Source organism: Myxine glutinosa, chromosome 3, assembly GCF_964187855.1.
Source record: "Myxine glutinosa chromosome 3, kmMyxGlut1.1, whole genome shotgun sequence".
NCBI lineage: Eukaryota > Metazoa > Chordata > Myxini > Myxiniformes > Myxinidae > Myxine > Myxine glutinosa.
The window spans coordinates 182135134-182279312 of record NC_136263.1 but is presented as its reverse complement, the minus strand read 5'-3'; the positions used below and the strand labels follow the sequence as shown (position 1 = coordinate 182279312).

At 44.1% G+C, this 144179-nt stretch overlaps 1 protein-coding gene across 5 annotated transcripts; it reads left to right on the top strand.

The window, feature by feature from the left end:
- The first annotated feature begins 40377 nt into the window (after positions 1-40377).
- LOC137423008 (axin-1-like) lies at positions 40378-137259 on the top strand. 5 transcript variants are annotated; one of them, XM_078774801.1, is made up of 11 exons: positions 40381-40739; positions 44109-44665; positions 44780-44919; positions 91241-91316; positions 116776-116910; positions 120216-120613; positions 124686-124862; positions 125832-126026; positions 130943-131044; positions 133556-133711; positions 136744-137259. In XM_078774801.1, exons 2-11 carry the CDS (start codon positions 44177-44179, stop codon positions 136877-136879), a joined length of 2004 nt encoding a protein of 667 aa, XP_078630927.1. In that variant the 5' UTR covers positions 40381-40739; positions 44109-44176; the 3' UTR covers positions 136880-137259. The 5 variants fall into 5 exon arrangements, with proteins under 5 accessions (XP_078630928.1, XP_067965857.1, XP_078630927.1 ...); XM_078774800.1 differs by having other exon boundaries at positions 44115-44919; XM_068109755.2 differs by having other exon boundaries at positions 44109-44919.
- The last annotated feature ends 6920 nt before the right edge of the window (positions 137260-144179 follow it).

Genomic DNA, 144179 nt, shown 5'->3' with positions numbered 1-144179 from the left:
GTGGAGATATCAGAAATTCCACCAGATTTGTTACTTCACAAACATCTGACCCCTTGTGGAAACCAAACTTTGTTCGCCAATCAAAGAGTGCCAGGAGAATGGGATTTGACTACAAAAGTAGAGCGCGTCGGAGGCGCGGAATTGCATGAGAGAGCGGGTGTCCGTTCCATTGCACTTGCTTGGAGACTTTAAAGATCCCTTGGTGTCCCGACTTGAACACTTCCATCCAGGATTTGAAGCAGGTGCCTCATGGCATCCCCTATCTCCACTACAATTTTTTCTACCCCATTCACCTTCCTCACCCAACCCTTTGACTTGTAAGTTAATTCAACACTGTGTAGAGCATGGTTCATGATGTGATCGCAAGCGGCTTGTTGATTTGGATGGCATCCCGCCCCACGCTTCACCTTTTATCTACAGGCCGGAGACACTCATGGTAGAGCATCTATTTCTGCAAATGCAGAAAAAAAAATACATATGAAACTCCTCGTATACCTGATGAAAGTCATGCAACTTCTCCCTCTTCCCTCTCCCAATTTATTTAGGTGGACATCCACACTCTGGGAGAAGTTGTCGATCGACGATCGACCCTTTTCTCTGTTGGCACGATTACAGCACCTTCAGGCAGCCCGAAAGCGCGGCATTTCCACTTTTAAATGGCACCAGCTCGTTGTAAAACACCAACTTTGTCTCCCATAATGGCGGCAGCATCGTGCAGCCTCGTTCTCACAACGGAAGTGACGTCACCGCACATTTCCTATACGCGGCAATCCGAACTAAACCACGAACTCTTTGCACGGCTTGGAAGTGGAAACGGCTCAAAGGTTCCTCCAAAACGCTTCAGTTGTATCAGAATTCATGAATAGGTCACGCATCGTTATTGTGTTGATGTAAAACAGCTGCACACTCATAATACCGGTTGTTCAATATGGGTTCCACTGAAGGCTACTTTTTCCTAATGAAAAGAAAATCTTTTCACGATGCAGGGGAATTAAGGGGGAGGGTGGGGAGTGACGTCACACACGCTTCAGTCCAAAACATTTTAAAATTGTTTCCTCGTGCACCGGTTCAGCGCAATCTGAGCAGAAGTTCCTTTAAAAAAAAAAAATTTAAACTTCGTACATCACAATAATAAATAATTAATTAATTCATAGGTTGTATTCCTCAATACGATGGTAGAGTGGTTTGAATACCCGAGCTTGGTGAATGCAGTACTTGGACCGTCGGACGTGAGGCCATGAATAGGAGAACGAGCATTTCGAACTTACTCCGAGTCTGGGTTCGAGTCCAACGACCAGTCCAGGCGGTGCTTTGTATAGGCTAGGTGTTGCATCAGGGAGCATGCCGTCCTTTTGAGGGAATGGGTTAAACTTCTCGTGTCGTCTGATCGCGTTCGATTGTGCATGTTAAATAAGGTGTTCATGCTTACCTGGTCTCTCGATTCAATACAATTCTGAAGGAGCACGCAAAAAAAAAAACTATATATATATGGATGGTTGAGATGTCAAAATACCGCCCCTCGTAACTTCCCAAAAAACTTTGAATGGTATGTGTGTGTGTGTGTGTGTGTGTGTGTGTGTGTGTGTGTGTGTGTGTGTGTGTGTGTGTGTGTGTCCATGTGTGTGTGTGTGTGTGTGAGTGTGTGTGTGTGTCTCCGTATGTGTGTGTGTCCCCGTGTGTGTGTGTGTGTGTGTGTGTGTGTGTGTGTGTGTGTGTGTGTGTGTGTGTGTGTGTGTGTGTGTGTGTGTGTCCATGTATGTGTGTGTATGTGTGTGTGTCCATGTGTGTGTCCGTGTGTGTGTGTGAGTGTGTGTGTCTCCGTATGCGTGTGTCCCCTTGTGTGTGTGTGTGTGTGTCCGCGTGTGTGTGTGGTTTTTAAATCTAAAGCTCAAAGGTCAAGGCTGCATAAAATTATAAAGTTTCATTTTGTATTTTCTAAAAACTATTTTCGTTATTTTGCGCATACCGAGGAAGAAGAAGAAAATGTCTCAATATAAACAGACGCTGACAGGCTTTGCATTTTCAGATGCTTTCTCGTTTAGCAGTTGCAACTGGTCCTACCCCCACCACCCTCAACCTCCCTCCCAATCCACCCCTTTATTTCATTTCCGCACACGGTTAAAAACCACAATGCGATAAGCTCCACAAACCCTTAATCCGAACTGATGTTCAAAATTCCAAATTCAGAATTGACTCTAACAGTAACAGCTGCCCCAACTATTTAAAAAAGTGTTCTTTGCTAAAAACGTTTCATTCAAAAAACGTGTCTCCGAGCAGTTACCATGGAAGTAAGAATTAAGTTAAAAACGATAATTACGTTAAATTTAAAAAATCTAACCCCAGAACGAGAATCACAGCCTCGCTTAAATAAATTCATATATACACTTAGTTATAAAATCACAAGATATGGTAAATATTGTCAGATTTCACTCCAGGTTTGGACATTATTTAGTCTACAGCATCAAATCCTCATATCCAAATCCAGATTTTGATGATATGCTTCAATTATGTCATGATAATCGATCGCGTTTCCAAGGCAAGGCACGTTTGAGTCAGCCAAAACAAAATGGCGGCTTAAGAACCCAGCGAAGTGCAGTGGGCTGACCAAAATGGTGGGCCGCCATATTGGTGCACCAGCAGATCGGGTTTTTTTCCTATGAGCACCTCGTTAATCATCTTCAAAGAGGATGTGATAACACACCCAAACACCCAGTTTTCATCCTTGCAATCTGTTGGAAGTCCAGGTGTATGCATGAAAAAAATATATATATATTGTTGCGGTTATGGGATTTGCATCCATCCGTATCCGCTTGTAAATATTCCCCTATTTCCTCAATACTTCCCAACTATCCCCAATCCCCCATTCCCTAGTCCCATTTTCTGTAAACAACACTCTGTAGACCCGACCTCCCCCTATTTCCCCCCATTAAATGTCGCATCCAGGTCCACCGCATCTCACGTAGACAACTATAGGACATCTTGCTAGTTATTCTTAGTCTATGTCAGTTAAGGACTCGTTTCCATTAATTCTGACTCTTCGTTGCACCAGAATGTGATTGTATGGCACCGTTAGGAAGTTTAGGACCTCCCAATACCTCCCCGCAGCTCTTCCTCACGGTTCAGCAACAACAACAACAACAACAACGGCGGCGGCGCGGGGAGTGCGCGTCCTCACTCCGGCTTGGTTGGTAGGGGATGTTGGGAGGGCACCAGGCCTTTCCAACGAGCCGCCATCGAACATGTGCTCGACGGGGTTACCAAGTAGGGGCTCGCTGTCAGCTCCTCGTCAAGGGCGGAGCCCGGTAACCCCCGCACCCAATGGAAGCGGCGGACCGGTCCCATCTGGGGCGGAGCCAACCAGCCGAGGGCGTGTGACTCCCCGCTGAGCATGCGCAGGAAGAGGGAGGTGACGTCAGATGCGCGCTGAGCTTGGAGAAGAAAGACGCCACCTCCGAGCGCTGTGAGGCCTCCCTGCATCTTTTGGACCGTGCTTGATCCTGTCCCCGAGCCAAGGTGCACCTTGTGCTATCAACCGACCTGTCCTTCCCTGCCATCAATCCCTGTGTAAGTCAGCCTTGTTCCGTTTGTCTGTGGTCTGTCTGGGATAGATAAGATTGTATCTAAGTGCCTATCTCTTCTGTGTCTTTTACCTCACTCTACCTTGTAATCTACCCCTTTTCTCCACCACTAATTATATCCTCCTCCGGAGGTCTTGAGAACTGTACCCCTTGCGTCGTTTCATTTATCCCAGTCGTTGTGTCCTTTCCAATCATTGATTTAGCGTAGCGCGATTTGGCCAACGTCTGGGTGAATCGGGTGAGTTGGGGGTAATCGGGTAAACTGTACGAACACGGCGGCCATTCCGCTCGGTCAAGCAACATCTTTAGCCGTGTCCGTAACAATTGGTGTCAGGAAGTGGGATTGGACCCGAAGCGCGCTTCACGCGCTCGAAATTATTAACTGTGAAATTTGTTTTGTTTTAAAATAAAAACCCGAATTTTGAAAGTCGCGCTATGGCAGATCAAGACGGCTGGGTTCCGGTAGAGGAGAGTGAGGCAGGGTCGATCCAGGACCAAATTGAGGGACAAGAGGAGAGCGAAGCAGTGAGGGTGGCAGGTTCGCAAAATGGCGTCCTCGCGCACGAGGTTACGGGCGCGCAAAATGGCGCCTCGCAGATGGGTACGGCGACCGCGCCCGCGACCGTAGCAGCGCCGCTGGTAGATTTGAACCTTTTTAAAATACAAATGAAGGCCCTTATGGCCCAGAATAGCGAACGGTTAGAACAAAGGATGGGGTCCAATAGCGAGAAATTGAGGGAGGACATGGGGGCCAATAGCCAACGGTTAGAACAAAGGATGGGGGCCCAGATCGGAGGGTTAGGGAGTAGAATAGAGGGATTAGACAATAGATTAGGGGAAATACAGGAGGGGTTAACGGGGGTGGAAAATAGAATGGCTGCCCAGGAGAATCAGATAGAGGGAGTGAAAAATGGGTTAGAGGGGTTAGAAAACAGTATGGAAGGCAAATTGAGGGACATGAGGGACCAAGCGGAAAGGGAAGTTAAAAAAATGGGGCAGCAGATAGAGGGGGTCAGAATGGGGGTAGAAACTAAATTGGATGCTCACAGGGAGGAAATGGAGCAGATGAGGGTGGCATCTGGGCAGGAGATGCAAGTGATGGGAGAGGAGATCAGAAGAGGTGTGAGTGAGGAGGTCGGAGGAGTGCGCGAGGAGGTGAGGCACTGTAAGGAGCGCATGGAGAAGGAGGTGAGAAAGGGGACTGTAAAATTGCAAGGTGGTATCGAGGAGTTGACGCTGGGAGTGGAACAGCTGACGGAGGGACAAAAAGAACTAACGGACCAGGTAAAGAAGAACACAGCGGTAATAGAGGGATTAAAATCGACACAGAAGGAGATGAAAAAGGACGTAGGGGTAATTAAAAAAGAGTGTCAGACGGTACATGAGGACCTGACGAGGAAAATGAACAAGGTGGTAGAGGTAATGGAGACGAAGGACCGGCAGGTGAGGACGCACATAGAAACGGTCAAGGTGGCCTTAGAGCACGAGCTTGAGGAGACGCACCGGGAAATAAAAGAGGTGAAGCAGAAATTAGAAGAAGTGGAAGAAGGGGTAAGCGAAATTAAGAAGCGACGGAGAGAGGATAAGAAAGAGATAAAGGAGGAAGTAAAAGAATTGGTCCAAAGTCTGTGTTCGGATCATGATGATGTGCTCATTAACCGGATGAGGGATTCGCAGGTGATGGAGGAGAAGCGAAGAGAAAGAGGACCCGGTGTAAGTGGTGACCAATATGGTCGTGCGTATGATGCGCCAGGTGATTTAATAAGCTTGGGGGTCGAGATGGACCCGGGTGTTCGTGAGAGGCCGTTGGTGAAGTGTGCGACAGGTCTGGTGTGCGAAAAAGGAGGTGTGTGAGAAAGTCCGACTCTGGGGTGTGCGAGGAAAAAGTGCGTGCCAAGGAGTGAGGGTGCTGTCGAGAGTGAGTCGGTAGTAGCGCGTGTGCGAGGGAGCACATGGAAGCGCGTAGTGAGGAGTGTTACGGAGGGTGTAAAGGGAGAATGCACGCCTGTGGTGAGTGTTACAGAGGATGTAACGGGAGAGGGTGTGCGAGAAAGATGTGTGACGGACAGGTGCATGGGGAAAGAGTGCGCTGTCAAAAGTAAGGAAGAGTGTACACCTGTGGTGAGTGTTACAGAGGGTGTAACGGGAGAGTGTGCGCGAGAAAGGTGTGTAACGGACGGGTGCATGAGGAAAGAGTGCGCTGTCGAGAGTAAGGGTGAGTGCGCTGTCAAGAGTGGAGGTGAAAGTAGTGAGAGTGACACGGAGCGTGAGTTGGTTGTGACAGGTGAGCGAGGATGTACACCTGGCATGGAAGGATGCACACCTGGAATGGTAGAGCGTGTGTGGGAATGCACACTTGAGTTGGTCGTGAGGCACGTGGTTGGGTGTGCGAGTGAAAGCACACCTGTGATTGTCACAGAGGAGGTGACCGAGGAGGCGGCGCGAAGAGGTGTGTTGTTGAGGTGTGCGAGCGACGAATGTGTGCCAAGGTGTTCGGTGGTCAGGTGTGTGACCAAGTCTGTGAGCGGAATGAGTGTACCGAGGTGTGTAAGGAAAGGTACGAGGAGCATGGGAACAGCTGGAGGTATGAGCAAGAAAGGGGTAGCGTATGCGTGTAAGCATGCAGGTGAGGCATCGATGGTAACCGGGTTAGCGGTTAGAACGACAGTTAGCCGAATCGGGCCCTCGGTGCGTGCCGGGCTTCGCGTGCCGCGAGAACCAGCGGGGATCCGAGCCACGGCGGGTTCGAAAGGACCGCCGTACGCGATCCACGCTGGGCCGCGCTGGGAACGGCCGCGTCCGTGCTCCGCTAGGCGGAACGGGCAGCCCGATAGGAAGGGTCGTCATGGCGACCACTTTTTGTGGAGACGTTCTGGCAGGTCGAGATCGGGCCATTGGACGGCTCGGTGCCGAGATGGTGCGTGGGATCTCGGCCCGGTTAAACCTCCTTCCCTGCACCGAATGTCGGACGTGTCCAGCCGCTGGCACCAAACAACCCGCATTCATTGCTCGGCTGTACGAAGCCGAGCTTTGGAAGTGAATTGGCGCACCGAGAGGCATTAGTAAGTAGACTGTAATGACAAGGTTAGTGTTTTGGACCCAAAATTAGAAAAAGGCAAAATTTGATGATTGGCAGTAATGATTGGCAGATGATGGGTAGTGATTGGCAAATTTTTGATTTGTTGAAATTTGATGTGCAAAATTGGTAGTGGGAGGTGCCCGATGTGGTGGGATGGCAACTCTGTCATCCCTCACAAACGTTGGGGCAAATGCGCTACAGATTAGGGGGTGTATGGCAGTGAAAACTAGCCCGGGTGGGTTAGGATATTGGTAGGGATCTAGCGAAGATGACATTAGGTGACGTTAAGATTAGTTAGTGACAATGATACCTGTAGAGGGGACGCAGGTAGATTAGAGTGGATGATAATGACGAGGGAGCGCCATAGTTTAAAGGGACGACTGGGAAGCGCAAGTTTTAGAGGGGAGTAGTTAGATGAGATGATGCTGTGTGAGAACTGGACAGGTGTGTGGAGCAGTGTATGAGTAGTGAGTGTTGTGGATCAGCGCGAATGCGCTTGGGGGAGAGAAGGGTGCAGGCGGAACCAAGTATGAGAGCACAGGTGTGCAAGTACAGGTGTGTGGAATACATGGAGTATTGGAATGAGTGGTGTGGAGAGAGTTGGAGTAAGTGGTACGGAGTGGTGTGCATGGTGCGAAGGTGTGGATGGGGGAAGAGTGGACCCCTTTCATGAGTACCCGGGGCGGGTAGTGTAAGTGTTAGGTAGAGGGTATAGGTAAATTGTGGTTGGATATTGGCATCTGTGGTGCGGGTAGAAGAATGGTATTTGGATGGGTGCATCAGTGTGGTGGAAATGGCTGGGCGTGTAGCCTGTTAGTGTGTGTAGTTGGTTTGGGCACTCCACCACTGTGAGGATGTCGGCCAGGTGAGGCCGCAGGTGGGCTCTGGGAGCCGGTAGTTGTGGATGGGGCCCGAGGATCTGGAGGACGGACCCGGGTAGCCCAGTGCCAGAGGGCACCGAGTGGGGTGACAGAGCCAGGAGGGGCCTTCCCAAATTAGATAGGTTAGGTAAGGAGCAGGTAAGCTCGGGTGGCAACTACAGTGGTGGAGGGGTGCAGGTGGGTAGACCTGCTGGGAGAGCTACACGTCACAGCCCAGAAATTGTGCAAGGGCACCGGGAGATGAATCGGGGGAGTGAGACCCCAAATTGAGAAGCACCACAGTTTGGTCAATGGGAATTGGTTTTTAGAACCCATAGTGTAAGTTGGCCAATGGATTGGCAGGGAAAGACCCCGGGTAATGTAAAGTTGTTAAAGTCATTTAGGAAATAGTTAGGATTGATGAACCTGTCGCACCATACGCAGCCACTTACCTGAGGTGATGATGATGACTCCACACCTGTGTTCCTTTGTTCTGTGTTGCAGGAAAGGAGAATTGCTGTGTGGATTTGTGAGACGCATCACGACGTGGATGAGACATTGGGGTGATTCCATCTCTCCCTCCTTAGGAGGGACTGATGATGAATTGGTGATGGCAAATTTTGATGTTGAGTTGGAGATGGCAAATGTTGATGAGAGTTGGAAATGGCAAATTTGATTGGTTAGGAGGGAGAGAAGACGAATTTGGTTTATGGGAGGAACGGGGAAGACAGTAGGGACGTTTGTTGATGTGTAAAGTAGATGTTTATGGGTAGTGTTGTGTTTTGTGGATACAGTAAGGGGTAAGGGAGGGGCAATGTAGGTTACCTGGTGGGGGGGGGGGGCGTACGGTAGGAACGTACCTGTCTCACCTGGTTCCCATGTGCCCCCAGTGTGCATTACCTAGTATTGCGTGCACTTTTGCGCCCTTACCACCTTACTCACTTGTCTTCTTTTGTCTCCCACCTCCGAGGATCTGGCTTTGGGGCAGAGAGAGAGGAGAGAGAGGTGCTGGCTCCGCAGTTGTGGGCCTGCACTTCCGCTGCTTGCTGCCTGGATCGATACACCATATGGACCGCAATTTTTGTGGCCGCCCACAATGGACCGCAGTTCTTTTGCGGGCAAGCACCACCCGTGGATGGACCTCTGGGTCAACGTGGCAACTATGCCATACAGGTGAACCACTTTTAGTTGGCCCCCTGACGGCCACAATTAAGAAATGGACACGGTTGGCGCCTTTCTTTATTTCTAAAGAAGCCAGAAGGCCAAGTGCACTCCATGAAGGCAAGACCAGCGGCAGAACATCGGCCGGCTGCGACACCACCGGTGACCATGGACACTTAATTGTGCATTTTTATTGAACACTTTATTGGTGCACCGGATGGTGCTGACTGTACATAATGGGGTGGTGCTTTTGGTGCTTGGATGGGGTGCTCTGCACATTATTAAAGGCCGTAGGGCCACAGGGCACTCGTGGGTTGGTGTATCGATGCTGGCATGCGTGCTCTCTCTATGCATAACATCTGCATGTGTTCCTCAAAGAACAGGTCCTGGATCGTAGTGTAAATATCAGTGTAGTCTTGTGTAAATGATGCTCCCTACTGGCTGTATGTTTAGTTTGAGGATGCTTTCCGCGATTCGGTTATCCTGTGGGTGTGTTTCTGTTAGGAGAAGGGTGCAACGTCGCAGGGGGACATATTTACTCATTTGTGAACATCTGTAAAACTGTCGCACTCAGGGTTGAGTTAATAGTAGAGGGAACTACATCTGAGTGCCACACTAACGTAGGTAAAAATTTATCGGGTTGGGACGCCCCGAGGTAGAGAAGGGTGCAATGTTGCGGATATGGGATTTGCATCCATCCGTATCCGCTTGTAAATATTCCCCTATTTCCTCAATACTTCCCAACTATCCCCAATCCCCCATTCCCTAGTCCCATTTTCTGTAAACAACACTCTGTAGACCCGACCTCCCCCTATTTCCCCCCATTAAATGTCGCATCCAGGTCCACCGCATCTCACATAGACAACTATAGGACATCTTGCTAGTTATTCTTAGTCTATGTCAGTTAAGGACTCGTTTCCATTAATTCTGACTCTTCGTTGCACCAGAATGTGATTTTATGGCACCGTTAGGAAGTTTAGGACCTCCCAATACCTCCCCGCAGCTCTTCCTCACGGTTCAGCAACAACAACAACAACAACAACGGCGGCGGTGCGGGGAGTGCGCGTCCTCACTCCGGCTTGGTTGGTAGGGGGTGTTGGGAGGGCACCAGGCCTTTCCAACGAGCCGCCATCGAACATGTGCTCGACGGGGTTACCAAGTAGGGGCTCGCTGTCAGCTCCTCGTCAAGGGCGGAGCCCGGTAACCCCCGCACCCAATGGAAGCGGCGGACCGGTCCCATCTGGGGCGGAGCCAACCAGCCGAGGGCGTGTGACTCCCCGCTGAGCATGCGCAGGAAGAGGGAGGTGACGTCAGATGCGCGCTGAGCTTGGAGAAGAAAGACGCCACCTCCGAGCGCTGTGAGGCCTCCCTGCATCTTTTGGACCGTGCTTGATCCTGTCCCCGAGCCAAGGTGCACCTTGTGCTATCAACCGACCTGTCCTTCCCTGCCATCAATCCCTGTGTAAGTCAGCCTTGTTCCGTTTGTCTGTGGTCTGTCTGGGATAGATAAGATTGTATCTAAGTGCCTATCTCTTCTGTGTCTTTTACCTCACTCTACCTTGTAATCTACCCCTTTTCTCCACCACTAATTATATCCTCCTCCGGAGGTCTTGAGAACTGTACCCCTTGCGTCGTTTCATTTATCCCAGTCGTTGTGTCCTTTCCAATCATTGATTTAGCGTAGCGCGATTTGGCCAACGTCTGGGTGAATCGGGTGAGTTGGGGGTAATCGGGTAAACTGTACGAACACGGCGGCCATTCCGCTCGGTCAAGCAACATCTATAGCCGTGTCCGTAACAATATATATATATATATATATATATATATGCAGTGTCTGGTGTTGTGTTGTCACTGAACTACTCCCTCAAACTTTTTTGAAATCGTACCAAACTTCTGTTATGCACCTATCTCTCCCGTGTGTATGTCCTAAGGGACTTTTTTTTTTTTTGGAATTTTTTGAAAAACAAAATATTTTTTTGTTTTTGATTTTTGGAAAAAATTGGTTTTTTCAACTTAAATCTTCAACTTAAATTGTTTATAAAATGTAATATCACGTATATTACAAATACGTTTGTGCAAAATTATTGTATGTATTATGATTGGTGTAAACCATGACAAAACAGCAACTCAGGTACAGTCATCTATCTATATATCTATATATATGGGCAGTGTCTGTGTTGTCAATGAACTACTTCCTCAAACTTTTGTTTCCGTGGTTGTGAGGTGTTTTGAATTATGTGATGCTGAGGTGTTTTGAATTACATGGTGGTGAGGCGTTTTGAATCACGTGGTGGTGAGCTGTTTTGAATTACGTGGTGCTGAGGTGTTTTGAATTACATGATGGTGAGTTGTTTTGAATCACGTGGTGGTGAGGTGTTTTGAATCACGTGGTGGTGAGGTGTTTTAAATTACTTGGTGGTGAGGTGTTTTGAATCACGTGGTGGTGATGTTTTTTTGAATTACGTGGTGCTGAGGTGTTTTGAATTACATGATGGTGAGGTGTTTTGAATAACTTGGTGGTGAGGTATTTTGAATTACCTGATGGTGAGGTGTTTTGAATTACTTGGTGGTGAGGTGTTTTCAATTATGTGATGGTGAGGTGTTTTGAATTATGTGGTGGTCAGGTGTTTTGAATTACGTGATGGTGAAGTGTTTTAAATTACTTTGTGGTGAGGTGTTTTGAATTACGTGATGGTGAGGTGTTTTCAATTACGTGATGGTGAGATCTTTTTAATTATGTGGTGGTGAGGTGTTTTGAAATACGTGGTGGTGAGATGTTTTTAATTATGTGGTGGTGAGGTGTTTTGAATTACGTGATGGTGAGGTGTTTTGAATTACGTGATTGTGAGATGTTTTGAATTATGTGGTGGTGAGGTGTTTTGAAATACGTGGTGGTGAGATGTTTTTAATTATGTGATGGTGAGGTGTTTTGAATTACGTGATGGTGAGGTGTTTTGAATGACGTGGTGGTGAGGTGTTTTTGAATTCGTGGTGGTGAGGTATTTTTAATTACATGGTGGTGAGGTGTAATCGTCCCAAACTTCCAGTCTTCACCTGTCCCTCCTGTATGTATGTGCTGAGGGGTTTTTATTTTTCAACTGAAATCTTCAACCTAAATTGCCTATAAAAATGTAATATCCCAAATGCACAAATAAATTTGTGCAAAATAAATGTTTATATTATGATTGGTGTCAATCATGACTACACAGAAACTCAGGTACAGTGATTATCCTCAGCTAAAACAAGCCCGTTCCTCTGTAATGACGCGTGGTGGGGCGAGCGCAGCGAGCCGAGCCAAGCTAGTACGTTTGTGTTTTTATATATACACTATACAGACTTGGCATTTAATATGGAATTTTTTTTTGTGGGGATGAACTTACTTTTCAAGGTGTCTTAGAACCAAAAGTTCATTGGAATTATGTTCAAATTATTCGAGATTTTGTTAATGTGACCTTTAAAAGAAACAAAAACCACATATGACATTTCGAAACAAATAAATTGATCCTTGAAAGTGATGTAAACTGATATCGAACTCAATTCATGGACAGTACTGTGTTAAACTTCTGTACGTTTTCCAGAAGTAGCTCTTTATTTTGCACATTAGCCAAAAATTTTTTTAACTAAAACAAAAATTAAATTATGACTGGGATTACGGACAGTAAAATTACAGTTCAGTACTTCGTGTAACCCCCACGAGCATTCAGGAGAGCACATACACGTTGAGGCATGCTGTTCACGAGATTTGCCAAGGTTTGGACAGGAATCGCTTGCCATGCAGTGACAATAGCCTGCTGCAATTCACGCACAGAGGTCGGCTGCTGGTCCAAGTGGTCGATTTGACGCGTTAATTCTGCCCACAAGTTCTCTATCGGATTCATATCCGGGGACATCGCAGGCCACTCCATATGCTCTACACCACGGTCAGCAAGAAAATGTTGGATCATGCGAGCATGATGAGGCCGTGTATTGTCATCTTGGAAGACAAAGTTTCCTCGAAAGGCTGCACGAGCAAATGGAAGCAATGTTTCTTCCAGAATGGCCCTTTACTTGAACTGGTTCAGGTTTCCATTCAGAACAACCAGGTCAGGTTTGCCCCCTGCATGAAAAGCAGCCCAAATGGTCACCCCACCACCTCCAGCTTGGACTCTTGGCACTATACAATCTTTGTTGTAGGCGTCATGCACTTGTCTGCGCACTCGGACGCGGCCATCTTGACGATAGACCAGAAATCTAGACTTGTCACTGAAGATCACGTGATTCCAGTGTCCTGGCTGCCATTGACGGTGCTCTCTGGCCCACTGCAATCGGCGCTGGCGGTGTTGTCTGGTCAGGCGTGGCTTTCTCAGGGGATGCCTGGCACGATAGCCTGCTTGAACCAGTCGTTGTGTGACTAGCCTTCTGGATACAGGCACATTTGTCAGTTGCTGCCACTCAGCCCTAAGCCGATTAGCTGACTTGGTACGGCCATTGCGGACTAACCGGTGCAGCTGGCGATCATCCCTCCTTGTGCTTCTGCGGGGACGTCCTGGCCTCGGTATTGGAGTAGGGACACCCCTCTGAGCATTTCGTTTCAGGATCTTTGACACCTGACCTTGAGTGATGCCATACTGCCGAGCAATAGCACGCTGTTTCATGCCGTAATTTCGTAAAGCCACCACTCCATGACAAACAGCATTGTCGAGTTGACGGACCATCTCCAGAGTTAGCGGCAATAACTTTTGGAGACGTGCAGCAGTTGTTTTCCACTAATACAGAACGCAACAACCCTTGTATGCCCGACTGTGAAGCCAATCATCAAATGCACCTGTCCGTACATTTTGCCACGCCACCTGTGATATAATCCTGTTGTTGACTTCTTGCTGCGACAATCAGTGACATGGTTCTGTTAACAAATAAATCACCAAAGTGTAAAGGAAACTCACCAGATTGATATACTGAGTTAAGAAAGTAAACCCAAGTCAAGAAGAAAAAAATATGCCATATTAAATGCCAAGTCTGTATATATAACTCTATAATCTATATATATAACTCTATATATATATATATATATATACATATATATACATATGTCGGAATGGGACTTAGAACTTGGGACTCAGAGGACTCAGAGAAAGGAGCAATGGATATATTTATTAGAACTCGTTTACACAAGCTTGCAGAAAACACAGTGTCGCTTGAAGCTCACGAAATGACCAACACTACAACAAGGTGCTCTGAAGTAATTCGATTTAAACTTGCTATATATAAAGAATATAGGGTGTGGCTTTAGCTCACAAGATACAGAGAAAGAATGGGCTCATTGGTCCCCCCACCATTAGTCCCATCCTGTTGTTCAGTTAGTTAAAGGAAGTTCATCCAAGGCCACTCATGGGTTAGCTCAGATAAGGAGATGGTCAGCAATATGTGGCAACATGTTTACAACTTTCTGTATAGAGACTTGGGTTGGGGAAGTACAAAGGGAGTGGACACTCATAAATCTGTCAGCCTACAGGATATTGGCAGAGTCTTGTGGGAGGCTGAGAGATAGCAGCTGCAACCAAGGCCACAAAAGGGGAACAAGGGATTATGCCAATACAGGGCAAGAGCTCACAAGCACAGAACTCCTTATTAGGGTATTACACATCCTCAATGCACAAGAAAGGACTAAGTATTTTAAAAGAATACAGCAATCAGTCAAAACAAAACATATAATTGGTTATGCTTGGTAATTGGTAGAGAAGCAAGAATTAACAAAGGGGGAGGGGAATAACAGCTCCCCACATACCGCCCTTTTGGATCTAAGATACAATGTTATCTACGAGCCAATCAAAGGCCTTTATTTCAAACAAAGCAGAAACAAAACAAATCAGGAAAGTCATTCAACATATCACGCGAAGGCAGCCCAGTGAGCATGTAGTGGCCAAAGCACTCCACATCGCACCCAGCAGGATGATTCGCGTCTGTATGTGAGTATGCAATGTAAGTCCGTAAAGACAGGGTGATCAAATGGCATGTAAAATCCTCCAAGAGTAGTGAAATAGGCAGTGTCACTAAGCATACCACGCGAATGCAGCCCAGTGAGCATGTCCCACACCCAAAGTACCACACATCGCACTCAGCAGGATGATCCTCAACTCAGGATGATGATCAACTCAAAAAAATATACATATATTTCCTTCTCTGTTCTTATTCGTTTATTCGTTCGTTCGTTCTTCGACCACGTGTTTCTCCCCCATTTCCCCAGATAGTTTTCACTGCTCAATTTAAAAATGTTTAAACTTTCCCCTGAAGTACTGCATTCTGTCGTATATTATAACACCTTGAGTTACCAGTAGCTACTAACTATCCACTGTGAAAGTTACTGATAGCTACTAACTATCCACTATGAAAGTTACTGATAGCTACTGACTATCCACTGTGAAAGTTACTGATAGTTACTGACTATCCACTGTGAAAGTTACTGATAGCTACTAACTATCCACTGTAAAAGTTACCTATAGCTACTGACTATCCACTGTAAAAGTTACCAGTAGCTACTAACTATCCACTGTGAAAGTTACTGAGAAGTAACATCTGATTATGAAGGTGAACCTGATGGAGAAGTAACAACTGATGATGAAGATAATCCTGATAGAAAAGTGACATCTGATGATGAAGGTGAAATCATTATCGGTAACATCAACAACGGAAGAACAATCTTCAGAAGCAGAGATCTCATTGTCGCGGCCCAGTGACTCGTATGATGTGGGTGTATGTGGGTGTATGATGTAAGTCAGGTGTAGGTGGGTGTATGATGTAAGTCAGGTGTAGGTGGGTGTATGATGTGAGACCGTAGAGGCATGAAGATCGAATAGCGTGTCAAATCCACAACGAAGACCTCTGGTTCGGCCGGGGTCCACACCCAGGAGGATCTCCCGACCCACCCTTGGTCCACAGAGGTGCGGCCAGGACTCCCCCCCCGACTGGAGCTCGCCCAAGCTTCCCCAGGTGAAATCCTTGTAGATCTTCAGCGCTCAATCGATATTCATGTTCATGAGGTCTCTTATATGCTGGTGATCTGGGGAAGACACAACGTCATCAGTATCAGGTGGCTTAAACCTATGGCCAAAAAACAAAGCATAACGGTCCAAAGGAGGGAGAGAAACTTCCTTTGGGTCAAAGTCGAAGTCGTCCGAGGCGATGCTGCTTCCACCGTCGTTATCCATGGACGAATCTTCAAGACAATCAGATTCGGAACTCAGAGTATCTCCAATGTTGAGTTCCTCACCATCCAGGCTCGGGTTTGCAGTTGGGTCCAAATCCAGGATTGGATCAGTGACGTTTGACTCACTGTGAGCTTGTGAGACATAAAGGTGAGCTCGTGAAACATAAAGAGGCAAAGCCTGCATTGAGACATAAACATCAGTCGGGGACCCTTGCAAGTGGTCCACATCATCATCGGAATCATCATCAGTAACATTATTCTCAGGTGGCTTAGGCCTGAGGCATAGGCGGCCAGCAACAGTCATAGCCTTACACATCGAGAAAAAACGAGAGGTCTCCCTTAGGTACTCGTTGGCGTCTGCATGCGACATGTTGGGGTCCAGAGTAATCGGCGTCCTGGCAGCCTGAAATGCTCTGAGGTCCGCAACTGTGTAATCAAAATCATTATCGGTAACATCAACAACGGAAGAACAATCTTCAGAAGCAGAGATCTCATTGTCGCGGCCCAGTGACTCGTTTGGGTCATCGTTCCAGGATCCGCGATCGGCAGTCACGTCGACGGCCGGAGTGTCATCTGGACCCACGGTCAGCTTGTCGGTCATCACCATGGCCTTTTCTGGTGTCGTCTTCAGTGTCCATCCTGTGGTAAACTTTCTCACACACGCAAGGACTAAAGCCTTGATTAGTACACAACAAACCACGATTCCAAGGACTATTGCCAAGGCGGTCAATATCCACTTTACTATCGTACCTGTCCATCCTTTAAACCAGTCAGTAAGCCACTGGTGGGAGGCTTCCCGATCCATTCGATCCTTTGTCAATATATGAGCACTTTCTCTTAACCTTATAATAGCAGCACTGACCCCTTGTGAAGGATCAGGAATAAAAGTACAACATTTACCCTTAATTATCCCACATACCCCTCCTCGTTCTGCCAGTAGCATATCTAACGCAACCCTATTTTGCATAACCATTGTACGCAGGTGGACAACCGTGTCCAACATTTCGTCATGTGCTGTAGCGGTGTCGTTGGCCACCCTTTCTAAGATTAACGCAATTTTGTCAATGCGGTAACTGTTCATGACCGTCCCAGCCCATGGGAAGAAGAAACTAACGGCTTTCTCCCAATCAGCGCCGTGTAAGGTGGTGGTGTCGTCGTCGTGCCAATAGGTGCTTCGTTGTGTCCTTATGAGTGCAGTGGTATTATGCAAGTGTTGTCGCATTTCCATCTCTGGGAAAACTGATCCTAAATAGCAAATTCCTCCCCAATTATCAGGTAAATACGGGTAAGCTTTATTCCCGCATACAAACATGGTCCCGTGCGGAGCCACTAAATGGGTGGTCATGCAAGTGAGAAGGCCTGGGATAGTGTTTGTCCCGTTTTCCCCTTCCCATGCCAACTGGAGGTGTGTGAGGTTATGTAAGGGCGAGCTTGTAACATTCACTAACAGCCTGTGTTTCCCTTTCCTAGGGTCCGTGGGGAGGGTATTCCTACACACGGATTTGCCTACCATTACTTGGCCCTTTCCTTCTAAGCAGAGGGCCCCCCTTGCCGGCTTGACCCAAACCGGCGCCGGACGTTCCTCAAAGTGTCGGGACTGGATGGGGGCGGAGTACTGAAAAACTCGTTTACACGCGGTTCCGTCAGAACCTTGGCTTGTCAGGGTTGTACTAATGCATTTGGTGTCTAGTGGCTTCGAGCACAAATCATTGAGTGATAGGGGTAACACTACCATTGGTATTCCTGCTGTGCTGGTGCGGGGAAGGTGCATACACATCCAACACCGTGTCCTATTCTGTACTGTGGCCATATGCCGTGCGACCTTCCAGTATGTGTTCTCCTCTGGCTCCCTTCTTACTTCCTGGGCAGGAGGGGGTTTAATGACGTAGGCGGCGCAACTAGGCCGGAATTGGTGTTGGGTATCTCCCGTCTTTCTGTTCCTTCTAATCAGCGTGTGCGGGGGCCATATGCCACATTCAAGTATTATCGTGGTGTGTGGGCCGACGAGGGCATGCGACAGTAGGAGAGTAGTATTGTCGATGCCCGTGCCCCATTGATATCCTGCGGCGGCGTGACTATTCACGGTCCCAGTAAACTTTCCATTTTCCACCTTTCTAATTTTAGTTAAGACTATGCGTGGGGTTGTCATGCGTGCCTGTGGTGTCCCATTGTGTACCACCATGGCTTCCATCCATCTTACAGATAACCACTTGAAATTTGTCTCCAACTCACAGCAATGTACTACTATCCCCTGTCCCCGGGGAGCCGTTATGTATTTGACGGGGTAAAGTTTAAATAACGTGTAGTTGTCGTGTCCTGGGTATTTGGGGAGATCCTCTCTCAGTGGGTTAAACTGCAGAAGCCTATCTTTGGCAGGGTTTGTTAGGCAGCTGCCCAGAATTCCCATCATCATGACCATCATCGCCGCCCTTAGGAGACTGTAGTGCCCTAAACGGTGCATTGTCTTCAGCAGTGTGAGGTGCGGTGTCTTGTGTGGCTTGTGGTGCGGGAATGGACAACTTACAATGGGTGGCGTGGATCCACGAAGGTTTACCCTCGCAGAAGACTGCCGTCGGTGTGACCAGTAGTACCTGGAATGGTCCCTTCCACCGTGGCTCCAAAGCAGCTTTGCGGGTGAAGTGCTTTACGAGCACCCAGTCGCCGGCTTGGAAGTCGTGGATGGCGTGGCCTATTGGTTCAGGCAGCGCCTCTCGTACTCGAGCATGGATGCTGCATGCCACATTGGACAAGCCGATGCAAAATCTCAAAAGCATGTCATCCATCACCGGCAAAGCAAGGGTGGACATGTCCGTTGGTGCTGAGACGGGCAAGCTCATAGGTCGTCCCATTAATATTTCGTCGGGGGAAAGGCCCGTAGTGCGACCCGGGGTGGAACGGATGCTCATCAATGCAAGCGGGAGAGCCTCCGGCCACTTCAAGCCTGTGTCTGCGCAAAGTTTCGCTAGTTTATTTTTTAAAGCCTTATTCGTTCGTTCCACAAGTCTCGATGACTGTGGGTGGTAAACGCAATGGAAGGACTGTTTCACGCCCAACGCCTTCAGGATGCCCGTGACCACCTGCGCCGTGAAATGGCCCCCTTGATCTGACGAAATTATCTGGGGGATGCCAAATCTGCACATAAAATCCCGCACGAGGCGCTTCACTACTGTCGGGGCATCGGACTTGACGCATGGGTAGGCTTCGACCCATTTGGTGAATGTATCTACGATTACCAACACGTAGCGAAATGACATACTTGGTTCCAATTCCGTGAAATCGAACTCGATATTTGCGAATGGCCCACTTGGCGGGGGCCGTCCCCCGTCATGTGCATGTCTCGGCGGCGCCCCTCTATTGTGTTGCTGGCAGACCACGCATGATCGGCACACTTCGGACACAATCCGTGACAGTCCTGGTGCCGCCCAAGTGTAGTTTATCTGTCCCATCACCCACCTCTGGCACACATGACCATTTTGATGTGCCATGCGTGCCAGCCAAGGCAGTAAGGCCTGGGGTGCTATAGGTTTTTCGTCAAGGGTCCACATTTCCCCTGGCCCAGGGCGTATCGCCCCTCGTTTGAGCCAGTCCTCATGTTCGGCCGTCGGCGCAGCGCTTTGCAAATTTATGATATCGTCCTTAGTTGGTGTGGCGGGTGGTCCCACAGTCGGTATGTCAGCAATCTGTGCAGATGTCGCCTTTGCTCGTGTCACCATCGGCATGTTGCGTTCTATCTGTTGGTTGGCGGCCTTTCCTGCCACCTCGTCCGCCCTTGCATTGCCCCGGGCAACGTCAGTGTCGGCCCCTTTGGTGGCCACGACATTTAATTACCGCGATAGCGCGGGGAAGTAAAATGCTTCGGAGGAGCCCTTCCACCAACGCGCCATTCTTTATCACTGAACCGGCAGATGTGAGAAAACCTCTCATCTTCCAGATGGCCCCTTTATCATGGACTACGCCGTGAGCGTAGGCCGAATCTGTGTAAATGTTAACAGCAAGGCCTTCCGCCAAGCTGCACGCTCTGGTCAAGGCGCACAGCTCCGCCTGCTGTGCGGAAAATGTAGGTGGAAGACGCCCGCTTTCTACCGTCTCGCTATCCGAGCACACAGCGTACCTGGATAACAGGGACCCGTCCCATGCGCGCCTAGCTGATCCATCGACATAAAATGTACAGTCGGGGTAGTCTAGGGAATTGTCCTTTAAATCTGATCGCACTGTGGAGACTAACTGCACAACGTCGGCGCACACATGGGGTTCGCCCTCCTCAGGGGTGGGCATCAGTGAGGCTGGGTTGAGTGTCGTGCAACGTTCGATCGTGATGTTGGCTGCAGTGATCAGTGCGGATTCATATTGCATTAATCTAGTGTTGGACAAATGCTGTGTGCTTCGCTGTAACAACAGTGAAGTGACGCAATGCGGCACCCGTAGCGTTACTGGGTGTCCCATAACGATGTCCGCTGTTCTTTCTACTGCGTACCTGGCCGCTGCCACGGCTTGCAGGCACACTGGAAACCCTCGTTCAACCGGGTCTAACTTTTTACTAAAGTAGGCCACCGGCCGCTCCTTATCCCCATGGGTCTGTGTCAAAACTGACTGGGCGAAACCTCCCACGGCGTGAGTGTAAAGGGTAAATGGCTTCGCATAATCCGGGAGTCCCAATGACGGTGCCGTGACCAACGCCTTTTTCAGCCCTACGAAACATCGCTTCAATTCATCTGTCCATACCAATTCGTCCGGGGCGTTTGATTTGGTCGCCTCGTACAGTGGCTTAGCCAGCAACGCAAAATCAAGTATCCAAGTGCGGCAGTATCCCGTCATACCTAGGAAGCGCAGCATTTGCCGTTGTGAGCGTGAGCGAGGCATCTCCATGATAGCGGTCACCCGTCCAGCATCCAATTCCCGTTTCCCATGCGAAATGGCGTGTCCCAAGTAAGTTACAACCTTCCGCACAAATTGAAGTTTTGGTCTGCCTACTTTGTGGCCTTTGGCCGCCAAGGCCTTTAATAGGGCCATGGAATCCTTTTCGCACGCCTCCTTAGAAGGGGAGCAAATCAACAAATCGTCAATGTATTGCAACAACACTGACCCTCCCTTCAATTCCACATCCGCCAGGTCGCGGTGCAGCGCCCGGGAAAACAGAGTGGGGCTATCTGAAAACCCCTGAGGTAGTACTGTCCAAGTATACTGTCGCCCCCTATGGGTGAAAGCGAACAAGTATTGTGACTCAGCCACGATGGGCACAGAGAAAAACGCAGAACAAAGGTCAATAACTGTGAAATATGTTGCGTCCGGCGGAATTGACATCATAAGGGTCTCTCCATTCGGCACTAGTGGGTGTATGCCTTGTATCACCTTGTTCACCTCCCTTAAATCCTGGACAAACCTCCATTTATCTTTTGTCGGCTTTTTCACTGGCAGAATTGGTGTATTACATGGGCTGTTAGTTTCCACGATAATTTTCTGCTCCACCAGGGATTGAATTACTGGTGCTATGCCTACGTCGGCCTCGGGTCGTAATTTATACTGTTTTACGTTTGGCAAGCGCATCCCCGGCTGCACTGATATCACTAAAGGTTCGGCGTCTCGCATCCGTCCAACCTCGTCGTCGCTCTGAGGCCATAAATCGTCTGGCACCTCCGCCAGGAGGTAGTCTGACTCACCCGGGTCCGTAAGCACTGCCCTCATGGCATAGGTGCCCTTAGGGGGCAACTCTGCCTCTTCGAACACTCCATCCCTCAGTTGTGTCTTAATGTCAATCGAGAACCCTTCATCGTTATTGAGCCATCTCACAGTCCAGCGGCCCCTCTTAAACCAATAACCTTGTAAGGGAACTTCCTGTAATCGCCCCACCATCCAACCTACACTTTCCGGCGGCCACCCCTTGGCAGTAGTGAGGGTAACATGGGCGGCCGCTCCTTCGGGGTATTGGGTCAACGCACGCTGACTCGCGGATAGGATTACCTCGATACCTATCCCCTCGCGGCCGATCCATATTCGTGATAAATGTTGAGGCGTGCGCTCGCCCAGCTTTTCCTTAACCTTCTCTCGATAATCCTCGTCCTCGCCCCTTGCATCGTAATACGCCGTGCAATGGGGTGGATTATCCTTTAAGTGTTTTATCGAAATTTGGTGCAGTTGTAGCCAATCTCGCAGAACTGGACTGTCCAAACACACATTATCTATGATATGCGTCCAAGTAGCCAGAGCCCCTTCGTCCAAACGCCACCAATACGCGGTGGGCCCGGGACGAGACAATGCCATCATCAACGAGTCGTGTTTAGATTCCACGACATCTACGAAAACTCCCTGCTCTGTACATGAAATTTGACAGCCCAATCGGCACAATAAGTCCCTTCCCAGCAAATTTGTTGGGGCGGTAGTGGTCATCAAGAAAGCATGTTTAGCCTCCAGCGGGCCGCATGTTACTCGCACTTCCTCCGAAATAGGAAGCGCTTGGGGTAAGCCCGAAACGCCCATTATTTGAACGTTCCTCGCCGTGGGGCGCAAAGATGGCAATTGCCCCTCGTTAATTGTACTGCGGGTCGCGCCTGTATCGACAAGAAACTCTAATTGTCGTCCGTCCACGTCCAGCGTCAAGGTCGGTTCCTCTGCCGGTGTCATGGTCAAAAGAGGACACTCCTTAGGCGACCCGCTGGCGTCCCGTCAATAGGCCCCTCTATTGTCCTGGGGCGGAAACCCCTTACGAGCACTTGGGCAATCACGTCTCCAGTGTCCCATTTCCTTGCAATAAAAGCACGGTTCCTGCGGAACCGGCGGTGCGGAGGGCATAGGTCGTCCCTCTACGGCACCCCTTCCGCCCAGCCGTCGGTCTGGCGGCCCCCACTGTGACTGGTTTACTTGTTGCCATTGCGGCGGACCCCGAGGCGGGGCCCAGGTCCCCCTCGCTCCATTCTGCATCCCACTATTGGGGGGTGGTCCAGGGGTTTGGAGAAGGGGTCTTGGTGGATACCAAATTTGGGGAGGGGGCCCTGGTACAGTCCAAGTTTGAGGGTTTTGAGGAGGAGGGGGAAGAGGGGGTGGTATTGTCCATTGTTGTCTTATCTCGTCCATGTTAATTCGTCCATGGTCTTGGTCGGTACAACCATCGCAGTCGTTGCCTTCATGGTGGACCCACTCTCCATTGGGGGATTGGCCCCTATAGAAAGGCCAACCCCCCCTCCAGGGGTCCTCATGACCCCGGACGGGCCCCCACTTCTGGCACTGATCGCGTATGTGGCTCTGACTCTGATCTCCCTTTTTATTTTGATTAAGTTGAGCCCGTTTCTCCTGGACATACATTTGCAATATTTCCTCCTTAATATCCTTCTTCTCCTCTAAGGAGGAGCCCGGGCATTGGTCCAGCTTGTCGCATAAATCGTTGGATGTCATTCCCTTCCAGTCGAAAAGGACGGACTGTACCTGTTTCTTTAATGCCGGCCGAAGCCCCTCGATTAGATATTGGTTTACCAATGGTTGGGGTAGCCCTATCAGCTGCATCGGACCCAGTCCTCCCCAGCGCGCGATGGCCTTTTCCAACCTTTCCCGGTAATCTCCAATTGATTCTCCTGTCTTCTGTTTTATGGCCCCGATTTTTCCCCAGTCCGGACCTCCTGCTGGCAACAGCGCCAGCTCGATGGATTCTAGCAGCCGGACCTTCAGTTCCTCCCATTGTACTTGTGTTATCTGGCCCGCTCCTGCTGCCCTTGGATACTCAATCGGCCACTGTGCTCTTTGTCTAGCCCTTTCCCATACCTTGGGTGGGAGCAGGGATACTCCCATATGGGTTATGTCTCGATAGTCGCACTCGCCAACTAAAAACCAATTCGACATGGTTGGCACTATCTGTCGTGGGTCATCAATAAGCAAATGTTGAATCCTTTCCCGCATTACTGTTAAAGCGGATTCTTTCCATGGTACCCTTTCTCGAACCCCCTGACCTTGAGCATTAACTCCAATAGCTTGTAAGGGGCACAATGTTTTCCTTCCTGTTATTTCCTGACATTCCAATGGGGTAGTTTGTGAGGTCTCGTTCCCATTACAGCCTACCAGTGAGGGATATAACCCATCCTGTCCTATCGGTGGTGGGAACCCTGCAATATCGGTCCCGTTATTTATCCCGTTAGCCTCGAGCTGTGCAAACGGATTTCCCTGGCTCGGATGGTTCTGGGGGGTTCTGGGGGATGGCCCCAGGGGTATCTGGGGCGCGATGGTAGCGGGGTTACAGGGAGGTGGTGGCGGGAGCGCAGAAAGGATAGGTGGCGCCTGAAACCCCGGGACAGGGCTTAGGTCTGGGGCTGGGGAGGGTAGATTGGTTACTACCTCCCCTACCGCGGGGTCTGGATTTTCAACGAGCGGCATCAGTCGCGCGTTGGCCTGCCTCTCTATTTCTTTAACCGCTTCATCCTGCATTTTATTCGCCTGTTTCCTCAGGCCCTTGAGTTTTGATACCTCACCGGCCAGGCTGGCCTGTTTCGACCTTGCGTGTCGCTTCATCGCTTCTTCCTTCCACCAACCAAAGACTTTCCAATAGTCAGGCGGGAAGTGTTTCGTGTCCTGTTCTAACTTTTCTAATGCTCCATACAACGCGTCCAATTTTTCCAGCGCAAAAGACCCTCCTTCGGGCCACGGTTCACCTAGATCCTTAGTCAGCGCAACCCATGACTTCCCTGGTCTCGCAGCGTCATAGCCATACCTCCTAAACATGAAAATGCTGGGGTATTTCTGAGAGGTTCACCTGCCTTTACAGTCTTATTACCCATCCTAGGAAAATTTAGTTTACCGACGTAGCCTTGTACCCATGAGGTTCGCCCGCCTCGCGAGGTACGGCCGTCTACCTAACCCCTGAGAGGCTCGTCCGCCTACACAGCTGTCTAACCTAACCCCTGAGAAGCTCGCCCGCCTTCACAGCTGTCTAACCTAACCTTACTTTACTTTCCTGGCGTCCTACGCCCTTATAATACTTCTAACCTTACTTATAATTCCAATGTCTCCCGGGTAGGCCTCGGATTGGGACGCCGCCCTTATCCTTACCCTCACAACCCAGAGATCTATTACCCCTTACCCTCGGGCGCCCAACATGGGGCACTTTCCTTTACGTAACACGTTACCCTAACGAGTCCATAAACAGTCAGTTGCTCCGGGACCCAAGCGGTCCGTATTTAAATTTAGGTTCGTGGATCAGGTTCGAGCAGGGAACGGAACAAACAGCACCCGAGCAAGAGAGTGGGTTACAATTTGGACTGACCCCCAGGCTATAAAGGAAAAAACAAAAAGAAAACCACAGCTCACCTGACCCGGATCAATTGCCAGCTGGTCTCACCACTCACTTGCCTGGGACCGCGTCCCGGACTGCACAGACTGATCCCACCGCTGCCACCATATGTCGGAATGGGACTTAGAACTTGGGACTCAGAGGACTCAGAGAAAGGAGCAACGGATATATTTATTAGAACTCGTTTACACAAGCTTGCGGAAAACACAATGTCGCTTGAAGCTCACGAAATGACCAACACTACAACAAGGTGCTCTGAAGTAATTCGATTTAAACTTGCTATATATAAAGAATATAGGGTGTGGCTTTAGCTCACAAGATACAGAGAAAGAATGGGCTCATTGGTCCCCCCACCATTAGTCCCATCCTGTTGTTCAGTTAGTTAAAGGAAGTTCATCCAAGGCCACTCATGGGTTAGCTCAGATAAGGAGATGGTCAGCAATATGTGGCAACGTGTTTACAACTTTCTGTATAGAGACTTGGGTTGGGGAAGTACAAAGGGAGTGGACACTCATAAATGTGTCAGCCTACAGGATATTGGCAAAGTCTTGTGGGAGGCTGAGAGATAGCAGCTGCAACCAAGGCCACAAAAGGGGAACAAGGGATTATGCCAATACAGGGCAAGAGCTCACAAGCACAGAACTCCTTATTAGGGTATTACACATCCTCAATGCACAAGAAAGGACTAAGTATTTTAAAAGAATACAGCAATCAGTCAAAACAAAACATATAATTGGTTATGCTTGGTAATTGGTAGAGCAGCAAGAATTAACAAAGGGGGAGGGGAATAACAGCTCCCCACACACACATATATATATATATATATATATATATATATACATATATATATATATATATATATATATATATATATATATATATATATATATATATATATATATATATATATATATATATATATATATATATATATATATATATATATATATATATATATATATATATATATATATATATATATATATATATATATATATATATATATATATATATATATATATATATATATATATATATATATATATATATACATATATATAGATATACCACATTAACACGAGGCAGATGCCACCACTATATATGTTGTTGTTGTTGTTGTTCTCCTTTTCCCTTTATAATGGGTGAGGTCTGATGGCACTGAGCTCCTGCCCCACCTTGACCACGATACTCCACTCCTCTCTGTCCTCAGCCAACTCTTTACACTTTACAACCACCCACACGTTACTGATATCCCTCTTCACACAATCCTCCCATCTCAATGGTGGTCGACCTCTTTACCTCCTACCTTGTTCTCTCAAACCTATCCGCTCTCTTTGCCATTCTCTCTTCCCCCATCCGCACCGTGTCCAGCCCATCTCAGCTGTCAATTCACCAATCTCCCCGTCAAGCTCATCTGAACATCAATCTCCTCCCTCAGTTCATCCATTCTCCTTCTATCCACACTCTTCACTCCTGTAATACTCCTGATCCAGTTGTTCTCACAATATATATTGTTGCGGATCTCGGGAGTCGGCGCTCCCCTTATCAAGGGTGGGGGGGGGGGGTTATTCCCCTTGTCCTTTTAGCTGGCCGACCCGAGTCCTGAAAGTTATAACGTCCTTCCTGGCGCGGCATTAGGTAGGGTTTGCTCAGCCTAGGGGTTCGCTGCTACCTAAGTACAGTCATCCCTCGCTATATCGCGGTTCACTTTTCGCGGCTTCGGTACATCGCGGGTTTTTCTCGCTAGTATATGTAAAATTATATCGCGGATTTTTCGCTATATCGCGGGATTTTGCGGTATAAATGTATTTTTATATACTATTATTTTAAATATTTTTGTGGTAAAATAAGCATTTTCTAGCCTAAAAAATTAAAAAACGTAAAAAAATAAGAAAAATACAGTAATTAAAACATATTACAAGAAATAAAATACTGTACATAGTGTATAGTAGAACAGTAGACAAAGAGACAGAGTCGTGCGTATTGAAAACGCAGATGCGGCAGCTTCCATTTGCGCTAGTTACCCACGTAATGGGTAACTGTAATGCTCTTTCTGGCTGTGCAGTGCATTCATCATCGTCATCACCTTCATCGTCATCAGTACTGCACAGCTAATTCATCATCATCTTCATCACGCAAGTTGTAGTATTGAAGAGCCGGGGCTCTTGCTTGATACGGACGAAATGACGGGCAAGACACAAACTCGTCCGAGAAGATATTTATTCTCAAAACCAACTCGGGAACACTGAAAAGCCCATTTATCGGGCTGCATATAAAGCACAACCAGAAACCGAAAGCCACACCTCTCAAGCGTGGCGTGCTTCGGCGGTCACGTGATCAACAGGTGTAGCTGATTATACCCGCACGCGCGGCACGCTTTGGCGGTCACGTGACCAGCCACTCTGGCACCGGGGATCCCCGCCGGTGACGTCACCGGCTGGAGCAAGGAGATTCTGATGCTGGTCTTGCTTGGGGAACCCATGGGCCGCTACAGTATCTTCAACGGTGAGTACCCATTAGAATTTTATATGTTGTTAAAATTACGTATGTTTAAGAGTGTAAAAAGTGTTTAAGAGTATAGGAAGTGTTTATAAGAGTATGGGAAAGGTTAATAAGAGTGTGAGAAAGGTTAATAAGAGTGTGGGAAAGGTTAATAAGAGTGTGGGGAGGGTCATAAAGCTTTAAAATATATATAAATAATAAAATAAAAATATGGTCGCTACTTCGTGGATTTTCGTCTATCGCGGGGGGTTCTGGAACGTAACCCCCGTGATAAACGAGGGATCACTGTACTAACGCCAGCCCGGAAACGAGGGAATAACTCCTGCTCCAACCACGGATACGATGGAAAATGCCGAGCGGATAGTAATCCGCGATCCGAGCTATTAACCAAAGAGACTAAACCCGATTTTGAGCGGTTAGATCGTGCCATGTTTACCCAATGGAAGAAAGGACAGATGCGATCGGATGGAGAGGAAACCAGAAGGTAGGAAGAACAAAGATGGGTTTATTACAAATATACAGAAAGAAGAGGAAACTAAAGGATGTACAGGAAAGGAAGAGGAAGAAGCAGAACACAGGGCAGTCTTATTGCAGTCTTAACTTAGGACCCCAGACAAACATACACACTCACACCGGGATTGTAGCTGGTGGATGGTCAGGTAGAGGGTCCAGGCTCCAGTCGACTCCAGTCCAGGCTCCAGTCCAGCGGCGAAACCCGGCAGGCAGCTCCACGTGTAGTTGGACGTGAGCGGACAGTTTATATAACGGGGGAAGCTGGTGTCCTTCGTATGTAATATTTGCACGTTCGTGCTACACGCCCCATCCCCAAAGTCCTCTTAATCAGTGCCAGCGAGTGAGTCCTTAACAAGCGCTGCTGTATCTCTCCAACAAGCGCGCCTCTGACAAGTCCTCCAAGTAATTGCGCTGCCTCCAACAAGTTCGTTACAATGCGCGCTCTCCCATCCGAGTCCTTCAAGTCCGTGTGCGCAGTCCGTTGTTATGCCAACCTTTCACTCGAGTGCTTCGTGAGAGTCCTCTCAGTAATGCGCGCGCCTCCAACTCCATGTAAGTCCCGTGAAAGGGCTCTGCGTTCGCGCTTATATAACGCGAGCAAAGATCGCTCAGCGCGCCTCAAAACCACGCCCGTCGGCGATCTCACCTCAGCCCTGGTTGGCTGGTGAGGGCTTACCGGCCATGCCTTTGACGGCTGGTGGACATGCCACACCTTCTTCTTGGCGTTCCGCCCCCTTTTCTCAGGCCTAACTGCATGGCTTATGGTGTTGTTTGAGCAGAAGCCCAGCGAGGCAGCGAACGCTGCTAGCAAAGGTGTGTAATGGCGTTGCTTGGAGAGGGAGGTCGCAAAATGGACGAAATGAAATGGGCCTACTTCTTATTTGATTGACGCAACGCAGATTCAACTATTGGATACACGGCCTTATTTAAAACACATACTAATTAAATAACTGAGTCCTATGGTGGCCTATGTGTTGCTTGTGGACTAACTAGGGGTGCTACCTTTAACCATTTAATGATGGGATATTTACAAGAAAGTGTGGGTTCTAAAACCGCAACACTGCTCCCTCCCCCCCCCCCCCCTTTTTGCAGGCTCGGCCCGAGCCGAAACAAAAGGGCTATCTTTTAAATTAATGTGGCACTTAGGTGTGGTTCCCCTCTACTTTTAGCCTCACCCTGAGTGCGACAGTTTTAACACTAGATATGTCCCCCCCTGCTGCGTTGCATCCTACCTAACTGACTCATGCCCACAATTAACCGAATTACGGAATGGTCTTCAAACTAAACATGTAAGCCGGTGGGGAGCATTATTTACAAGACACTAATTATTTACACTGTCACCCAGGACCTGTCTTTTGTGGGAAAACGAGAAGATGTTTTGAGAAGGGGAAAATGCCATTACCATGCACTGCACCGATACACCATACCCATATGCACCAATAACATGCACCATAATAAAGAAAAATGCACCAAAAAGCACCATGCATGAAAAATGCACAAAACACATTTCAAAATAATAAATGATGTATGATGTCTTCTTGCTTCTCTGCTGGGCTGATGCATCTGGCTGTCTTCTTGCTTGATGTTATTTTAATTAAAAGGGCACACACCGCGTCCGCTTTTTATTCTTTGTATAGCTAGCAGGGCCAACTCAGGTGGTCCACCTGCATGGCATCGATGCCACTTAAACAGTGGTCCGCAAGCCAGATACCGCTGGCAACAATGGTCGGTCCCAGCAGAGGTGCCAGGCCACAGAACGTGTGGTCCATAAGTGGTGCCAGGCCACAGAACGTGTGGTCCATATGGTGCATCAGTGCAGGCAGGAGGCAGCAAGGGTGCAGGCGCACAATCCGCGGCACCTGCACACTCCCCTCGGGCACAAAAGAACATGGTCCATGAGTGGGGAAGGAAGACAACCAGGTTAGCAGGGGGAAAGGGCGCAAGGGTACACATCAAAACAAGGCAATGCGACATGAAGGGCATGGGAGAGCGAGCTGAGAAAGCTCATCCCTAGCGTTCGTCACCCCCCAAGTGACCTACTCTACCCTTGCCCCTACCCCATATTTACACAATTTACAAATTCGTCGCTACGTATTGTCTTTCCCATCCCCTAATACTAAATTCGTTACCAATCCCTCCCAAGAAGGAAGGGATGGAATAAACACAATGTCTCACCCACGTCAAGATGCGTCTTTCATTCCAAACATTTGCACAAAACTGGTGTGGAGTTCTATCACCTCGGTGAGTGGATGCGGATGGTGCGAAGACATTTTTCTCCTATCTAACTTCTAAATGACATTAACTCAGTTAAACTACCCGGGGTCTTGCCCTGCCAATCGATTGGCCTTCATTACACTATGTGGTTCTAAAAACCAATTCCCATTGCACATACTGTGGTGCTCACCAATTTTGGGTCTCACGCCCCCGATTTTTCTCCCTGTGCCCTCGCACAATTTCAGGGCTGAGTCGTGTGGCTCACCAGCAGGTCCGCTCACCTGCACACCTCCGCCACTGTAGTTGCCACCCGAGCTTACCTAGCTCCTCACCCTAACCTGGGGAAGGCCCTCTGGCTCCCTTACCCCACTAATGCCCCCTCTGGCATCGGGCTACCCGGGTCCTCTCTCGGGATCCACGGGCCCCACTGAACTCTACTACCTGGCTCCCAGAGCCTACCTGCGGCCTCACCTGGCCGACAGACTACCAGTGGCAGGGTGCCCATTTAACCATTCTCACTAACAGGCCACACGCCCAGACATTTCACTTTACTCATGCACAAAACCAAGCAATACCTTGCTACTTTCAGCACCACAGATGTCAATATCCAACCAAATTTACCTACTCCCTCTACCTACTTTTAAACTACCCTCTACCTACTTTTAAACTACCCTCCCCGTGTATTCGTGAAGGGGTCCATCCTTCCCCCATCCACTCCTTCGCACCATACACTCCACTCCACGTATTCCACACTACTCACTCCACACCATTCATTCCACACACCTGTACTTCACTTGCACACCATGCAGGTCAATCACTCAACACACACACACATCCCTCTCGAGCATTGCCTCATTTCACCAGCACTACCAAGAACTTACATTCGCAATGCCTCATTTCATCACCCTCACCACAAAGATTCTCTTGCACACAGCATCATCTGGCTATCTATCTCCCCTAATATTTAAGTGCTCTCCCTGTCATCCCTTATACTATGCACATCCCCCGTCATTATCAACCAACTACTCTACTCTACGTCCCCACTACAGGTACAATGTCACTATTTAAATCTTGGTCACCTATAGTCATCTCTAGTTCCCTAACCATTATCCTCACCCTCCCGGGCTAGTTTGTACTGCCACCCCATAATCTATTGCTCCTCTGCCCAAAAATGATGTGAGGGATGGTAGAGCTACCATCCCTCTACATCACTATCGCCATTACTACTAGTCCACTCCCTATGAGCCTCTTCGGTGCGTCAATGCATTTTTACTGCTCGGCTTCGCAAAGCCGAGTGATGCATACGGGTGGTCTGTCTCCTGCAGGTTGGGTCCGTCCGGCATTCAGATTCAGAGGAGGAGGTTTTGTCAGGCCAAGGCTCCAGGCACCATCTCGGCGCAACGCTTTGCGCTCCCAAGCACGATGGCCCAGCCTTCCCCGGCCGGAGCGCCGCCACCACAAGGGGGTGCTGCTCCGAACCCTCCTACCTACCCTCGAACCGGGCCGGTCGCCTTGCCTGGCAAAACGCAGCACAGACCGTGCAGGGCGGGGCCCGGCCCAGTTCATGCATGGCGCTCCTTGCGAGATCGCCGCGGCAACGATCCCCGCCGGTTCCCGCTGCACACCAAGCCCGTCATGTACCGAGGGTTCGCGTCGGCTATACGTCGGCCTAACCGCTGCCCCGGTCAGTGTCAATGCTCCAGTCGCATTCTCACACCACGCGTTCCCTTTCTTATTCACACATCCCGGCGCTCCAACGCCTCTCGTACAGCCCATACACGCCATCAATTCCATTACTGCACTCTCTCGTGCATACTCCCCAGGCACACTCACACACTCCGTTACACACCTCTCTCGCGCACACCCTGGCGCACTCTCCTCCATTACGTACTCCGTAACACTCGTGGGTGTGCGCTCTTGCACATACCTACTCAGCGCACACCTACTCACGGGTGTGCAATCCCCTGTCGCACACCCAATCACGCGCTCTGGTGTGCATCCTCGCACACGCTCCACAACCAACTCAGGTGTGCATCCTCGCACATGCTCCTCATCAATCTCACTCTCTGTATCACTCTCACCCTCACACATACACTCCCTTGTGCATTCTCCCTCGCTCTCGGTTTCATACTCGTGCTCCGGCGCCATTCACACACGCACGCCATTTCCATTCACACAGCGCACCACGGACCTTCTACGAGCGCCGGGTTACGCCGGGATCCCAAGCGTGTGAAAAATATTTTCGCGCCATATACAGCCCTACTCACCTTGGCGCTTCCTCTTCTTCGCTCCTCCACCACCTACAAACTTTTCATTTGGTTATGCAGCACGACATCACGATGTGAACACGGACTTTGGGCATATTCCATTTCTTCCTTCAACGAGTGCTTTTCTAAGTTTGACGTCTCTTCCGCCCCAATTTCCACTATTTCTTTGATTTTAATTTCTTTTTCCTTGTTAAGCTCGACGACCGCTGGCGCTAATAAAATCAAATTTTCTAATTCCGTGGTCGTCGGCTTTTCTGTACCCCGGGTCGCGATTTCTACCCCGGTCCACGTAACCATGCCTTGCTCCACTTCGCTTTTCCCACGCTCCTCTAGTCGCGCTACCTCTTTGCGTACCCCCGCAACCTTTCCACCTGATCCGCGGTCTCTGTCCTTCCCCATCTGTTTTATCTAATACCTGGCTTCCTCCCTCGCTAACCCCCCGTTAATTTCTCGGGCTTGGCCACTCATGTCCTCCAATTGAGCCCCTAATTTGTTCTCTAATCCCCCCAATTTACTTTCTAACCCCCCAATTTTGCTGTCTAATCCCCCAATTTGACTTCCCATGTCATTTCTCAATCTGCCAATTTGGTTTCCCATTTGCTCCCCCATTCTGTTTTCCATTCGTTCCAATTGTTCTCCCATTTTGTTCATTTCCCATTTCGATTCTGTCATGCATGCCCTGATTTGTGCCATAAGAAGGTCCATATCTATTGGCGCTGCGGGCTCGGCTCTCGCCGCCACGTGCAAGGCGCCGCCACTTTGTGCGCCTGCAACCCCCACTACCGCACCTTCATTACTTTCCTCCTCCATCTCTCCCAATTGTTCCTCCCTGGAGTCCTGGGTTGCCTCTAACTCCTCTTCTATTTCCCCCACCGGCATCCGATCGCCTTGGTTATCCATGGCATGACTCAAAATTTAGATGGTAATACAATTTCGTCCACTCATAATTTTGACCAAATTTATCCAAAATATAACAAATTTGGTTCGGGTCCAAATCTCACTCCCAGACACCAATTGTTACGGATCTTGGGGGTCGGCACTCCCCTTATCAAGGGGGGGTTAATCCCCTTGTCCTTTTAGCTGGCCGACCAGAGTCCTGGAAGTTATAACGTCCTTCCCGGCACGGCGTTAGGTAGGGTTTGCTAGGCCTAGGGGTTCGCTGCTACCTAAGTACTAATGCCATCCGGAAACGAGGGAATAACTCCCGCTCGAACCACGGATATGATGGAAAATGTCGAGCGGATAGCAATCCGCAATCCGAGCTATGAACCAAAGAGACTAAACCCGATTCTGAGCGGTTAGATCGTGCCACATTTACCCAATAGAAGAAAGGACGGATGCGATCAGATGGAGAGGAAACCAGAAGGTACGAAGAACAAAGATGGGTTTATTACAAATATACAGAAAGAAGAGGAAACGAAAGGATGTACAGGAAAGGAAGAGGAAGAAGCAGAACACAGGGCAGTCTTATTGCAGTCTTAACTTAGGACCCCAGACAAGCATACACACTCACACGGGGATTGTAGCTGGTGGATGGTCAGGTAGAGGGTCCAGGCTCCACTCAACTCCAGTCCAGGCTCTGGTCCAGCGGCGAAACCCGGCAGGCAGCTCCGCGCGTAGTTGGACGCGAGCGGACAGTTTATATAATGGGGGAAGCTGGTGTCCTTCGTACATAATATTTGCACGTTCGTGCTACACGCCCCTCCCCAAAGTCCTCTTAATCAGCGCCAGCGAGTGAGTCTTAAACAAGCGCTGCCGTATCTCTCCAACAAGTGCGCCTCCGACAAGTCCTCCAAGTAATCGCGCTGCCTCCAACAAGTTCGTTACAACGCGCGCTCTCCCATCCGAGTCCTTCAAGTCCGTGTGCACAGTCCGTTGTTATGCCAACCTTTCACTCGAGTGCTTTGCGAGAGTCCTCTCAGTAATGCGCGCGCCTCCACCTCCGTGTAAGTCCCATGAAAGGGCTTTGCGTTCGCGCTTATACAACGTGAGCAAAGATCACTCCGCACGCCTCAAAACCACGCCCGTCGGCGATCTCACCTCAGCCCTGGTTGGCTGGTGAGGGCTTACCGGCCACGCCTTTGATGGCTGGTTGACATGCCACACCTTCTTCTTGGTGTTCCGCCCCCTTTTCTCGGGCCTAACCACATGGCTTATGGCGTCATTTGAGCAGAAGCCCAGCGAGGCAGCGAACGCTGCTAACAAAGGCGTGTAATGGCGTTGCTTGGAGAGGGAGGTTACAAAATGGGCGAAATGAAATGGGCCTACTTCTTATTTGATTGACGCAACGCAGATTCAACTATTAGATACACGGCCTTATCTTAAACACATACTAATGAAATAACTGAGTCCTATGGTGGCCTACGTGTTGCTTGTGGACTAACTAGGGGTGCTACCTTTAACCATTTAATGATGGGATATTTACAAGAAAGTGTGGGTTCTAAAACCGCAACACTATATATATATACAGTCACGTGAAAAAGTAAGTACACCCCATGTAAAATTTTGACTTTTTCAACATATTTCAACATACAGCTATTTGATCTTCATTTCAGCAATATTGATAGATAAAGGTGATATAATATAACAAATATCATAAAACATTTACATTTTGTAGACGATTGTATAATTTAAATAAACATAAATGCAAATTTTGCATGTGGAAAAAGTAAGTACACCCTTGGCTCTAATAGGTGGTATTGCCCCCTTTGGCAGAAACAACCTCAAGTAGGCGTTTCTTATAACTGTCTTCCAGTCTCTGACATCGACTGGGAGAAATTTTTGCCCACTCCTCCGTGCAGAATTATTTCCGCTGTGCAATGTTTGAGGGGTTTCTTGAATGCACAGCTCGTTTGAAATCCCCCCACAATATCTCGATGGGATTTAGATCCCGGCTTTGACTTGGCCATTCCAGAACCCTCCATTTCTTTCTTTTCAGCCATTCCTTGGTGGATTTACTGGTATGTTTAGGGTCATTGTCATGTTGCAAGGTCTACCTTCGGTTGAGCTTCAACTTTCCGACAGATGGCCTCACATTATCCTCAAGCACCCTCTGGTACAATGAAGAATTCATAGTGGATTGTATGATGGTGAGCTGCCCAGGACCTGATGCAGCAAAGCTGCCCCAATCCATAATATTTCCACCACCATGCTTTACAGTTGGTATCAGGTTATTGTGGTCAAATGCTGTCTTTGGTTTTCGCCAAACATGTCTTCTGGTACTGTGGCCAAATAGCTCTACCTTTCACTCATCTGTCCAGAGCACATTGTTCCAGAAGTGCTGGTCTTTGCCGAGGTGTTCATTGGCAAACTTTAGTCTTGCCCTGATGTTCTTTCTGGACAGCAAAGGCTTCCTCCTGGCACACCTCCCATGTAGATCAAATTTGTGCAGCCTCTTTCTAATGGTAGACTCGTGCACTTTGCCATCAACAGTGGAAAGAGCTACCTGTAGGTCCCGTGATGACATTCTGGGGTTCGTTGAGACTTCTTTCAGCATATTGCGGTCTGCTCTCGGGCTGAACTTGCTGGGGCGGCCTGGCCTGAACAAGTTGGCAGTTGTTTGGAATCTTCTCCACTTGTCGATGATCTTCCGGACAGTCGAATTATTGATTTCAAATTGTTTGGCGATCTTTTTAAATCCCTTCCCAGACTCGTAGGCATCTATAACCTTCTTTCTGAAGGCCTCAGAGAGCTCATTTGATCTCGGCATGGTGACGCCGCACACTTCAACAACAACGAGCAAACCAAACTAAATGTCTGAGGTTTAAATAAGACAGGTTCCTCCAAGATCCTCTCTAACGATGTTCTAATCATTTGCACTTGAGCTGGTGCACCTGATTCTAATTTTAGGTATTTGAAGTAGTGATAAAATTAGGGGTTTTACTTACTTTTTCCACATGCGAAATTTGCATTTATGTTTATTTAAATTATACAATGGACTACAAAATGTAAATGTTTCATGGTATTTGTTATATTATATCACCTTTATCTATCAATATTGTTGAAATGAAGATCAAATAGCTGTATGTTGAAATATGTTGAAAAAGTCAAAAACTTTACATGGGGTGTACTTACTTTTTCACGTGACTGTAGATGATGTTCTAATCGCCAGCGCAACTGCAGAAAAACATCAGGATAACCTACGTCTCCTTTTCACCCATTTGCAGAACTTCAGTATCGTCATGAATCCCACAAAGTGCATATTTGGCATTCTGGAGTTGAATTTACTCGGCCACTGTGTTAACCGATTAGGCATCAGTCTACTCGAGGAGAAGGTGCAGATTATTCTGGATTTCCCGTTACCTTCATCTCAACACAAACTGCAAGAGTTTTTGGGCCTCGTCAACTTTTTCCATCGATTTATTCCAAACGCAGTGACAACACCACAGCCTCTGAACGAGTTACCCACAGCTGGTATGCACCCTGAAGTGTTCCGATGGGCTTAGGCAACCTTGTCAACCTTCCACCCCATCAAAGACCAAAGACCATTCACTCCTGATTCATCCAAAGTCAGGGGCGCGAACTTGCTGGATGGTAGACAAGTCTGAGGTTGTGGTAGGTGCGGCCCTTCACCAGTTCATCGATGCCGAATGGTGTCAACTAGCCTTCTTCTCCACAACACTGAAACCAGCGCCTTTGATCGGGAATTACTCGATGTGTACCTCACCATCAAGCACTTCCACCACTTCTTAGAGGCCAGACAATTCTCTGTCCTGAACTGACCACAAACCTTGAACTTTCGCTCTATCCACCCATTCGGACTCTCGCTCTTCTCACACACTTCGCCAACTCGGATATATCTTGCGATTCACCACCGACATCGGGCACGTCGAAGGAATCGTGAACTTGGCGGCCAACGCTCTCTCACACCTCAAGGTATTGGCGTTGTCTTCAACCAGGAGCTCCACCATCTGCAGTCTGCAGCTGGTGCACTTAAATTTCGCGAGGTACCAATCCCAGAGACAGACACTACCCTTGAGTGTGTTACATCTTTCGTTCCTTCGGCATTCATGCCATCGTAAGTCTTTGATAGTTTTCATTCACTCCTCACCCAGGTATTCCAGCAACCCAGCGACTCTTCACCACTCGCTACATCTGGCCACGCATCAACACCGATGTGACCGTTGACTGTTGGGTCAAGCAATGTCTTCAAAGTCAACATTCCAAGATCAGATCCAACGTCATACTGTTGCACCTTTTGCTAGCTTTTCAACAACAGATTGGAATTTTGACAGGGTACATATGGATCTCGTCAGTCCCCTGCCACCTTCAAATGGGCTCCGCTATTTACTGACTTGTGTTGACTACTTCACCCGTCGGCCGGAGGCTCGTCACTGCACCTACCAATGCCAGGGCCTTTTTCCACTCCTGGAAATAGTTTTGGTCCTCTGCCCGGAAATATGGAGCAACACCACCACCCCTGACCATCACCACCTCCACCACCTCAACCAAGTATGCATACATGGTTTGTCATGTGGAATTTTCTGGAGTGAACGATACTGCACACATAACCATGACAGAGGAGGTTATATGGGGGAAATGGGGCCTTGCCCCACCAATCCCGACAGAGGCATCTTGTGATGCTTTTCTACCATATTCGTTTACACTAGGTGGTTTGCTGTTGCCTTAGTCATCTAAATCCAGGACAGAACATTTTAATGAGACCACAGTTTTATCAGCACATACATGGTATAGCTCATGGTCTACTCTCTTTAAAAAAGAAGGTATTTAATGGTGGTTGCGGTTCCGTTGTTGGTAAAGATCTGTATGGGTTCAGGGTTGTGGTTTTGTTGCAGTAGAATGTATTTAATGGTGGGTGCGGTTTAGTTGTTGTAAAAGGTCTTTCGAGGAGAGGGGGGGGGGGGTGGTTCCGTCATTTCAAAATTTTTACATCATGGCCTGCTTTTCCACCGAAGGCCTATGAACACCTGGACTTCAATGTTAAATCCTGGAGTACGGGGAGGATTGCACCACCATGGTGGGGACACGTCCACTTTGCCTGGAGATCTTCTCCTGCAGACCCACCATGATGGGGACACGTCCACCTCGCCCAGCGATCTTCTCCTGCAGACCCATCATTGTGGAGACACGACCACCTCACCCGGCGATCTTCTCCTGCAGACCCACCATGGTGGGGACATGACCACCTCACCCGGCGATCTTCTCCTGCAGACCCACCATGGTGGGGACACGACCACCTCGCCCGGCGATCTTCTCCTGCAGACCCACCATGATGGGGACACGTCCACCTCGCCCAGCGATCTTCTCCTGCAGACCCATCATGGTGGGGACACGTCCACCTCGCCCGGCGATCTTCTCCTGCAGACCCACCATGGTGGGGACACGACCACCTCGCCCGGCGATCTTCTCCTGCAGACCCACCATGGTGGAGACACGACCACCTCACCCGGCGATCTTCTCCTACAGACCCACCATAGTGGGGACACGACCACCTCACCCGGCGATCTTCTCCTGCAGACCCACCATGGTGGGGACACGACCACCTCACCCGGAGATCTTGTCCTGCAGACCCACCATGATGGGGATACGTCCACCTCGCCCGGCGATCTTCTCCTGCAGACCCATCATGGTGGGGACACGACCACCTCACCCGGCGATCTTCTCCTGCAGACCCACCATGATGGGGACACGTCCACCTCGCCCGGCGATCTTCTCCTGCAGACCCATCATGGTGGGGACACGACCACCTCACCTGGCGATCTTCTCCTGCAGACCCATCATGGTGGGGACACGACCACCTCACCCGGCGATCTTGTCCTGCAGACCCACCATGGTGGGGACACGACCACCTCGCCCGGCAATCTTCTCCTGCAGACCCACCATGATGGGGACACGTTCACCTCGCCCGGCGATCTTCTCCTGCAGACCCATCATGGTGGGGACACGACCACCTCACCCGGCGATCTTCTCCTGCAGACCCACCATGATGGGGACACGTCCACCTCGCCCGGCGATCTTCTCCTGCAGACCCATCATGATGGGGACACGACCACCTCACCCGGCGATCTTCTCCTGCAGACCCACCATGATGGGGACACGTCCACCTCGCCCGGTGATCTTCTCCTGCAGACCCACCATGGTGGGGACACGTCCACCTCGCCGGGCGATCTTCTCTTGAAGACCCACCATGGTGGGGACACGTCCACCTCGTCCGGCGATATTCTCCTGCAGACCCACCATGGTGGGGACACGACCACCTCGCCTGGCGATCTTCTCCTTGCAGACCCACCATGGTGGGGACACGACCACCTCGCCCAGCGATCTTCTCCTTGCAGACCCACCATGATGTGGACACGTCCACCTCGCCCGGCCATCTTCCACAAATACCTTTAACGTTTAGTCAACCATTTCATGAGCAATTCCCCACACCTGCTCGGAAATGCACCCCGTCATGAAGGTCCATCAAGGTGTTTACGTGAAAAAGTAATTAATAAACACGTTGCCTCATCGAGTTTGGTATCTCATGCCCTGTTCGTGGTTGTGGATGCAAAGGGAGGGGGGGCAGCGGGGGGGGGGGGGGAGGGAGGGAAAGTGGGGTGAGTTGTTATTCTGGGTGAAAGATGGGGGTTTAATGGATCCCCATGAGCGTGACCGTCGGTCTTGCACCGGTTCGGGACCTTTTTCCCATCAATTTGCGGAGCGTTCATTGGGGCGGCTCAGCAAAGGTTTCCCGCGCTCTGCGAGGCCCACCCGCGGAGCGAGAGGCGGAGAGTCCTTTTGGCGGAGCCAGGGAGGGGGTTGGGCCCCGGGATGGGGGAGATAGAAGAAGAGTGAGCGTGAAGCTGGAGAAGAAGAAAAGGCAAGGCCGTTATGATCGAGCAGCAACTTTTACAACAACCTTACCGGTGCGAGGCAAGCCGAGGAGTCTGCTCCCGCCATTAATCCCGGGGTCTCTCCGGGGGAACACCGAACCATATAGAAGGAGACCCCGTAGAACGCTCCGTCTGCCATCGAGGGATGATGAGCTTTCATTGCAAGACCGGAGGGAGCACATGGAGAAGGCACGGCGAGGGTCGGTGCCACTGAAGACCTTACTCTGCGTGCAAGACCTCCCGGCAGGTGCATCTCCAGGTGGCAGAGCAGCACGTGTTTAGGTAAGTCGAGCGATGCCCCGTGCCCCCAAGATGGGACCCGGTTCTTACCAACGGCATCTGTTGATCCACAGGCAGTTCAGATGGGTCATGGGTGACCCTTGTAGATTCGATTAGTGACGTCACGGATTATCCAACGTTATTGCATTTCGATCCGTTGGATAAAACATCTTTTTTTTCTTTTTTTTTTTGTGTACAAGATCGAGGCTCGTGAAAGAGCGAACATTAATCACACAAAAAGTGAAACCAACACATAAAACACAAAAAACAAGGGGAGCGGTAGACATTGAGGTAGATCTTGCGTGTTATATTAAGCGACCTCGTATTAAAAGGTCCATTTCCGAGATGGTCTTCGTAACACATGACGTTCTGAAATGTCGGGTGGAGCAGGTTAAATATTCCTAATGAACTTCTTGAAAAGTCAGTTATTCCCACATGGCGTTGGCAGGCTTTCACGAACTGGCTGGCCAGGCCTGTCGTTCGACGAAGTTTATGCAAGAAATTTGGAATTTGTTCAGGGTGCCGGCGATAGCTCGCCTACTCTTCGCGAAGGACACCGTGGAATCTTTAAAGTCCACCAACTAATGCCGGTAGACGGGACGCCCGTTTACCCGAGGGACAGCACACACATTGATGGATCAACCTGTGAAACATCAGATGGCAGTTTATAGCCGGAGGTGAGTGTGCGTACCTCTAGGCCATTCTGCCACCCATAACTATTCCTAATAAGCAAATACTCCTAAATAATAATAAAATATTTATAAAAACATCCTGAATTTCCATTTCATGGAAATTTTCCATGAAATGGAATTGATTGCTGAGTAGGTATATCTCCAGTTTGAGGAGATAATCGATCACATGGTGTCCTTTAACACAAGTATTGGCTTTCTGGTGCATATTCATTGGAAACTTTCATAAACTTGGGATGGAACTTTCAGATCATAAATACACGATCCTACCCAAAGTTACGGGACACCTTTTACAGTTGAGAGGTATCTATCTGGTTTTCACGACCATGTCATCGATAAATAGCCTAGGAACAGTTTCGGTGTCCCAGAGGAAGGAGTTAACGGAGTTCCAACGAGAATCGATCATTCCGAGAGTCCGTGGCACCTCCATCAGGATTATTCCACCAGCAAATCCCCAAATCAACCAGAGGGACCATGATGGACCATCAAAGTCATCTCAAGTGGAAAGATTCACAGTATTGATTGATAAGCACCAATATGTATGTCAACAAAGCCATTCCAATGAGATCCATAATATATCAGGCCATGTCAAGCGAGGAAGCAGCACACACCGTTATTGAGGTCTTTGGTATGACTAGACCAGGTTTGAACCACCGAGCTCCCAGATTCAGAGAGCAGCACTCGAACCATTACTCCACCGAGTGTGGTGGTCCCTTTGGTTGTTTCATGGGCAAGACTTGACTTAAGTTAGGTAAAACTTTCATAATGTAACTATCAGGTTTGGGAAGCCAATGGAATGTTCATCGAGCCATGCATTCCAGGGATGACAGGATAGAGCAGCTGCACGCAAGTCCCTTATCAATGAGATCAATGCACGAGATGGCATGGCCTGGTACAACGAGTGGATATCCCGGGGCATCGAAACGTGGAAACGAGTTTTCTGGAGCAAACAGCCCTGGCACACATTGTTAGGGGCTCACGGCAGTATGTGTGGGATGTGTTTGAACATAGATTAAAGACTCGACAACGAAGAAGAGAAAACTCTGAAAGAACTCAGGGGACGTGTTCCACGAACGTCATTGGAGTATCTTATCTCCAGCCGATAAGACCGGTAGCAGGTGTTCGATTAAATGGTCCAGGTTCTGATTTAGCTCGGTAAGGCACACACGCAAAGCTTACTTTGTAGTCAATAAAATCGTGTCCCATTACTTTTGTTAGGATAGCGTATAAATATTATGGCTGTCAATGGTACAAGTTGCTTGGAGAACTTGCAACTATTCAATATTTATCAATCAATATTTACTATTCTCGAGTTCAACTATTAATCGATGTAGTTGTTGTTATTGTATAGCCCCGGACAGTTCTCTCAAAAAAGCTGGCGGCATGGAGACAGCCGATTGATCTCCCGAGAGCGGCCCAGAGATTCCCCCCCCCCCCACCCCCCCACATATAGGATGATGTACCCACGCCTTCACAAAGTCGGGGCCACGACAAAGTTAGAGAGAGAGACAAGAGGGAAAGGGCCGGTCCATGGGGACCGGAGAGACAAGAGGGAAAGGGTCAGTCCATGGGGACCGGAGAGACGAGAGGGAAAGGGTCAGTCCATGGGGACCGGAGAGACGAGAGGGAAAGGGTCGGTCCATGGGGACCGGAGAGACAAGAGGGAAAGGGTCGGTCCATGGGGACCGGAGAGACAAGAGGGAAAGGGCCGGTTCATGGGGACCGGAGAGACAAGATGGAAAGGGCGGGTCCATGGGGACCGGAGAGACAAGAGGGAAAGGGCCGGTCCATGGGGACCGATTGGCACTCTGACCGTGACCGCGTTGCCCTGACAAATCCGGGCAACAGCGAAGAATGAGCCAACCCACCTGTTGTTATTACAACAGTACGATAGGGTCTCAAAGTCAAGACCCGAAGATCTTAAGGCAGCCACCTTAACCGCTAAGCCAACACCAGGTTTGTGAAACACAGTTGGAAATTGTCTCCCACATATCCACGTCTTTTGAAATCCTTGAATATGTTCAACTCAAAATAAAGTACAAACAAAATAATAGTAATCCCACCAAATACTTAGCTCTTGATATTGTGATCCCACATTGAAATCTCCGATACCGTGTCGATCGAGAACTTAAAGGTGGTGCAAGAAAAAGTAAAACAACCAACTCATCCCCAACTACCGAATGGAATCGCGAACCGTTCACTCCCCTGGGCCCAGGCTGGAGCCTTGCCAAGCGAGTTACGTTGCATCGAGCTTTCATGTTGCTCGACTGCTTTGTGTTTCCACATCGGAGGTACATATTGCTTTTGGCTCCGGGTCCTTTAGATACCACGAGTATACAGCGGAAACTTTGTTCCTGTTCCGTCTCGTTTGTGCTTCTCTAGCTCACAGTTAGTATACATGGGCAGCGCGTCCCTTTGATGCGGAAAACATCCCCCTTTTTTCTCTGCCAAAAATTCTTTGTTGGCAACTGCGATCACAGACTATCTCTGTAGCACTTCAGTTACATTTTTTGTTTCTCTGGTACCAGTTGAATGTGCTTGGATGTTCAGTACCAGCTATTCGGGCTTCTCTTCTTGCGAAATACTTCATTCGTGGCACGTCACTCACTGAAGTTTATGTTGTTTATTCAAAGTATCTGGCTGGCTCTGTAATGTCGTCCTTACAAAAAATCTTCTGTTTCAGAAACAGCTGGAATGGCCTTTCACTGAGGATAACACACCTTTTGTTGGCTTTCCGAGCTGGGTGAGGATATGAGCTGCCTTTTTGTTGAAAGCGCTCCTCGACCTCCAGTTCCTGGCGAGGAAGGCAAGCATGTCGTTGAAGAGGAAAAGCTTGCGATTGCTCAGGATTGTAAGAAGTTTGAACTGGAGGTGCTTTCTTGGCGGCGGTCGAGCGAGGCGGAAGGTCGTGCCTCGCCCACAAGTTGTGCTGGGTGGACCGATTCGCTGCGCTCGTTGCTCGACAACGGCGATGGAACGAGCATCTTCCAGGCCTTCCTCGAGCGGAATGGCCGTGGAAGTTTGCTCGACTTTTGGTTCGCTTGCAGCGGTTATCGCAAGCTGGACCCGACCGGTGGCCGTAGGCCTCGGGCTGCCAGGGCGATCTACAAACACTTCGTCGCACTTGGAGTCGTCGCCTCTGAGCTGCGACCTGGAACACGTACGATGGTGCGAGAGAGGCTGACCGGTCAGCCGGGTGATGGCAGACTTTTTGACGACGCGCAGGGTGAAATCCAGGCCGTACTGGCATCTCACGACTTCCCGACCTTCCTTAAATCTGAACTGTTTTCTTCATATGTTGACCACACGAGCAACGGTGGTCCCAACCTGCATAACAAGACTGACTTTCTGCAGACGTGCCTGAAAAATGGACTGGATCCCGAGAAGGTGAAAACTTCGACTGAAAGGGAGCCATCGCTAGAGGAAGACCAGCAAGCTTCACATCTGGAAGGGGGTTGCCTGAAAAAATGCTCCCTGTGGCAGAAACGTTTTAGGTAAGTCCTCATCTTTAACTTTTCTCGCGACATCATGCATCATTCCAAGAGACCAGGGTTTGATGCCGGAAGGCATTGCAGACGTGTGTAGTTCCATCTGCGTGCTCTGTCTCAGCCATGACATGACTTCCTTGTGCAAACATACATTTCACATAACTTACGAATGTTAGAATGTTTGTACGAACCCATATATGACCTCCATTTTTAGAGTCACGCATGTCATGGCCAGAGCTAGTAGTGGCGTTGTTATAATTGCCATGGTTCCTCAATAATGGTCTACTTATTACATAGGCACAAGGTGGGCTAAAATGAGAAAATGAAAGTTGCGAATAGGAAAAGAATGAAAGATGATAGGAGGGTTAAGGGAATGTGGGAGTTGATGTGGAGAGAAAATAAGAGTAAATGGGAGGGAGTGTGGGCAGGTGTCTCCAACCACCATGTTTGTCCGTGTAATGAATAGATAGCCACATGAACCGTAGATTATTGTCAGCGGTTAACAGGCTGATAGGTTCTTGTCTCAAGGAGGTAAATTGTAAATTACTGTCTGTCACAAACAGGTCTAGAAATGCTAGCCTGCTGTTACTTTTAAGCAGTTAATCAGCTTCAATATTTGGCTATGTTCGTCTGTGATACAATGAAGAAGAAGAACCCTTCTAACCCACCGTCTTTAGTTCTGAAGAGTTGTAAAGGGTAATTATAATGGGTTGTACAGGGTAATTCTAATGGGTTGTAATGTTTAATTCTAATGGGTTGTAATGTTTAATTCTAATGGGTTGTAAAATTTAATTCTAATGGGTTGTAAAGGGTAATTCTAATGGGTTGTAAAGGGTAATTATAATGGTTTGTAAAGGGTAATTCTAATGGGTTGTAATGTTTAATTCTAATGGGTTGTAAAGTTTAATTCTAATGGGTTGTAAAGGGTAATTATAATGGGTTGTAAAGGGCAATTCTAATGGGTTGTAAAGGGTAATTATAATGGTTTGTAAAGGGTATCTCTAATGGATTGTAAAGTTTAATTCTAATGGGTTTTAATCGGTAATTCTAAAGGGTTCTAATGGGTAATTCTAAAGGATTTTAATGGGTAATTCTAAAGGGTTCTAAAGAGTAATTCTAAAGGGTGCTGAAGTGAAATTTTAGACTGTTCTAAAGGGTAATTCTAAAAGGTTCTAAAAGGGTCATTCTAAAAGGTTCTAAAGGGTCATTCTAAAAGGTTGAAAAGGGTAATTCTAATGGAATAAAATGGGTAATTCTAATGGGTTCTAATGGGTAATTCTAAAAGGTTCTAATGGTAATTCTAAAGTGTGCTAAAATGTAATTCTAGACTGTTCTAAAGGTTAATTCTAATGGAATAAAATGGGTAATTCTAATGGGTTCTAATGGGTAATTATAAAGGGTTCTAAAGTGAATTTATATAAGGTTCTAATGGGTAATTCTAAAGGGTTCTAAAGTGAAATTTTAGACTGTTCTAAAGGATTCTAATGGGTAATTTTAAAGGGTGCTAAAGTGTAATTATATAAGGTTCAAATGGGTAATCCTAAAGGGTTCTAAAGTCTAATTATATAAGGTTCTAATGGGTAATTCGAAAGGTTCCAAAGGTTTCTAAAGGGTAATTCTAAAGAGTAATTCTCAAGGATTATAATGGGTAATTCTAAAGGGTAATTATAAAGGGTTATAAAGGGTAATTCTAACGGGTTCCAATGGGTAATTCTAAAGGATTCTAATGGGTAATTCTAAAGGATTCTAATGCGTAATTCTAAAGGTTTAAAAAGGGTAATTCTAATGGGTTATAATGGGTAATTCGAAAGGGTTCTAATGGGTAATTCTAAAGGATTCTAATGGGTAATTCTAAAGGTTTAAAAAGGGTAATTCTAATGGGTTATAATGGGTAATTCGAAAGGGTTCTAATGGGTAATTCTAAAGGATTCTAATGGGTAATTCTAAAGGGTTATAATGGCTAATTATAAAAGGATTCTAATAGGTAATTCTAAAGGTTTAAAAAGGATAATTATAAAGGGTTATAATGGGTAATTCTAAAGGGTTCTAATGGCTGATTCTAAAGGGTAATCCTAAAGGGTGCTAAAGTGAAATTATATAAGGTTCTAATGGGTAATTCTAAAGGGTTCTAAAGTGAAATTCTAGACTGTTCTAAAGGATTCTAAATGGTAATTCTAAAGGGTGCTAAAGTGTAATTATATAAGGTTCAAATGGGTAATTCGAAAGGTTCCAAAGGTTTCTAAAGGGTAATTCTAAAGAGTAATTATCAAGGATTATAATGGGCGTTTCTAAAGGGTAATTCTAAAGGGTTATAAAGGGTAATTATAACGGGTTTAATGGGTAATTCTTAAGGATTCTAATGGGTAATTCTGAGGGTTTAAAAAGGGTGATTCTAATGGGTTATAATGGGTAATTCGAAAGGGTTCTCATGGGTAATTCTAAAGGGTTCTAATTGGTAATTCTAAAGGGTTCTAATGGCTAATTCTAAAAGGATTCGAATAGGTAATTCTAAAGGTTTAAAAAGGGTAATTCTAAGTTGTTCTAATGGGTAATTCTAAAGGGTTCTAATGGCTGATTCTAAAGGGTAATTCTAAATTTTTCTAATGAGTAATTCTAAAGGGTTCTAATGGCTGATTCTAAAGGCAAATTCTAAATTGTTCTAAAGGGTAATTCTAAAGGGTTCTTATGGCTGATTCTAAACTCTAAAGGGTAATTCTAAATTGTTCTAAAGGGTAATTCTAAAGGGTTCTTATGGCTGATTCTAAACTCTAAAGGGTAATTCTGAATTGTTCTAATGGGTAATTCTAAAGGGTTATAATGGCTGATTCTAAAGGGTAATTCTGAATTGTTCTAATGGGTAATTCTAAAGGGTTATAATGGCTGATTCTAAAGGGTAATTCTGAATTGTTCTAATGGGTAATTCTCAAGGGTTCTAAAGTGTAATTCGAAAGCTTTCTAAAGGGTAATTATAAAGGGTTCGAACGGTTTCTAAAGAGTAATTATAATTAATGGGTTCAGTTTGTTTCTGGACTTTGCATATTCCATATTAAAAAGACCTCCTGCTTCCTTCGGGCATAAAAAACTGAACCGCTTCCTTCGGGCATGGGTGCAATTATTATTATTTTTAAACAAGACAGCCTCGCCCCCCTCACCCCGATTCCTCAACCTTCCCCCGATCCTTCACCCTCTCCCCAACAGTACATTACAAGTTCCTTTTCATAGCGAGACTCGTCACAGCCCAAGTTTGTAGTTGCGTATTAAGAATATTTAGCAATAGTGGAGTTTGGGCTGACAGGAGGGCCTCGAGGTACGCACACTCACCTCTAAGCTGTGTAGCCTGGGTTCAAAACCCGACCCAGCTATAAACAGGTAGGGTGATCCATCAATGTGTGTGCCGTCCCTGGGATAGATGTTAAACCGGGAGTCCCATCTACCAGCATGGGTTGGTGGACGTTAAATATCCCATGGTGTCCTTCGCAAAGAGTAGGCGAGTATCGCCGGCATCATGGCCAAATTCCAAATTCCTGCCCTGACTAGGTGAATGTCAGGCCATGCCTGTTCGTGAAAGCCTTGGACCAAACTTCTCCTGGGTGACCCCACAAGGTGGGATCATAGTGGCCGTTAAAGAGCAACAACAGCAATAGTGGAGTTTCTGGCCAAATTCAAAAGATTATTCGATTTACAGCAGAAAGTGCATGAAATACAAGCAAAGCAGAGTACAGTCCTCCAACGCTCCAATGTCTGTGGGTTTTGATCCAACTTAAAGTTCTTCAGACGGATGGATTTTGAGCTTCGGACACTGCCACGTGACAGGTCGTGGCATCGTTGTCATGTCGAGGCGTTTTCATGTGACCCTGGTACAGTCGAAACAAAGGCTCACTTTGTGTGCAGGTGTCCGATGCACCTGTATTGCGTGATTCGGCTGTAGGTTTATAAATCGGTGAAATATGGGACAAAGGGTGGGCCAGTCACAGGGTTTTCCAAAGCTTAGGTAGGAAGTCTTTACACGTTGTGAGCTAGGGAGAGAAAGTTTTAAGTGCAAGCTTTTCACATCAAAGGAAATGGGTGCCGCCGCCAATCCGCTGCACCCACTTCTTGTGAAAGAGTGCCCGAGGTCCATGGGTCTCTCTGCTTGCTCTGCAGGCCAACTTGGACCTAAAGCCACTGAATTGCACCACCAGCACAATTATACCCGTTTGGAAACACGTGCTGTTAAGGAGAGGACAAGTTCCGCAAGTTTTGCTTTCGTCCTTTTTTGATGAAATTGCCTAATGGCTTTAATTTTGTGGAACTATTACAATTCTTGTGTCTTACCTTAAAACACCCACCTGTAGTACGTGACTTTCCACAACCACAATGGAAAATCTGTTGATAATTACACTCCCCTTTCCTTAGCTGCTTTTTATTTCATCCTTTTGAGTCCATGTGTCTCTGCTTTGGAGGCTCGAGCAGGGAAAATGGCCTTAAAATGCCTGTTGTTGTTGTTGTCTCTGCTTTAGGATTAAAGGGATTATTTGGTCGGGTTCTTTGGTTACTACTGCCTGTGGGGCGTGGAAGTCTGCTGTTGATATTGTTGCCCTCGCAGGAGGAGAGGTTATTACCTTCGCAAAAGCGGAAGGTTATGTTTTGATCGCTGTGTATTTATTTGTATGTCTGTGTGTGTGTGTGTATGTTATTCGCATAACTCAAAAAGTATTCAACCGAATTGCATGAAATTTGGTGGGATGATTGGTTATTATACGGGACACATTTGATTAGATTTTGGGAGCAATCGGGTCAAAGGTCAAGGTCAAGGTCACGAAAAGGTCAAAATCGTATTTTTGTTGTTCTGTTCCCTACACTCCCATGCCAAGTACAGAACAGTAGCTGCGGCGAAGGTATGCGCTCTACCGAGTGCCCGTTCTAGTTGCATTTGAGTCCGTTTGTCTGTCTGTCTGTCTGTTTGTTTGTCCGCACAGAATAAATATGATTTTCTCTGCAACCGTTGATCCGATCGACAGGAAATTTTCACAAAAGGTGCAACTCCACCTGAATAATTTTTTTACAGATAATTATGACGTCATAGGTCACGTGTTTCGGCCGCCATCTTGGAAAACCGAAAAACGTTGCACCTCTATATCTCTGAAAGCGCTGAATAGAAAAAAAATTGAGAAATGGCTCATTGTAAAGAACTCTCCATGGGGAATATATATGTTAATGATTATTTCATAGGTGCCTCCATTATGACGTCATAATTCGACAAGTACAAAACTTCATCGATCAAGATGAAATTTCTTGAGCGCCATGTAGGCATAAATTGGTGGAGAAAAAAAATAATGATGACGTCTTAGATCACGTGGTTCGGCCGCCATCTTGGAAAAAAACAAAAAATGTTGCACCTCTTTATCTCCGAAAGCACTCCATAGAAAAAATTGAGACATGGCTCATTGTAAAAAACTCTCCATGGGGAATAAAATATGTTAACGATGATGTCATAGGTGCCTCCATTATGACGTCATAATTCGACAAGTACAAAACCTAATCCGATCAAGATGAAATTTATTGAGCGTCATGTAAGCATAAATTGGTGGTGAAAAAAAAATTATGATGACGTCATAGGTCACGTGGTTCGGCCGCCATATTTGTTTTAACACAAAAGCCTTAAAAAACACTGAAAATACATCTTGGCGATGGTTTGCAATCTCTGATTGCTCTTTCTTGGTGTTCATGTTTTCCCATTGTACGCCATCTCCATGTGGTTTTCTTGGAAGTGAGTCGGCATAACATTGCATGGAACCAAGTCACGGCCTTACCGGTAAAAGGTGGAGGGCCTGCTGATTTCAAATCAGGTTGTACATCAGCAAAATGTACTTGTAAAAATGGGTGAAGCAAGCAGGATGACACATGGCAAAAAATATCTGGCGTATGAAAGGACAGGAAAGTATAGACATCAGAAAGAGAAAGAGACCCTATGATTAAACAAGGTCTGACAAAGATGTCTTCACTTTGATAGCAAACAGGATTAGCCGACAGTGCCCGATGTTCGTTGGGTTTTGATAAGTCGCAGACCTTTTGTTCCATCTCTGCTGAGAATATTCAGGAGGAATGTAATGTCCATGGCTTGGATATGGGGGGTGCACACTCAATATGACATCTTGTACGGGCCCCTATTAGCTTTCCTTTTGCAGCAAAATATATCGACACAAAAAAGCAGCGGGAATGCAGAAGGAGGAAAGTTTAAAGATGGTGCATACTTTGGAATAATTGTTTGCAGAAGGCCGAAACGTTGCTTTTGAAAATGCTCAAACTGTGTGTGTTTGTGTGTGTGTGTTTCATTAATTAATAAAAATATTTATGGTGTACTTGGGTTTTTTTAGGGTGTAGATACAATATGAGCTAACGAAGGAAAGCCTACTCACCCTGCAGACTCTGTCATAGCCTGGGAATGCTTAATTAAAGCCAGCTTGGTTCTTTGTAGCAGCCGCTGTTACTTATTTGCTTCTCATCCTCCCAGGAGCATACAACCCATGGGCCTCTGAGACTTAAAACGGCGTTGCCAATGCTTTGGAAGTTTTCAAAGAGAAGTTTGTTTTTATTTGCGGAACTTAGACTTGCTTTCATTGTGTTCCTAAAGCAAACAGATTTGCATGCTGCGTTACTGGTTAGAATCCCACGATTATTCTGATGGCTATTCCTTTTATCCTGAAAACATGTGTGGATATATATATATATATATATATATATATATATATATATAATATATATATATAATATATATATATAATATATATATATATATATATATATATATATATTATATATATATATATATATATATATATATATATATATATATATATATATATATATATGTATAATATATATATATATATATATATATATATATATATATATATATATATATATAGATATATATATATATATATATATATATATATATATATATATATATATATATATATATATATAGATATATATATATATATATCTCATGCACAAGTCATTTTTAAAAATCATATGAACTTGATACTCACAATAGTCCAAGGCACTCTAATGTTTGTTTGATTTTTCAATATATATATATATATATATATGCATTTATAATTGGTAAGAAAACACATAAATGTATTTATTTATTTGCATCGACTATGTAAGAGAAAGGAGATCTCGCGGTGTACTTGGGGAAAGGAGATCTCGCGAGATCTTGCGGGGGAAAGTCACGGTTTTTCGAAGCTGTCCCGACCTTCACGCACGCTCGAAGTTAAGTAATTGTTCACAATTGTATTTTTGTCGAAACTGTATTTCACTTACGTGTGTGTACCAAAAGTGCGTCCCTTGGAAGATTATCGGTGTTAATCTTCCATACCTGTTTAGAGTGGTTGAGTATTTCGTGCCGCGGTATATTGCGGCCTTGTTTGTTTTTCTTGAAGCTTCCGACCTGGAGGCTTGGTTTTCTCTCAGCGGTCGATTGTGGTCCTGCTACTCTCGTTCTCTCAGTTTTTTCCCAGTCTTTTCACCCCATACTTCCTTGTTTAAAATCTTAACAAAAAAAAACAAAAAAAAGAAAAACATTTCCTTCTTTGTTCTTTTCGTTCGTTCGTTCTTCGACCACGTGTTTCACCCCCATTTCACTGTTCACGTGACTCGTGGTTGTCCATCTAGGCCCTCTCCCCGTTGGTTTTTTTTGTGAATATTAGATTGTTCTTCACGGTTCTGTTTAAATATGTTTAAACTTTCCCCTGCAGTGTTTTATTCAGTGGTATATTACAACACGCTGTTTTTCTTCCTATTTAAAAGGCTTTTTTCAATTTCCTCTCAAAGTCATTCTACTTCAAAAAAATATTCAATCTCTTATAACTCTTTCTCACTTCATGCTCTAAATTCACATTCATTCCACCCCCTCCTCTATCGTCCTCAAACGGATCGCGAACTTGAAAATCACAATAAACCCAATTTGGTATAAATGTTCGTCTTTCATTAATCATCCACTTTCTAACCTCCCCCCTTGCCCCTCCCCTCCAAATCTCCCCCCTTGCTCATCCCCTCCTAAACTCCCCCCTAACCCCTCCCCTTCAAAACCCCCCCCAACCCCTCCCCTTCAAATCTCCCCCCCCCCCTACCATCCCTCTCCAATTCTCCCCCTCCCACCCCCTTCTCAAAGCTGCCTCCTCCCGACTTCATCTCCCTTCTGTATCATACCTTCACCTCCCCCAACCCTCTACTTTCCTCTGCCACCCCTCAAAGTACCCCTCACTGTGCCTCATCCCATCACCATCAAACCTTTCATCCTCATCCTTCCCTTTCTTGTAACTCTTCTGTAATCTCTGACACGCCATTAACTGCTCTCCCTACCCCCCCGCCCCCCCCCCCACCCATCCTTCATCTGCCCCTACCCCACCCCTCCCCTCTCCTGCACCCGATGCTCCCCCTCTCTCCTCATTAACGATATGGACCTCAAACATCCGGGGCCTTCACTCAAACCTGATTGATCTCTCCATTCAGGTTGCTTCTGACAATCCAGACTTGATCTGCTTAACAGAAACTTTCCTCCTTCAAGATGTCTCTGATTCCTTAATATCTCTTCCTGGTTACTCCCTCTTCCGGTATGATAGACCTGATCCTCGTCCTGGTGGTGGGGTGGCTATCTTTATCAAAAACTCTCTTCCTCACTCTCCTTGCACTGCCCTCTCTCCACCCCACCCCCAGGAGTACCTCTGGCTACGGCTTCCTCCCACCTTTTGTTCATATGTGTTCTGTACCGTCCTCCAAACAGTGATGACTGCATTTACATGTTGCTGTCTGACAACATGGACCAACTTCTATCAACTCATCCAAACTCTCTCTTCCTCATATGTGGCGACTTCAACTGTCATCATGCCAGCTGGCTGGGTGTGGGTTACTCTCTCACCAGCTCTGGCACCTCAGCAAAGGACTTCTGTGACTCATTGGGACTAACACAATCTGTCAATTTCCCGACCCAGATCTCATTCAATGGAGTATCTTCTCTTCTCGACTTGGTTATGACAAACTTCCCTGCAAATGTCTGCTGCTCTTCTTCTGCTCCAATCGGCTCTTCTGATCATGTGCTTGTTAAAGTGGACATCTCTCTGGCCATTCTCAGAGAGCCTCCTCAGCGTCGAAGAGTCTGGCATTTCACTCAGGCCGACTGGCACGGGCTGCAAGCAGCCATCAATCATCTGCACTGGTCTCTCATCTCTACTGCCTCTGACATCAATTCTTCCTGGGAATTCTTCGAAAGCAAACTGCTCTCTCTCTCATGCACAGATTTATCCCTTCACCTCTTCAGTTGTCTTACCCTTCCTCCCGTCCATGGTACACTGAATCTTGTGGAGAGGCAGTTGCCCTGAAACAACTTGCCTTGGTCTCTTGGAAGGCAAATCCAACTGAAGGTATATCTCATCCTCCACTGAAAATGGTTCTTGTTATCTGATTGAGACATGGCTTAATGATGGTTTGCAGACAAATTATACCAAAGAGACAGATGGACAGGTTCTGAAGTCAGAGTCCTCGCAGCATGACTGCATGCAGCAGTCTCCATTCACGGTTTCATGGGAAGGACAAGACGGCAGCATCCCGACCACACAGCCACATGCATGTCTGTGCCATCTAGTAGATGACTTCATAAACGGTTGCTTTCTTGTCTCCTGAGCCCGTCACAATGTACTTGTCATCCGCAGAGATGTCACAACTCAGGACGGATGACGATTCTTTGGACTGGACTGCGGTAATCTCAGTTCCTTCCACCAAGTTCGGAACAAGTGTGTGTCTACCCTCAGGAGTGCCAGGAAGCACTATCTCTCCACACTCAAGAATGAACTCTCAAACCTGTCTCCTTCCTCCAAATCCTTGTGGCCTCTGGTCAAATCCGTTTCTGGTGTTTGTTCCCCCTCCATCCCCTCCCTCACCTCAAATGGCTGCACAGTTGACACCGCACGTGACAAAGCCGAATGCCTAAACTCTGTGTTTGCCTCAAAATCTTGTGTCCCAAACCCAGTCGAACCCAACTGCTCCTGGACTGTGTGTCCTTTCCTGACAAGGTGGAGAAGTTTTTGTCAAACCTCGACTCTGTTTCTGCAACTGGACCAGACGGCATCAGCCCACGGGTCGTAAAATCCTGCTCTGCCGCTCTATCTCACCCTCTCTCTGTTGTTTTCACCCTCCCTTTTGCTCAAGGTCAGCTGCCAGCATCTTGGAAATCAGCAAACATTACCGCTTTACACAAAAAAGGTGCAAAAACAGATCCTTGCAACTACAGACCAATCAGCCTGCTCCCAATTATCAGCAAAGTCATGGAATCCATCATTGCTACGGACATCAAATCCTTCCTCTTCGCCAAAGGCTTGATCTCCGATCATCAATTTGGATTCAGACCAGGTCATTCTACTCTGGACATGTTGCTTCTGCTGTCTCAACAATGGATGGAGGTCCTCAATGCCAAACAGGAAATCAGAGCTGTCTCCCTCGACATATCATGTGCCTTCGATACGGTCTGGCACCGAGCTCTGCTCACCGAACTCTCCTCCTATGGTATCCATGGAAATCTTCACGCTTGGCTTGCGGACTTCCTCTCTGGTCGTAGTCAACGTGTGGCCCTGAATGGATTTCTCTCATCGCCCCTTCCTGTTCTGGCTGGAGTTCCCCAAGGTAGTGTTCTGGGCCCTGTGCTTTTTCTGGTCTTCATCAATGATCTCTCCGACTCTCTGCAAAATCCTCTCTATCTCTTTGCTGATGACTCCACTCTCTGCCGCTCCATTCCTCATCCCTCAGATCGATAGCCTGCAGGCTCCTCACTCTCTGCAAACCTGGACAAAATCACAGACTGCTCAAACAAATGGAACATGTCTTTCAATCCTGACAAATCTCACACTCTTACTATGTCTCTCTGAAAAGACCGACTGGACAACCCTCCCATATACTTTCTCAAAAATCCTCTCCAAGAAGATCTGTCGCTCAAGCTTTTGGGTCTCACTATCTGCCATGATCTTTTTTGGGAAAACCACATTTCCAAGCTGGCCTCCAAAGCCAGTCGCCGACTGGGCATCCTCCATCGTGCGAAGTCCTTCCTTGGCACACCTGAGCTCCTCACCACATACAAGGCTTTCATCCGCAGCTCAATGGAATACTGTTCCCCCCCTCTGGGCCGGTGCTCCTGCCTCACACCTAGCTCGGCTTCACGCTGTTGAAGCCAAAGCTTTCAGAATCATTGAAATCTCCTGCGATGAACTAACTCCGACGGCCTTTCACTCACTCACCGCAGGCGGGTTGGTGGTGTTTCTGTCTTCTACCGACTCCTCTCCGGCCTTGCTCCCCCAGCTCTCTCTGTGCTCTGTCCTCCAAATATTCCTACAGGTCGCACAAGATTTGCCAGCAACCCTCTTATGGTTAAACTGCCAAAATCTAGGCTCTCTGCTCACCTTCACTCTTTCATTCCCCTTTTCTCCCGCCCCTGGAACAAACTCCCCCACTCCCTTCAATCCCCTTCCTCCCTTCAGGTCTTTAAAACAGCTGTTCACCACCATCTCTTATCTTCCCCCATACAAAACCTTGATCTTTTCTACCCCTGCTAATTCACCCCAGATACTCATTTTCGAAATTCCAACTTCTATCCTGGAAGTCCTTGCAGTGTCCATTTGTTTTATACCTCTCCCACCTCCCCCCAAGCCCTCTCCCTCCTACAGTTCTCTCGATGTCCCTGCTCTCAAATGTTGTGTTTGTGTCCTTCCCCCTCTCTCCCCATCTTGTCAACCGCTCCCCTTATTTTGTGTTTTATGTGCCGGTTTGTGTCGGTTTGACTTTTTGTGTGATTAATGTTAGCTCTTTCATGATCCTCGATCTTGTATGCAAAAAAAGAAAGAAGAGTTGTTGGTCTGTCTGTCTGTCTGTCTGTGTGTGTGTGTGTGTGTGTGTGTGTGTGTGTGTGTGTGTCGCCATTTTTCTCAGAGATGGCTGAACGGATCTTCGTCAACCTTTCAGAGGTTCATCACTGAGCGCCTGGAAGTGTTTTAGGCAAAAACAAAATTTTTTTTTAAAAAGTTGGTTTTTTTGGATTAAAAAAAACAATTATAATCATAATAAATCGCTTGATAGTGCCTCAGCCTTTTTAAATTAATGACAGTTATATACAAGTACACATTCGCATAAATAAATACAAAACAATCACCAGACATTTGAACACAAAAAAAATCAAACAATTCCGGAAGTGTACGAAGTTGGTAGTACGGCTTCTTCTTCTTCCTGATCGGCATCACACTTAACTCAGAAACGTAATGAACGGCACATTCACCAGCATATATTGAACAACGGCACATTCACCCCTTTGCACTCCCCCTGCCTCCTGCCTCCTGCCTCCTCCCCCCACCCGTACTTCTGCTCGTCCACTATTCAATTCAATTCAATTCAATTCAATTCAATTCAGTTTTATTAGAACAAAATAAAAAAAGGAAAAATGTACATGACTGTAGTCCAAGAACTAATGTCAAGTTTACAATATAAATATAATATAAAATATATAACAATATAAAATATATATGTACATACATCTGGTTATACCTTCTTTTGCCATCAATTGGGCGATTGTGTGTATGTCCTTCCTGTATACGTTTTATGGCATCGCCCATAGGACAATGCCATCTGAAACAGTGTTTGTCTGTCCGTTCAGTGTATGTATGTCCCTTCTGCTGGGATTTTGCAGGTTTATTCCATTTAAAATTTGTTTTCTCTGCAACCGTTGGTCTGATTGACACAAAATTTTCACCATAGGAGTGCCTTCTGTAGATTTTTAATGATAATTCTGACGTTTAGGTCACGTGGTATGGGCGCCATCTTGGAAAAAACAAAAGACTTTGCAACTCTATCTCCAAAACCGTCCCATGGGAAAAAAATATTTGAAGGTGGCTCATTATAAAGTACTCCCCATGGGGAAATGACATATATTAATGCTGATGTCATAAGTTCCTTCATTATGACGTCATAAACCGACAAGAAGAAAGCTTGATCTGTTCAGCATGACATTTCTTGAGCGTGATCTTGAGTTAAATTGGTCAGAAAAAGATATGATGACGTCATTAGTCACGTGGTTCGTCATCCATATTTTTACGGCATTTCCCTATGTTTGTCTGTCCATCCGATGTATGCATGTATGTCCCTCACAAACGTCTACCAATAAGAGCTGAGGATGTGGTCACATGACACGAGGACAGCAGATCCTCCACTCAGCAGATCCAAGTCCAGCTACGCCGTTGTTGGACTATCTGTATTGTTTCAAGGTCTTGTTTCATGAGATCCAATCATTGAAACGGCATTCGCAATATGGAGCAAGTAGTCGGACTGCCCACTGTTGGTTGGTTTATGCTCTCTGAACTAACCAACAGACCCAGAAGGTGTGAGTTCACACCTCTCCTGCATGCTGACAATCCTGAATACTCGATTTTTGGATAAAAGCTGTCTGCACATGACTACCCCTAAATTATCTCATACAGAACTTGCGATGCTGTTCAATGAGTGGGTCACTTATTTTGGCGAGTTGTACATTCGAGCAGCAAAGTACAATATGCTGTGTGTGTTTCTGTATCTGAATGTCGATGGGACTTGAGGCAGATGAAAACCATATTGTGTGCAATGGCACAACATAATAAACTAATGATAATTTGATGATCTGTCTTTGTTGGCAGCTTCGCCCGGTTGATCAATGGTCTTGACCTATTCGTAATGATGACGAATCTTAGCACGCATTAACATTTAGAGGAAAAGCAGCGATTTGATTTCTGTATTGGGCAATGATTCTCTTTGTAGCAACAATTTGTATGCAGAATAAATTATAGTAGAATGGCCTTTCTGGGGGGAGAATGGTTTGCAGACAAGAGCCCCGGACGATCACACTGTACTTCTGATGGTAGGAAGTGCCAGAACCTCGGGAAAACCGAGAGAAAAAGAGACAGAGAAACTGAGAAACTGACGTCATTACTCACGCTTTCTCCCAGATGCACAGCGGTTAGGGTGCCAGCTTGGGATCCTAGGATCCTGGGTTCAAATCCCGGTTGATTGCTGAATTAATTCCAGGGGGGTTGGCTGAGCCTGTCATGCCTTCCGAGGTCGGCAAATTGAGTACCAGTTCACTGGTAATTCCCTGTGTGTCGCAAGAGGCGACTAACAGGGTTGGCGGCAGGAAGGGCATCCGGCAGTAAAACATTGCTTTAAAAAGGGGACCATGGTGCCCGAAAAAGGCCAACCCCTGCTCTGCAGGGAAAAATGGCCTCTAAAGATGGTTCTTCTTTGTTCTTCTGTGTAGGTATGCATATGTATCGTAGTAATGACATTTTTTGCAACAGGCCCGTTTGTATGTTGTAAACCACCCGTCCTTTCTTACTTTATGCACCAATATGTGCCAGTGTGCCTGCCACAGCATGAACGTACATAGGGGTCAAAACAACCGCGGATACACCGGATACAACTGCGGCCATTGTTGCAATGGGCACACGACTCGAGCCTCTCTTGTGATCATCCAGGAATCGTAGAGATGGACAGGCTTTTGTCGGGGCAAACGATGGCCGCTGATTTTCAAGGATACTCTGTATGAGCTTAAGCAGCCCATACAGAGTATCCTTGAAGCTTTTGGACACTGTGCACGTTTCGCTCGAGGCGCATGGAGCATTCCGTAAGATCACGTTTCTGTGATGTGGCAAGAACCTGTCAAGCAAAATTGCCAACTTAGATGTTTCATCACACAAGAATTCCTCTGTTGAGCCTAAAAAGAAAAATAAATTGCTTGCTTGCTGTAACTTTACCAGGATCGTGCTTGGCATCATTGCTCAGAGTCTTGTTATTTTACAAGGGAGTTTAGGGTGTGGGTGAAGATATCATACGGCTCGAAACATTGACACTCGATCATTAACATTTAGAGTATTTTGAAATAGCTTTAAGAGGGGGCACTATGGGGGGAAATATGTTGAGCATCTCTACCACGTGAAACAAATGCAAATACAACAAAACCTTTTATGAGATACCACTTACGGTTCAGTGATGGCTACGTCGATGGCTCTGGAACAAACGTTTAATGCATTGAAAGGATTACATCATGATGAGGTGAGCAAAACCTGCACAGAGTCAACCACGTCCTCATGCGGTATATCCTGAACATTTCTTGCTGGATGATTACAAGAGAGACCTGAGTCATGAGCACATCATAACAACGGCCATAGTTGGACCTGGTGTGTTTGTTTATACTGAGAGCACAAATGGCAAAGAGATCAAATGGCAAAATCAAAAGAGAGAGAGAGGGAGAGAGGGAGACAGGGAGACAGGGAGAGACTTGACTTTTATGTCCTTTTATTACAAAAGTATAAAAACCAATAAATGATGATTCAAAGGAAACAATCACAACAGTTGCACAAGCATTTACATGATAAATAAACAAAAATATCAGAAAACAAGCAAGTATTAAGGAAAACAACTACATAGTAAATACTAACTGACCACCAGCTATTTTGCAAAATGCATCTCTCACACACCACTGCTTCTCAAAGAGTTGTACCACAGAACACAACAAAATTCCAACTTCACTCTTGAAACACAGAGAGCTTTCAACATTTCCAAAACATCTGTACTATACAAATCATTCTGTATCTTTGATTCCCTGGTCTTATATATCGCCAACTTGGCTTGCACAAGAAGGAAATGAATTAAAATTGTTGTTGGGGAATTGAACCGCCCACTAGGGCCAAAAATAAAGGCAGGAAAATAAAAAACAATAGTGTAGCAGCATAGCAAACCTGTTGTGCATTTTGTGATACAAGCACCAAATTTGGCACAAATGTACATTAATATGTTGCGAACATTTTCAGATATTGGGCCACTTGAAATTCCGTAATTTTTTTTTTCAAATTTTTTCAAATTTCGTAATTTCAAATTTTTCGGGTGACACCGTCACAATTTCGGTCTTCGAGGCCGGCCGATATAGTGGGGCGGCTTAGCCCAAATATTCAAAAGAATTGTGCATTTTGTGATACAAGCACCAAATTTGGCACAAATGTACATTAATATGTTGCGAACATTGTGTGGTCAGCAATGAAGATGAGAGTCTGAATTACATGTATGCAAAAGACCTTGTGAACCAGTGAAGCAAATACACGGGTAAGCATGAATTAAATCTAGGGCATGATATAATTTCCATGATGTTTACCTCTAAACTCAATGGTGGAAGGAGGTAATGTTTTGATCCCAGCTTGTCTGTATGTATGTTTGTCTGTTAGTCCACAAAATTCCAGACAAAGCTTGTAGTAGTGGTAGTTGTAGTGGTAGTGGTGATAACAGAAATTGTTATATAGAACTGAACTTATATTATTATTATATGCAGAAAATAACTTCATTTCTATATGCCCTGCAGTGGACAGGTTAATTGGTTTATGCACTGAAGGGGTCACCCTGGTGTGCACTGCTGTGTTCTGCCTCACTGAGTTGTTCAGGTATGATGTACTCAGCACAAGCTTCCGGTCGGCCCGGAGGTGGGGGGTGCGGGGCCTGTCACGGAACGTCAAAACAAACGGCCTGCCGGGGCCGCCCAAAAGTCGGGCGTGAGGGGCGCGTCCACTAATGGAACGCCTCTCGCTTCCCAGATCGAGGGCCACGTGGTCAGGAGAACCTCGTCCCTTTCGGTCACACTTTGCCTATCGGCCGGCCTCGAAGACCGAAATTGTGACGGTGTCACCCGAAAAATTTGAAATTACGAAATTTGAAAAAATTTGAAAAAAAAAATTACGGAATTTCAAGTGGCCCAATATCTGAAAATGTTCGCAACATATTAATGTACATTTGTGCCAAATTTGGTGCTTGTTTCACAAAATGCACAATTCTTTTGAATATTTGGGCTAAGCCGCCCCACTACAAAGGAAAACCGTGCAAGTAACATTTTAAAGAAAACAAATAAAGGAGTTAACCGGTCACAGCGTACATACGCATGGGGCAAGGTTTCAGTTTGTCCACAAAATGGACATTGCTCACTTGTCGCTTGAGATAAGCGGTGAATTAGGGAATTTGTGGGTAGGATCCAATGAACAATTCTCCATTGAAGCTCCCCAACACGTTTCGACACGCTGTTTATAGTACCACCCCCAAATAGGGTAAATGGGAGGGGTATTCGGCAGGACTGCAGGCCATCTACAGGGTACAGGGGAGGACAACGAAGGAAAAAGGATTTTTAAGCTTTGCACATGCAGGTTCTTTCGATTGCTCACAGAAAAGGATAGAGAGCGGCCAAAACTAATCAGTTCCAAACTGAGAGAACCAGATAGACTTTTGAATGAAGGTGCTTTCATTCACCCACTCACCAAATACAGAGTTGTGAAATAATGGTTCGTTGAAGAACATGAATCGAACATAAGTCGAGGGGTCACGGAGACAGGTAAAGGCTTGCCACACATTCAGTAGGCTTTGGTGAAAGGCAGGTAGTATAGATAGGTCTATCTTGGTCGCGTCCATCAGGAACAGCTCCTGTGCAAGGTCCAACTTCCCAGCTTGACGTAAGATGCAGCTGGTAAGCTGTCTCCAGGCCAAACATGGTTCAAACAAGAAGCGCCATATTGTTCGTAGGCGGAAAGCCATGATGCGGCACTTGACATTGACCAGCCCTTGGCCACCCTCTGCAGTTGGTAAGTTTAGTCTCTGGTCTCAGCCAATGCTTTCCGGAATAGAAGAAATGGGTGATGCATTTTTGTATGTCCTCCACCAGAGTTTGGGGCAGCTGCAGGGAAAGAACCTTGTACCATAACTTAGTGGTGACCAGACTGTTGATGACTAGTACCCTACCTCGGTAGGACAGTTGGCAGAGCAAGTTCTTCCATTTCAGTAACAGTACTTCAATGTGTGCCAACAAGCCTTCCCAGTTATGCCTCACAAAATTGCCAGGGCCAAGGAACACCCCTCGGAACTTAATCCCATCTCTTCTCCATGAAAGATTGGCAGGGAGAGGAGGAGGGAGAGGAAATAGGGGGGCAGGTAGGGGGTAGGTAGAGGGTGGAAGCCACAGCGCTTCTGTTTTTGTCCAATTTATCTTGGCCAATGATGCCCTGCTGAAGACATCCAATGCACTCATCATCAAATCAACGTCTTCTGACTGATGCAGACACAGATGTCATCTGCATAAGCAATGCTTTTTAAGGGGTGGGTTCCAAAAGTAACACCAGACAAGGACTTCCAAAAGGTATTTAAGAGGGGCTCAAGGGATAAAGCGTACAAAATTCCTGACAGAGGGCAGCCCAGCCTTACCCCTCTCCCAACACAAAAGGGGGGTACAAGTTCATTGCTTATCTTTAAGATAGCCGATTTGTTTGAATAACATAATTGTATATGGGATAGAAAGAGAGGTCCAAAACCAAAACATCTTAGCACTTCAAAAAGATATGTATGAGAAACACAGTCAAAAGCTTTCTCCTGGTCGAGGAAGATCAAGCCACAACTTTCATAATTAGTCTCACAGATTTCAATGACATCTCGGACAACAGAGATGTTGTCGCGCGATTGCCCCTTGGTTAAGACCAGGGGATCGCGGATGGACTCGAGCTTTAATGGAGGTGTTTATCCAATCGATGGCGGATCATACATGAGACGGAATGAACAATCACAATGCCGCTTACCTTAACGGTCCGATGTCTTCAACCTGAGGGAAATAATTCAAACCGAAACGAATGTGAAATGTACAGGGGAAAATAATGAAAGGATTTATTTAATGAATATTGGGACAGGGAAACGCGATGATAAAACTAAACCCCCTATTGAGCGCTGTTACACACACACTTCAAATACACAATGGGAAGGGTAATAAAATAAATGGTTCGTCGTGTTGTGTTCTGTGGTGCGTCTTATCTGTGTCTGGCAGTGTAGCGTCGGGTCGATCAGGCACCGTCCGACGCGGCTCTCATCAGCGCAAACCGCTCGGTCCCATCTGCTGGCGTTCCACCACCCCCCCCATTCACCAGGCCTCTCGTGCCAAGCGAGCGAGCGTGCAATGGTCTCCCGGCTGCTGCAGCTCGTGCGCTCGCCGTTCGCACGTGAACGCCAGGGAAGATAATCGTCGGCGCTCCAATGTCTTTCCACTGTCTTTCGAAGTGAACTCCAGCCGGGAACGAAAGCAAGGGCAGAAGGGAGGTCCAAGTGGTAAGGCAGCCAACACGAAGGGACAGTCAAGGGAAGGCAAGAGGCTAAGGGAAGACCTCCGGGCAGGAAGGAACCAGGAACGAGAAGGGACAATGTTGGCACACCAACGTTCGCGAGCAAAGTTCGGGCCAAAGTCACAAAATGTCTGCCGCTCCCAGTCTCTTGTTCGGTGTGCTCTGATGTCATCCAGGCCTCTTCTTTAATATTCCGATCTCCTCCCACCAGTCGTGCGACCCGCCCACCAAACCCTCGGTGTCCATTCATTGCACAGTGGGCGTGGCCCCAGCCTGCCTTGTACGATGTTCCATCGCCATGGTGGCGTAATGCGCGGCCGCTGCCTTTTGGTTTTTCTGGTCAGTCATTTTAAGGGGGGGGGGATTGAATTAGTGTGTGCACTAAGGGCCTGTCTAAGTGTCTATAAGAGTGCGTTGCCATAAGGGACACAGATATGTTCACAGAGGGAACGACACACAATGGAGTTAGCATATTTCCTAATTCTAGTTACCAAGCCCCGCCCCTCATGGCGGGGACACTGATATGCAGCTTACTCCGACATACGTGTTACAGGTCCCTGACTTATTTACATCGAGGTGGTTCTAGCTACCCATGACAGACGAAGCATGATACCTATACAGATCTACCTAAATCTATATATGCCTACCCCAAAACCCATAACAATATTATCCTGAATATTGCGACCAGGAACACACTAAGTCTGGTCCATGTGTATAATGTCTCCTAGTAGGGGTGAGAGACGCAAGGCCAGAGCCTGAGAAAATTTTATAGTCCGTACACAATAAGGACACTGGCCTCCACTGTGATATGAGCAATAAATTTCCTTTTTTAGGAAGCAAAGTAAGCACGGCTCTCCTGCAGCTCTGTGGAAGTTCACCCTTCTTCAAGCTCTCCAGGAAAACCAGAAAGCAAATCAGGTCCAATCAAGTCCCAAAATTTCTTGAAGACCTCCACTGGCAGACCATCCAGGCCAGGTGATTTCCCTTTGTCCAGGCTTTTAAGGGAAACAGAAAGTTCCTCAAGCCTGAGCGGTGACTCCAGATCCGTTCTTTGCTTTGGAATTAGAGTACCGACACTATCAAACAAGTTCGGAACAAGTTCTGCATCGACATCTGTTGCCTGGTAAAGTGTAGAGAAGAAGAGTCTTGCATCCTTCTTAATTTCTACAGGGTTGGTCGTGATTGAATTATCAGGACGTTTCAAAGCAGTAATTTGGAAATGAGGAAATTTTGTTTCAAAATCAAAGAAAAACCGGGTCGGAGAATCCAGGAGGTAAAGGTGCTGAAAGCGTAGTCTCGTTAGCACTCCTTGGGTATGATTAGAAATTATATTATTAAGAAGAGACTTCTCACATAGTCTTAGTTTCTTTTGGGGGGTAGGATGGGTTTATTAATTTATTTGAATCTGGAGAATCTCCTTCTCCAGCTCCACTTTCATTCTGCGTTCTACCTGTGTGTTTAGAAAACAAAACTGTTGACAAAAACTTCTAATTTGGACCTTTGTGTTGTCCCACCACAATCGCTGGTCCTTAAAACTGGATTTGGAGCCTCTTAGATTGGACCACACCCTCTCAAAGGCATTCCTAAAGGAGGGGTTATATAATATGGAAATGTTCAGTTTCCAAAAAGAGTGGCAATTTGAGATAACCCGACATGGTAACTCATGGTAATGAGGTGATGGTCGGAGAAACCAGACGAGGAATTTTCAGTGTTGGGGGGGGGGAGGTTCGCAAATGGCAAATTTCTATAAAATCTATCAAGTCTGGCAAGGGCCACTTGATTATTGGCAACCTTACACCAGGTAAATTGATGGGTGCCTGGATTTTGTATCCGCCAGATATCCTTAAAACCAAAATCTCTTATTATTTCAGATAACAGTCTGGCTGGTCCAGGGTGAGGTTCTGCGCCATTCCGATCGCACTCCGGTTGCAGGGTGCAATTAAAATCACCCCCAATTATAATGCACTTCTGCAAGTCTAACTGCATCATGTGGAGTCGTAACCTGTCATAGAAGGATCGTCGGTCTGTGCCCTTTGAAGGGGCATAGACATTTATTGAAGTAAAATTTATGTCTCCATCAAGAAAATCCAGTGAAGCTAAGTGACCTGGGATTATTTCCTGAAATGAGAGTTGGAGCGGGCAAAAGTGGGGATTAATTAGAAAGGCAACTCCTGCTGTACGAGAGGTTGAATCGCTAACGTAGCCGGCCTTTTTCATCATTCGATTCCAGATAGCGTGAGACGATGGAGTAGAGTGGGTTTCTTGTAAGAAAGCCACATCTAGTTTCCGTTGCCTTACAAGGTTGACCACTTGGAGCATCCTAGACTGGCTCGCACCACCATTTATATTGAGGCTACCAAAAATAGTCATGGAGATGTAAAAGAGGTAAGGAAAAGGTTATGCGTCTCATCCTTTTAGTTTGTTTTTTGCCTTAACAATGTGTTTCTTAAGCCTACTGCATTGGGGTTCCGTGAAATTGTGGTCACTGGGTCGGCGAATTTCTCCGTATCTAACAAATGGCAGCTTTTCACTTTCAAATAGTCTAATTGGTGCTGTATGCCAGCAAAATAACAAAACCTCTGTATGGGACATCCTTGCTTAATCATGATCCTTTTTGATCATTTAACTGCAAAATAGAAGCCGTACAATCATTTTGCAACAAATGATTTGATGATTTTGAAATTTCTCCTTTGTTAATAAAATTTCAAGTCCTTAGCCTGAAATATCATTTATGTTGAGAGTAATTTTATACCCCTCTCCTCTCCACGAACATACTTTCCCCCTCATGTGCAACTTCAACTATTAGGATAGATTTGGAAAAAGTATGAATTTTACATTTTGAACCTCAATAATTCATTTTCATCATCATCATCATTTACCAAGTCTTAGTTACGAGCCTCCAACTCTGGTCGGACCACCCCTGTAATTGTGCAGGAATTTGTAACTTGTTCATGGGAAGAGCAATATCTCGCCTACTCTTCACAAACCATGTGATCTTTAACGTCCACCAACTAATACCAGAAGACGGGATGCCCGTTTAACATCCACCCGAAGGACGGCACACACATTGATGAATCATCCTGCCTGTAAAACACAAGTTAAAAGCAGGGCCGAGATTATATCCCAGGATAGATAGCTTAAAGGCGAGTGTGCGTATCTCTAGGCCATCCAGCCAGCCCTAATTTCACTTTAAAGCCCGCAAAAAAATTAACAGACAAGAAAGGCACTCGGTAGAGAGCACACATCCGCCTGGCTGAACAGTTTATGTTTTGTATCCCACTGATACGTCGGATCTGGATGTGGACTTGAACCAAAGTCTAATCGGTTTGTTCTTGTCACTTACCCAACTCATCCACCAAGTTTTGTCATAAGTCATCCACAATTTTTTGAAATTTCATGCTATACTGTACATGTATATACTTTTTGGCTCTGTCACTCAATGGTCCATCCAAAACCTTGATCTTTTCTACCCCCGCTAATTCACCCCAGATCCACTTGTTTGAAATTCCAACTTCTTTCCTGGAAGTCCTGGCAGTGTCCATATGTTTTATACCTCTCCCACTGCCCCCTTCCCACGCCCCCCCCCCCCCAAAGCCCTCGCCCTCTCTCAGATCTCTCGATGTCTCCATGTCTCTCGGTCCCTGCTCTCAAATGTTGTGTTTGTGTCCTTCCCCCTCTCTCCCCATCTTGTCTACCGCTCCCTATGTTATATGTTTTATGTGTCGGTTTGTCTTTCTGTGTGATTAATGTTCGCTCTTTCACGAGCCTCGATCTTGTATACAAACAAACAAACAAAACAAAAAAAAAAAAAAAAAAAAAAAAAAAAAAAAAAAAAAAAAAAAAAAAAGAAAAAAAAAAAAAAAAAAAAAAAAAAAAAAAGTCCGAGCAGTGTCCATATGTTTTATACCTCTCCCACCCCTCCTCCCTTCCCATGCCCCCATCCCCCAAGCCCTCTCCCTCCCACAGATCTCCCGATGTCCCTGCTCTCAAATGTTGAACTTGTATGATTCCCTCTCTCTCCCCATCTTGTCTCTCGCTCCCTTTATCTTATGTTTTATGTGTCAGTTTGTCTTTTTGTGATTAATGTTAGCTCTTACACGAGCCTCCATCTTGTATACAAAAAAAAAAAATGGTGAAGAATCACTTAGAAATTATAAATATATATTATGGATCTTCACTCGGATCTTCACCGGATATCATTCGGATCTTCACCAAAATCTAATCAATTTTTCCTTGTCACACACCTAACCTGTCCACCAAGCTTGTCTGAATCCGTCCATAACTTTTTGAGATATCCTACTATATATCGGTTTTAGCCTGATCTCTCAGTGGTGAATAATCACTTTAAAAAATTATCTGATCTGAATCCGGATTTGAATCTTCATCAAAATCTAATGATTCATAACCATAAGCTTTTGAGATATCCTGTTCGCCAACAGACAAACAAGAAGATGCTTTACCGAGCACGATACTTGCGAAATCCCAAAAACAAATGTGACCTTAAAAACTAATTGTCCAAATAATTGGAAGTCAATCGGATGAAAATTGAGGATTTTAGAAATTTGAAATTTTTGTTGACCTTTGGCTTATGTTGACCTTTTGGCTGATGTTGACCTAAAAAATAATTGGTGGTTGAATCCAGTGACCTGATATACAAATCCTATTCAAATTTCTAGTCAATTGGATGAAAATGGAGGATTTTAGAAATTCGACCGAAGTTGTTGATCTTCGGCCTACAGTATGTGGACATCTTGGCTGATGTTGACCTCAAAAATAATTTGTGGTTGAATCCAGTGACCTGATATGCAAATGCTATTGAAATGTCAAGTAATTTCAGATGAAAATTGACAATTTTAGAAATTCGGCCTGTGTTGACCTTTTCGCCGATGTTGACTTCAAAAATAATTGGTGGTTGAAATAAGTAGCCGGATATGCAAATCCTCTATCAAATTTCTCGTCAATCGGATGAAAATGGAGGATTTTAGAAATTCGACCTAAGTTGTTGACCTTTGCCTGATGTTGACCTTTTGACCTCAAAGTTAATAGGTTTCTTGCTTATGACCATCTATAGCATTTGGTGAAGTTTAGTGATGATCGGTTGAAAATTGTGACTTGTATGCGATTGACATACAAACCGACGGACGGACGGACAGAATATCACCCAATCAATATACTTGAAAAATCTTCAATTGTCGCAAGTAACAGACAGACAGACAGACAGGGGTGAAAACATAACCTCCATCCGCCTTCGGTGGTGGAGGTAATAAAACAAGTTTTGTGATATTTGAAGATTATGGAACAGACTTGCATTTGGAAGTTTGCTTTGGTCATTGTACGAGGAGTATTCCATCGATTCTCCCAGATTTCAAAAACGTAATCATACTTTGGAAGAAGTTGTTCTTAAAATGCAATAATTATGCTTTATGATCTGTGGGTCCATGTCTGTGGCCCAGGTTGCACTCAACAGGATTGTCAGTGGTTGCCCACGTTCTGTGCGGATGAAGGAGGGTTTGCAATCACCAACATCAAGAAAGAAAGATGGAGGGTTGATTCTCAAAAAAAAATAAAAAAATCCCTTCTTCAAATACATGTGAAGTGAACGCTTTGATGCTTTGTGTGATGTTCAAACAGTGGAATTTTCAGTGTTTTGCCCCGTTTGATGGAACCGGTCCTTATTACTGGAATAATGAACAGCTTTTTCAAGTGTCTCTTTATTTACGGAAACTTGCATCAGCTCAGGCCTTTGTGTATCTTTTGAAGGAAGCCGTTTAATAATGGGCAATCTGACATAACATATAAAATAACATTAACCGTGCTTATTGAGCTGCAGTGTTTTTGAATTGAAAGAACGTCTCTCCATAAAGGGAAATATGAAAGTTGAAAACTAATTTTGCCAATTGTTTATCATAGAAGGCCTCATTGAAGGCTGAATGTTTTTTCCCTTTCACTGAAGGTAGAAAAGAGATGCATTTTTCGATTATTTCTCGGTTCAGTCATTTCATATTGTCTCGCCGGGCTCAGCATGATTCCAGATACAGTGTGCGTGAAGGATTTATGGTGGGCGTTCAACGTCATTTGATCATCCTGCCTAACTGCTCTCAAGGCGATGTTGCTATGAATAACTTTCTTATTAAGACAAAGCAGGGTGTCTTCTGTTTTTTGAGGATCGAAGGACGGTGTGTCTAGACTTCCTGTGCCAATGGAGAACTTCCACCAAACGGATTTCAAATTAGGAGCAAGGGAACAGCAAATTGTGCCTCCATTATTTTTTCCCATGAATAACTGATTTATTTGGGGGGGAGGAAAAAAAAAACATCTTTTCAACCCAGACTTCTTCCATTGGTCTAAGGAGAGAAAGAGACCACCTTTGGAGTCCATTTATTCCCGCAGAGCGGGGGTCGGCCTTTTTCGGTCACCGTGGTCCCCTTTTTGAGGCAATGTTTTATGGCCGCCAACTCTGTTGGTCGCCTCCTGCGACACACAGGGAATTACCAGTGAACTGGTACTCAATTTGCCGACCTCGGAAGGTTGGCAGGCTGAGTCAACCCCTCTGGCGTTAATTCAGTGATCGACCGGGATTCAAGCCCAGGATCCCAAGCTGGCACCCTAACCGCTAAGCCAACACCAGGCTCCCATTTGTCTGAGGATGAATGCGTTTCTGATTTCAAGGCAGAAAATCCGTCAGCTCATACAGGAGATTCAAAATGATGGATGAATGCTAAACGAGGCCTTTTGCGCATGCGCTGTGTACGTTTATACTGATTCGCTTCAGCTCACCGGGCACTTTTAACGAGCCGTTGCTAGCACGAATGGCTGACAGGATGGCCTAGATGTACGTGTACTCGCCTCTAACCCGTCTAGCATATGTTTGAATCCCGCCCCAGCTATGAACTGTCATCCCGATGTTTCGCTGGTGGGGCGATTCATCGATGTGTGAGCCGCTGCCGTCCCTTGGATGGACGTTAGATGGGCATCCCATCTGCTGGCATTAGTTGTTTGGTGGTGTTAAAGATTCTACGGTGGCCTTTGAGAAGAATAGGCGAGCTATCACCGACACCTTGAACAAATTAAAAATGACTGCCCGAACCTACAGTACAGAGGGCATTGCATCGATTATAGCGGCACAGCTGTGCCCTCAGCCAATGATGACTGAAGTGAACCAATATTGCTTAACCCCACTTTTTGCTTTGCGTGCGCCGGGTAATAAGCATATAAAAATAAATCAACCACCTCTTCTTCTTCTCCATTCTAGCAATAGTTTATTTTTCAATCACACGACTAACATTGGAGAAATGCAAAACGAAAAGAGACCATGATGAATAATCTAGGAGCGAAACAAATTCAGCAGAACTTTAAATTTGAGCCACGTCACTGTTGCCGGCTTGTAAGTAGCTACCCGTCTTTGCTCAAGCACTACCGGCAGCCGGTTGTTGTTTTTGTATGCAGCCTGTGGCTGCTGGTTGCCTCATTCTTTCTGGACGCGTGCCTGTGCCAGTGATGCAGTACCTCTGTTACCAGTAAGCTGGTACTCATTTTGCCAACCTCAGAAGGATGGTCCGGCTCAGTCAACCCACCTCGTGTTATTTCAAGCGCAAAGACAGGAGCTCAAACTCAAGACCCTAAGATCTTAAGCCAGCTACCTTAACCGTTATTACCTTAAGCCAACACCAGGCTACCAGATGCTGTTGTCATGTGGTTATAGTTTTAGCCCACGCAAATTTTTCCTGAAGGAAATTCTACCCTGTAGTAGTCTTTCACACCTTATGGTGGATTTTCCTCCTTCGTGTCATGCATGCAAATATGTGATGGAAGATCTTTTTTTTCCTGTGTTGTAGCCTGTTAAGTCGATCATTGCAATTGCGAGAGAAGCATGGATCCTCTGTCCGACTATTTTTATGGTATTTCTTGCTATGGAGGGTTTCAAGGGGAAAGGCACCATGGCATTGGCGTGATGCTCCGTTCCGTGAGTTTGGATACCTTTGACACCTTTGGAGTTTTGATAAGCACATGATATTGGCCTGTATTGTCCGTGGTACCGATGCGTAATTGTCGAATGGTAGTCTCCCTCCCTTCCCCATCTGTAACTTTGCAAAGCAGCAACAGAACTTTGTGTTTCTGCAACAGATTACCAGACTCGGTAGTGTTGTGGTTAGAACATCTGTTTTGAGTCTGGCAGGTAGTCAGGTTGATTCCGACCCTGGGCCAGTCATACCAAACACTTTAAAATGGTATGCGCTGCTTCTACACGTGGCGCTCAGAACTTAAAGGACAGGGCAGAAATTGGCCCATCGGTGGTCGGTGAGGAGGGCTTCTCCTTTAAATGCTTCAGCCGGGTGTTGGCTTAGTGGTTAGGGTGCCGGCTTGGGATCCTAGGATCCTGGGTTTGAATCCCGGTCGATCGCTGAATTAACGCCAGGGGGGTTGACTCAGCCTGTCATCCTTCCGAGGTCGGCAAATTGAGTACCAGTTCGCTGGTAATTCCCTGTTTGTCGCAAAAGGCGACTAACAGGGTTGGCGGCAGGAAGGGCATCCGGCCATAAAACATTGCTTCAAAAAGGGGACCACCATGCCCAAAAAAGACCAACCCCTACTCTGCGGGGAAAAATGGCCTCTAAAGGTGATCTCTCTCTCCTTTAAATGCTTGCTGCTGACTGCGAAGAGAAATGCGTCACCACTATATGGCGTCCCCGGCACCCAGAGTTCACTGTGAAGCTGTTTCCCACATGGTCAACATCTGTTTATGTCTCATGTTACAATAGCCAAGTCCTGAGTTGTCTAGTGTGTTTGTCTGCATGTGTGTGCGCCCTTTGTGTGTACAAACTCTTCCATGAGTGTCCTATGGTGTAGAAATAAATAACTAAATAAACAAAATGTTCCGGTGCTCCTAAAAATGAAGGTTTACGATGTAGCCCGTGGGGAAATGCCATCTGGAACAGCGATTGCATGTATGTATATATGTATGTATATATGTAAATGTATATATGTAAATGTATGTAGTCTCTCTCGCTGGCATTTTGCGGGTTTATTACCTTTAAATTAGTTTCCTCTGCAACCGTTGGTCCGATTGACACGAAATTTTCACGATAGCAGCGCCTCCTGTATAATTTTGTTATTGATAATTATGACGTCATCGGTTACTTGGTATGGGTGCCATCTTGAAAAACCGAAAAACTTTGCACCTCTATATCTCCGAAACCGCTCCATGGAAAAAATTGAAACATAGCTCTTTGGAAAGTACTCCCCATGGGGAATAGCTTATGTTAATGATGACGTCATATGTGCCTTCATTATTATATCATAAATCGACAAGTAGAATGCTTGATCTGTTCAGTATGAAATGTATTGAGCGTCATTTAGGGATAAATTGGTCGAGAATAAAATATTGATGACGTCATTGGTCACGTGGTTTGGCAGCCATATTTTTACGGCGTAGCCCATCGGGCAATGCCATCTGCAACAGCATTTGTCTGTCCGTCTGGTGTATGTATGTATGTATGTATGTCCCTCCCAAACGCCCACCAATCAGAGCTGAAGATCTGGTCACATGACAGGGGGACAGCAGATCCTCCACTCAGCAGATCCAAGCCCAGCTACTCCGTTGATAGACTATCGGTCTTGTTTCATATAGACCTGAGTAAGAACACAACCTTCATGTAAATTCACTATCCCCGGCATTTCTGGGTGTCCACCATGGTAACCATCTATGTTAGTTCCCTGGGCCGGGAAGGGGGAGGGAGAGATATCTCCTTCTCAATCTTTTGCTAAGAAACATTTGATTTTGACCATATTTGATGGAGATTACAATTTTGTACGAATTTCTCCTCCGAAATGTACCGATTAACTGGCAGGACTTGCCATCTAACCGAAGGAATTTGCATGCAAAAACTATTTCCTGGGAAACGTCCCATTTAACCGGGATTCCTGTTTATCTGAATCCCAATTAGACGGCGCTCAGTGGGTGATATGACTTATTTATTTATTTTTTGCCTTCCTTTTCTGTTAATCTTTTATTAGTACTGTCTATATCCCTTATTTGATGCTATTGCTTGTGGTTGGAATTGGAGGATGCCTTTTCTTGTCCCAAAGCCAAATGGAGTGTATTTTGTGAGCGCGGACCATATGTGGAAAAGATGGAAGGACTTCTTTGGCCTGGTGTATCAATCCATCTGCTGCTTTGAACCCTTTATACGCATTTCTATAATCCAGGTGTAATGCAGACATTTTCTTTGATCTTTGGGTTTGTCTTCTCCAATCATTTAAATTTATGTTTAAGTCCCGAGGCCAATGCAAGTAAATGATACTTCCCTTGAAGGATTGCTTCTTGGCAATGACATCATCGGTGACCAAAATGCAGTTAAACAGTAAGTTGAGATCATGCAGAATTTATGTGAGAATGTATGAAGTTTTATGTTAAAATTCACTTTCTTATTGATAACTATTTTAGCTATTTTAAAGCTATTTATTTAGCTATTTATTTAGCTATTTATTTAGCTATTTATTTAGCAATATTTTTTATTTTTTAGCTATTTATTTAGCTATTTATTTAGCTATTTATTTTATTTTTAACTTTTTATTTCGCTATTTATTTAGCTATTTATTTAGCTATTTATTGAGCTATTTATTTTATTTTTTAGCTACTTATTTTATTTTTAGCTATTTATTTAACTATTTATTTAGCTATTTATTTTAATTTTTAGCTATTTATTTAGCTATTTATTTAGCTATATATTTAGCTATTTTTAGCTATTAGCTATTTATTTTATTTTTTAGCTATTTATTTAGCTATTTATTTTGCTATTTATTTAGCTACTTATTTTATTTTTTAGCTATTTATTTAGCTATTTATTTAGCTATTTATTTTATTTTTTAGCTATTTATTTAGCTATTTATTTCATTTTTTAACTATTTATTTAGCTATTTATTTAGCTATTTATTTTATTTTTAACTTTTTATTTAGCTATTTATTTAGCTATTTATTTAGCTATTTTTTATCTATTTATTTAGCTATTTATTTGGCTATTTATTTAGCTATTTATTTAGCTATTTATTGAGCTATTTATTTTATTTTTTAGCTATTTATTTTATTTTTTAGCTATTTATTTAACTATTTATTTAGCTATTTATTTTAATTTTTAGCTATTTATTTAGCTATTTATTTAGCTATATATTTAGCTATTTTTAGCTATTAGCTATTTCTTTTATTTTTTAGCTATTTATTTAGCTATTTATTTAGCTATTTATTTAGCTATTTATTTAGCTATTTATTTAGCTATTTATTTAGCTACTTATTTTATTTTTTAGCTATTTATTTAGCTATTTATTTAGCTATTTATTTTATTTTTTAGCTATTTATTTAGCTATTTATTTAGCTATTTATTTTATTTTTTAGCTATATATTTAGCTATTTATTTAGCTATTTAGATATTAGCTATTTATTTTATTTTTTTAGCTATTTCACTGATAACTATTTTTAGCTCTTACACGAGCATCGATCTTGTATACAAAAAAAAAAAAAAAAAAAAACTAGGGTGCTGATGTCATATTGCAAGGTTCATCCTATATATATATATATATATATATATATATATATATATATATATATATATATATATATATATATATATATATATATATATATATATATGTATATATATATATATATATACTGAAACGCAAAAGAAACTTACCACCTTTGAAACCTTTAAATATCAACAATAACACTGCGTGTAGTAAATGTGTGAACTTATTTGTGGACAATAGTGTCCTCACTGTCAGACAAAACGGTCACGGATGGTCACTTGAACCTTCAATGGTCACTTCATAGCACAGCTGTTGAACAGCCGTTTTGACTGTCAGTGAGGTACGAGACCCTCGCCAAGGGGTACGGGATGATTTGAATGAGCTGCACGTGATGTCTTGATATTGGCTTTAAAAAGGCCAGTGCAAAATGGGCATTTCAATCAACATGCCACGATTGTCAAGGGATAAACGGCAGCGTGCCCTGGGCATGCTGCAAGGCGGACTGAGCTACCGTGAGGTGGCACGTCGCCTTGGCTGTTCACACCAGACGATATCGGCCCTGGTGGACAGAGACACGCTCCACAACTCTGCAGATGACAGACCTCGATCAGGGAGGCCAAGAGTCACCACTGCAAGGCAGGACAGGCAGATGGTCCGAAGTCACCTGCGGGATCGATTCCGTCCAGCATCCCGCACTGCGGCAGAAACTCCGGGGCATGCAAACCATGGATCTCCAATGATACTGCACGAAGACGACTGCATGACTATGGTCTGACTGCCAGAAGACCATACAGAGGCCCCGTGATGATGGCTGCCCATCGCCGCAACCGACAGAGATGGTGCCAGCAGCATCAGCCGTGGACCTTGGCGCAGTGGAACGAAGTCGCTTTCAGCGATGAGTCAAGGTTCTGTGTGGACAGTCCTGATGGGCGTGAGCGTGTCTGGAGAAGAACTGGCGAGCGATATGCCGATTGTTGCGTGCTTCAAGCCAACAGGTGGGGTGGCCCAAGTGTGATGGTGTGGGCCGCCATATCAGGCCGGTACAGGACGCCACTGGTGGTTGTGGATGGGAATCTCAACACCCAGCGGTATGTGGATAACATCCTGCGACCTCATCTGCTGCCATTCCTGCTAGACCACCCAGAACTGAGAACCCTTCAGCATGACAACGCTCGTCCCCATGCTGCTCGCTTTACCACTGCATTTCTCCAAGGCGAGAACATCAACACCATGCAGTGGCCTGCGTTCTCCCCTGACCTGAATCCCATAGAGCACCTGTGGGATGAGCTTGGGAGACGCGTAGTTGGCAGGGCCAGGACATGGGCAGAGCTGCTTCAGACATTGAGGACTGAGTGGGACAGAATCCAGCAGCAATCCATCCAAAGACTGGTAGGCAGTATACGCCGACGATGCACTGCCTGTATCCAAAACAATGGTGGCCACACACGCTATTGAAAGAGGGGACTGACATTGCACCCTGTGCTGTTCTGTACTGTAGAACAAACTGATGAGATGGTGTATCTTGGTCAAAAACTTGACATGTCATCAATAAAATGCCAATGTTTCAATTATCAATTGTTGGTTTGTTTTATTTTGAACTGTTACAATTTTATTACATTTCAAACAAGTGATGTTTCTTTTGCGTTTTCGGTCTTTTTGAAGTTGGTCAAAATGGTCAAATTTTTTGGTCAAAATGCCCATTTTGCACTGGCCTTTTTAAAGCCAATATCAAGACATCACGTGCAGCTCATTAAAATCATCCCGTACCCCTTGGCTAATCACTGACAGTCAAAACGGCTGTTCAACAGCTGTGCTATGAAGTGACCATTGAAGGTTCAAGTGACCATCCATGACCGTTTTGTCTGACAGTGAGGACACTATTGTCCACAAATAAGTTCACACATTTACTACACGCAGTGTTATTGTTGATATTTAAAGGTTTCAAAGGTGGTAAGTTTCTTTTGCGTTTCAGTATATATATATATATATATATATATATATATATATATATATATATATATATATATATATATATATATATATATATATATATATATATATATATATATATATTATATCTATCTATAATTCCATTAATCTCTGTGTGTATGTGTGTATGTGTGTATGTGTGTTTGTATGTTTGTCTGTGACCGCTGTTTCTCGACAACCACGGGTCCGATATACTTTAAACTTGCCAGGTATATTGCTGGGGACCCGAGGATGTGCCTTTTCAAGGTTTGAAATTAATCGGACAAGTACTTACCGAGCTATGGCGATTTAGATTTAGCCGTTCGCCGTTCGCTTTGGCGTTGCGAATGGACCAAACCATTGCATGTAAATAGAGGGGGGGGTTCTGTGGTCGTTGCGAATGGACCAAACCATTCATGTAAATAGAGGGGGGGGGGGGGGTTCTGTGGTCGTTACTGCCACGTGGTTTCAAAGTTTTTTTTTGTTGTTGTTGTTTGCACGCATGTTTTTTTGCACCCACGTACGGGCCCACGTACTAGGATGTTTACACACACACACCCCTACACAAATTTTTTTTTTTTTTTTTTTTTGGCAAGGAACGGGCACCCACGTACGGGCACGTCCTAGCTTATATATAGTACGGGCATGCCCTAGTATATATAATGACATTTGGGCTGGCAGGATGGCATAGAGGTGCACATTCTCGCCTATAAGCTGTCTCGCCTGGGTTTGAATCCAAACCCCGCTATAAACTGCTGCCTTGGTGTTCCACAGTCAGGGTGATTCATCAATGTGTGTGCCGTGCCGTCCCTCGGATGTGTGTTAACCTGGATGTGCCGACGGTGAGTCCTTCGCGAAGAGTGGATGAGCTATCGCCGACACCCTGAACAAATTACAAATCTCTGCCCTAACTAATGCTGGGAAGCAATGGCAAACCACCTAGTATAACTTGCCAATAAACTGCTTTGGCAGCACTGACGCTCTGTAGCAGAGTATTGAACATCAGAATTACAACATTGACTCTTCTTGCCTCTTTAATTGGTTGAAATGCCATTTACATGTGCATTCTACTACTACTACTATAGCTCCAAATATTCCCACCTTCGTGGGATTGGCTGGGAAAGCTTTTGGCCAGTTCTTTCAGGAACTCATTGTCCAGGCCTGACATTCGACAGATGCTGGCAGGAATTTCTAATTTGTTTACGGTGCAGGCAATAACTCACCTACTCTTCATGAAAGACACTGTGGGATTGTTAACGGACTCCAGTAGCTAATGCTGGCAGATGGGACTCCCAGCTATGGATCCATCCAAACGGTAGCTCACTTGGTGATGTAGTACTCTGCATGTGATGCACCAATCTGACAGTTTATAGAATGAAGAACTATTCTTGCTCGCGAAGGTAGTGTCGATTAGTCGGTTGGATCGATAATCCGATTCCTCTGAGCTTTGGCTTTGGGGAATCGTTTGAGGATGAGCGTCCCGTACTATGCTCTGCCATACCTGGTGTTGGCTTACCTTCGCGGTTAGGGTGCCGGCTTGGGATCCTCGGATCCTAAGTTCCAATCCCGGTGGATTGTTGAATTAACGCCAGTGTGGTTAACTCAGCCTGTCATCCTTCTGAGGTCAGCAAATTGAGCACCAGCCTGCTGGGATGAATGATCCCGGTGTGTACCCAGATTTAAAATAGGTACACTGTATCCCTGCGCATTGTAAGAGGCGACTAAGTTTTTTTTTTTGTTTTGCATACAAGATCGAGGCTCGAGTAAGAGCTGACATTAATCACACAAAAAAAATGGACACACAAAACATACAATAAAGGGAGCGGGAGACAAGATGGGGAGAGAGAGGGAAGCACACAAGTACAACAGCAGAGAACAGGGACAACGGGAGATATGTGGGAGGGAGAGGGTTTGGGGGAGGCAGAGGCATGGGAGGGGGGTTGGGGAGTGGGAGAGGTATAAAACATGGACACTGCAAGGACTTCCAGGAAAGAAGTTGGAATTTCAAAAAACTGGATCTGGGGTGAATTACCGGGGGTAGAAAAGATCAAGGTTTTGGATGGGGGAAGATAAGAGATGGTGGTCAACAGCTGTTTTAAAGACCTGGAGGGAGTAGTGGGATTGGAGGGAGTGAGGGAGTTTGTTCCAGAGGCGGGAGAAAAGAGGAATGAAAGAGTGAAGGTGAGCAGAGAATCTTGATTTTCAAGTCAGGAATGGCATCCGGCCATAAAACATTGCCTCAAAAAGGGAACCATGAGGTCATGGGGCCCGCAAGGCTAACCCCCACTCTAGCGGGGAAAATGGCCTTAAAACGATCATTCATACAGAGCTTTCCCATTGCACTGGGGGATGAGGGGAACCTTGAGGTGAAGGTCCTTTAACTGTGAAATGACATTTCCTGGCTCTAATTGTGGAGTAGTTCCCATGCCCATAGAGGTATGCCATGGGCATTGGAATGGTCTGTAGTCGGGTGAATAAATCGAACCCAGACTTGTCGGATCAAAGGCCAGTGCACCAGTCTTGGCACCATCCTGTCGGACTCCCTTTGGATTGATCGCTCGGTCATAAATATCTCCTGGAAAAAAATGGGAATGTTGTCATGCTTCACAAATACGACGTTAATTTAAATCGACACAGTCTTCAATTCTGCCAGCACACAAGAGCTGCCAGCAACCATCTTATGGTTAAACTGCCAAAATCAAGACTCTCTGCTCACCTTCACTCTTTCATTTCTCTTTTCTCCTGCCTCTGGAACAAACTCCCTCACTCCCTCCAATCCCACTACTCCCTCCACGTATTTAAAACAGCTGTTCATCATCTCTTATCTTCCTCCATCCATAACCTTGATCTTTTCTACCCCCGCTAATTCACCCCAGATCCACTTTTTTGAAATACCGACTTCTTTCCTGGAAGTTCTAGCAGTGTCCATGTGTTTTCTACCTCTCCACCCCTCCCCCCAAGCCCTCTCCCTCCCACAGATCTCCCGAAGTCCCTGTTCTCTGCTGTTGCACTCTCTCTTCCCATCTTGTCTCCCGCTCCCTTTATCTTATGTTTTATGTGTCTGTTTGTTTTTACGTGATTAATGTTAGCTCTTATACGAGCCTCGATCTTGTCCACAAAAAAAAAAAATTATAGGCCTATGCCGTAGTAATCATAACTTCCATGTGAGGAAACCCCGAAGGACGCAATCATATTGAATGCAGTTTCTCATCCGTTTAAATATAATATTCTCCGGTTCGTGCAAAATTTATGTAATTCCTGAATGAGTTTATAAGCTCAGACCAGATGCTTTCTGGAATTTTCAGTTCAAATCAGCACAAAATAATACAATGAACTTCGACACAGGAGCCAATAAGACCATGTCTGCCAATATCCAATGTACCCCTCAATTCCCAAATGCTTTTAAGTACCCATCTAATTCCAGTTTAAAGCTATCTACTGCAACCATAACAACAACCCTAACCCTAACCATAAACCAAACAACTAAACCTAACCCTAACCCTAACAACGAACAACTAACAACCCTAACCCTAACCCTAACAACTAACAACCCTAACCCTAACAACTAACAACCCTAACTAACCCTAAGCCTAACCCTAATCATCTCATGATTCTACTGCCACGACCTTTCTAGGGAAACACTCTTCTTTGTATGAAAGGCCCTTACCTTAATATTGCAATAACGCTCTTTTTCTTTACTCCCAATTGCCATGGCCCCTGGTCCTATTGCTATAAATTCTGCTAAAAAGGAAAACTCTTCAGCGCTTATTCCGTCTGTACCCATCATTATCTCAAACTTCTCTACCATATACCCTTGTAATTGCCTCCTTCGAAACGAGTAAGGTCTGGGCTCCTTCTGGGCACAACTGAGTCCAGCTCGGCCCAGAATAAATCCAATTGCTCCACACTGAACCCTCTCTACGGCAGATACGCACAGTTATCTGCACACAGTTATCGAAATGAGGCCTCACTAAATTTCTGTACAGGGTTAACACTTCCTGTTTTGATTTATAATTTACTCCCTCTATGAATACAACCTAAAACCTGTTAGATTTACCTGTGGCTGCCTGGCTTCTCGCCATCTGCTTTTTCCGCGCATCTATTACCACCCCGGGATCCTTCCGGGCGACGCACTCCAAGGATGCATCCTTGTTTTCATTATTCTTACCCATCCTAATCACTTCACATTTCTTCACCTGAAACTGCATCTGCCAATCGTTTGCCCAATCAATGAAAGCATCTCCTGAATATGATCACCCCAACTCTACTATCTACCTTGCGTCCCAGATTCGTGTCATCTACAAATTTAGAAAGTGACTCTTAACACCCAAAGTCCAAACCATTGATGTAAATTATGAATAACTAGTGAGGTACCCATGCTATGCACGGGTGGGAGGCCATAAGCAAACAGACAATGCAGATACGGTGATTGCTAAAGCATGAAACCAATAAATTCCACATTCCTGTGGAACCTTCAGTCGCATGTCAGACATGGATAGCAAGTTTGTGAAGGACTTCCATGAAAAACGTACCCGTTCACAAAGAAACGGGTACATGTGGTCCATACCCAGTCAATGGCGAATCTGCATATGGCGATCCACGAATTCACGTTTAGAAAGTAGAAACTGTTACGGCATTCCGTCATTCACTTGAACTCGATATCTCTTTTTTCATTCCAAACAGTATAACTCCAATCACAAATTAAATAACATTAATATAAAAAAGAAACTGTTAACAACATTTGTGACATAAACAAATATTTAAATCCTGATGTGAAGTTCCATACGGTTGGGTGAATACAATTACGAATTCAAAATCGTAATTGTATTCACTCAATTCCCATCATCAATTGATACTTTAACAAAACGATTAACAAGATTAAGGTTTAACGATTTAACATGACGATTGAATGACAGTTGTATTGGGATATCATCAAACCCGCACATTGCCGTCATCTGTCCACTTCCGCATTCGCGGCAGGTTCATAATTCTCATCAAAATCTAAACAGTATTTGTAGAATTTCAACAAAAGCCACATCACTGTTCATATCGGTAAATATTATTCCACCGTGTTTGGAAAAACTGGAAAATTGGAAAACTTGGAAAATTGGAAAAACAATATAGCCTATTTTACTCCAGGGGGTCCCAGGAATACCCACCCAAAATATCGTTGCAATCGGTTCAGCCGTTTTTGCGGTACCTTCAAACGGACAGACGGACGGACTGACATTTTGTGAATTATAGTAAGATAATCGTCCCAGCACCGATCCCTACTTACATCTTCCGGGCTAGACATCTTCCCACTCACCGCCACTCTTTACTTCCTATCACTCTTCCAATGTCCAATCCAATTAGTTACTCTACCAACCATTCCATAAGCCCTCACCTTTGCCAACAGCCTTCTATGCGATACCTTATCAAGTGCTTTTTGTAAATCTACATATACTACATCCGCTGCCCTTCCCTCATCCACCCAATCACAAACTGCTAAATTTGAACTCCAATAAATTTGTGAAACATGACCTCCCTTTAGTAAATCCGGGTTGACTACCGTTAATTATTTTGGGTTTATTTAAATGGTTCCTCATCCAAAATCCCTAATTAACGTCTCCAACACCTTCCACACAATTGAAGTCAAACTAGCACGTCCATACAGGGCGATCACACGAAACCTTGACATTTTACAATAGGCCCAACTTCTGAGTGGGCTAATATAAGTTGAAGTGGTTTTCTGCATTTTTGTTAAGCAACTCCAAATGTTCATCGCAGGAGAAGATCATTGATGCCGTTGCAAGTGTCGACTCAAGCATGCTCGAGCGAACCTGGCAAAGCTAGACCATCTTCTTGATATTCTCCGGCTAACAAAGGGGGCGCTCATATCGAGGAGGAATCATGACAACGAGTGAAAATAAGCTTTTTCAGATGCTCTTTTGAATAAAGCAAACCCCATCAGATATGTGTTTTCATTCAGTATTCCCATTGATTCGAAGTTGTAAAGGTTCCAGGTGATCACCCTGCACTTCCCCAATTCCTCTCTGCATCCTTTATTAAATAATGGTGCTGTCCTGAAATCTTCTGGTACCTGTCGCAACTCCAAAGAGCTGTTAAAGTTATACACGAATGCTACGCTTCTCCGCTCTGCCCCCTCTTTCACTACTCTTGGGTGCATATTCGTTTTCCCCAGAGCGCTATCTTCCCTTAGCTTTCCTGGATGTTTCTTTACCTCCTCCACTCTTACTCGGATCTCTTCGAGTACCCGTTGCTCACCACCGAGATAGATACTCCCACTCACAGCCACCCCGTCCTTCCCATCACTAATCCAGTTTCCAATCCAGTTAGCTACCTGACTCACCACTCCAAAATCCGAAAAACAGTTCAATAATAACTGTGTGCCATCTCACTTTCATGAACAACTAATATTCCTGCGCTCTTCCTTACTAAGGCCACACTTGTCTTAACCTATTCCTTACCCCCAATTTATTTCAAAATTCCTTGTTGTTATATTGAATATTTTAGGCCATATCCTTTTCGTATTCTCTTTTGACTTGCTGAGTTATTTTCTTAACTCTCCTCTGTTTACTCCTCTACTGATATCAGCCTGACTCCAGTCCTGTTATTTTATACTTGATACATATCTTCTGCCTATCGTTAGGCAGAAGCTTACTTCTGCCTACTCCTTACCTACCTCCTCAACCACCCTTGTTTTTCCCTGCCTCTACCTTTACACCTCGTGAAATGTACTTACTCTGCACTCTCCACATTTGCTCCTTGAAGGTTTCTCTGATGCTGATTGTCCTGGTGTTGGCTTAACAGTTAAGGTGGCTGGCTTAAGATCTTAGGGTCTTGAGTTTGAGCCCCTGTCGTGTCGATGAAATAACACCAGGTTGGCTAACTCAGCCTGTCATCCTTCTGAGGTCGGCAAAATGGGTACCCGATTTCTGGAAACAGGGGTATGCATCAGCGGCACAGCTGTGCTTCCAGAAAATGATGCAACCAGCAGCCACAGGCTGCATAGGAAACAACAACCTAGCTCTCTTCTGATGTCATGCCCTCAACGTTTGCCTTCCTGCAATCTTATAGCCTTACTATCTCATGGAACTCTCACCTGAGCTCTCACTCTTAACAGAATCCTTGCACACACTGTGTTATGGTCCCTTGATCCTAAATGCTCCCGTACCTCAACCTCCTCCACCATATATTGGGGTCATTACTTAAAAGGGGGTCTAACACTGCACTCCCCTTCATAGGTCTATCGACAAACCTAACCAAACCTAGGAAATGGGATAAAAAGCAATCCTGGACTAGATCTGTGAAAACCTCATCTACTCTGCCCTTTCCCTGTTCCCGCGGACACAATCGATCTATCAATAGTTATAAACAATCTAATTTCTGAATTATTAGCCCCGCCTGAGGAGAGGGTATTGCATTTGAGTCCGTTGGTTTGTTTGTTTGTCTGTTTGTTTGTCCGCACAGAAGAAATATGATTTTCTCTACAACCGTTGGCCGATTGACAGGAAATTTTCACCATAACTGCAACTCCACCTGTATAATTTTTAAATTATAATTATGACGTCATACGTCGCGTGGTATGGCCGTCATCTTGGAAAAACCGAAAATTTTGAAACCTATATATCTCCGAAAGCGCTGCATAGAAAAAATTGAGACATGGCTCATTGTAAAGAACTCTCCATGGGGAATAAAATAAGTTAATGATGATGTCATAGGTACCTCCACTATGACGTCATAATTCGACAAGTACAAAACCTCATCCGGTCAAGATGAAATTTCTTGAGTGTCATCTAGGGATAAATTGGTGGAGAAAAATAAATAATGATGACGTCAACGGTCACTATATATATTTTTTTAACACAAAAGTCTTAAAAACCACTGAAACATATCCTGGCGAGGGTCTGCAATCTCCGAATGCTCTTTCTTCTTGCCATATCCGTTTTTAATTTGAAAAGTGTTTCAAATTTGAAAAGGAGTTTGAAAAAGATTTCTATTTCAAAACTGCACACTAAATAAGTGAGTCACATGATGCAGGACCAAGGTTGGAGCAGGACCAAGGTTTGACTAATTGGAAATCACATCACTGCCTTTGAAAATTCCGATTTATAGTTTAGAGATTATTCTTTTCTTTTCTTTTTCTTCTTCTTTTTTTTCTTCTTTTTTTGTATACTGAATCGAGGCTCGTGAAAGAGCTAACATTTACTTCACAAACAAATCAACCAGACAAACAAAATATATAAAAAGAGGGAGCGGAAGACAAGATGGGGAGAGAAGGGGAAGCACACAAACACAACATTTGAGAGCAGGGAGATGTGTGGAAGGGAGAGGGCTTGGGGGGAGGAGGCGTGGGAAGGTAGGGGGGGAGGGGGGGACTAAAGTAAAGACTAAAGTATTGACTAAAGTGCTATTTTTATATGGAAGCCAGTACACTCTTGTCAGAACTTCGGGGCAAATCATAACGACTTGAGAAACGTTTCAACAATAGAACCACTTGGATGGGTCGCTATACTCCATCGGTACTCCATCGCAGACAAGTTTTATTAAACCATTTGGGTCTTTTCACTATAATTATGTTAGAGTTTCTTTAGATGGTAGTTGAGTGATGATCTGAATTTTGCTTGGCATCATCATGTCATCATCATCATGTCATCATCATCATGTCATCATCCTAAAAATAAAAAATGCTTATTTTGTCTTCTTCTTTTCCTAGATATTCCTTTCTTTTCTTGATCTGCTTTTCTCTTTTTTTTTCTTTCCTTTCCAATGAGATATAGTGTTAAGATTTATTGTAATTTGAAAAGCGACATTACTCTCAAGCTTTTGCATATGATGTCCTTGTTTTCAGTATACAGTCATACTTATGACTGCTCATGTTGATGACATTATTAGCCCGTCCCTTGCACAGCATGAGATGGACCGTAACTTTTTTACCATTTGAGTTTTGTCATCAAATTTTCACAAAAGGTTTATTATGATAATACGGAGAAGGCAAATTACTAATTTGGTCAAAAGGTCAAAAGGTGAAATGTCAGCGTCACATAAAATCATTAATTTTGACCCAATTGACCTGAAATTTAAATTTACCATTTGAGTTTTGTCATCAAATTTTCAACAACGATTTATTATGATATTAATATGGAGAAGACAAATTAATAATTTGGTCAAAAGGTCAAAGGTCAGCATCGTATAAAATCGTCAATTTTTAATCTGGTTGACCTGAAATTATAAGAATTTGCATATTGGGTCATAGAATTGGTTCACAAATCAAAAGCTAGAAGCTGATTATTTTTTAGATCAAAAGCACAAAGGTCAAGGTTGTGTAAAATCATAAATTTTCTATTTTTATTGTGTAAATTATGTTGTGTAAAATCATATGTCTGTCTGTTTGTCTGTCTGTTTGTCTGTCTGTGAACAAGATATCTCAACAAATTATGGATGGATTCGGACTAAATTTGGTGGAGATGTAGTGTATCTGACAAGACAAAATGATTATATTTTGGTGAAGATCCGGATCCGGATCCTGCTAGTATAATTTTTTAAGTGATTCTTCACCATTGGGAGATAGGGCCAAAAAACGATACATAGCAGGATATCTCAAAAAGTTATGGACGGATTTGGACGAAATTTGGTGGAGAGGTTGGGTGTGTGACAAGGATTAATCTATTCGATTTTTGTGAAGATCTGAATATGGATTCGGATGTGAGAATTATTTAATTTTTTAAGTGATTCTTCACCATTGGGAGACAGGGCCAAAAAACTATACATAGCAGGATATCTCAAAACGTTATTGACGGATTTTGACGAAACCTGTTGGACAGGTTGTGTGTGTGACAAGGATTAATCTATTCGATTTTTGTGAAGATCTGAATATGGATTCGGATGTGAGAATTATTTAATTTTTTAAGTGATTCTTCACCATTGGGAGATCGGGCCAAAAACGATACATAGCAGGATATCTCAAAACGTTATTGACGGATTTTGACGAAACCTGTTGGACAGGTTGTGTGTGTGACAAGGATTAATCTATTCGATTTTGGTGAAGATCTGAATATGGATTCGGATGTGAGAATTATTTAATTCTTAAGTGATTCTTCACCATTGAGAGATCAGGAGAAAAGTGATATATATAACATGATATTTAAAAAAGTTATGGAGGAGTTATGACTAAACTAGGTGAATGAGTTGGTTCGGTGACAAGAACAAGTCGATTAGATTTTGTTTCAGGTCCGAATCCAGATCCGACCTATCAGTGGATACAAAATGTAAACTGTTCAGCCTGGCGGAGGTGTCGGTCTACCGAGTGCGTTTCTAGTTTGTTTTTTTTAACTCTTTTCGTTATTTTGTGCAAACGGAAGAAGAAGAAGACTTCTAAATACAAATGGATGTGGACAGGCTTTGCATTTTCAGATGCTTTCAGGTTTATATTTGTAATGTGTATGGAAATAAAACCATCAAATATCCTCGGACTGTTTTCAGTCCATTTTTTAGCCGCGTCGCAGACGCTGCTCATAGAGTGCCCTCTGCTGTTGTTGTGGTTCTTCTTCTTCTTCTTGTTCTTCTTGTTCTTGCAGAGAAGACAAAACCTCAAAGCTCCACCCATTCTGGGAACCATAGCTCCACCCATTCTGGGAGAGCCTTCATATAAACAAATATCCACCATTTTATTAACTCGCATAGCTTTGAGGCCTGTTTTGTAGGCCCATGGTGTCTTCCTCTCTCACACAGTTTTATTTCAAATCAAATTCGATATATCATTTCATTTTTCACAGTCGCTAACATAGTTTTAGACTCGGTTGAAAAAAAACGGGAAGAAAATCCGATGAAAGTTGCCCTTTATAGAACGAAATGAATTCTCAAAGGCCTGTAACTTCAAGTCCATTGAGATATATATTTTTTAAATCGCGGCATGTTCAGTCATACACCGCCCGAAATAAGAGACGGGAAAATGCCGAGATATATATATATTTTGTTTAAATCGCGGCATGTTCAGTCATACACCGCCCGAAATAAGAGACGGGAAAATGCCGAGATATATATATTTTGTTTAAATCGCGGCATGGTCAGTCATACGAATAACCGAATACGAATACGAATACGAATAACGAATACGAATAACACGAATAACCCGAAATAACAGACGGGAAAATGCCGAGATATATTTTCACTTTGCACAAAAATAACATCAAGTAATCGAATTAATAGGAATGTCCTGTGCCTATAACATCGACGTTATAGGCACAGCTGCATCTAGGCATTGTGTAACATCGACGCGGCTTTTGTTTTAATTAAAACTTTTTGTCCTTGTTTTTTTTAAATTTGTTCTTTGTTCAGTTTGTTTTGAAAGAAAGATTTTAATTTGTTCAGTGTGCCGGAGATAACTCGCATGCACTTCACGAAAAAACACCATGGGATCTTTAGTTCCAGTGCTGGCAGGAACGTCCTCTGCTTTAACGTCCTTTCCATTGACTGCGCACATACCTTGATGCCTCCCCCTACCTGCAAAACACCAGGGTGACGATTTATAGGTAGGCCAAAATTCTAACCCAGGATCGACAGCTCTAAGTAATAAAATAATTAAGTGCACGTGTGTCTAAACTGTCCTCCCAGCCCTTCGCTTTTCATCGAGTTACTCGAATATAATGAATTGCGTTTTTCTTGATTCAGGCCTTGCGAGTGATAATGTTTTGAAGAATAACACGATATGGTTGGCCTATTGATCCGCCATTTCATGAGCCTGTGTAAATAAATACACAGCTGGCCTGAAAGGTGCAGCATCGTGGGTCGCCTGGATAAACATTGTACGGAGCAACATTGCATGGCCGAATGAAGGCAAAATGTGCTACATTGTGGTGAAGGTGGTGGTGATGCTTTTTACCTCCGACACCAAAGGTGGGTAGAGGTTATATTTTCACCCCTGTCTGTTTGTTTGTTTGTTTGTTTGTTTGTGAACAAAATATCTCAAAAAGCTGTGGACGGATTCGGACGAAATTTGGCAGAGATGTAGCGTATGTGACAAGGACGAAATGATTAGATGTTGGTGAAGATCCGGATTCGGATCCGGCTAGTAGAAATTTTTAAGTGATTCTTCACCATTGGGAGATAGGGCCAAAAACGATACATAGCAGGATATCTCAAAAAGTTATAGACAGATTTGGACGAAACTTGGTGGACCGGTTGGGTTTCTGACAAGGACGATTCGATTCTATTTTGGTGAAGATCTGAATATGGATTCGGATATGAGAATTATTTGATTTCTTAAATGATTCTTCACCATTGGGAGATAGGGCCAATAAAGATACATAGCAGGATATCTCAAAAAGTTGTGGATGGATTTGGACGAAACTTGGTGGACCGGTTGGGTCTCTGACAAGGACGATTCGATTCGATTTTGGTGGAGATCTGAATATGGATTCGGATATGAGAATTATTTAATTTCTTCAGTGATTCTTCACCATTGGGAGATAGGGCCAAGAAAGATACATAGCAGGATATCTCAAAAAGTTAAGGATGGATTTGGACGAAACCTGGTGGACCGGTTGGGTGTCCGACAAGGACGATTCGATTCGATTTTGGGGAAGATCTGAGTGTGGATTCGGATATGAGAATTATTTAATTTTTAATGATTCTTCACCATTGAGTGATATGGCCAACCAGGTGGAGGTATGCTCTCTACTGAGGGCCGTTCTACTTTAATTGTGAGTTTACCTCTTTGGTTTTTTTTGTTGTTTTTTTTGCTAAAATTAGGAAAAATACACGAGTCTTTGACATTGCTGGTCTTGTCGTCCTTGGGGAGAGGGTGGGGTGGTGGGGGTAAGAGGAAAACAAGAACATCTTCAATTGCCCTCACCACCAAAGGTAGATGGAGGTTACGTTTTCACCCCGTTTGTTTGTCTGTCTGTCTTGTCTGTGAGCAGGATATTCAAAACCTTTTGGAAGGTTTTGGACGAAACTTGGTGGACAGGTTAGGTATGTGACAAGGACGAAATGGTTCTATTTTGGTGAAGATCTGAATCCAGATCCGGATACTAGAACTTTTTACAGTGATTCTTCACCATTAAGTGATGGAGCCAAAAACGATACATAGCAGGATATCTCAAAAAAAAAATTATCGATGGATTCGGATGAAACTTGGTGGACAGGTTGGGTTGGCGACAAGAACAGGCCAATTCAATTTTGGAGAACATCCGGATCCAGATCAAGCCTATCAGTGGGATTTAAAATATAAACGGTTCAGCCTGGCGGAAGTATGCGCTCTACCGAGTTCCGTTCTAGTTTCACATGTTTTCTTTCGTAAATGGAAATGTACGCAGGGATGATTGTACATATAACCAGGAGTATCCCGTTGAAATTTGCAGGAATGCAGTTCGTTCACAGTGTTATATTTTTTCCCCCTCTCCTATAATTGTGTTCCACCTGCTGCGTGTACAATGATTCATTTTAAATTGTGGATTTGTCGAGGTTTGTTTTCAATTCCTGTCCTACTCGCATGCTTGGATTGTCAGCAGGGAGATGTCAAAATGCTTAATCAAAAGCGATGATTTTTATTATTCTCTCCGATTTGCAGAAATTTTCACTTTTATAATCTGCACGAAGAGGGAATTTTTTCATCGGTGTCTAACTGTAAACCAATGTCACCTGGCCGTGTGCAGGAACTCTACTTCTCAAGATGCGAAGGAGAAGCTACCACGTTGGTCGGCTGGACTCTCGAAGATGGCGAGGAGCTTGGTAAGATGGCAATGCCCCCTCGCATCGTTTATTTGGAACCTCGTTTGTTAAGGAACTTCATCAAACTGAACCCGTAACATGAATTGATCCCTGATTTCTGATACATGACCCACAGCACTCTTTCAGTCATGTATGTTGGCACATGCAAAGTGTGTGTCGCCATTACGGGATCTCGTCTTCTGAGAGATACAATCTCGTTCTTCCTGGTGAGATGTTCTCGCTGAAAAGATTCTCAGCTTCTCTTTCTCCTTTAATTAATTGATTTATATAAATGGAGACTTGTAATACAACTACATGGAGAACTGAAATGAAGTAAGACGTTAAATAAGCAACTGGGAATTGCATGCGGTCAGGCCACATGTACCACTGCCAACTAAAATATTCACAAATATTGTTGTAACACTAGGGAAAAGGCAGCAACAAAACAGAGTATATAAATAGGAAGATCAAATGAAACTGGATTTGTACTGCCAAGAAAGAGAAGAAACAAAAACAAAAAAAAGGCTTCAAGGAAGTGGAGATGCACAAGGGAAATTGTGCAAATCCAGCATCCCGAGAGCAACACAAGAGGACCACTACCAGGGTGGTGTGCGGTGATGACCGTTGTGGTATGTGGTTCCTGGTCCCACAATAGTGAAGGGGTTTCGTGCTATATTCCTGCAAATGTATTCCAGGCAGACCTCGGTTGCACAGAAGCTTCAGAAGATACCTGTGACAGTGTCTGAAGGTACAGGGAGCACAATGGGCTCCAAAACAATGTTAATTTGGAATGAAGCCACAACACCATGATGTCCTTCGTGGTGGAAAAAAAAACAACAAAAAAAACACATAACCCCTACACTGAATATGAATGAATGAATGATCGTTTTAAGCCACTTTTCCCTGCTAGAGTGGGCGATAGCTTTGCAGACCCCATGACAATCATGGTTCCCTGTTTGAGGGAATGTTTTTATGGCCGGATGCCCTTCCTGACACCAACCCTTAGTCGCCTCTTACGATGCGCAGGGATATGGTGTACCTATTCTAAACCGGGGTACACACCTGGATCATTCATCCCAGCAAGCTGGTACTCAATTTGCCGACCTCGGAAGGATGACAGGCTGAGTCAACCCCCCTGGCGTTAAATCAGTGATCGACCGGGATTCAAACTCAGGATCCTAGGATCCCAAGCCTGCACCCTAACGGCTAAGCCAACACCCGACACTGAACCACCTTTGGAGGCCATTTTTCCCCCACAAAGCAGGGGTTGGCTTTTGTCGGGCACCATGGTCCCCTTTTTGAAGCAATGTTTTATGGCCGGATGCCCTTCCTGCCACCAACCCTGTTAGTCGCCTCTTGCGACACACAGGGAATTACCAGTGAGCTGGTACTCAATTTGCGGACCTCGGAAGGATGACAGGCTGAGTCAACCCCCCTGGCGTTAATTCGGCGATCGACCAGGATTCGAACTCGGGATCCTAGGATCCCAAGACTGCTCCCTAGCTGCTAAGCCAACACCCTACGCTATCGTCTCCAAATAAATAGCGGTCACTCTTTCGGCAGGTGACGTGTGATGTTATAGCAGTAAGTAGATGTTGAAAACGCCGGTGCGGTATCACTGAGCTCTCGTCACACATTCCTTCTGTCACTACTTGACAAGCGTCCTTAGTTTTGCAGCCATCAAGGGACAACGTATCGACAACCATTTTTGACATTTTTAAAGAGAGAGTGCATTATTTCGCTTGAAACTCTTTCGACACGCCATGTTGCATTAAACAACATACATATCGGACGTCTAACCTTCTATCTATCTATAATTCCAGCAATCTCTGTGTGTCTGTCTGTGTGTCTGTGACCGCTGTTTCTCGACAACCACGGGTCCGATATACTTGAAACTTGCCAGGTATATTGCTGGGGACCCGAGGATGTGCCTTTTCAAGGTTTGAAATTAATCGGACAAGTACCTACCGAGCTATGTCCAAAAAACGCTTCAACCAATCAGAGAGCAGCGAGCTATCACGTGTGCCGAACCGTTAATGCAATGCAAGCGTTAATGCGTTAATGCAAGGCTTTTCTTTTTTTCCCTCTTCTCTTTCTACTTTTCCTTGCGATTAAATTGCAAACAGCCAAAATACGTTGGCGCTAATTGAATAATTGGCCATTAACACTAAAATAATCGTAACTGCGATATGCCAACTTCCGGACAGTGCAGCCTTCCATGTTGTTGTTGTTTGCAGCAGCTGTTTGCAGCAAGGCAAGGCTTTTCAACTATGTTGCCGTTAAACTATGTTTTAAAACGAATTCAAACTGCGATTAAATTAAAACGATTCATCCTAACTGCGATTTGCGAACTTCCGGACAGTGACGACTTATCTTCCGGCAGCCAATCACAGAACGCTCTGTTGCGTAGGCGTGGCCGATGTGAGACGAGCGGAGCTGAGCGCGTTACGAGCTGACCGCCATTACGGTACGTAATTCGATTTCTTATGCGCATTATTTCTCCCAATTCAGTCAGAGCGAAGGGCGGAAGCGAAGAGCGTTGCTTTTTTTGTTTACGGGCGTACGGGCGGGGTAGAGCGTACGGGTAGCGTTTTTTTTTTTTTTTGGCCACGGAACGGGCACCCACGTACGGGCAATGCCCTAGTATATATAAAGTAGAGTTGGCCTCTATCTATGATCTCTAAGATCTCGAGAACCCGTGGACGGATTTGCGAGCGGAAAGTACTGTTCGACTCGGGATGGTCCCAGGAATGTCACGGAGACATAAACATTTAAAAAATTTCGGGTTTTAAAATTAGCGTATTATTAGCACTAGCAGAAGAGAGAGGGATTCGAAGGGAGGGAGCGCAGCGCTTCTAGCGCTTCTGACTACAGCACACCTTAAAATTAAAAAAACTTCGGGTCTACAATCTCTAAGATCTCGAGAACCCGTGGACGGATTTGCGAGCGGAAAGTACTGTTCGACTCGGGATGGTCCCAGGAATGTCACGGAGACATAAACATTTAAAAAATTTCGGGTTTTAAAATTAGCGTTCCCCTCCCCTCCTCTTCCCCCTCCCCTCCTCCTCCCACTCCCGTGCAAAGCCGGGTACCTCTGCTAGTTTCAAATAATAAAAACTTTTGGGATTTTTAAATACCTTTTTCTTCTTCTTTTTCTCCTATTAATATATCTTGTTACAAACAGTTTTTGAGAATGGAAAATGCGCAGCGAGATTGAAAACCTTGGATCAGACACCAACCAATTCCATGTTTTCGGACATAATTGAAACCATTGTCCGGTTAAAGACTGGATATTCCAGTTGAATGTGCAAAAGCAACTTTTTCCTATGAGCTCGTTTCCATCCATTCTGTGCCATCACTTTAAGGTGGTGTGGTCCTCCAATAACATTATATTTGCTAGGTAAGGCTGAGTACAAAGACTGGGTTGCCATGCCGCTTGTCTTCGGGATCGGGACAATGATTTGTAATATATTCAGGGTGTCGGTGATACAGGCTGCGGACGATATGGAAGGTGGGGGGCTGCGGACGATATGGAAGGTGGGGGGCTGCGGTTGAGAAAAGCATTCCCTTATTTAAGAGGGGCTCATTTTGGGAATGTCTTCGGCGACTGTCTGGGTCTTCAGTGACCTCTGTTGACACGTTTTATCGTTTGTTTTAAAACCATTTTCTTATATTCATTTCTCACACGAAAGCTGGTTGAAAATTAATTTTTTTTTTTTTAATCGATTCCTTGTTTCTTTCTTTATTTACCATTGAGCTTCAGTGCGTCTGTCCAGGCCATGATATTCTTACTCATTGAGTTTTGTCATCAAATCTTCAACAAACCTTTATTACGAGAAAATGGAGAACACAATTTTTTAAAATGTATAATTTTTTTTGAACGGTTGTTTTCGTGAAGTTTCATTTGAGTACAAAAGGCTTTACATTTTGATATGCTTTCGAGTTATTATTATTGTTACTAGTGTGACTTGGCGCGTTCCGCACGCCTCACCACACGTTGTTTCGGAGGGATAGGCATTTTGACCATTTTTGGGTCTTTTGGGTCTTTTGGGTCTTTTGGGTCTTCCAGATGTTTTGGGTGTTCGGGGTGTTTTGGGTCTTCGGGGTGTTTTGGGTCTTCAGGGTGTTTTGGGTCTTTGGGGTATTTTGGGTCTTCGGGGTCTTTTGGCTCTTTAAGGGTATTTTGGGTCTTCAGAGGTCTTGGCGGTCTTAAGGGTCTTGGCGGAATTAAAGGGTCGTCAAAGGTCTGAGGGGCTCAGCAGTCTAAACGTAATTAAGAGGGTGTTCATTTTATTTGAAGAAGAAGACGTTTTCGTCGCATATAAACATAACGACATCTTACTATAATCCGTCTGTCTGTCTGTCTGTCTGTCTGTCTGTCTGTACGAAGGTACCGTAAAAACTTCTGTACCGATCTCAACGATATTTTGGGTGGATAATCCTGGGATCTCCAGGAGTAAAATAGGCTATTTAGTTTTCCCAATTTCAGCTTTAGTCTCCAGCATTCTCAGGTTTGGACTCCCGCATAACATTCGCGTACGCATAACTTTCATTGTTCTCATTGTGACGATATTGCTTTCCCCGGTGCCGCACAAACGGCTATACCGATCACTGCACAGCTGCACCGATCGAACTCGGTGACCTCGGACAAAGACCTTTTATAAGGACACGGGTTGAATCCCTGCTTGAGAGAATTCCAACCCATTTCAACTGAAGGAAACACGTATCGGGAGTACATACGACATAGCGATTGTGAACACGATTATCGATCACGATTCACGATCACGATCATCACGATGACAGTGTATCGATCACTGTGGGACATTTAGTGAATTATAGGAAGATACTGTTTAGATTTTGATGATTTGCGTGTGATATGTAACCTATGTTTATATGAATCTTTTAAAATAAAAAAAGCCTTCAATTTCTGATATTTTACCTTTTCATTTGGGCCACCAAATTGAAGCCCCGCCTATAGGGCGGGTACCGTTGCTAGTAACCATAATATACGTTTGCTCTATTATAATAGGATTATTAGTCCTCTTCCAATTTCACCAGAGGGGACTATAGGTTTGCTCTCCGTCTGTCCGTCCCACCTGTGGTTTTCCAGACTTTACGCCCTTGCCCTTTAACATATTCAACTGAAACATGGTACATTGCTTTACGATGGTAAGTTACAGAACAAGTTCAAGTTTCCGGGTGTTTCGTCAATTTTTCACAGAGTTGTGCCCTTTTTGGACTTTTTGGTGCAAATATCATACCGGTAGGGGACATGTATTGCAAAGCAATTCTCCTTCTTGCTATTATTATTGTGCTTCGGGGCCATACACAAAATCCATGACTTTTTGGAACTTTATTGACATTCCGCCTCCCCCTGTGACCCTCGGTGATGCTTTTCCTGACCCCCAACCTAAAAAAACACATGACTCTGTGAATGAGAGCAATGCCACCTTTTTATTTTCGATCTGCCTCCATTCTGAAAGTTATTTTATTATCCATGGAATCCAACAGCTCATTCAATGATTTATTATTGCCCTTCAGCTCCCTCCAAATCTTACAAACTCCGAGCTGAACTTCCTGCTTTCTCCTTTTAGGAAATGCCCTCTCTTAGCCTCGATTCCATGATTTCAACAGTCCCTCTTCCAATTTTGAATGACAAAAGTAAGAGCAAAGTCATTCTAAATTGACACGTCGTGTCGTGGTGAAGGGAATTCCAAGATGGTTGTGCCCATCAGGATGAAGATGGCGCCACGTGACAGTGGCTCCAACGCCATCCTCCCCCCTGTGAACCGCTGAAGAAACACCCCCACAACCGCCATATAAATCGTCATGTATTTTCTGTACGGCCCCTTAACTTAAATTCGATTTGATTAATGATTCGTCATGGATTTTTTTTTAAAATATCAATTCGGAATCTGGATGTTGGATGGACAATAGATCTAAACTGGATAGATCGGGCCCACCCACTCCCAAACTCATAACGCCTGTTCTGTGGTGATAACTCATCTACTTGCTCACAAAAGACACCATGGGATCTTGAACGTCCATCAACGGCCAATCCTGCATAACCTACAACTGATGGATGCCACACACGTCGATGTCTCGCCCTGCATGATAAACACCAGGATGGCCGATATACCTGGAACAAGATTCCAACCCAAGACGGATAGCTCAAGAGCGAATGTGCATACCTCTACGAGCTGTTCTGCCAGGCCAGAAACTTGTTCAATAAAACCTTATTTGATAAATAAAATCTTTCCAGTTGCGTCACTGATTGCATCGTTTTTTTTTTTTTCTGAAGCTTTCGTCTTTGTGGACGGATTTGGTTTTTCATCTCACGGCTTGTAATGCAAATCCTCCTTAACATTTAGAAAAAATAAACATACAAACTCAGATGTAAACAGAGGCAGTTGACGGCTTTCTGAACTTTCAATCTTCAGGAGGAACTTTTCTGTGGGTGTTGTTGCTTGTTAAAAACCCTTTTTTTTCGCTCAAGCACATCGCTAGATTTAAATTGGACGTGTTTCAGTAGAGGTCTTTGGGACTCTAAAAATGAAAGAGATGTTGTTTTTGAAACAACTTGCTTGGAATTGCATTTCTCACCGAGCATGCGTTTTTCCTACACACTTCTGAGGCGTGGTCTTCAATGGAGTTTTTGAAATTCTTGACAGACATTTTCCTTCCTTTCTCAAAGGCGTGCTGAGCTTCGATGCCTCTTTGATCTGCTCAAAAACTCCCTCGGCGCTCACTATGTTACCGGCCTAACAGCAAGGCACAAAACTAGCTCTTCCACATCGCGTTTTGTTCGCCTCTGACGAAGCCACTGCGAGGCCGCTCGCTTTGATTTTGACCCGCCGAATGAGGGAGGCCCACGTGAAGTGCCCGATTTCCTGCCGTGCTTTTCTATCCGTCTTTTCTCTTGCTTTTCACCAGTTGCCATTTCCATAGAGTAGGCCGCCTGGCCAGATGGTTCCAAGTAAAGGTTTTGTATTGCGTCTCGGTCCCTTTTCAAACGTCGGCAAACTTTGAGAGGGAGATGTATTCTCCGGTCTCTAGCAAAATGTAAATTATCCTCTGCTTCAGATTATCTTGAGCTGCTTCTTTCATGTGACGTTCCTCGTGCTTTTTGCCAGTAATCCTCACTTGGCTTTGTTACTGAAACTAATTTTCCTGGCACAAGCCATAGGAATTGTTTGTCCAGGTTCCAGAAGTCCGTCTACAGCTCAACACACCTTGTTGACGAACCTGTAGTGAGCGAGTGAGAAAAGTCATTTTCGAGACGTCTTTTGCACATAGATATTGTACTTTGTACAATAGCGCATGTTTTTTTTTTTTCCAACCTTTTGTGTCTGTCGAGCTTTTGAAGCCTACGCTATAGCTCGGGCACAGGATGTTCTGTGCAGGAAGTTTGACCCCAAACCTGACCCAGACAGGAATTCTGATTTCCCCCCCCCAACACCCCCACCCCTCCCAGATTTCAGACACACAGCTTGTGCCTTGTGAAAAATGTTGTTTGACGTTGTCATGTCTGAAAGCAGGCTAGAGGAACAGTAACGTGTCTTTCAATGAGCGGAGCATTCCGGGAGTTCCACGCGCGCAGGTACCCGAGTGATCCGGGAATTGGCTTGCGGTAGAAGATTTTCCTTGACACGGTCTAAATCCTGCACATCAAAACGAAGAGGGAGGAATTAAGGAAGGAAATATTTAATAACTACGGATGTAACAAAAGGTTGCTTTGTAATCTTCTTATCCTCAGCCATCCAACATGTGAGGCAATCTTGTGAATGTTTTAACGGGCGATGAAAAATTCCAAAGCCTCTGAAGCTTGGAGATTGTTACATCAAGGTAGGTGATTAGTGCAGACACAAGACGAAATAGCTACTTATTTTGAGAAATTATATGCTTGCAAAACCGCGTCCTCATGCTCTTCTTTCCTGTTCTGGGACTTTGTGTCTTCTTGCGTAAAGAAGATTGATGGACGACAGGGGCTCAAACTTCAACGGCACAACAGGGGCTCAAACTCGGGACCCTAAGATCTCAAGCCAGCCACCTTAACCGTTGAGCCATGATAAAAGGTGCCAATGATAATCTATCTGCTCTTCGTCTTTAACATCCACATCCACCGACTAATGTCGGCAGACGGTACACCCAGCATTGGGGCTGGGATGGCACACCCTGTCTGCAAAGCACCAATCCAACAGTTTATATTCGGTTCAGGAATTGACCCAGGTGAGACAGTTCAAAAGGTAAGTGTGCTTGGCCAAAAGTAATATCATTGGCCAAAAGTAGCTCCAAGGAGAGGATGTACAAAAGCAATCCGTGCTCCCAATTCACCGCAGTTTTCCCTGCTCTGCACAGTGCACCTGGCAATCTATTTAGTTGGGAATTCATTTCATTACAGCATTTCTAAATATCAGTTGAAAAAGTAACAAGGTTGAATCCAGTCATTGTGCATCCAGGTGCAGGCATGTCTGTTCGTCATGTTGTCATCCAAAGGCATCTTTCTTTTGTTTTGTTCTTTGAACTTCAGTACATATTCTGAACATATCATTTCACCCGGGTATCAACCCAGGTCGACAAGGTATAAGGAGTTAAACAGTTGCACGGGCAGTAGAGAATTCTGTCTGTGAGGATTCATGTTGAAACATTTTGCTGCCATTAAACTTTTGGTTCCATACATCAGCATGGCTTTTGGAACCATTTGTGGAGCGCTTTCAATGGAGCCATGAGTTTCTCGGAGACGGATTAGATACGGAGTCTAAAAGTGAGAGCTGTGAAGCATTCCTGCTCCACAGGGCGCTGGACTCATGCTGTCCCAGCTTGCCAATTTACTGTGTGGGTGGTCTGAACAGAACTTGAATACATTTCCTTTAATACCCCGACCACAGCATTGTATCCTTTATATTTAAAATTTATTCTTTCGCACGATAAACCATCACGAAGAACCCAAATTGTTGATCAACTGCGCAATTTATGTTTGAACAGCAATTATGATTATGGGAATAATTTTTTTTTGCATTTTCTGTCATACTTGCAGCAAGAAAAGTGGTTTTTAAAGGTATTAAAATACTGAGCACATCAAAGTATTTAAAGTACAAACTTTCCTGACACCTGCCAATTAGCGGATTCCTGGTTTCATTTTGGCCTCAAAATTGGTTGATTTAATACAGTTGTAAACTTGAGCGCGTTATGGCTGCTAGGAGAGCTTATATGTGACACACTCGTCTTTGAGCTGTCTAGGATGGGTTGGAATCTCACCCTAGATATAAACTGTGATCCCGGTGTTTCACAGGCAGGTTATCAACGTGTGTGATTGATGTCTGACATGTCTGCTGACATTAGTTGGTGGACGGTAAAGATTGGTGGCCAGCAAAAATGTGTGAATAATTGGGGCCATTTAAGTAGTAGTAGTAGTAGTAGTAGTAGTCGTAGTCGAGTTGTGATTGTCCACAAATCGACATTTACAGAAAGAATGAAATTTTCAGAGATCTAAACTAGTTAACCTGTAGAAGTTTCTCAAATTCCAAAAAATAAATTAATCCATGCATTTTAAAGATTTTTTTCTTAACGAGTCAATACCCGCCGTCTCTCAGAGAGAGAGGATTTGTTTTCAGAAGTTGCATCGTTTCCCATCCTCAATACCTCCTCCATCCAGGGTCAGTGGTTAAACCACGTGCACCATTCCACGTGTACAGGCGAAAACCGCAAGTCGTCACCCCACACTCGCGGAGGGAGGGAGGGGGACTTCCCGAGGTAGGGGGTGGGTGGTGGGGAGAGATTTATTTAACAATGCTCATAACCTGACCCTCGGAATTATGAGCATAAATGCAATGGTTGGTGGAGGTGGGTCAAGCTGTTATCAATTCTATAAGGTACAAACATACATACATACACACAAACAGACAAATGCTGAATGTTAGTATGATCTCCACACAAGTTTCTCAAATTTGTTTCCAAATTTGTTTCAATCTCCCAAATTCATTATGTAATTTTACAATTCACATCAATAGTTTAAACTGAATTGGTCATTCCTCTAAAGTCTTAACTAAAAGATACCTTCATTATGAGTGAGTCTATACAGGGAATATTGTCCTTACCATGTTGCAAATGTCTCAATGATTTGCGATCAATCTTCACTCCGCTGCTGTTCAACAACATTAAACTGTTTTTATTTTCGTGTTTTCTCGAGTATCATAGTTTATCTATTTTCCCATCGATAAAAGCCCTATTTTGTGTAGGATTGTGTGTTCACAACATACTATAGAATGAGCCTCTTTTATTCAACCTATCATTTATTAAAGAGCAGTTGATTCAGTGCACTTGTACCTACTAGGGCATTGCCCGTACTATATCTATATCTAGAATTATATCCCCCCCCTCTATTTACATGAAATGGTTTGGTCCAAAGCGAACGGCTTGCGAGTACGGTGACAATCCCCCCCCTCTATTTACATGCAATGGTTTGGTCCAAAGCGAACGGCTTCCGGAGTTTGGTAAAGAAATCGCCATCGCGTGCACAAACGCGCAGGAAAGCGAATGAATCGCAAATTCGGTTTTATTCGTTTTAAAACATAGTTTAACGCCAACATAGTTTGCAAACGTGAAATAAATGAATACGCTCTCAAATGTGCCATCCGAGGCAGAGTGTGTCCTCCACGTTCGGCACACGCGATCGTTCGCTGCTCTCTGATTGGTTGAATCGTTTTTTGGACATAGCTCGGTAAGTAATTGTCCGATTAATATGAAACCTTGAAAAGGCACATCCTCGGGTCCCCAGCAATATACCTGGCAAGTTAAAAGTATATCGGACCCGTGGTTGTCGAGAAACAGCGGTCACAGACAAACAGACGTACAGACGTACAGAGATTACTGGAATTATAGATAGATGAGAAGATTAAGGTGTGTGTGTATGTGTATGTGTATATATGTACATATGTATGTATATTTGTATATATGTATGTATATATGTATATATGTATGTTTATATGTATATTTGTATATACAGGGTGAGCCAGAAATATGGATATTTTGAACACTCGTGTAAAGGTAATAAGAAGTTGTATTTCAAAACAAAATCTTACAAGAAAGTGAAGGACGTAACATGCCATTTATTTGTGGAAAAGAACATCTCAGAGATGCGCACCATTTCGTCTGATACATTCCTCCAATCTTGGACGCCAATTATTGTCCCCCGTCACACTGCGGAGCGAAAGGGGGACTTTGGTTTTCCCCTCCGTCCGTGTGTGCGTCCGTCCGTGCGTCCATCCGTACGTGCGTCCGTCCGTGCGGGCGTGCGTGCGTGCGTGCATAAGCGAAGGACCGAATTCGAATTTGGTGTGTGGGTGCAACCCACGTCAAAATCCAAGATGGCCGCCACCATGTATGTCTGAACCTTGTGAGCGGAATATCTTGAAAAACAAGCATTCTGAGTATTGCGCTGCAATACATGTCCCCTACCAAAGTTCAAAGTGCCCTAACTTTGTCAAAAATGATCGAATATGCAAATTTATGCACGGTTGATGCTGGTTTTCAAACTTGATCTGAGGTATGCTGAGACACGTGTGTCACACCTCGCCTCGTTGATAAGCCCGCAAGGTCGCTCCGTGGAGCGGCCTGCACGTATTGCACTGTGTGAATTATATAAATTATTACCAACTCACGGTCTGAGGTACTAGCGATTCAAGAGATATCCATTTTTTTATGGCATATTGGAGAAGCCAATGTGAGGTTTCTTCTTCCTCAGCTTGTCACAACTCTGTCAAATGCGATCGAGTTAAAAAGGTCAGAATTTGACCAAATCTGTTTTATTCGTTTGTTAATATACCTCAGATATTGACAAATCTTAAATTAGAATTTTATTTGAGGTTAAAATGACCGCGACAGGTCGTGTCCAACGATGCTTTCAGTCTGTACATGTGATAAATAATTAAATCCGCACACTTGACGCCTCTTCTTCTTCACGCAATAACAACTTCTAGCTTCCAGACCGTACATCCAATCATCTTGAAATTTTGCAAACTTGTTACTCTTCATGACGTCTACTACAGTATGAAGTTTCACGTCGATCAATAAAGCGATTCAAGAGATATCCATTTTTTTAATATTTTCGTTTAATTAACGATATCTGCCAAACCACGTGAGCTATCGCAAATTCCAAAAGGACATTTTAGTAGACTGACATGGGGAACAGATCTGTGAAGTTTCCCCTCGATTGGATCAAACATGAGGGAGGGGCTCGGTTTTAAATGTTCATGCTTAAAAACGTCATAACTCTGAAACCATGTGAAGCATGACGTCATTCTCGTTGACGTTTTTGTTCGTCAAGGGTATGCGATTCTGCCTGCAAAGTTTTGCCTCGATCTGTTCAGCCGTTGCAGAGAAAAGGGGTTTTTCGTGTTTTCACGAAAAACAATATGGCGCCCGAACCACGTGACCTGTGACGTCATAATTACCATTAAAATATTCTACAGACCGAGTCCCTCCTACGGTGAAAATTTGATCTCAATCGGTCCTATTATTGCAGAGAAAATCTTTTTTAAAAGAAATTAAAACTTAAAATGGCACTGAGTTAAGGATTATCAGAATTATCAGAATTCCCAAAGTTCAAAGTGCCATAACTTTGTCAAAAATGATCGACACGTCGTGAAGTTCGAACTTGATCTGTAACTTATCATGAGGAAACCATGTGCCAAGTTTGAAAACATTAGCATTAAGCGTTTAGAAAAAAAGTCCGGAAAACTGTTCTTTGCGCGACGGACTGACGGACTGACAGACTGACAGACTGACGGACTGACGGACGGAGGGACGGCGTGCAAACCTATAGTCCTCTCCGGTGTACACCGGTAGGGGACTAATAAGCAAAGCACCAACTTCTAATCTGGTGTGTGGGTGTATCTCGACATAAGGAAAAACGCTATTGAAAATTGGGCCGCCACGTCAAAATCCAAGATGGCCACCACCATATATATGTCTGAACCTTGTGAGTGAAATATGTTGAAAAACAAGCATTCTGAGTATTGCGCTGCAATACATGTCCCCTACCGGCAGTCTGTCGTCCGGAAAGCTGTTGGGGAAATTACCAAAGTTCAAAGTGCCATAACTTTGTCAAAAATGAGCGAAACGTCGTGAAGTTCGAACTTGATCTGTAACGTATCACGAGGAAACCATGTACCAAGATTGAAATCATTAGCATTAAGAGTTTAGAAAAAAAGTCCGGAAAACTGTTCTTTGCGTGACGGACTGACAGACTGACAGACTGACAGACGGAGGGACAGAGTGCAAACCTATAGTCCCCTTCGGTGTACACCGGTAAGGGACTAACAAGCATTCTGAGTATTGCGCTGCAATACATGTCCCCTACCGGCAGTCTGTCGTCCGGAAAACTGTTGGGGAAATTAGCAAGTGTTATTTACCCACAGGTTCTGAATCGTTCCCAATCACTAATTACCTCAGGACAAGCTCACCTGTGATTCGCACTCGGGACTTCGATTTATACACCTTGCAGACAGGTCAGCAGAAGCACGACAAAATAAGTTGTTGATAAAGAACCTTTCGAGTCGCTAAATATTAGTAATTTATTATATTTTCCGGTTCACGATCAATGATCGATGTGGATATAAATGTTGTTCGGCTTGGCTCCGCCCCTCCCGAAAGCGCGCGCTGTGTCGCGCTTTTGACGTTCGCGAGACGAGGCTGAGGGCGCGCGGTGCGGCTTGAGGAGAACTCGAGAATAAACAAGAGATATCCATTTTTAAAATATTTTCGTTTAATTAACGATATCTGCCAAACCACGTGCCCTATCACAAATTCCAAAAGGACATTTTAGTAGACTGACATGCTGAACAGATCTGTGAAGTTTCCCCTCAATTGGATCAACAATGACGGAGGAGCTCGGTTTTAAATTGCATGCTTAAAAACGTCATCACTCTGAAACCATGTGATGCATGACGTCATGCACGCTGACGTTTTTGTTTGTCATGGGTATGCGATTCTGCCTGCAAAGTTTGGCCTCGATCTGTTCAGCCGTTGCAGAGAAAAAGGGTTTTTTCGTGTTTTCACGAAAAACAATATGGCGACCGAACCACGTGACCTGTGACGTCATAATTACCATTAAAATATTCCACAGACCGAGTCCCTCCTACGGTGAAACGTTGATCTCAATCGGTCCTATTATTGCAGAGAAATTGGTTTTTAAAGGAAATTAAAACTTAAAATGGCACTGAGTTAAGGATCATCAGAATTATCAGAATTCCCAAAGTTCAAATTCCCAAAGTTCAAAGTTTCACAATTTTTTTCTTCAACCTTTAAAATCTTTATTTTCCTTTCAATTGAATTATATATTTGAACAATGTAGAACACAAATCGCCTTTTTTGGCATTCTGAAAACCTTAAGTTTAGTAGTACTTGAACAAAATATTACGCTATTTTATGCCATCTCGACCAATCAAATTTGCCGCTCTTGCTCTCAAAGGTGTAGAATGTCGAGATTTAGACAAAATGGCGGCTTGTAGGAAATATAGATTTGTGCTCGGAAAGGCAAAACAAGAGTTTAAATGACCCTTTGCATGTCGTTTTGCTCAATAGTGCGTGGGCTAAGGTGTTCTATGAACCCTCTCGTGCAACAATGATACAGTGGGGGTAAGAGTAAACGTTCAAAATTTACAGTTCACACCGAGCTTGGAAGTGCGGTAGATAACATGGAGTGAGGAAGGCTGGAGTGGTATATGTGAGCATATTCTGGAAAACCGAGACGTTCTCATTGCACGGACAGACAATGGGAGAGGCTATTCGCTGCCAGGAAAAGTAACACATTGGGTAATGGCAGGAATAATAGGATTAGGGATTTCATAATATAAAGTAAGAGTAGGTTTTGGAGCGTGCAACACAACAGAATGATCGATGGGTAGTGGGTATGGGGTATAAGCAGCCAGTGCAGCAATGGGAAAACGAATTGGATTTTGGGATCCATTCACTGGGGGATCACTTATTCTTCAAAGGAGATAATTTTAACATTGTATAGCAATTTAGGGATGCTTCAATTAGATTATAGCGTGCAGGTTTGGTCGCCCGATATAATGAAGGACATTGCTGTAAATAATGTTCGTTCAGTGCAGAGCTACCAGATGGATTCCATTGGTAGATAGGTGGCTGATGAAGAGTGGCTGATGGAAAAAGAGCTTCTTATACAGACTTGGCATTTAATATGGAATATATTTTTTTTCTTGACTTGGGTTTACTTTCTGAACTCAGTATATCAATCTGGTGAGTTTCTTTTACCCTTCGGTGATGTCTTTGTTGAAAGAACCATGTCACTGATTGTCTTTCGCAGCAAGAAGTCAATAACATGATTATATCACAGGTGCCGTGACAAAATGTAAGGACAGGTACATTTGACGATTGGCTTCACAATCGGGTATGTAAGGGTTGTTGCGTTCTGTATTAGTGGAAAACAACTGCTGCACGTCTACAAAAGTTATTGCCGCTTCCTCTGGAGATGGTCTGTCAACTTGACAATGCTGTTTGTCATGGAGTGGTGGCTTTACGAAATTCTGGCATGAAACAGCGTGCTATTGCTCGGCAGTATGGCATCACTAAAGGTCAGGTGTCAAAGATCCTGAAACGAAATGCTCAGAGGGGTGTCCCTACTCCAATACCGAGGCCAGGACGTCCATGCAGAACCACAAGGAGAGATGATCGCCAGCTGCACCGGTTAGTCTGCAATGGCCGTACCAAGTCAGCTAATCGGCTTAGGGCTGAGTGGCAGCAACTGACAAATGTGCCTGTATCCAGAAGGCTAGTCAACGAATGACTGGTTCAAGCAGGCTATCGTGCCAGGCGTCCCCTGAGAAAGCCACGCCTGACCAGACAACACAGCCAGCGCCGATTGCAGTGGGCCAGAGAACACCGTCAATGGCAGCCAGGACACTGGAATCACGTGACCTTCAGTGACGAGTCTAGATTTCTGGTCTATCGTCAATATGGCCACATCCGAGTGTGCAGACAAGTGCATGAAGCCCACAACGAAGATTGTATAGTGCCAAGAGTCCAGGCTGGAGGTGGTGGGGTGACTGTTTGGGCTGCTTTTCATTCAGGGGGCAAAACTGACCTGGTTGTTCTGAATGGAAACCTGAACCAGTTCAAGTACAGGGTCATTCTGGAAGAAACCTTGCTTCCATTTGCTCGTGCAGCCTTTCGAGGAAACTTTGTCTTCCAAGCTGACAATGCACGGCCTCATCGTGCTCGCATGATCCAACACTTTCTTGCTGACCGTGGTGTAGAGCATATGGAGTGGCCTGCCATGTCCCCGGATATGAATCCGATAGAGAACTTGTGGGCAGAATTAACGCGTCAAATCGACAACTTGGACCAGCAGCCTGCCTCTGTGCGTGAATTGCAGCAGGCTATTGTCACTGCATGGCAAGCGATTCCTGTCCAAACCTTGGCAAATCTCGTGAACAGCATGCCTCAACGTGTACGTGCTCTCCTGAATGCTCGTGGGGGTTACATGAAGTACTGAACTGTAATTTTACTGTCCGTAATCCCAGTCATAATTTAGCTTTTGTTTTTGTTGAAATTTTTTTTGGCTAATGTGCAAAATAAAGAGATACTTCTGGAAAACGTACTGAAGTTTAACACAGTATTGTCTGTGAATTGAGTTCGATATCAGTTTACATCACTTTCAAGGATCAATTTATTTGCTTCGAAATGTCAAATGTGGTTTTTGTTTCTTTTAAAGGTCACATTAACAAAATCTAGAATAATTTCAACATAATTCCAATGAACTTTTGGTTCTAAGTCATCTTGAAAAGTAAGTTCACCCCCACAAAAAAAATATTCCATATGAAATGCCAAGTCTGTATTAAAAAGGAGGTAATTACCCTGCGCTCGCGATGCGAAAAGCGAGGTTAAGCATTCATGTGCGTACGTGTGCCGTGTCTGCATTTTAAAAATTCATTTTCTCGGCAACCGTTGATCCGATTGACATGAAATTTTCACCATAGGAGCACTTCGTGTATAATATTTTAATGATTATTATGACGTAATAGGTCACGTGGTACAAGCGCCATCTTGGAAAACTTTCGCACCTCTATCTCTCTGAAACCACTCCCTGGAAAAAATTGAAACATCAGCTGGGTTTATGTTAGGGTTAGTGTTGACAACTATCCAATAAAAGTTCACATTTAGCCAGATAAATTCGCCGAATGTTCGCATCAAAGACGTATTTCCCCTAAATCATTAAGAAATGGTCCCGTGCCAGCGAAACTCGACACTGATGTTCATTGTTTTTCGATGCAGTTCCTAGGCAGTGACACATTTTCCCGTGCAGTGGGGTGAATCTCTGTTGAGGCATTTCCAACACTTTCAGCTGAATTTATCCTACATTGTCTGTAAAGAAAAAAATGAATGGCATTAACTGGACATTTTAAGCATATGAATGAAATGAACATTCCAACAGTTAGCATGTTCACGTTCAGAGAAGCAATAATTGTGATTGCCTGAACAAAGTTCACAGCCAATAAGAGTTCAACCCGAACAGTATCCGTCCGCAGGTAGAAGTGTTTGAGAATGAGGCGAACAGTGTTCCCCATGAACATGAACTTTTGTAGGCTGGCAGGAGATCTTTAGGTATGCATACTTGTCTCTGAGCTGTGTGTACCCTGCGTCCGAATCTCAAGTTTGTTCTGTATTCGGCTCATGTGGTACCTCTCAGGCGTTGGAGGGAAAGAAGGTTGAGAGGACATAGTGAGTAGGAGAGAAAATGGAAGAGACATTGGGGAAGAAACAGTGCAGCAAAATAGCTTTTGAAATTGCTATTGACTGGGGATATTATAAGATATTGTTGCGGATATGAGGATTGCATTTTTTTGATTGTGTGTATTGTATTGTGGTAAATTGTTGTGTAACATTGGTTGGATATGGCCCCTCCTGCCTCCAGAGTTGTGTAAAGGTAAAAAGGGCGTCCCGGTAGTTAATTCCATGAAACACCACATTGCAGGACCTGATAAAACCCTTGTTCAGTAGCTTATATATTATTATGTGTTTTAGAGTAAGGCCTTGTCTTCCATTAGAATAATACTCCATTGCACCGAATCAATTAAGAATAGCTCCCCTTCAATACTTCCATTTCCCAGCCAAACTCTCCATCTGCGGGTAAAGCAGTTCACAAGCGTGGGGTGCACGCCCTCTCATTTCGCTGCTATAGTGAATATGTGCTCCGTGCTCTGTTTGAACAGGAGGGGCGGGGTCGCCCGGGAGAGGCAAGCCCAGGGCGCGCCACGAAGGGCGGAGCTGTTCAGCCCCATGCCCAAATAAGGAAACAAGCCCGTGGCTCGCCACGAGGGGCGTGCCGTCGGCGCCATGCCCAAATAAGGAGACAAGCCCGTGGGATTACCATACAAGGTCACGAAACAGAGCACGGGGGAGGAGGGCGGTACCGAAACCGAGGAGGGCGTGTCAGACCCGCGCTGAAGGTTTGGACAGAAGGGTGCGACGATCGCTGGGACAAGCTACACGAGAGATACGGCAGATGAGTCCAGGTGCATAAGAGGGTCGGCAGTCCACCGGGAGAGAGTTCAGAGTAGCACCAGAGTTGCGTGAGAGATACGAAAAGCCTTTCACAAAGAGCCGCTTCAACCAGCCCCGTTTCAACCAGCCGAGTGACCCTGCCGGCGTGCGCTGTGAAGCCGAATACAAGGAGCTGCCGGCTCCTCGCTTCCCGCCCGGAGTGGACCTGCTCGCTGTGCCCTGTGATTCCACCTGCTCATCCCTCCAAACGATTCCTACCCTTCCATCCATTTGCGTACGTGAGTTTGTTCTGTTCGTGCTGTCCATGGGGATTTAATTAAGCTTGTATAAGGAATTCACTGTGTCTCTAAAAAGCTTCTGTATATTATTTTCTTATCCTTCCTTCTCCTTGGTTATTTTGAGCCTGTAAATAGTAATAAATAGTAATCGTATTTCCAAACCTTTCTTTGCCTTCGTCTTCCTTTTTCTTCACATCCGTCGTCTTTGTCTTTTCCCTATTGAGTAGCTGTGGCGCGATACGGCAAACGTCTGGGTGAATCAGGTTTAGTCGGGGAACAACTGTTCGGTCGCGGAGCCTCCGCTCGGCAAACATACCATCCTTAACCGCGTACCATAACAATTGCTGTCAGGAGCAACAAGAAAATTGGAGGTTGGGAGAGTGGGAAGTTGGTGGGTGTTACTTGAAAATGTGTGAAAAGCAGCACACCCAACCACTTTTGTGGTGAAGTCTGTGCACCTGTGGCAATATCCATTCTTTTTGTAAATGAGAGGGAATCTTCAGAGTGCACATTGTATTTTGATTTACAAAACCTTTTCCGATTATATCGGTCCCAATTGCTCTCCGATATCAGTTGCCATTTGTTAAACCGTATGCAGGAAGGTGATTATTATTATTTATTTTTTGTATACAACATCGAGGCTCATGTAAGAGCTAAAACTAATCACAAAAAAACATAAACGGACACGTAAAACATCTAATAAAGGGAGCGGGAGACAATATGGGGGGAGAGAGAGAGGGAAACACACAAGTACAGCAACAGAGAACAGGGACATCGGGAGATCTGTGGGAGGGAGAGGGCTTGGGGGGAGTAGGCATGGGAAGGGGGGGTGGGGGGGGGAGATTGCCACCATCTCCTGAACCCCGTCTCCTTTACCTATGTAATGTGTAAATGGACAGTTGCAGACATTGCCATAGCTGTGGAACTTCAAAGCAGTTCCATTAAGTCTGCACTATGGTTGCTTGTCTGTGCTCTATAATTATTTTTTGAAATGCTGGGTGTTAAGTAGGGAAGCATCATGTTCCATTTTTAAGTCTTTTGTATGACTCGGGCAGACTCGGGTTCGAACCGCTGACCTCCCATACCCGGAGCGGTCGCTCTAAGCCATTCAGTCTCCGAGTCTGGTCAAATCATCATTTATTTGTTCATATCGAATGACTTGCACATGGGCACTGTACGTTTTAAGGAAATCCTGTTGAAACATTTTTTTTTTTTTTTGGCAAAATGACCCCAACATTCAAGTTTGATCTTTCCTTGAAAGATGGCCACGAGTTCATGAGAAGGACTGATTATTCTCAGCCCTCATGAAACAATGCGGAAGTTGAAGAGTGCCCGAACGTAAATCTGTAGCGGCAGCTTGGCCTCCACACAATGAATGGAAGAAGGTGACGTGTGTGGTTATAAGGTCAGTAATGTGAGCCGAGCTTCTTCCATGCTTTGGAGAAAGCATGTTGGGGTTTGGAACAGAAAGGACCAGAAACTTTAAGATGAGTTTACCATGCATCCCTTTCCAGCAATTGAGTACAGTTGAATTTAGCAATCGCATTCATATTGTGATGGACACGACCACAACTACTTATTTAACGGTCCCAAGTATTCCGACTGAGCTGGCGAAAGATTTTGAATCTTTCAGGAATCGAACCCACACTAGACTGCTTTGACGTAAGATACCTCTGCACCGTCCAGTTGTATCTATGTTTATATATTTTTTTATGTAGAAAATATTTATATTATATTATTCCCAGCTAGTGTGGGGATTAATCTTGACGTCGTTCTTGAAGCGGCTGGCCAATTCTGACGTCAAACTGCAGCAGGAATTTGTACTTTCTTCAGGGTGCCAGCAATAACTCTTCTACTCTTCATGAAAGACACCATGGAATCTTTATGCACCACCAATGAGCCACTGTTTGCAGACGGGTCCTTCTTTCTGAAGGATAACAAATATATTGATGTATTGTCGTGCATGCATAAAATAAGGTAACGTTTTATTGCCTGGTCAAGATTTAATACCTCCAGCTGCCTAGCCTGGGTTCGATTCCCAACACAGCTATAAATTGTCACCCCCGGTGTTGAGCAGGCAGGGTGATTCATCAATGTGTGCACCATCCCTCTGATGGACGTTGGACTGGGCATCTTGTCTGTCGGCATTAATTGGTTAAAGATCCCACGGTGTCGTTCTATCGCCAGCACCCTAAACAAATTAAAAATTCCTGCTCTAACTACTGCAGGAAAGGCAATGGCAAATCACCAAGTATAATTCTTGTCCAAAAACCTGCTTCTGCAGCACTTACGCTCACTCCGCAACCGAGTATGGTACATCGGAATCAGTATATATATATATATACAGTCACGTGAAAAAGTAAGTACACCCCGTGTAAAGATTTGACCTTTTCAACATATTTCAACATACAGCTATTTGATCTTCATTTCAACAATATTGATAGATAAAGGTGATATAATATAACAAATATCATGAAACATTTACATTTTGTAGTCCATTGTATAATTTAAATAAACATAAATGCAAATTTCACATGTGGAAAAAGTAAGTACACCCCTACATTTATCACTACTTCAAATACCTAAAATTAGAATCAGGTGCACCAGCTCAGGTGCAAATGATTAGAACATCGTTAGAGAGGATCTTGGAGGAACCTGTCTTATTTAAACCTCAGACATTTAGTTTGGGTTACTCTTTGTTGTTGAAGTGTGCGGCGTCACCATGCCTAGATCAAAAGAGCTCGCTGAGGCCTTCAGAAAGAAGGTTATAGATGCCGACGAGTCTGGGAAGGGATTTAAAAAGATCTCGAAAACAATTTGAAATCAATAATTCGACTGTCCGGAAGATCATCTACAAGTGGAGAAGATTCCAAACAACTGCCAACTTGTTCAGGCCAGTCCACCCCAGCAAGTTCAGCACGAGAGCAGACCGCAAGATGCTGAAAGAAGTCTCTAAGAACCCCAGAATGTCATCACGGGACCTACAGGTAGCTCTTGCCACTGTTGATGTCAAAGTGCACGAGTCTACCATTAGAAAGAGGCTGCACAAATTTGATCTACATTGGAGGTGTGCCAGGACCCACTTACACCCACTCTCACCTTTGCTGTCCAGAAAGAACATCAGGGCAAGACTAAAGTTTGCCAATGAAGACCTAGGCAAAGACCAGCACTTCTGGAACAATGTGCTCCAGACAGACGAGTCAAAGGTAGAGCTATTTGGCCAAAGTACCAGAAGACATGTTTGGCGAAAACCAAAGACAGCATTTGACCACAAGAACCTGATACCAACTGTATAGCATGGTGGTGGAAATATTATAGTTTGGGGCAGCTTTGCTGCATCAGGGCCTGGGCAGCTCACCATCATATACTCCATGATGAATTCTTCATTGTACCAGAGGGTGCTTGAGGATAATGTGAGGCCATCTGTCGGAAAGTTGAAGCTCAACCGAAGGTGGACCTTGCAACATGACAATGACCCTAAACATCTTACTATAACTCACCAAAGTCCGTCTGTCTGTTCGAAGGTTCCGTAAAAACTGCTTAACCGATCGCAAAGATATTTTGGGTTGGTAATCTTTGGACCCCTGGGAGTAACATAGGCTATTTAGTTTTCCCAATTTCAGCTTTGGTCTCCAGCATTCTCAGGTTTGGACTCCCGCAATAACATTCACGTTCGCATAACGTTCATTGTGACGATGTTCTCATTGTGACGATGTTGTGACGATCTATGTGTTCATGATAGTGTTTGACGTGACAGTGTGAACGTAATTTCGTAATGTTTTTCGTTTCGTAATCCTTGAATGAACGTTTAATGTTTAATGAACGTTTAATGCCCTTCGATGTCCGGGGCCGCACGTGCGCTACACTGGACGTGCCAGCGTGTACCTTGCAATTCGCTGTCAGGCTCGGGTAAACCGCTCAGCCCCATCCGTGATAGGGACTGGGGCTTGGGACAGTGTCCCACGAACGAGGAATTCCCAGTAAGCGCGAGTCATCAGCTCGCGTTGATTAAGTCCCTGCCCTTTGTACACACCGCCGTCGCCACACAAACATCACAATGAAACACAATCACAATTCACATATTCGTGCAATTCGAATAAATACGAATAAATAAATTTCGAAATTACAAATGATTAACTGTTTTGATTTTGATGATTTACGTGTGATATGATTTGACAGATGTTTATATGAATCGTTTAAAATAAAAAAATTCTGCCTTCAATTTCTGATATTTTGCCTTTTCATTTCGGCTTTCCTATTGAAGCCCCGCCCTGTAGGGCAGGTACCGTTGCTAGTACCAGTAAATCCACCAAGGAATGGCTGAAAAGAAAGAAATGGAGGGTTCTGGAATGGCCAAGTCAAAGCTCGGATCTAAATCCCATCGAGATGTTGTGGGGGGATTTGAAACGAGCTGTGCATGCAAGAAACCCCTCAAACATCGCACAGCTGAAAGAATTCTGCATGGAGGAGTGCACAAAAATTTCTCCCAGTCGATGTCAGAGACTGGTAGACAGTTATAAGAAACGCCTACTTGAGGTTGTTTCTGCCAAAGGGGGCAATACGACCTATTGCCCACTTTGCCCCCAATATTGCCCCCAATACGCCAAGGGTGTACTTACTTTTTCCACATGCGAAATTTGCATTTATGTTTATTTAAATTATACAATGGACTACAAAATGTAAATGTTTCATGATATTTGTTATATTATATCACCTTGATCTATCAATATTGTTGAAATGAAGATCAAATAGCTGTATGTTGAAATATGTTGAAAAAGTCAAAACTTTACATGGGGTGTACTTACTTTTTCACATGACTGTATATATATCTGTGCAGTCTGTCTTGTGTTGTCACTGAACTACTCCCTCAAACATCTGTGAAATCATACCAAACTTCGGGTATGCACTTATCTCTCCCTAAGGGTATTTTTTTTAGAAAAAAAAAAAAAATTCTACTTAAATCTACAACTTCATTTGTTTATGAAATGTAATGTCACGTACATTACAAATAAATTTGTGAAAAATAATTATTTGTATTATGATTGGTGTAAATCATAACAACACAGCAACTCAGGTACAGTCATTATCCTCAGCTAAAACAAGCCCGTTCCTCTAACGACGCTTGGTGAGGTGAGCCTAGCTAGTAGACGTATATATATATATATATATATATATATATATATATATATATATATATATATATATATATATATATATATATATATGTATATATATATATATATATATATATATATATATATATATATATATATATATATATATATATATACATAACTTGCAGACATTTCCTTCCATTGAGACATCCATTTTGTTTATCAAGCTTGACACAATTATTGTGCATACTAGTCAGGTTCACTATGTTTTTTCGTTCAAAATCATGGTAGATTAGCAAACCTATACATTTTTGGAAACGTTATTACATGGAAAATCTGAAAATAAATGTTTACATTTGCCAATTCCGACCAATTCGATTCGACCAATTCGACCAATCGACCAATTCCATTCGACCAATTCGACCATTCGACCAATCGTTTCGATCGACCATTCGACCATTCGACCAATTCGAACGATTCGATTCGATTCATCGAATTCGATTCGATCGACCATTCGACCAATTCGATTTGCCAATCAATTTGACCGACCTTTGCTTGTGTGGAATGGACTGTGAAAACGATGCGGACTATATTGTCGGATACGGCACACAGGACAGTGATGACGAACTCTAAATGGCATATTCTGTAATCGTGTATGTTTGATGCCATTGACTGCCTGTGTATATTTTGTCATTGACTGCCTGTGTAGATGTGAAGTTATACTGACTGCATGTGTATATATGATTTTGCTGACTGCCTGTGTATGTTTGGTGATATGAATTATTGTGACACATTTTGATGTTATTAACTGCCTGTACAAAATGATAACATGTATTTGATTATGCAACTTATCGCGAATATAAAGACAGTATTTTGCAATTCAAAACCTTTGATTCGTGTCTTACCATTCCCCATAGCACTAATTTGATACTTTCATTGGATTCCTTGTCCCTGAAAATATAGGTTTAGTATATTTTTAAAAGTTTTTAGCGTAATTAGAGGCAGAAATAGAACAAAATATGTATTTTACAGTGGCCATTTTGGAAATCCAAAATGGCCGCCATACAGGTATCTCTCCAAATGTAAACATTGATTTTTAGTTTCCTTATGCTATAACCTTTCCAAAAATGTATAGGTTTGCTAATCTACCATGATTTTGAACGAAATATAATTTATTGACATAGTGAACCTGACTAAAAGTGGAAAAGTCACATGTGATGGTCACAGACAGACAAGGTCACCGAGAATGTGAAACAATTGTTTTATTTGCCAGATATCTTGTATATTTGCATTGTTCAGACAAAATGAAACTTGAGAGCGTAATTAATTGCCAATTATTTTAGAACTCTTAGAAGTATAGCCATTGGTTAGTCAAATTGGTAACTATTAAAGTCACCATTCAAATTTTTTTTCATTTGAGCGTTTGATGAGGTGACAACGATAAGAGGTTCGGCTGTTTCTTTCACGACTTGCCACATTGTGCCTGTACCATAGTTACACACACACAAGGTTGTGGACAGTGTAAATATATGATGTTTCTCGGTGGTGCTTTTGCTTCCCCAGAGCCAACGACAGGCAAGGGATGCAGTATCTCACCCAGAGCAATTTGCAGCCGAGCTGTCGGTGAAGCTGCTCCAGGTGCAGCAGGAGCGTCGGGCCCATGAGGCGCTGGACGAGCGCTTACAAAGAGTGCGTGCGGTGAGTGCGTCGTCTGCGGTGTGATACAGTCGTTGGTTATAGATTTTTCAATACCACATAGGGTCATGTACACTGTGCTTCGTGATTGGATGTTCGATTCGTTTTTGAAAACCGCTTCTGAATTTGTAATGTTGTTGCTTGCATCACCGAAGTTGGACGGAGGTCATGTTTTCACCCCCATCTGTTTGTTTGTCTGTCTGTCTGTCTGTCTGTGAGAAGGATATCTCAAAAGGTTATGGATGGATTCAGATGAAATTTGATGAACATGTTGGTTGTGTGACAAAGAAGAATTGATTAGATTTTGTTGAAGATTCGCATGCAGATCCAGACACTAGAATGTTTCAAGTGATTCTTCACTATTGAAATATAAGATCAAAAACGATATATAGCATGATGTTTCAAAACGTTGTGGACGATTTTTGATAAAACTAAGTGGATGAGTGGGTTAGGTGACGAGAACAAGCAAATTAGATTTTGTGTTCTGCAATTATATATATATATTTTGTCCGAATGATATCCGGTGAAGATTCGAGTGAAGATCCATAATATATATTTATAATTTCTAAGTGATTCTTCACCATTTTTTTTTTTTTTTTTGTATACAAGATCGAGGCTCATATAAGAGCTAACATTGATCACAAAAAGACAAACTGACACATAAAACATAAAACATGATAAAGGGAGTGTGAGACAAGATGGAGAGCAGGGAGATCTGTGGGAGGGAGAGGGCTTGGGGGGAAGCGGGATGGGAAGGGGGGGAGGGAGGGTGGGAGAGGTAAAAAAAAAAAAAACTACATGGACACTGCTAGGAATTGCAGGAAAGAAGTCGGTATTTCAAAAAAGTGGATCTGGGGTGAATTAACGGGGGTAGAAAAGATCAAGGTTTTAGATGGGGGAAGATAAGAGCTGGTGGTGAACAGCTGTTTTAAAGACCTGGAGGGAGGAGTGGGATTGGAGAGAGTGAGGGAGTTTGTTCCAAAGGCGGGAGAAAAGAGGAATGAAGGAGTGAAGGTGAGCAGAGAGTCTTGATTTTGGCAATTTCACAAGAAGAGGGTTACTGGCAGATCTTGTGCACCCTGCATGAATATTTTGGGGACAGAGCACAGACAGAGCTGGGGGACCAAGGCTGGAGAGGAGTCGGTAGAAGACAGAAAGACCACCAACCTGCCTTCGATGAGTGAGTGAAAGGCCCTCGGAGTTAATTAAAGCATTGCTCAATTATATAGTTCAATTGAAATAAAACAAAGGTTTTAAAGCCTGGTAAAAAAAAAACTTTAAAAAGTTTACCGCCATTGATGCACCGTCTTTTACACCACTGTGGCGGACACAAAAGCCCACTGGCGTGGTGACATCATTCCACGCACCAAGTGGGCGGTGGCCACGCCCGAGGGGTAGGCGTGGCCTCAGGATATACACCGGGCGACCAGCCCGGAAGAGTTCAGTGTTACAGTGTAGTCTTACAATAAAGACGTTCATATGTTACCGCTTGTCCGCTTCCTCCTTGCTCACAAGCAGCGCGCGTAACGCCGCGCTTTACCACCATATTTAACACGTTAAATTCGTTATTCGTGGCTGTTGTTTGTGTCCTTTATGACATCCCGACAAACAGTAAGTTTCCTGTTTGGAATGATTTTCAATTTTGTTTGACTGCCAGACAGGCCGGTAGACCAAAACAACTAGACCAAACAAAACAACTACCAAAACAACTACAACCTCTGTGCGCATGTGCACTCAGGACAAGATTCCATACAACATTCCATACAAAATTCCGTTCGGTTTTCCAAATTCAGAGCCAAAGTACTGCTAAACTGCAGGTTTGTGTTCCAATTCATGTTCTGATTCATGTGCCGATTCGTGTTCAAAATATAACATTCAATTGAAATGAAGTAGTTCCTCGATCATAGGCCAACGTTTGTCGACAGACAAAGAAAGTGAATCAATTGCTTAACCCCACTTTTCACTTCTCGTGCGGGGTAATGAACGGGAAACATGTTCACACGGTCACGACACAGGTGGGATAATTCAATTTATCGGATGACAGTCATTGGTTATTTCTTCATGAGCTCTTGATGTAAAACCTGGGAGTATATTTGAGAAAAATGGAGGAAGGTGAAATAGTACATGACCCCAAATACATTTCAGCCAACATTGCAGGTTGCTATCGGTTAAGTAAGGAACCGAGTAGTGTTCAGCTAGGTATCGGTTAAATTCTTTTGTTAACTTTACATTATATTTACGAGCAATGGTACCCGCCCTATGGGCGGGGCTTCAATTGGGAGGCCCAAATGAAAAGGCAAAATATCAGAAATTGAAGGCTTTTTTTATTTTAAACGATTTATATAAACATCCGTTAAATCATATCACACACAAATCATCAAAATCTAAACAGTGTTTGTAGAATTTAAATAAAAGCCACATCGCTGTTCATATCGGTAAATATTATTCCATCGTGTTTGGAAAAACTGGAAAATTGGAAAATTGGGAAAATTGGGGGAAAAAATGGAAAAACAATATAGCCTAATTTACTCCAGGGGGTCCCAGGATTACCCACCCAAAATTTCGTTGCGATCGGTTCAGCCGTTTTTGCTGTACCTGGGAACAGACAGACAGACAGACAGATATTTGGTGAATTATGGTAAGATTGCGAGACACTGACCTGCATACACATATCAGTTCTTGTATAGAGGTGTCTTTGACGTTTTTTAACATTGACCTTGACAATTATTGATTTTAGCACATTCGTTTCTGATTTAATTATTTAGATCTTCAATAGTACGTGCTCTTGTGGGATAGACCACTGAATTCACGTGTCCCCAAAGAAAATAAAGTCAAGTGGTGTTAAATCTGGACTATGTGCGGGTCGTCGATGACATCCTATCCATCTCAAATTTATCGTCTCAAAAAAAAATTGACATTTTTCCGAAGATTCTGGACTTTTGAAACACCCTGTACATACATTGTATTACATACATAAAGTAGAGGGGCATCAGGAGTCATTGGGGTACTTTAACATGAATAACGTCGACATCTTCATCGGGTGACAATGGACAGGTTGACACAAAATATGGAATTTGAATTTGGGATCCCAGTATCATGAATTACATACTCAGATGGGACACTTTACAAGCCAAAACGACCAAAAAGTGGGTTTCTGATCACTCAAGAATGTTGATGTCAACTTGTCAAACTAACTGGTTGTGATGAGACTTGTCGGTTCTAATGAATTTATATAGTTGTAAAGCTTGAATAATTTGCTGAAATGTTCGAAGAATTCTAACTTGATTTTCAATTACTTTGCATTGAAGGAGGAAAACGGAGAGAATGAAGCTGAATGGCATCATGCCTCAGGAACGACCTTGTCCATAGCACCTGGCAGCCTTCCCTTGATACCCCCGGACGACCCCGAGCGGATCTTAGACGAACACGTTTCACGGGTACTTCGAACCCCAGGGACGCCATCGCCTCCTGCTGGCGCTGTGCAGCAACTGCAAACTTCCTCCGGCTGCCTGGTGCAGCACACTTCCTTATCCAGCCTCCCGGGATGCACTCTACATGGCACAGGCAATGGAGGGGGCTCTTTGGATATCGCTCAACGGACTCTAGAGGGGCAGTATGAGGATTGGTGCCATTATGTAGCCCGATCGTGGGCACATTCCAGCAACAATGGAATGACCTCCTCACCACTTGGCTGTCTCGGAAGTAGGTGAGGCTTCTCACATTTGCCTTGTTCACCTGATTTACATAAATTGCATCCTGCACTCGATAGCTTCCTTTTTCACAATGTTCTCTGTTGTACATGTCACTCTCCATCTATGTCCAGTTTTAGATGGTTTCACCTATTATCATTACTAGCGTGACTCAGTGCGCTCTGCGCGCCTCACCACACGTCGTTTCAGAGGGGTAGGCATCTTTGATCATTTTGGTGTCTTTTGGGTCTTCATGGTATTTTGGGTCTTCAGGGCCATTTGGGTCTTCAGGGTCTTTTGGTTATTTGGTGTCTTCAGAGGGTTTTGGGTCTTAAGGGTCTTTTTTTTCATCTGGGTCTTTAAGAGTCTTTGGGGTGTTTTGGTTGTTTGGGGTGTTTTGGTTATTTGGTGTATTTAAGGGTCTTTTGGGTCTAAAGGGTCTTTTGGGGTCTTCGGGGTATTTTGGGTCTTCAGGGGTCTTGGTGGTCTGAAGAGTCTTCGGGGAGTTAAAGGGTCGTCAAAGGTCTGAGGGGTCTCAGCAGTCTTAATGCAAATAAGAGGGTTAATTAAGAGGGTGGTAATTTTTTTTTGAAGAAGAAGAAGACGTTTTCGTCGCATAAAACATAACGACATAACGACATACATAACCATATACGTTTGCTCTATTATAATAAAAAGATGTTGCACAAAGTTTTTCTGCAATATTTTCACATCACTAATAAATTGCAGGTTCATGTAAGACAGGGAGTACAAGGTCTTTTCATGAATATCTCTCACCAATTCCAATTCCTTTTGAAACATTCAGAAAATTCTAAAAACTACATCGGAAGAATCGAATAGAGTTTATCCAAAATAAACTCGATTCGGAAGTTTTGGTTTTGAAGTGCTCGCCATTTGGGACTTTGCAAGATAAGTGCTCCGCAATGTATTATACAGTCACGTGAAAAAGTAAGTACACCCCATGTAAAGTTTTGACTTTTTCAACATATTTCAACATACAGCTATTTGATCTTCATTTCAACAATATTGATAGGTAAAGGTGATATAATATAACAAATATCATGAAACATTTACCTTTTGTAGTCCATTGTATAATTTAAATAAACATAAATGCAAATTTCGCATGTGGAAAAAGTAAGTACACCCTTGGCTCTAATAGGTGGTATTGCCCCCTTGGCAGAAACAACCTCAAGTAGGCGTTTCTTATAACTGTCTACTAGTCTCTGACATCGACTGGGAGAAATTTTTGCCCACTCCTCCATGCAGAATTCTTTCAGCTGTGCGATGTTTGAGGGGTTTCTTGGATGCACAGCTCGTTTCAAACCCCCCGCAACATGTCAATGGGATTTAGATCCAGGCTTTGACTTGGCCATTCCAGAACCCTCCATTTCTGTCTTTTCAGCCATTCCTTGGTGGATTTACTGGTATGTTTAGAGTCATTGTCATGTTGCAAGGTCCACCTTCGGTTGAGCTTCAACTTTCCGACAGATGGCCTCACATTATCCTCAAGCATCCTCTGGTGCCATGAAGAATTCATAGTGGATTCTGTGATGGTGAGCTGCCCAGGCCCTGATGCAGCAAAGCTGCCGCAAACCATAATATTTCCACCACCATGCTTTACAGATGGTGTCAGGTTCTTGTGGTCAAATGCTGTCTTTGGTTTTCGCCAAACATGTCTTCTGGAACTGTGGCCAAATAGCTCTACCTTTGCCTCATCTGTCCAGAGCACATTGTTCCAGAAATGCTGGTCTTTGCCTTGGTGTTCATTGGCAAACTTTAGTCTTGCCCTGATGTTCTTTCTGGACAGCAAAGGTTTCCTCCTGGCACACCTCCCATGTAGATCAAATTTGTGCAGCCTCTTTCTAATGGTAGGCTCGTGCACTTTGACATCAACAGTGGCAAGAGCTACCTGTTGGTTCCGTGATGACATTCTGGGGTTCTTAGAGACTTCTTTCAGCATCTTGCAGTCTGCTCTCAGGCTAAACTTGCTGGGGCAGCCTGGCCTGAACAAGTTAGCAGTTGTTTGGAATCTTCTCCACTTGTAGATGATCTTCCGGACAGTCGAATGATTGATTTCAAATTGTTTGGAGATCTTTTTAAATCCCTTCCCAGACTCGTAGGCATCTATAACCTTCTTTCTGAAGGCCTCAGAGAGCTCTTTTGATCTAGGTCTGGTGATGCCGCACACTTGAACAACAAAGAGCAAACCAAACTAAATGTCTGAGGTTTAAATAAGACAGGTTCCTCCAAGATCCTCTCTGACGATGTTCTAATCATTTGCACCTGAGCTGGTGCACCTGATTCTAATTTTAGGTATTTGAAGTCATGATAAATGTAGGGGTGGACTTACTTTTTCCACATGCGAAATTTGCATTTATGTTTATAAAAAATATACAATGGACGACAAAATGTAAATGTTTCATGATATTTGTTATATTATATCAACTTTATCTATCAATATTGTTGAAATGAAGATCAAATAGCTGTATGTTGAAATATGTTGAAAAAGTCAAAACTTTACATGGGGTGTACTTACTTTTTCACGTGACTGTATATTTACAGGGAGACAATGGTGCATGTCTTTAAAATATGGACAAGGACAAGCCAATTAGATTTTGGATCAGGTCCGGAATCTAGATCCGGCCTGTCAGTGGGATACAAAAAGTAAACTGTTCAGCCTGGTGGAGGTATGCGCTCTACCGAGTGACGTTCTGTTCTAGTTAGGATTTTAACAGAGTCTATTAGAGAGGAACAAACTTGGGGTCAATTTTTCCTGATGTAATATCAAAGAATAAGAAAAATAAAATATGTTTAAAAAATAATAATTTTGCGATTATTATATCTAAATTTGTCTGAAAGACCGTTCTTGTAAATGAAACTCTGGAGCATCATTATTGTGCTACTTTTGTATACAGCATAATGCTGTGGGTAGCATAATTTGCTGCAGACACAGCTGTGCATCCTGTCCGTTAGAGCACAAATTTGTAATTTGTTCAGGGCCTCTGCGATAGATCACCTACTCCTCATGAAGCACATCGTGCGATCGTTAACGTCCACCAACAGATGCCTGCAGTTGTCCAGTATAACTTCCATCAGAGGGACGGCACGCACATTGATGAATCGCCCAGCCTGCGGAACACTGGGATGACAGTTTATAGCTGAGTCGGGATTCAAACCCAGGCTGGACAGCTTCGAGAGCTCAGGACATCAAAACTCCAACAAGTCCATAAAACTACTTCAAAGCCTTGTGGGTCTTTTGTTGTTTTTATCTATGATCTGCACACTGATGCAAGTTGTAATTTTTTCTCATTGTACATTTTCTCTCCTTTTGTGATTTTTTTTTGGTTCCCTTTGGTGGTGCCTTTGCCTACAGATGCTTGACAGCTGCCTTTTATTGTCCACCATGTGTAAGCCTCCAATATTAATGAACTCTGCACATACACATCACACGTAGAAAGACAGGTTCCCCAGGCAGTTACAGCAGACAAAGTCCCCTCCCGACTGCGTGCTTCGTGCGAATAACACATGCGACTGTGAAATCCTCAGGTTTTCTTTCTTGTTTTCTTTTGTTTTGTTTATTTTGTTTGTTTAACGAGCGTCTCTGTCACTGACACTTTAAAGGTTCACAAGTGTACTTTTTGCCCTCTCTTTTGAAAGAAAAACCTCAAAAGAGCAAGAATACAATAAACAGCAGGAGATTTCAGGATGTGGACTTTCTGCAGCGAAGGAGCTTTTCGCCAAATGTTTCATCATTTTTTAGTTTTGACATGTGGGTCAAGAGATATGCGAGGTGCTTATTGTGAGAAGAGAGAGCATACGGCTCCGGAAATTCGAATGCATTTCACAATGGGGTTGCAGTAAAAAGAAAAGCGAGAGATATGAAGAAGTAGTGAGAATATGATGACAGCAAGGATTTTCTACAATTGTGAGGTTGAAAGCCAGAAAGCATTGTTTCTCCTAACAAGCAACCTTGTGACTTGAGCACTAATTCAGATACTTGGCTCGCCGAATGTAACCGTCATCTGAGAACTTGTCAAACTTCTTGCGGCGAGTTTATTTTCTTGAATTTGTGACGATTCCCTTTTACAGATCTCACGAGCTCAGCCCAAAAGTTCTGAAAGTGTCTTGTCCGGTGGGGGTGAGTTGGCGGAGCCCCGAGTCCTGCGCTTGGCATTCCAGCTCTCGGGGACCCTCCGCTTCTCGAATCTGGCAATGGATGTTGCTTGGAGACTGTGAAACCTTGGGACACAGCAGTGACTTTCCCAGGTGAGACGACAAACAGTTATATGAACGATATGCAATAGTTTAAAGAGATGCCAGCATTTTATATGGGTATATATCAAAAATAAGAAAATACATGCATACATTTTGTGCTGCCTTTTTGGTGGGTTTTGGACTGTTGTATCTCATTCCGATAACTTTTTGAACACCCCATGTAGCATGCTATTTCTAAACGTGGTAATTAACAGATTTTATTTTTTCTGAATGTCATGGCTGGACTACTCTTTGCACAAGGTAACATGCAATCTTTAAGGTACACCAATGGGCTTACAAGATGGCATACAGATACACATACCCGCCTCTAAGCTGTCGAACTTGGGTTTGAATCCCGACTGAGCTATGGACTGTCATCCCAGTGTTTCACAGGCAGGGTGATTCATCATTGTGTGTGCCGTCCCTTGGTTGGACGTTAAACGAGCATTCCATCTGCCAGGATCCGTTGGTGGACGTTAGAGATCCCATGGTGTCCCTCGCGAACAGTAGGTGACCTATCACCAAATTCCAAATTCCTGCTTTAACCTTCAGAGAGTATTGCATCAGCGCCCTCAGCCAATGATGCTACCCCGCAGCTTTGTGCTCAATACGAACGAAGACTAAGAAGGTCCACCAACAACCAGTTCTCTGAATTAACATCTATCCAATGGACCGTACGCAGGTTGATGCCTCATCCTGCATGCAAAGCACCAGGATGACAGTTTATAGCTGGGTCCAGATTCAAACCTATGCTGGACAGCTCAGAGGCGAATGCATGTATATCTGAGCTCTCATGTCAGCCATTGTGTTTAAATTAAATAAGTTCCCCTCAAATATTCATGGATTTATTCGAAAATTTGACCCTCAGTGCCCCTTTGAGGATTTTCAACAATTAGAAGAACAAATACCGTATGAACATACCTTCTCTGTTGTCATCGTAGTTCTTCAACACCATGCTGCCTTCCTTCTACTCTTACACAGGAAAGTAGCAACTGGTCACCAGACGCAACGTTGTGATGTCTTTGGTGAAGTAGGTGGTGTTCAGCAGCCCTCTCATCCATTCATCCAAGACCCAGGAATGCCTCCTCCCACAGCCCCCAATCCCCTGACTCAATTGGAGGAAGTGCGCAGAAGATTATTGGAAATTAAGGAACCAGAGGAAGGCCCCACAACAAGGTGAACAGTGAACACATTGCATTTTGTGTTGTCCATGCTTTGTGTAACTTCTTTGATAATGTTGTTTATGTTATATGACTTATGTTCCTGGATTGCCTTGAAACATTTTTGTTGTATCAGTTTTTCACAAGGTATTTGTCCCACGGCTAATGATGAATGTTCTCAATTGGTTGCCAAGTAACTACTTTTCAATCGTCAACAAGTTTGTTTTTGTTAAACAATAAAAATTCAACACCAGAACGTTTCAAGCATGCACATATTTTCATTTAAATAACATATGTACATCCAGTGTTCCTTTCATTAACTATACCACTGAAGGTGGAGGGAGATTATGTTTTCACCCCTGTTTGTCTGTCTCTGTCTGTCTGCCTGTGAGCAGGATATCTCAAAAAGTTGTGAAATTTTCAGACTAAATTTGGTGGACAGGTTGGGTGTGTGACAAGGACGAATTGAATAGATTTTGGTGAAGATCCAGGTCCGGATATTAGAATTTTAAAAATAATTCTTCACCATTGAGAGAAAGGGCCAAAATGATATATAGCATGATATCTGAAAAAGTTATTGATGGATTTGGCTGAAACTTGGTGGGCAAGTCAGGTGTGTGCCAAAAACAAATTTATTCTATTTTGGTGAAGATTCTCTTTTTTGTATACCGTACTAAGTCAAGGATCGTGGAAGAGCTAAAGGATCTGGATCCGGCCTATCAGTGGGATACAAAATATAAACTGTTCAGCCTGGTGAAGGTATGCGCCGGGTGCCGAGTGCCGTTGCAGTTCACTGTGTCATTCAACCTGGCCAATGTTTTCATGAGGTATACACCTAATAATTAACCAATTCATTTTTGAACCTATAATCTACCTGAAATTGAATTTGGTTCATTGGGTGTGCTGACAACTTCAACAAATTTCACAAGTCAAACAAGAAGTAAGCTCTCATCAAAATATGGAATTCCACCTCCATTACCTGGTTTTCTGCGGCAGGGAAAGCAGCCAGGAGTCCGGGTGGGGAAGCAAATGCAAGGTAGCTCGGTCACCTGGCAGGGATTTGGAAGGTTGATGTGGTCCTCAGCTTGCAAAATATCTCCAGATATCTTACTATAATTCACCAAATGTCTGTCCGTCCGTTCCCAGGTACCGCAAAACGACTGAACCGATCGCAACGAAATTTAGGGTCGGCAACCCTGGGAACCCCTGGAGTAAAATAGGCTATATTGTCTTTCCAATTTTCCAATTTTTCCAATTTTCCAGTTTTTCCAAACACGATGGAATAATATTTACTAGTAAGGGCATTTTATGAGATATTTCACAAATCTGTTAACTAAATTGTTACCAAAAAATTTCTTCACCAATATGTTTGTAAAGGTGTGTAATAACATGTGTTAAAATGTTGAAGTTCAACTCCCGTGGGAAACCCAGAAAAAAAAGCTGTTGAATTCGGGTACCGAAAAATTATTTTCGAGAATTTTTTTTTTTTTTAATCGGCCCTTAAGTAACTTATGAGGGGTCAAATAAGGGTTTTTCATGATTCTGAGTTGATTGTTAACATTTATATTTTCACTTTTACATTTACACACAAAGTAGCTTTTATTTCACATACATATATAATACTCAAGAGTTATTTCTCATTCACAATGTCAGAAGTTTCAACAGTCATTGTCTATGTCTTCTTCAGACTCAACAACATCATGACTGCAGTTTCTGCATGTAATGCCATTACAGACTCCACAGGCCGAGATGCACGTGACCCCATTCTTCTTGCAGCTGCATCGCCGGTTGCTGCAATCTCCATGACAATTACAGCTCGTGAACTGCAATAGCTCCTCAGGAGCCGTGGGGTCCAGTGTTGGAACTGGCTCATACCCATGCACACCTATTGTCCATCCATAGTCACTGGGGTTCAGAGACATGCTCTGTAGAAGGATCCAGTCCCGGGTCTGCAGGTAGGCACGGAGTGAATGTTGTGCAGCTGCACCCTCTGTTGGAGGTAGAGTCTCTGGTTTGATCACTCCTGCCGCTGCCTTCCTTGAGAACATGTTGTACCGAATTTCACCCAATGTAGTATCTCGTCCATGGTAAATGTACTTGAAAATCGCAGTACCAGCCTGAATCACTGTTTCCTTGGTGGCTTGTGTGTCAAGGAAGATGTCGATGTACTCAGCCGCGTCCCCTTCGGAAAAGGACTTCACCCGGGGGAAAGCTGCTGTTGTCTGTGGATCTGGCAAAGATGGTGCCGGAGAGGTGACTTCGATCCAACCCATTGCGTGAAAGGGAGTGTTTCCGTGAATAGAGACAATGTTTAAATCTATATTGTCTCCAACAAACTGAGTGACTGCATTGTTTGTTTCCCCAACCTCCATAAAGACCACCTGATCATTACTTGACAATTCACTTTCACTGGCTGGCACTTTGGCTGTCATCACTGATTGATCCTCAAGCGCAGCATCAACCGCAACCTCATCATTGATCTGTTCATCGGTTTCCTCCACAATGGTGTCAAGAGTGCCAGAAGTATCTGGAACATCATCTCCACTCCTACTATTAAGGAAGCATTATTTGTAGTTTTGTGTCTCCGTGTAAGACTCAGTGTATCCCAGCCGGTGGAACTTGTTGAGCATCCATTTTGACCCAAATCTATGATCAAGTTGTATGGCAAGCCCCATTTGGTGTGGCAATACTCCAGACCAAGGTCGACAGGCCTTAATAAAATTCTGCCCCCAAACGGCAACTCTTTCGTCTGTCTTGACAATCGGTCTCAAGAACATCTGAAGGCTTGCAGGAACAAGTGTCAGCTGACTATCGATGTCAGTCATACTGTGTGTGGTGGGGTATGACTTTGGACCTAAATCAATCAAGGCAATATCATTGGATATGAACTTGAGTGCCGTCTTTATGATCTGAGTCTTCTCATCTCCATGGTCAAGATTAGCATGATGCTCTCGCAGAATATTGTCGGTGCCATCTTTGAGACAGAGTACATCTGCCCTTCTTTCCTGTGTTGTGAAATACAAGGTGTCTTCGTATTTCTCTAGAAGTTTTATCTTTAGCCAATGCTTTGAATAAGAAAGGCTCTTCTCTGGTGACTGATCAAACTCCTGCACCTTTTCATGGACTTGGTCCATGTTCATTACCCCATGCTCTAATTCTGAGTCTAACCATTCGCAGAATTCAATAAAAACTGCCTCTCGCTCCTCATCAATACTCCTCTGCCTCTCTTCCTTTTTCCTTCCTCATCAGTCTTGGACAAACTGTCACCTCTCGCAAACATAAGTTTGCATCGCAAATGGTACAGTGTTTCTTCTGCTACCAAGTCGTTGATCCCTTCCAGGCGTCCAGTGATTTCAGTGCCCCAGTCATCCCCGCGACTCCGTGCAGTCTTCAGCAAGCTTGCCTTCAGTGTATCTGCAGTCAAATTATCTGGCACTCTGTATTTCTTTCTAGCTTGTGCTGGATTATTTTTGTAGAGCTGGGCTGGTTGGTTGCAAAGAATGCATACATCCTTATACAGGTGGTCAACTGACTGTGATCTTCTAGAACTGCAGCCAGTTGATGAACTGAACTCACAAGTAGTGCGTCTTCTCTTCAACTTTGATGACTCTTTCTCTGCCTTTGATGCTTGAGCTGACTTCTTGGTGGTTGCAACAAAGTTGTTGTACAGATCATTTTTACACTTCTGGTGGTACCTCAGTTTTCCTTCCTTTTGAGCCTCCTTCATACGTTCCACAACAGTAACATTTTCGACAGTTTCTGCTTGTTTCAATAAAGTTGAGTATCCCTTTGGAGTTGCCTGTATGAGCCTTTCAGCTGGTGTATCCGAGCGTGCACAGATGAAGCAATTGAGCACAGGTGGAGTAACGTCTTCATCCATATTGCTAGACTCCATGTCCTGCAAAGTAGAAAATGAGATATATTTAGAAATTATTTTTCCACAAAGGAGTGTCTGTGGTGAAATATAAATGTTAACAATCAACTCAGAATCATGAAAAACCCTTATTTGACCCCTCATAAGTTACTTAAGGGCCGATTTAAAAACATAAAAATTCTCGAAAATAATTTTTCGGTACCCGAATTCAACAGCTTTTTTTCTGGGTTTCCCACGGGAGTTCACCTTCAACATTTTAACACATGTTATTACACACCTTTACAAACATATTGGTGAAGAAATTTTTTGGTAACAATTTAGTTAACAGATTTTCATATGTTTCCCTTACTATACCGATATGAACAGCGATGTGGCTTTTATTTAAATTCTACAAATTCTGTTTAGATTTTGATGATTTGCGTGTGATATGATTTAACGGATGTTTATATAAATCGTTTAAAATAAAAAAAAGCCTTCAATTTCTGATATTTTGCCTTTTCGTTTGGGCTTCCGAATTGAAGCCCCGCCCTTGGGTGGGTACCATTGCTAGTTTTTTAAATTCCATCTGTGATATAATTTCATCTAATTTGGGCTGTAATACCAATATTTTAAAATATTCACAACGATAGTTTCATTCCAAAGTAACTATAGTGTATTGGTTAGAGCATCTGCTCCGAGTCTGGGAGGTCAGCGGTTCAAACCCTGGCCAGGTCATACCAAAGACTTTAAAATGGTATGCACTGCTTACTTGCTTGACTTTCATCAATTAAAAATATAGAGCACGGACAATCTCCATCGGTTGGCATCCATGAGGAGGAGGATATTCCTCCTTAGGAAATGCCCCACTGAATGCGATAAGAAAGGCACACATTGTTGTGGCGTCTCTGGTACCCAGAGTGCCTCGGGAAGTGACGGCACTTCCCTCGAGCTCAGTGGCTGTTTTTCTTGTCTCGTATATTCATCTGTATGTCCATTTGTATCCACGACGAGCCATAGATACTGTAAAAAAAAATTGAAATTGTTTGTTTTTCTGACCATTATTTACACTTCCTTTATAGGTGTTCACCTGCACTGCTGAAACACGTTCCTGGTTTCATGGAGAGTTTCTTCAATTCTACTTACTCCAGTATCCACCAGAAGATTCACAGCGCACAAGCCGAGTAAGCCTGTTTGTTTGGTTTTCTCTCTTCGGTTTGGGATGAAATTTCTTTTTTGGACGTTACATAAATTATTTAAGTGATTGTAGAGACTCAACAGACAACAGACCAGGTTCCTTTAATAATATCCTCATTGTTATCTACCTGGCCCTGTTGATATCATCAGTTGACGTAAGTCTTCCTCTGATTTTTCTGTTGTGGTATGGAAGAGAGATTAAATATAGGTTAAAATCCAAAGCGTATAGTGTGCTTGATGCAAAACACCCCACAGATATTGGATGTTGTGTTTTTCATGGATACGGATCAACTATGTGTCGGTAACCTGACCAAATTCAAAATTGCTTCCCTAAACTACACCAGTCTGCGACAGAATAGTGACATGTTTAGGGATGTTTCTCAGCTGCAGAAACATCCACCACCTGAAGTGGGGGCACCCTGCTAAGTTCCGTGAAGAAGAATGACGTGATTGCAACTCGTTAATATTTCGAGAACAACTGCAAGCTAGATATCTGTGATCACAAAGCGATCGTTAAGGATAAGCCTATTATTCTACGACAGCAGGAACCCTTTATAAGGACATAGGAGGAGCACAGACAATTATAGTATGTATAATAATATTTCTCAAATAAATATAAAAATATACGAAAGATATACACAAACAACAATCTAGAGAGTTAATAGAACACGATACCCCATGCAGTAGAGAGTTCAATAAATAAACAGACTTTGGCAGTTGGTCTGTGCATGCGCAAAGGCAAAAGGTGGAAAAAATGTTTCTTATAAATTAAATATTTACTTTAAAAGAATACTGGGGATAAGGAAGGACAAGCCTGTGGTTTATAAAGATTGTTCAAAAAAATTCCGGAAGTTTAGAGCTATTGAAACAGTATTATACACCACTCTTATACACCATCCTATTTAGCAACTCCAAGTACTCCTAAACTGGAGGTTATTGAAAGTGCAAAGAAGGCGATTTGTGTTCTACAGTGTTCAAATATGTAATTAAATTTAAATAAAATAAAGATTTTCAAGATTGTTGAAAGGAAAAAAAAATCGGAAGTATTTTGGCCTTCTCTCTCTCAATTGTGAAGTATCATTTGAAAAAATTATCGTATCTGGCTCCAGATCTGGATCTTCACCCAGATCGAAACAGTCCATCCTTATCACACACCCAAACTGTCCACCAAGTTTCATCCAAGTATGTCCAGAACCTTTTGAGATATCCTGCTCACAGACAAACTGGGAATACATAACGTCAGTCCACCATTGGTGGCGGAGGTAACAAATGAATAATAAATAAAACCAAAGCCTCCTCAAAATGATGGCTTTATCACGTAACCTTGTCCCATGCACTTGTGGAAACACGGGACAGAGAAAAGAGAAGACGAGACAATGAGAGAAAGAAGCTCTGCACGTAATGTTCGTGCAGGCGGTGTAGGAACCCCAGTGTACAGGCGGTGCACACAGACTGATGTGGGGTGGTCCTTGCCACACCTTGTGTACTTTCCCGAGAGACATTCCCCGTGAACCAGCCCTCCAATGGACAGCAACTTGTTCCACACAGCAGGACCACGCACGACAGAAGCACAAAGGACCAGGCAGGAACCACAATGAAAAGAGAGCATTGATCTGGAGTGTACAGTATTTTGTGCTTGTATTACAATCCCACAGAAGTGATTGGGCCATTCGCGGCTCATGCCCATTGGTCAGCGTGCCAGACAGATTTTTTATGGCTGTGCTGATTGGCTGGCAAGCCAGGCAAATTCCATACCACAGACTGTCTAATGGCCTTGACTCCATTTATTGGCATGTTGCTTGTGCATCTCTTATCCTCACGTTGACCCTACGAAATGGCATATGAGGACATGGAGGTCATGTGCATGTGTCGAGTATTTTGGTCGAATCCCAGTGTCAGGGATTTCATACATTTGGCTCTGTTACCAGCCCTTGAGCATTCTGGGACCTGAACAAAGCTGGCAGAAACGACCCCTCGCCCAATTGTTATGCTTTGAAGTTTCCTTTGATTATTTCCTGTGCAGTATAAAAACCCTGGCCTGATGTGTTTTGATTGAGACCCTGGTCCGTTCCTGGCTTATATGGCAGCTCTCCCATGTACATGTGTATCCCCTGTACCTTTAATAAATTCTCCTGTAACTGTCTGAGTTTGGTCAAATTATCATCCCTGGAGGGGTGCTGGAGGGTAAATCCCGGAGCACATGTACATATCTACATACTTGTTACATTCGTATTCATGTCCTTTTGGGCTTAATTGTATATTTTCACACTCGCATAGCATATGATGCTTTAGACTGAGTCATGTTATTATGCTCATTTTATTATTTAATTATTAGTCTCACCTGAAGGACGAGCTAGCTCTTCCACGACCCTCGACTGTGCATACAAAAACAAACTTTCCTTGTGTCCCCTAATCATTATTTATCCACTGGTGTTAAAAAGCTGGAGGAATAAGGCAACGGCTCTGACCCACACCTGCTTCGTGTCACAATTGCCCAGGAGAAACGTGGAGTGCAAACACGACGAGGACATCGCACTGACCGTGGTCGCCTATTACTTCTGTGGTCAGCCCATCCCATACAGGACATGCGTGCATGGTCGCTTAATCACACTGCACCAGTTCAAGGAGATTCTGGCCAAGAAGGGGGATTACAGGCAAGATTTGAATGAATGCTATTGGTGAAGCCGTGCTACTCTATCGGGCCTAACATCTCAAAGCACACACATCTGAACTGCCACCACCGAGTAGAAAAACTGAGTGTTTCATCTGTTCCCAGTGCAGTGAACACAAACTTAGTTTTAGAAACCAAAAGGGGGAAAAAAAAAATCAAAGTGTACAAAGCTTTCTGTACTATCAAGAACAAAGTTGTGTCCAAAAAACCTTGAGCTGTTTCAAGCTCCCATCATGTACCAGACTTTATTATTGATCTCATTTTATTCAATTAACTGCTTCATCCAAATAGTTAAATGATTTAATTTATTTTTAGAGATTATAATTTTCATCTTTTAAATAACGGTTTTGTCCAACGACTGTAAGAGGTGTTGCAAAACATTTTACCTTTTTTTCCCCCGAGAACCCGTTACGGTTGTGCAGGGGGGAAAAAAGGTAAAATGTTTTGCAACACCCCTTAGCTATTTAAATTTTTGCTTGTAATAATGTGAAGATAAAAATAGCAGAGCCAGCGTAAACACAACTCTAAAATCCATCCAAACTTTCCAACCTAAAATTGAAATAAGATAGAAAGAAGCATAATAAAAATGCATCAAATTAGGAATATACTTTTGGATATACTCGTATTATTACCGTCTTCCTATTTGTGTATTATTTTATCAACCCTTCTTCCTGTGGCGTCTCTTCCTGACCCTAACCCTAACCCTAACAACCGCATTCGTGAGACTCAATCGTACTCTTCCCTCCAGAGCAGACTTTCTCAAATGGTGGGTCATGACCATCATGACCACCGAGTCAGTGGGTTTCCGGAGGGGTCACGAGCTGTCTGCGCTAACAAAAAGGAAAAAAAACATAAAAATGAAATAAATAAGTCCTATAGATGTTGTTCCCTTTTGTGAACTTACCTTCTCAATCATAGTAGTGATCAAAACTTAAGCCTGTAACAGGCTGATCGATGGTGAAAGCGAGCCACGATGTTCGCTGAGTAAGACTAGTCCGCTGATTGACTCTTGTGCAAAGAAGGAAATAAAAATGGCCCAGGTTCCAGTCTTTTTGTTACTCTTGTAGTCAGGGTTGGCACTAATTGGCCTAGCACAAATTTTCCCACCTGGGTTTAAAAAACCCCACTTGAATAAACCCAGTATTTTTTAAGCCTTGACGTCTGTTTCTCTCTTGCATACCTTAAGCTCCCTTTTGAAGTTTCAGCAATCTTTCAGGAATCCTCTGTTTTGTCTGGTAGGGGTTGCTCTAAATGGAACGGGTCTGTTTCATTACTTTCAAAACCTTCGATTTGATTGGTCTTATGCGTTATTCTGTTTGTTTGTCTGTCTGTCTGTTTGTTTGTCTGTCTGTTTGTCTGTCTGTCTGTTTGTCTGTCTGTTTGTCTGTCTGTTTGTCTGTCTGTTTGTCTGTCTGTTTGTCTGTCTGTTTGTTTGTTTGTCTGTCTGTCAATCGCCTACAGGTCACAATTTTAAACCGATCTTCATGAAACTTCACCACATGGTAGAAGGAAGAAGCCCATTGCGTTTGCAGCCAAAGGTCAAAGGTCATCTTGAGGTCTGATTTCTAAAATTGTAATTTTTCATCCGATTGACTTGATAATTGAATAGCATTTGCATATTGGAGGAAGGAAAATGGAATGTTATTGAGTCACTAAATTGGGAAACCAACTATTTTTGAGCTCAAATGGTCAAAGGTCAACTCAAGGTCGAGCTAAAGTTGATTCTAAAATCATCAATTTTCATCTGAAAAATCATAACTTTTCATCCAATTAACTTGAAAATTACACAGCAATTACATAGAGCATCACTGAATTGGGAAAGAAACTATATTTGAGGTCAAAAGGTCAAAGGTCAACTCAAGGTCAAGCTTCTAAGATCATCAATTTTCATCTGAAAAATCATAACTTTTCTTCCGATTAACTTGAAAATTACACAGCAATTACATAGTGCATCACTGAATTGGGAAAGAAACTATATTTGAGGTCAAAAGGTCAACTCAAGGTCGAGCTTCTAAAAAATAATCAATTTTCATCCGATTGACTTGAAAATTAAACAGCAATTGCATAATGCCTTAATAAATTGGGAAACCAACAATTTAAGGTCAAAGGTCAACAAGGTCAATCTCATAAAATCATCAATTTTCATCCGATAGACACGAGCTTTGATTAAGATCGTCAATTTTAATCTTAATGAAATGGACAATTTGATGTATCCATGGCAACTTTTTTTATTTATGGAAGGGATGGATATTGCAAGTATCATGCTCTCCATGATGTCTGCATGTTTTGTTTTTTTAATTATCGTTTTTTTTTTTTTTGCTGATACATTCTGTCTCCACTTTGCAAGCATTACATTACCTATTTGGAGGACTGCCAAACCATATGTTTTGTGCTCAGCCTACTATTGTACCACTCAGAAATTCCCGATAGGACATAGCAGAGGTAGTGCACTTACCCTTGAACTCTCACCTGGGTTTGATTTCTGGCCCAACTCTAAACCTTCAGATTGGTACTTCGCAGACAGTGTTGCATCATGTATATTAAACTGGGTCTCCCGTCTGCTGGCATTAGTTGGTGGACATAAAATCCCATGGCGTCTCTCATGAAGAGGAAGAGAGAGATTACAACTTCCTGCCCTAATCCACAAGGAGTGCAAAGCATCAGTTGTAATCCTTGTAGGTTAGGGCAGGAATTAGTCATTTGCTATGATAGAAAACCAACGACCAAGTGCTGAACACCGATGGAATCATTAAACCCATCGGTACTTCATTTGCATCACACCTGCCACATAACATGACCTGCCATATGTTGCATAACACCTGCCACAGGTCTCAGTTCCTAATTTTCGGATCATGTATACATTTCACACCTGTGAGGTATTGCAAATCAAATCAAATCAAATCATATATATGCAAATCTTTCCGCTCCCTCATATGTAGAACATAGGTGAGGAATGCATGCATGTTTGTGCTTCATGCTGCCATGACAAACTAAAATGTCATTCTTCCGATGCAGATACTACTTCAAGAAGAAGAGTGCAGAATTTGACTGCGGTGTAGTTTTTGAAGAGGTTCGAGAGGATTCTGCCTTTTTACCGATGTATGAAGACAAGATCATATGCAAGGTTGAGCGTCAAGATACAAAAGACTGACTTTTGCAACGGAATCGGACCATTGTATGTACGGCCTTGCTATTTGTTGCCGGCGTTTCAGCAGACGATTTTGAGGGCACCCAGCAATGAAGTAACCATCAGCCAGGAGCTGGCTAGACGCAAGAAGAAAAAGGAAGATGTTTTGGGCTTCGTCGTTTTCGTTTGCACCAAATATCGACAACAGAATTGCACGAGCTCCGGTAACCTGGGTTTAATATCGGCTGTTGAATAAAACCTTCCCTCGGTGATGCATTATGTACCATGTATAAAAGCATTCGCCCACTTTGTCCAAATGTGTCGTCATAAATCCAACAGATTAATATATTTAAACTCCATGGCATTGTCCAACGTGGTGGAATAAAATGCGAAACATCGACAAAGCGCTTGTCTTGCGGATGGATTCCTTTGTTTCTCAATCAAGATGTAATGTATGAAACGTTTTTGGAAGCCACAGAAAAATGTAAGATGTCTTCATACTAAAATATGCCATTTCTGTCTGTCTGTCTGATGAATTTTTGACGCCAATACATTCTGTCGTTACTTATCTAATCTCAACCAAACTTGACAGGATATGTTACACAATGATATGTTACTCACAACGGTTACACAATGAAGGTTGTAGCGCATTCATTTGCCCCCCTCGCCAAGGGTTTTTTTTTCCCCCCGAGCGAGTTTTCCCCGCCATTGCCGTCAATGGGTTGCGTGTTGAGGTGCATAGTGTTACGACCTGGCCCTTGTATGAAGGGCTTGGGGTACTGCCTATTGCTCCGGAGATCCTAATTGATGTGCTCGGGAGACAAATACGTTCCCCGTGGGTGGGTCGCGCCATATGAGCAATCAGAAGTGACCGAGCGAAGCTACCATCCAAATGCTGACACAATTTTACACCCCCCCCCCCAACTCCCCCCAATCTTCAACACAAAGTATGCCAATTCAGAAATGCAATGCAAATTCAAAACAGGGGAATAAATGCAAATACTTTACTCAAAATCAAGAAAGTAAAAAAAAGGGTGCAACACCAAGGAAAAGATAAATCATAAGGAAAAGAAATCCCACTGATATGCAGCGGCAAAGATCAAGTAATTAAAGGACAGACAGGCGCCAAGACAAAACAGACAAACAATTAAACGACCCACCCGGTATCCCTAGCTAATCCCAAAGGGGAGGGAGGGGGTAGCAAAATAACAAAGAAATATTTGCCAGGATATAAAGTAAATAAAAGGTAAAATAAAACCGGAGGGGTGGAGGGGAGGAGGGGAATTCAGGCCTGTTTCAGATGGCGTCCTGGCTGCCTCGCCCCAGCCACATGTCCCGAGGGTGGAGCCTCCCCTCCACTCTTCTATTTCTCAGTGGGTGTCTTCAAACTCCACGAACGACTTGCCCAGAGCAGTTCCTGCAAGACCATGAATCCGCACGTTGCCTCCAGCCGGCTCAGACGAAACTTGATGAAGAGCACAAGCTTCTGGCTCCCTCTCCCACTTCCTCACAATCGATCCCACGTGCCCCGAGAAAAACCTGCTCCACCCAAATCTCTCCTGCACCGACTGTCCCTCCAACAGGCAGCCCTCAGAGAGATTAATCAAAAATCCTCAAAAAGCTCACACAGGCCGAGTTTCTCATCAAAACTTGGACCGTACGTGCTGCGTTCGGTTTTCGCCTTTCTCCACTGACTCGACTCTTCTTCCTTCTCCCTCTCCTCTTCTTTCTTTCTTCCCAAAGGTTCTTTCTCTATTCAATTATGTAGAGCTCCAGTGGGAGGGTGAAAGTCGATAAGGAAGATCTTTGTTTTTCTTTTAACAAAAAAATAAAAATAAAGTCGATAGGGGAGGAAGGAAGAAAAGAGCAAATCTGGTTTCACAGCCGGCCCAGAATTTCACATAAGGTACACCCCAACGATCGCAGATTCTCGTCATTGCAAACCCAGCCCCATGAGTGTACCATTCTTAAACAATCCACCCCACGAGAGTAACAATATCCATATTAAGTTAGCTTTATCGTCGCGTTTTTCCAAGGCCACTTCGAATAACAAAACTAATGATAATAGCGTAATATTAATTTTATTACAAAACAATATTAATACCAATAATATCCAACCTCCCCCAGGGGTTTTTCCGGCGAGTCAACGTATATTAATGGCTTTTCATGGCGTTTTCGTGGGAGCAACGGCGTCTCCCAGAAGTAATGATCATCAATGAACAGTAATGAATATTATAAACCACAAACACGTATGATTAGCTTTTAAAACAGTCGCCAATGCTGTTTATAACACTAAATGAAGAAATTTGGAGGAATCCCGACATGCGTGAGGTAAGTTTTACTTACAGAACTGAGCGAAGATCTTCTGTACTCTAAGTACCCCATATGTGTTGGGTTCATAACATGACCCTTCCTGGTGCTAACGTGGCGTTTTTTGTAGTGAACTTTTGAAACTCGCTCCTTCTGTTTAACACAAAACTGAAAGGGACGAAGCCCGGGTTGTGCTCATTTACCAAGCAGCTAGCTAGCGCTTGCCAAGCCAGCCGTTCATGAAGGGTTTTGAATGGAGTGGTTGCTCGAATGCTTAAACCACTTGGCGATCTCTCGACAAGAAACTTGGTAAATGAATACACACCCAATGTTTTTGAGACCAGACTATAGATCGACTGTAATCTATATACCCCAAAGAGGAATGACCCTTCCTGCAGCTCCCGTAGTTAGCGGGTGTACTAGTTAATTTAAATGCTGATTCTTGTGAACAATGGCTGCTGCTCAAACAGCAAGGAACAACTTCCAAGCACTTTGTATGCAAGAAAGCAAACAATAATTCGGACTTTGCTTTCTTCTGATTTCCCAGACTTCCGTATTGATGGAAACCCGAAAATAAAAGATCTTAACTCTGTTGCAATTGTGCTCACACTCAAATCTGGAAGCACCCGCGATGCTTTGCAAATGCGGATTAATTTGCCGTTTGATTTGTTTAGCAAGCCAACTCTCAAACCCATGGAACAGATTTTTACAAAGCAGTGGGTTCGCGGTGAAACACTGTCCTCACGCCACCACTCCACCAACCCCCGATCAGATTTCTTCCAGACATCCTGATGAAGCACTGCTTCCCAAAGCTCTGGTGGGAGACGGTTTCGTTGCATCCTCTACCCCATCCATCCAGAACATACAGGGTCTACTTTTTTCTCTTCTTCCCTCAACCATTTACAGCATGGTTGATTTCTTCAGACGTTCTTTTTCTGTACACATGTGTCCAAAGCATGACAGTTTCTGTTTTCTTATCAGCACTTCTAATGTACAGTGGTTGTCCAATTTCTTCAAACTCTGATTTCTTGTAGTCAATGGAATTTTAAACAATCATCTCCAAAACCACATTTCAAAACTGTCAATCTTCTTCTTTTCTTTATTTTTCACTGTCCAGAACTCACATCCACACATTGCAACTGGAAATACCAGAGTATTCACCAGCCTGTTCCTGGTTTGTTTTGTCACATCTTTGACTTTCCAGATATTTGTCAATCCTGACATTTCTGTTCTCCCCAACGCTAACCGTCTATTAATTTATCCTCCAGAGTCTCCACTCACTTCAATCTCAGAACCCAGGAAGGTGAAACTTCACACGATTTCCACGTGATCATCTCCAAATCTAAACACATCGATCTTCTCACGTGACAAGATTTTGGTCTTTTGAAGATTCAAATAAAGACCAGCTTTTTCACTTTCCTTCTTCACTGTTTGCACCAGTTTCATCAAGTCCTCTTTACTCTCTACCAACATAGTGTTATCATCAGCATACCTTAGGTTGTTGATACATCTTCCTGCAATCCTTAGGTTGTTGATACATCATCCTCCAATCCTTTTGCTGTTGATGCATCTTCCTCCGATCCTTAGGTTCTTGATACATCTTCCACCCATCCTTACGTTGTTGATACATCGTCCTCCAATCCTTTTGCTGTTGATACATCTTCCTCCGATCCTGAGGTTATTGATACATCTTCCACCCATCCATAGGTTGTTGATGCATCTTCCACCCATCCTTAGATTGTTGAAACATCATCCTCCAATCCTTTTGCTGTTGATACAACTTCCTCCGATCCTTAGGTTCTTGATACATCTTCCTCTAATCCTTAGGTTCTTGATACATCTTCCACCCATCCTTAGGTTGTTGATACATCTTCCTCCAATCCTTTTGCTGTTGATACATCTTCCTCCGATCCTTAGGTTCTTGATACATCTTCCACCCATCCTTAGGTTGTTGATGCATCTTCCACCCATCCTTAGATTGTTGATACATCATCCTCAAATCCTTTTGCTGTTGATGCACCTTCCTCCGATCCTTAGGTTGTTGATACATCTTCCACCCATACTTAGGTTGTTGATGCATCTTCCTCCAATCCTTAGGTTATTGATACATCTTCCACCAATCCTTAGGTTGTTGTTGCATCTTCCTCCGATCTTTAGGTTATTGATACATCTTCCTCCAATCCTGAGGTTGTTGATATATCTTCTTGCAATCCTTTTGCTGTTGATACATCTTCCTCCAATCCATAGATTGTTGATACATCTTCCTCCAATCCATAGATTGTTGATACATCTTCCTCCAATCCATAGATTGTTGATACATCTTCCTCCAATTCTTAGGACTTAGGTGTTGATACATCCAACTCCAATGCTTAGGTTGTTGATACATCTTCCTCCAATGCTTAGGTTGTTGATACATCTTCCTCCAATGCTTGGGTTGTTGATACATCTTCCACCAATCCTTAGGTTGTTGATATATCTTCCTCCAATCCTTAGGTTGTTGATACATCTTCCTCCAATGCTTGGGTTGTTGATACATCTTCCACCAATCCTTAGGTTGTTGTTACATCTTCCTCCAATCCTTAGGTTGTTGATACATCTTTCTCCAATGCTTAGGTTGTTGATGCATCTTCCTCCAATCCTTAGTTTGTTGATACATCTTCCACCAATCCTTAGGTTGTTGTTACATCTTCCTCCAATCCTTACGTTGTTGATACACCTTCCTCCAATCCTTTTGTTGTTGATATATCTTCCTCCAATCCTTAGGTTGTTGATACATATTCCTCCAATGCTTAGGTTGTTGATACATCTTCCTCCAATCCTTAGGTTGTTGATACATCTTCCTCCAATCCTTAGGTTGTTGATCCATCTTCCTCCAATTTTGAGGTTGTTGATACATCTTCCTCCAATCCTTAGGTTGTTGATACATCTTCCTCCAATTTTGAGGTTGTTGATACATCTTCCTCCAATTCTTAGGTTGTTGATATATCATCCTCCAATCTATACGTGTTGACACATCTTCCTCCAATGCTTTAGATTGTTGATTCATTTTCCTCTAATGCTTAGGTTGTTGATACATCTTCCTCCAATCCTAAGATTGTTGATACACCTTCCTCCAATCCTTAGGTTGTTGATACATCTTCCTCCAATCCTGAGGTTGTTGATACATCTTCCTCCAATCCTGAAGTTGTTGATACATCTTCTTCCATTCCTTTGGTTGTTGATACATCTTCTTCCAATCCTTAGGTTCTTGATCCATCTTCATCCAATCCATAGGTTGTTGATACATCTTCCTCCAATATTTAAGTTGTTGATACATCTTCCTCCAATATTTAAGTTGTTGATACATCTTCCTCCAATCCTTTTGCTGTTCATACATCTTCCTCCAATCCTTAGGTGTTGATACATCTTCCTCCAATCCTAAGGTTGTTGATACATCTTCCTCCAATCCTTAGGTTGTTGATACATCTTCCTCTAATCCTTCGGTGTTGATACATCTTCCTCCAATCCTTAGGTGTTGATACATCTTCCTCCAATCCTTAGGTTGTTGATCCATCATCCTCCAATCCTTAGGTTGTTGATCCATCATCCTCCAATCCTTAGGTTGTTGATGCATCTTCCTCCAATCCTTAGGTTGTTGATGCATCTTCCTCCAATCCTTAGGTTGTTGATGCATCTTCCTCCAATCCTTAGGTTGTTGATCCATCATCCTCCAATCCTTAGGTTGTTGATCCATCATCCTCCAATCCTTAGGTTGTTGATCCATCATCCTCCAAGCTTTAGGTTGTTGATGCATCTTCCTCCAATCCTTAGGTTGTTGATCCATCTTCCTCCAATCCTTAGGTTGTTGATGCAGCTTCCTCCAATCCTTAGGTTGTTGATACATCTTCCTCCAATCCTTAGGTTGTTGATCCATCTTCCTCCAATCCTTAGGTTGTTGATCCATCTTCCTCCAATCCTTAGGTTGTTGATACATCTTCCTCCAATCCTTAGGTTGTTGATACATCTTCCTCCAATCCTTAGGTTGTTGATACATCTTCCTCCAATCCTTAGGTTGATACATACAGTCGTGGCCAAAAATATTGGCACCCTTGCACTTTTTTCAAATAACTCACAAGTTTCTCGAAAAATAAGTTGAAATTGACAACAGTATTTGGTCTCCACAATTCTTTATTTCACTGTTAATATTACAGAACCTTTCTTTTTGATTCAGAACCTAATATGTCTTTTTAAATCAGAAAATAAATAAAAATGGCATTGACAAAATTATTGACACCCTTGACTTATTATTTGGTATCACAGTCTTTGGACAAAATAACTGCAGTCAAGCGCTTCCTATAGCCATGAATGAGCTTCCTACACATCTCCACTGGCAGTTTGGCCCACTCTTCTTGTGCAAACTGCTCCAGTTCTCCCAGGTTTGAAGGGTGCCTTCTCCCAACTGCTGTTTTCAGATCTCCCCACAGGTATTCAATGGGACTTAGATCTGGACTCGTTTCTGGCCACTTCAGAACAGTCCAGCATTTTGTCTTGAACCATTACTGGGTGCTTTTTGAAGTGTGTTTTGGGTCTTTGTCCTGCTGCAAGACCCATGACCTTCGACAGAGACCCAGATTTCTGACACTAGGTTGAACATTGTGCTCCAAAATGCCTTGGTAATCTTCTGATTTCATGATGCCATGCACACATTCAAGGCACCCAGTGCCAGGAGCAGCACAGCAACCCCAAAACATCACTGAACCTCCTCCATGTTTGACTGTAGGGAAGGTGTTCTTTTCTTTGAAGGCTTCATTTTGTTTTCCGTAAACATAGAGATGATGTGCTTTTCCAAAAAGGTCTAATTTGCTCTCATCTGTCCACAGGACATTCTCCCAGAAGGATATTGGCTTGTTCCGGTGTGTTTGGAAAAACTCCAGTCGGGCTTTCTTATGTCTCTCTCTCAGCAGTGGGGTCCTCCAGGGTCTCCTACAATAGAACCCCCTTTCATTGAGTTGGTGACTGACGGTGCGAATTTAAA

Coding starts and splice junctions, on each gene's coding strand:
- LOC137423008 (XM_078774800.1), top strand. CDS start 44,177: ATGAGCTGCCTTTTTGTTGAAAGCGCTCCTCGACCTCCAGTTCCTGGC. Junction 116,911..120,215: donor GCTTACAAAGAGTGCGTGCG/GTGAGTGCGTCG, acceptor TTTGCATTGAAG/GAGGAAAACGGAGAGAATGA. Junction 131,045..133,555: donor ATTCACAGCGCACAAGCCGA/GTAAGCCTGTTT, acceptor ACAATTGCCCAG/GAGAAACGTGGAGTGCAAAC.